This window comes from Protopterus annectens, chromosome 2.part1 (assembly GCF_019279795.1).
Source record: "Protopterus annectens isolate FY-2018-M chromosome 2.part1, PAN1.0, whole genome shotgun sequence".
In the NCBI taxonomy this organism is placed as follows: domain Eukaryota; kingdom Metazoa; phylum Chordata; order Ceratodontiformes; family Protopteridae; genus Protopterus; species Protopterus annectens.
Genome location: NC_056729.1, coordinates 1,058,922,414 through 1,059,066,592, shown reverse-complemented (window position 1 = coordinate 1,059,066,592; position 144,179 = coordinate 1,058,922,414).

Here is a 144,179-nt window from a genome sequence, read left to right as displayed (position 1 = left end):
GGCTTCTGCCAGGTTCTCCTGGGCCAAGCCCACGAGTTCCTTAAGCCTTGTCCTGAGGTTTATGATGTATCCCACAATGGACTCCTTGTGAGACTTACACTCACCTTCCCACTCATCTCCAAATAAATCTAGAGGTCCCTCACCATATGCCTATGCAACAACTTAAAGGGTGAAAAACCCATGGATTTCTGGGCAACCTCTATGTAAGCAAACAACAGATGGGGCAAATATTTGCCCCACTCCCTCTTAAACTGATCTGCAAATGCATGTAGCATGGACTTGATTGTAGAGTTTAACCTCTCAACAAGATCATTAGTCTGGGGATGGTAGGGGGTGGTCTTCATGTGCTTCACCCCCACAGGACTTCCACAGGCAAGCCAGCAGGTCTGATATGAAATTGGCACCTCAGACAGTCAGTATTTCTTTTTGGAAACCCACCCTGCTGAAAATCTCTAACAAAGTATTTGCCACCACCTCTGCCTCAATGGAGGACAAAGCCACTGCCTCAGGGAATTGTGTAGCATAATCCACTACCACTAGAATATACTTTTTCCCTGTGGAACTTGGGGTACTCAGAGGACCCGCAATATTCATAGCTACCCTCTGAAATGGCACCATAATCACAGGCAAAGTTATCAAAGGAGCTCTCACCTTGTTTCCTGCCTTGCCTACCTTTTGGCACTGCTCACAGGTCCTGCAGTACCCTGTTACATGTCTGGAAATTCCAGGCCAATAGAAGTTTTGCATAATACGCCTCTTTGTACGTTTTATGCCCATATGACCAGCAAAGGGTCATGGGTTATGGCTATAAGTGCCAGATGATAAGGCTCTAGGCACTACCAACTGCTGTACTCTCTTACCTTCTAGCCCTCCCTCAGGGTTCCACATTCTGTATAATAACCCTTTGCCCCAGTATACAGATTCCCTCTTCCCTTGAGAATCAGGTGCCTCCCTAGCTACCTGCCTCAGACCTTGCAATGTAGGGTCTGAGAGCTGAGCCTGTCTCAACTCCCTCCTTGTAACCCTTACCAGCTCCCCTACCACTGGAAGTCTGGCATCCTCTGACAGTAGTGCCTCACTACCAGCCTGGGTACTACTACTCACCTCTACCTTTGCAGTTACCCTGTCCAAGGGAACATCAGTGCCCACAAGCAGCTGTGGCTCACCTTCAGTCTCACTGCTACAGCATAGCTCACTCTGTCTGGGTCTCCCCCAGGCTACCAGACCCACATGCTTGTCTCCTAGCCTCACTGCATGTAACTGCATGAGTATATAGTACTGCCTCATCCAAATCTTTACCGCTCAGGACATCTGCAGGATGGTAGCTCCATACCCCTGTTGTCTCAAGACAACCCACTGTTGGCATTTTGTCTTTCCCACTTACTGGCTCCCTCACCTTTGGTTCCCCACCTTGCCTCCATGGACATCTGTATGCCACATGACCCCACTGGTTGCATTCAAAACATTTAACCCTAGCTCCTGAATGTGTACCTGGACTAGTGGCTTCCCCTGCTACGGGCGGATTCTGTTAGGGCAGTCTGTGCTGCTCACCATGGGTTCCTTTAGACCCATGAGCAGTACTGGGGGTCCCCTTCCTGTGCAGGGCTACCCTGCTGGCCAGGTATAGGTCTCCTTTCTTCCCCAACTCATCAGCTAACCAAATCCTCATGTCCTCAGGCAAAGTGCTAAGGGCTTGTTCCCTCACCAAAAGGTCTGCCAGCCCTTCAAAAGTGGTGACCTGACATCCATTCACCCAGCTATGAAAATAAGTGCTCAGTTCAACAACATATTCGCATACATTTTCATCTGCCTTGCACCTATGCTCACAAAACTTTTCCCTATACATTTCAGGTGTTAGCTTAAAACATTGTAACAGACATTTCTTTACAGCAGTATAATCAAAACAGACAGAGTCAGGCATTTGTGATATACAAGTTACAGCTTTCCCATGGAGTTAGTGGGTCAGGAACTGTACCCAGAGCCTTTGGGCAACACTATACTGTTTGCATACCCTTTCAAACATGTGAATGAAACTATCAAAATTATCCCCCTCTTTAAATTGTGGAAGAAATTTACTGACCTGTTGTGCTTCTGGGGTCCAGTTACTCCCTTCCCCATTACCTCCATGACTCTGTTGAAGAGTCAGTATTTTCTTCTCATGCTTCCTCTGACACTCCTTTTCTTTGGCTTCTATCTCCAAATGCCTGGCCTCCAACTCAAGTCTCTTTAGCTCTAGCTGGATTTTTATGTCCACTGCAGAAAGGTTGAGCTGTCCATTCTCCGAAGATATTGTATCTCCACTGTCAGTCTGATTGTCCTCCTGCATGCTGTTTTCTGATGCAGCTGTAATCAAGGCTGCAGTCAGGTCTGCCTTAGTCAGGTTTCCATGCAGCAGTCCCCTAGCCTGGCACATCTCCACCAGCTGGCTCCTTGTTAGCTTTCCATACTCCTGTGCTGACATGCTGCCTGCTCACCCTGACTAACTAAGCTAACAAAAGAAATAAAACAATTCTGATCTGATCTCTGAGTATACACTGCATGGCTAATTTAGAGTACAAAACACCTTCAGAGATCACTGTACATAAGCTACAGGATTCACTCTACCCACGCCACTACAAGCCAATTAGTATGTGAAGTGGATCCCACCACTGCAAACCACAATGTGATGGCCGTGCTCTGGCCCAGCAATCACGGAGCCTCAATCCTGACCACTAACACCAGGGAGGGTGTCTCACAGAAGAGGAAAGGATAACAAATACTCACAGTAAAGTACAATTTCCCTTAAGTGCACACAGAGATCACAGTCAGTCTGGGGCTGGTTGTTCCCTTGCTCTCCAGGTCCCCAATAAGACTCCCCACTGGCACAGCTATAGGGTGTAGATCTCAGCCTAGCTGGTGAGCTAACCTCCAGTACCCTCTCTGTCTGACCAGTGCTTCGTGTCCCTGCCCAGGTAGCTGACAAACCACACACTTTGAGATAAGCATTTATACAACTTCACAGACACTCCTGGGAAAGGCTGACACAGATTCTCTAGCTGTGCCCCTTTAACCAGACTATACGGTAGTAATTTCTGTCACCACCAGCTTAATAATTATCAGCTACCCAAAGGCCCTTAAAAGAGTGTTCAATTATTACTGTGCAATATTATTATCCAATTTATTTGCTTATTAGAGTGGCCTATTACGATAACCTCTATAAATATGCAATGCACTCTAGAGCCTATCTCTACACAAACTAGCCACAGGTAAAGGTTTTTAAAATATTTAATAATAAATAATTAAAACACAAGACAATAATACTACACCACAGAGATATCTAAGAGTTCAGAGATCACACAGAAACTTAAAACAATACAGTAGGACATGTCTGATGTCAAAGAAAAAACACTTAATCTAACTTTCTAATCTTTAGCTGTTTTTAAGAGAAAACACAGTGCTGATTTATCGACATATAGAGCATAAGCAGTGCTGGGTTGATGGTCCAAGACAAATGCTTTCAGTCTCTCACTGAACAATAGTTTTTAAAACACTAACAAACAGCTCTGCTAAGGCCCTCCCATATTACATCATTTTGACAGTCTTGAGTTCCCAGGCAAACAAACTGCATTATTTTGCAAGCTAACACCTGCTCAGGAAAATACAACAATAAAAGACATTTCACATGTATACTCTAACAATTATTCCTTAAGTTAAGACAATAGAAAGAATGTGTTCAGCCAGATGCTTCTGCGCCACTTTTTTAGATAATTGTAACTTCAAAGAACATTTGAAATGCTTGGCTTGGTTTTCCTTACAGCAGATGGCAATGTTGCAACAATCTTGAAGTTCACATTTTGCAGTGTTTTCTTTCATTTAAGACCACAAGCCTGTATTTTACATTTATTTATACAAATGATAGAATTATGTATCGAATTCTGTTTGACTAGGCTGGCAGCCTTCGCCCATCTTTCCCCAATCTTCACACTGCATTTATATTGTTACTGCATCAGTTTATTACAAATTTTACATCTGTGTTACAGCCATTACAGAATTGTTATCAGAACTGCCCTGATATTCAATTTTTAAATATATATATATATATCTATATATCTATATATATATATATATATATATGGGGATTGTGGTGTTGGTGGGAGGTAATGAATGACTGGGGGAAGGGTTTTCAGGAGCATATCTCATGTGTAGTCATGAGTGTGCATTTAACATTTAGAATTTTTGTATGCACATTGGCTGCATAGTCACACAGAAATGAGCTGACAGTCATTATGTATGTTTATCATATGTGTAATTATGTGTGCCTGTATTCTGTTTCTTCTCATACAGAAATATGGCACCCAAGAAGACATTTGTACCCTGTGAGCCACCTTATAGTGATGCAGAAAATTTTCCAGGCCTTACATCCCCATGGAGCATTTCTGCTGAGAAGATGTAGAGGTGACCAATCTGCCTAAGGCAGTATATTGTGACAGGTTAATTAGTGACCTCATACAGTTTGAGGCCATGGTAGATCCTACACCTAGATAAGACACCGGGCAGCTGACATGATAACATCAGCCTGGTGTAGAGCTGCTGTAATTGCTCAGGAACAGGTGCTTATGAGGGGTGTGGGGTGGTCCTGCTACCAAACAACCACTAACTGAAACTGAGAAGCTCCTGTCCACTCTCAGATATCAGAGGGTTCCATCAGATTCCTTGATGTTGGTGCCAATGTGGACAACAGAACCAGAGTGTCACAATATGGCCTTCCAAGTATGCAAGGAGCAAAAAATGCCATAGTTAAATCTTTATATGCATAGATCTTAGATGTTATATATATATATATATATATATATATATATATATATATATATATATATATATAGGTCCACTTCTGAATCTCAAAATACTGAAATGTCGGATTTCAGTATTTTGAGACCAGAATGTTGAAAATGCAGTTATTCTAAACTGAAATTTAATGAATCTATGTTTCCCAAATTCACAGCAGTTGTGGTTCGGTGTGTAGTTTATGGTTTGCTGTCTCTTTAAAGTGAAGTTTGGTCTGGGATTTGTATGTTTTGACTGATGTATACAGGTAGGTGTTTACTTTTTAAGAGTTTTGGGTAAAAATTTAATTTTTATTTTTGGGGGGAGCTTTAGGAGTAGGTTGGAGTAGGTAGGTCAGAGTGTGTGTGTGTTAGTGTTGAAAGTGGTGATTTTTGTATATGTGCAGTGTATGTATTAGTGAATGCAAGTATGAAAGTGTGCAATGGGAGTGTAGAGCACATAAAAGTAGGTTTGTGTTTTTTTAGTGTTAGTGCGACCTTTGCATTGGTGTATATAAGTAATGGGGGTGTGGTGCAAAAACATATGGTTGTCTTATATGTTTTGTGTTTCTTAGTGTTTTTGTTTTTATGTTGGGGGAGGGTTGGATTCTTAATTGTATTATGTATTTTTTGATGTTTGGATGTTCTGGTAGTATGCATTTATGTTTTTGTGAACTTTCGATATTCTGGTCTCGACCTACTGAAATTTGGCATTTCAGTAGTGAGAGTCAATATATATATATATATATATATATATATATATATATATATATATATAAACTTCAATAAGTGTGTGTCAGACTACAGTCATACAGAAACAGTGGAATTTGCTTTGGGATGGGGTGACAGCCAAATGCTCACTAACTTTTTTTATAAGAACCTCTTTAATTTGCACTTGAGAAGGGGACTGTTCTCTTCTTGTTTCATTTGCATTTTGATACTTAGCAGACTTCTTTTCTTTCCATTCCTCTCATCTGTTCTGTTTTATAGACAATGTTTAATTGAAATCCTTGATGCAAACTATTGCCAGCCCACCTGCATGTGATAAGCTCACATTTTTGCTTATTATCAATACTTTATGTAAGGTAGATTCTGGTCTGTATTACAGTAAAGTTTTTCTAGCTTTAGTATCTGTTATGACGTTTAACATACCTTAATTAGAAGGAAAATATGTGATCAATTTTTTTCCCTTTTTCTGTTTATGTTTATTGCACATTATCATAGGTGATCCTGTGTGTGGCACTGTGCAACTCCTACTACCTAATGTTGGAGTATCAGTAGCCTCTAATGATGATGATGGTGGTGATGAACACCCACAGTCTGGGGGAGCAGAGGGTCAGTCTGACACTGAGTTTGTGACTCCCACATCCACTGCCCATGGTTCAGACACATTCAATATGCCTACCCATATCTAGGACACAGAGACCTCTGATATAGGACAGGTTGAGGTTGATACAGTTGATCAGGGTAGTGTGGTTTCTCCAGTTGCCTCACCAGTAGCCATCTTGAGGGTGTGTTGCCACACAGGTGGGATGGTATGGTCGCTTGGAGGAGACCTCTTGAAGCTGGTGTGTCATTAGGTGCCACCACACATATGTTTAAGGCCATAGTGGAGGCAAAGGCATGTCCCACTTGGGCCTTGGAAGAGATAATGTGATCATTGAATGTCATGCATTCTGACAAGAGTGACTCTCTGAACCCTGTGGGCAACTCCTAGGATGAACAACACACTGGATTGGGCAGTTTCTGTGATAGAACATTTAGTTAGGGAGGGTGTGCACCCATGTGACTGGAGCGCTGCTCCATCTTCAGGTTTTAGCAGACATAGCCAAGCAAGATCCCACTCCCACAGTTACACCACATGCACTGCTCTGCCAGTGATTGCAATGTCCACACCCAGAAGTGGCAGGCCGCAGGCTCATGGTTCTGCATGTAGCCCTGATGAGAGCTCACCCAGAAGACATTGCTCATTTTCAGGAAGCACCCTTACTTCTAGCCAGGGCTGTAGAAGTATCAGTGCAAATCATGGTAGAAGTGGTTCTCGTGGTCATGGGTAACAAAGCTCATCTGAGTAGTCTGCCATGCATGGCAGCAAAGTGCTAGTACAGTGCTTGACTGTATCCAAGCAGACACACAAACAGTAAAAAAATCACTTGCCCATACCACTTTACACACAAGAAAACTATCTAAATGGTACTGTTCAATGCTATACATCTGTTGTTACTGAACTCGAACACTGTATACTATGAGAGATGCATGTATTTCTTATTTGCACACACTCACATCTTTGGTCAGCCTTGCTCTCCTACTCCCCCACTCTGTGCAAACAGTGATGACTGTGCCCTGACCTTCGCTCATGTCTTTGTGACTGAGGATTGCATATAAGTCTGATGCACAGAGTGGATAGATGATGCTTGCTTATTCACAAGATTGGATTTATCAATATGGATTGCTTAGCTAAAGTTATTGATTTCTTGCTCCTATTAAATTGCAAATGGTTTAATGCTATATTATTGCACAGCAATGTATTTCATTTACAATTGTCATTACAGCATTGGAAACATTAGATACCTCAGTCTTGATTCTTGGTATAGTCGTGCAAGTGAGGGTATAATTGATATGTTCCATGTTTTGTATACAGTGGTCAATTAAAATCCTTGATGAAAACTATTGTTTCTACCACATACCTTTTCTGCTGCAAACATGTTACGGAGGAGATGATGTTACTGGCATAACTGTATACATCATACAAAAGGCTCTGCTTAGAGGCACACATATATTTCATTAGGAGAGTAATCCGTTTTATAACTTTTTTAACAGGTTCTACACTTACCCTTGTCAATACTGCGGGAACAATTGTGTGCTTGGGGGTTGTCCCTGTCTGATGCTATTAGAGCCATTACATGGTTAAGTAAAAGTTGTGGTGTTGACAGGCATCAGTTTTCCTATGTGTATGCGTGTATAGGATCTTAGGCTTTGAACAAGGCAGTGGTTGTGTGTGCTGTCATTTGCCTCTTAGCCACAGCCAGGGCATAATGTGCATGCCTCCTTCTGCCAGCACCATCTTTAGCTGGCAGTTCTACCTCAGACTCCTCATCTGTACCTGCTGCTGCTGTTGACTTTGCTTGTGGTCCTTTAAACTGTGATCCTACACCTTGATATCTTTCTTAAAGCTGTTTCCTGTAAATTCTATTGTTAAACATGGCACAGACAGTATGTTTTTCAGCACAAGTGCCTGGGTTGGACTTCAGTGCACTTCCTGATGTGTCTAGATGCTAAACCCTTGATTTAGGCAAGCCAAACACACAATCTATGACATTCCTAGTTTGACCATGGCCATCACTGTATCCTTACTCAGTTGGGTTGTATGAGTTTCCTCATAGGTGTCAAGAGCCAGAGCTCCAGTGCATAACCTGCATCCCCCACTAGATGCCCTTGAGGAATGTCACACCTAGCAAACCTGGTGTACCGCTCACAAGTCTGCAATATGTGTGATTCGTGGAACCTAACTGGGTTGCCTGCCCAGACACTGTAGATGATCCCTTGGGCATTACAGACAACTTGACAGTTTATTGAGTGGAAATCTTTTCTATTGATATACCTCCTTCTCCGTTCTCAAGGTGGAGCTTTTCTTTCTATGTGTGTGCAATCTATGACTCCCAATACTTCAGGTATGTGTGCTGTTGCATACAATTACTGTATGGTTTCTCCTATGGTGTTCGTGGGAAACAAATATGCTCCCTTGCATGTAGTAGCATTGCATTTAAATCCGGTGTAATATTCTACAGGCTGATGCCTGTAACACCCCTAATATGTCCCCTGTGAGTCTCTGAAAACTACCAGTAGCTAGTATACACAATGCCAAACATACCTTTGATCCCACTGGGATGGGTTCTCCACAATTTCCTTGGGGCCTCAGTTGGGGAGGCAGAGGTTGCATATTTCTTCCAGTGTTGCCCTGTCCACTTTGTATCTCTCAACAATTCCTGTTTCATGCAGTCCATGATAAATCAAACAGGGTCTAAACACCCTTCTTCTTCTTTCCCAAAGTCTGGCAGCCGCAGCAGCACCCTGGTTTAAAGCCTGTTGCGCATACAGCATAATAACAGCAGAAGCAGCAAACCCTAGCATTTTTTTCTAAGTATAATCATGCCTGTATTCCAAAAGCCTACACTAAGTAAGTATAAACAATTGCTTTATAGCTTACTGAATAGCTCTGACATAGTAGATTGTGTAATTAGCATGTATGTCAGCTCTTTATACTTTAATTAGCATGTTCTGCTGTTTTCCATTGTTTGACATCTCTACATGTCAAACTTCCAGTTCTTGCGTCTTTCAGCTTTATTTTCAAGGAGAACTGAAATGATGATCCAAACATATGAGGTATGTGTTTTTTTTTTCTTAAATAATAATCTGAGTCTCTGGGGATTCATTCAATACTGGAACATCTGGGTTTACATCAGAGTTGTTTGAAGAAAGCACACTGTCCGTTTAAATTCGAACAGTTGATAAGTCACTCTGTAAATTAGCATCACTGGCACAGGCAATCTGCTGTGGCACTGGTTCTGAGACAGGTAACGCATGTCTATGATTCCTTCTGTAATCTACTCCTTCAGATTGTATGATGTAAGATCTTGGTTCCTCATAAATGTCCTTCACAATTCCTACATGATCATAACCTTTGGATGCTTGCATTCTCTTGACTTTCCTTGTAACAATGATCAAAGGGATTTACTGGTTTTATCAAAGTACAACTTTTGTGACTGATGTTTCTTGAAATTTGAGCCTTGACCACTCTATTATTTTCACGTTTGGCACTAACTTTTAGTTATGTACTTACCATAACTTTAGATGTATGGGATCCATCTCGCCTACATTTAATACATATGGGTTCGAGCGGAGATCTCGGCTCCGCTAAAACAATAATATAATATAGTCTCTATCTCTTGAGCTTATTCTATATCCCAGGATGCACCACCACTAGTTCCCCAGATCCCAGATCTTGTTTGTCATACACAGACATACCATTGACATACCATTAAGAATAACTCTTTCAAAGGAAAGGATTGAGAGGACCGTGGATTCCTGCTCTGGGATCTCTCCTGCAGGGGGAGGGGGAGGATGGGTAGAGGTTAGTAGGAATGAGGCCGAGATGGATCCCGAACATCTAAAGTTATGGTAAGTACATAACTAAAAGATGTATGTACATCTATCCTAATTCGATCAACATATGGGACAACGTCCCTAGCAGGCTCCTGGGAAAGGCAACCTGGAAGCCTCCTGAGAAAGAAGGAGAACGAAGGAAGCTCGACCCTGGATGCCACATCCAATTTGTAGTGAGAAATGAAAGTATGTGAGGAGGTCCGTGGCAGCGCATCAATGTCATCAATAGAAGTTTAGAATAGAAATGCTGGGCTGTAGCCATAGCTCTAGTAACTGAGCTTTGAGTGAGGGTGAGCTTTTCTATTAGGATGCATAAATATGATAGGTATGCAGATCCTGATCCAAGCAGCAATAGTTAGTTTTCGCATTACCTAAATCTCTAGAAGCAGAGAAAACAAAAAAATTGGTGGTCTGACTTTTTTTTTTCGTCCCTAAAAAAATAAAAGCGTCCTTGTCTATGGGCGTCCAAGCACGATTCAGACCTATATCTAAGAAAAAATTTAAGGAGACAGGTAGTTCTCTAGTGACTGAAGAGCCAGTTTAGTTAGAGCAAACCTTGGGAACAAGGGATGGATTTAGTCTGACACTCTCTGTCCTTTGTGAAAAACCAGAAATATGGTGGGTTAGCCTGCACAAGGACTGGGCTCTGAAACTCTTCTAGCTGAAGTAATGGCGACTAAAGGGCGTTTTCGAAAAGGACTTTAAATAATTCACAGGCCTGCTCAAACTCAGAGAGACGAGAAGTCTGAGCCCTCCTAGGGCGGTAGGCGGATGAACGTAACAGGGATATACAAGAGGCGTACAGCTAGCTCCTTTAAAGAAAGCCTTACATTACTTGTTGCTCGATTAAAGGAAGTATTTATTCATGAAGTTAGAGATAATTTAGGTAAGTACTAATACTGTAATGGTGGAACCCCCTAGGAATGGTATGTAGTGGCTATCTGGTTAGGAAGCCCCTCAAGGCTCCACCTGATCCCACTCGGGATTGGGCTCCAGATTGGGTTCAGATCCACTCTATCCTATATATATTCTTGGATAAGATGCATGGTAGATATATTCTAAGATATACCTGCATGACTTGTGGAAGAGAGGAAAATAGACTCTGAGGGGTTGGAAGAGGAGTTACCAGGGCTGCAGCCTGATGAGTGGGAGGGTTGAATGAGCCAGTCAGTCCTGATGAATCTGGAAGGTCGGGGAAGCTGATCCAGGAACCAAGGGCAGAGGCCGCGGCGTATTCGCGTGATCAAGGGGAAAGGAACCAGGTTTCCAGAGCGGGAGACGAGAGCAGGGGGAAGTAGGTTTGCGGCGGCTTCGCGGCCTGAATCACCTTGCGGAAGAAGGGAATAGGGGGAAAGGCATACCCGCAGCGGGAGTCAGGGTGTGGACTTCTGGGCGTTTCGCCTTGGGTGTTGCCCAAAAGGGAGAGTCAGGGTGAAGAAGTTTGGACATTTGCAGGGGGAGGCTGTGAAAGTGCCGACAAGGGATTTGAGGAGAGAGAATGAACTCTTGGCTATCTTCGATTTTAGAGAGAGACTTTTCGTGTTGAGGTTATAGTTCTGCTGCTCACGTTAGCGCTCCTCGTTCCCTTACTCGAATGTGCTGCCAGTAGTGGCGTTTGGACCTAATGGCCCACTCCCATACTCTCATGGCCTCCTGCAAGAGGTAGGACTGGGGATGGCCTTGTTTGTTCAAGTACCAGACGACATGTTAGCAGACTGGATGGCAATCGCGGCAGGAAGGTAAGGCGTGGATGGCTTGCAATGCTAGCACCCGAGCTTACTCCAAACTGCAACCGACCTGCCCCCCTTCGTCGGCATACGTCCCTTGGACAGTGCCTGCGCCCGAGATGCCCCCCCGTGCCCCCCCCCCGTCCGTAAGGGTTACCCCCCAAAAGCGGGGGGGCCAGGAGACTACCAACGATTGTGGTAAGTGGGAGTTGGGCGTTAAGGTATTTGGTGCATTTGTCTGTAATCAGTGGCTGGTGGTTGACTGTGGTTGTCCTGGTAAGATCACTGAACTGAAGAAAGCCAAGGGAACTAAAGCCATGCAGCCTTAACAAGGTACAGCCTTGGAAAAATGGCATGCTTTGAGGAGCCATTGACCTTTTGAGTTTGCTCACGCCCTTTCTTGCTAGTAAGTCGGACCTTTCTTTGAAGTCTCTATTCTTTCTCTTGAGGAGAATAAGCTGCCGTTGCTCTTCTATCTTTCTGCCGCAATGAAGAGAATTGTGATTAGACTGCATAAGCTGAGATCCTCAAGGAACTGGGTTTGACCTAGATGGCTGCCCAATTTGATAGTGGCTGTTGAATTTGGTGGTTAAGAGAGCCAAAGCTTGAGCTAGGGGTGAGTCGTCACGAATGCAGAAACAGCTGGAGTCTAAACTACTGCCAGTGAGCAGTCGAACACTCCAAACATACTGTGGACACTCAGGGCTGAAGTGAGAGAAAAAGGGCATTGAGCAGTGAAATGACTGTGACCCCAGGCTGAAGCGTAAGTGTAAGCGTATTTCCATGTTATCTGGATTATGTGGACTGTGCGTCCTTGCATGGCGTAATGGAGATATCCAAACACACTCTTCCAACGGTGGAAGAATGGATTGTAAGGTGACCATCGAAATTTGGACTTTGAATTTCGGTTTGGATCCAAGATCAAGATGGAGTCTCCATCCCCGGTCTTTTTGGCACCAAAAGAACCTTCGATCTTTCCTGATCCGTCTTGGTCTGATGGGACAGGTTGGATGACTTTTTTGCCTTGAGATGACACCGTAGTTCTGCACTGGGAGGGCTGGGTGGGGATCAGTGCGGGATCGCCGGGTTGGTGGGGATGGTGATCTAAGGGATGGGTGTATCCTCCGGCAATTATTGAAGCACCCATTGGTCCTGAGGTAATCTGGATCAGGCTTCTAGGGAATTCGCGACCCCGACTGGCTCCGAGAGCCACCCGGAAGTCCTCCACCTCTCCTGTCCAGAGGAGAGGGGAGCGCCAAAGACTCCCGCGGTCTCAGTCCTTGCGAGGAGCCTCCGCCTCCTCTGGGAGCGGATTCCAGGGTGGGGCGAGTTCCTCTGCCTCTAGAAGCCTCCCACATCTGCTGTGGCTAAAAATGGCTTCTGAGCGAAGTGAAATCTTCCCCTTTGCCGGAGCCTTGCTTTAAGGCCTGGCCAGAGGATGGGAGGACTCGAAGGCAGCCAAAGTCACACCCTCTTGCTTGCAGCCCGCGTCAAGGTGTCCTTTACCTTCTGTCCCAAAAAATGAAACCCTGTCCAAAGGCGTCGGGGCGGAAAGAAGGAGTGCCCACATCCGCTCCAAAACACACAGAAGCCGGAAGCAGGTCTTATTAGGCAAACTCCCGTACGTACCGGGCCTCTGCGGCTCTCCTCAAGCACTAAGATATGAGCCTCATGGAGAGGTTAGATAGGAAGAGGAAGCCAGTAGATAACAGTTCTAACGCAGGGGCTAACTGCTCAGGTAACTTACGAGAGAGATTCTGAGCTCCTTGACCCAGATCCTCTGCAGTCTGGTAAATGTGCCACAATTCACAGGACATTAACGAGAGGCAGTGAAGTCGGGATGCCAGCTCGCGTGCAGTCTATTTAGCTTACTCTTTATTAGAAGGATGAGCGGACGTCTCTTACCTCCATGATCTTGGCAGGTAATTGATGCCACCACCATAGCATCTACTGCCCTGCTGATAAAATGTTGTCTTTGAGCCGAAGAAAAAAACTTTGTTTGTTGGGTGACCAGGCACGGTTTGTCAGGTGTTCCTACACCCTTCGAGAGATCCAAATCGAGGCACATCTTGGGGTGGAGACACCCAGGAGGCGGAGGCTGAGCCCAGGCCTACTTGAGGGATAGATGATCCTCAGCAGCGGAAAGGGGCTCTGCCCGAACCGCCACCGTTGTTTTGAGGAATATGTTATGTCCCATTAATGAGACGCCGAGGGGCGACTTTGGGACCTTCCAGATCACGCTCGTCGGTATCCGGGCGAAGACTCTCACTCCTGAGAACGGACGTGTTTCCTCTTACACAATTTGGGGGGGTTCCCGAAGCTGGCGGGCCCGAGGAGGCTCACTCCAGAAAAGAACCACCAGTGGGGGTCCCCCAGGCCTAGAGGGCTCCGAAAAAGACAGGGGGAGGGGACTCCAGTTTCACCAGTTTCCAAATCCATGGAAGGTGGTGGTGAAAGTAGCCACAAGAGATTTGATTAAGGCCTCATAGCATCAATCAAAGCGGACAAGCCGGATCGAAGGAAGGTCAAGGACAACCCCAATGGGCGAAGGAGCCCGATGCCAGCCCTGCGAAGGCACTTTCTAGGAATCGCCCGGCACTTCGTAGAGGGGCGACAGAGGTCCTTGCACGAAGGGCGACCCAGAGCAGGGAAGAAAGAGGCCGAGCCGACTCCCGGCGCCGACCAGATCCTGCTTTGACTCCCATGGCAGCGAGCGCCCTGGAGGAGGAATGAATCAACGTAGGATGGACAGTCGAATCCTTTCTTAACAATTGGGCAGCGACCGAATCGGAGTGAAGACTGGAGACGGGAAAAAAGCGGGGCAGTCTTCTCATCTGTCCGAAGCTGACACATCCTTCGGGGCGTGAATCGGTCGGGTCGAAGATCGGAGAAAGCGGCCTCCCTAGACCCGAGGGACTCGAATCCCGGATCCTCCATAATTATCCGGAGCCGAGGGCTTCGGTTTAGCTTCCAACTTCTCCGGGCGACTTGCTTGAGTGGGAAGGATCTCGTCTGAGCATGTAATCCTCGTGTCTGAGGGAAATGGAGCCCGATGAAGGTGACACACCTCTCGATGCTCGAGCTCGGCTCGAAACTGGCTCGAGCTCTGGCTTCAAACTGAAGGAGGCCGAGGCAGGACTGCCCTCGGCCACCGGTCAACCGGCTCGAAGGAAGAAGGAGAGCTGAAGGAGATGTTGTCCTAGCCGGAGGACTGGTCGGTTCCGGGTTTCTGGTGAAAGGAGTTTCCCTCTCAAGGAAAACTGAGAGAAAGGAGGGGTTATGCAGCCCTCCTATGAGGGGGCGATTTTTTTCCTTCTTTTTGTTTTCTTCTCTTGGAGGACTCGAGAACAGCTATGGCATACAAACACTTGGGCTTTTAGGCTAATTTCCCTCAACTATGTTCTACAGACATAGTTGACATTTTATACTAAATTGACTTTTTTTTTTGAACTTAGAGATGTTTGAACACAGGCCTAATTTCACAAGACCCAAGAATTTAAAAAAAAAAGGAAAAACACACACAAAAAAAAATGACATACAAATTTCAACACAAACTTTACAATTGTACAACATCTAATATTTACAGAAGACAGTGAAATCAAACCAGCACAATCAAACTGAAAAAACTCCAAAAACACAAAAAAACTAAAAATACACAAGCACAGGCTGTTAACAAAACTTTCACAACAAAAGGAATTTTCAGACAAAAGTTCTATCTGACTAAAAGTACTTGACAGTCCAAGTCTATACCCGTCTATGCTCACTTGAAGCAGTAAGATCTGAGGGAACTAGTGGTGGTGCATCCTGGATCCTAGGATAGCTCATGCAATGCGTCTGGGGGCGGTGTGTGTTCGATTGCCAATCGATTGTTTGCTGATTGGAAGAGTGTTTTGTGTTTGTCTGTATATCAATCTTTGAGCAGGTGAACCAAACAGGTTTTCTCGAGGAATGTTTCTCAGACTGAGTAAGTTAAGGAAAACATTGGTACTATCTCTTTTGGATTTCTCCAACAAATACTTTGCACTATGAACTGCATGTTCAGCTAAACCAGTAGCTTGTTGATACTTAGGACTACTGGTAATATGAAAAGTCCCAAGACTTAGCAAATTTCTTGAACTGCTGACTAGTAAATTGTGCACCATTGTCAGACTTGACTTGTGCGGACTACCATGGACAGAAAAATGTCTCTTCAATTTTCTAATGACAGTGCTGGATGTCAAGTTAGGAAGTAGGTAAATTTCAAACTAATATGAGTAAGAGTCTACTAACACCAAGTAATGTTGACCACTTTGTTCGAAAATATGGACAGCAACCGTCGACCATGGTAATTCAGGAATATGGTGTCGCTGAAGTGGTTCTTTTTGTTGATGCAGTTTGGTGCTGTTGCAAATTGAACATGCTAGAGTTTCCTTCTCTATATCTTTAGACATAGAAGGCCAAAATGCAATGCCTCTTGCCCTTATTTTAGATGAATCATACCTGGGTGACCACAATGCAAAATTTTAATATATTCCTGTTGTAATGCTTTAGGAATTACCACTTTTGAACCTTTCATGATGATTCCATCTTCCATCAGGAGCTCATCTCTGTAAGGAAAATACTGCTGAATGTCAAGTGGTAAACCAGTTTGTTGTGCTGGCTATCTCTGACTGATAATGTTTTTCAGCTTCTGGAGAATTGGATCTGAAGCTGTGTGATTTCTGAGTTCACCTTTTCATGCTGCTCTGTCATTTGGGTGTGCATGACAAAGCATCAGTAAGGTACAAGTATTTGCCCTTTTTTGTAAACAACATTGAAATTGTACTTTTGCAGTTTTAACATCATGCACTGCAATCAAGCTGGGGCTGTATGCATTGGCTTTTTCAAAATTGTCATTAGTGGTTGGTGGTCAGTCTCTATTTAGATAGATCTGCCATAAATATAATTATTGAACTTCAAACATGTGAACACTACTGCCAAAAGTTCTTTCTCTACTTGTGCATAATGCATCTCTGTTTGAGTTAAAGTTCTTGACACATAAGCAATGGGTATGCCATCTTGAAGACATGCTGCACCAAGGCCATACCTTGATGCATCACAAGAAAGAGTTATAGGTGTGTGAACATCATAATATCTCAATGTGGGTGGACTGGCAATTTTCTTCTTCAGCATATCAAAAGTTCTTTGTTGTTGTTACAACCAGGACCAGTTTACATTTTTGCGTGTCAACTCATGTAGTGGTGCAGAAAGCTCACTCAAGGCTGGGATGAATTTTCCTAACTAGTTGACTGTACCTAGAAAACATTGTAATGATGTGACATTCTCTGGAACCAGCATTTCAATGAATGCTTTTTGCTTAGATGGATCTGGTTATAAGCAGAACTGGTAAACAAATGTCCCACATAACTCAGTTCTTTCAGTTTCAATTTACATTTCTGAGGATTCATTTTAAGATTTACTTCATGTGTACAGTCTAGAACTTTCCTGAGATTTCTATCATGTTTGTCTTCACTATTGCCTCCAGCAATTATATCATCTACTATAATAGCACATGGAAAACCAGAAAAAAATGGTTTCATGGCACGTTGAAATTCCTCACTGGCAGAATTATTTCCAAATGGCATTCTTAAAAATCTGTATCTAGCAAATGCTGTACTAAATGTGGTTAACAATGAAGATATGCAATCCATAGAAATTTGCCAAAAGGAGCTTTTTGGATCCAAGACTGAAAAGGCAGTGGAATTTGTCATGAGAGTAGCTACCTCTTCTATTGTATCCATTGGATGATGAGGATGTTTAAGTGCTTTGTTTACGTCTCATGGATTAATACATCTGAGCTTTTTTTATGAGCTACAACCGTGGAGGATACCCATTCAGTTAGTTCTTCTACTGGAGTAAGGACACCCAAAGTCACCATTTTGTCTAGTTCTGCTTTTACTTTACTCTGCATTGCTACTGGAATCTTCCATGCTGGTCTGACAACTGGGCTTACTTCATGGTTTAACTTCATGGAATATGTGACTGGAAGTTTACCAAACTCATCTTCCAAAATATCAGCATATTCACTAGAAATATTCTGTGTAAAACTGTTGTTGTTATTCAGACTTATATAGTGGACCTCTTTATTAAATGAAATCAGTCCCATTCTCCGACTGTCTTTGAGGCCTAAAAGTGACTGCACGTGTCTCTTGACTAAGTAAAACTGCAAGTCATAACTGTTTCCAGCAGAATGGCATGAAAAAACTACTGCACCATCAAATTGAATCTCTTCACCACCATAAGCAACTAGTTTTGCACCCTTTGCTGAATCAAGTTTCTCACCAGCTTTTATTTTAGCAAACATTTGTGCTGATATAACATTGCATTTAGATACAGTGCCTATTGAATGCTCTGTAGGTTTCCCATTAATTTGTACAGTACAAAATATTTCACTATTTGCTGACAACTGTTAACCTACTGTATTAACTGTTTCATCAATCACAGAGAGACCATCAGCATAGAAACTATGCTCACAGCTCTCGGAGTTTGCTACAGTCTGTAGCTGATCTACTTGCTTCTTGGGATACTTTCTTTTAATATAAGTTTGCTACACTTTAGACTTGCAAAGCCTTTTGAAATGATTCCACTTTTTACATTTGTGACATTGTTGAGCAAAAGCTAAATATTTTTCCTGTTTAGGTGCATGACTTTCTCCACAATTGCAACAGTTAACAATGAGATTGGGTGTGGCACTGCCCCTCAGTTTATATTTCTTTTTCACCTTAACTTTCTGCTGTACATTATCAACATTCGCACTAGCAGATACTGCAAACATGCTTTTCTCAAGTATATTTGTATGCTTTTCTGTAATCTTGTGTGCTTGACAATTCTCAGTGGCTTTGCTCAATGTTAATTCACTATCTCAAAGCAAAATATTTCTCACTGGATTATTATTAACACCACATATAAGATGGTATTTAATCAACTCATCTCGAAGATCACCAAATCTGCATGTTTTTGTTTTATTTCTTAAGTCGGTAATATATGCTACAATAGTTATATAAGGCTTTTTGATTTTGTGTATAAAATTTGTGCCTTTCCATTTTAATATTCTTTTGAGGGTTACATGTTTCTCTAAATATGCATTTTAAGCACTCACGTTCTTCCCATGTTTCAGCCTGTAACACAATATGGTGGTTCTCCCCCACCACTGCATACACAGCAGGTGCATATACAAATGAATGCTCCCACTCAATGGCTTCTGAGCCAGCTAAACTGAGAGGTATAAATGCTCTTATAAATGCATCTTTATCAGAAAATGCAGCTGGTATGAAAATATATTCTTGCTCAAATACTCACCAATTCTCAGCAATATTATTATCAAACACCAGTGGTTCAGGTCTGCAAAATCCCTCTGCCATAACAACAAATTTCTTTTAAACATAAGTATAGACCTGGTACTTGTAGTAATGCTCAGTTGCACAACAGTCTCTTCAAAAATGCTTTACACTAACAGTGCAAATACCTCAAACACTCCGGACACTTCGGACACTTCGAAAAGTCTTAGTTGTGCATTGCAAAAAAATTAAGACATTTTAGCCTTTTTGAACATTTTAAATACTTCAGAGATTATTTCAAACACTAAATATAATGCTACTATCTTGGACATTTTGAACATCTTGGAAATTATTTTGAATGCTTTGAATGCTACGCCACATATTTGACAGCTGAAAATCATTTGAAACAAGTTTATGGAACTTCAAATAACCTCTGACCTGTTTGCGAGATCACTCCTAGATATTACTCCACTTCTAACTGCGTGCCTCATGGTTTGCTAGCTACTTCAGCTTGAGATCCCATTGTGACACCATGTCACATATCTCATTTATTCAAATGAGACACTGAGGTTAGGTAGGTATTCAAGTCATTTATTATATATATATATATATATATATATATATATATACACACACACACACACACATCAGGAGGTGTAACTTGTACATATACTTCTTACTCCATATGCTTACTGACTGAATTGTTCCTTCTAACACACATACATGTGCATCTCTATTCAAGCTTTCATTCACACTGGCTGACTACACAAAATGGCGCTCATTTTGCACATGCTGAGTAACTTATATGCACATGCTGTCTAGCTACAGTGGCTGACTAGGTTCACTATACACACTGATCTATAGTTTTTACCTCAGTCTGCAGCAGATAATTATTCATTCTGTCATCTATAGCTAATGAATTCCTCTTCATCAGCTTTCAAGAATCGCCCCAAAACATACTGGAAGTGATAATATACAATACTCAGAGTTTGAACAGCAAACATAACACTGCTATGAGAATCCTGAAGCAATTCAACATTTTCCTCACTATGTACTCATTTTGATACCTGCATGCTAGAATACATCACCCTATATTAAAACATAGTAACTCAAAGACAGTTATAGACAAATAGTGGGAAAACTAATAGTTGCATAGGCTGAAGTTCACCTAGAGCCATATTCAGCATTCCCCACATTAACACAGTTTCTCAGGTAACCAAGGCACCATGTTCATTACAGTCTCTATGATTGCTGTGGAAAATTGCACCTCATATGTTGATGAAGTGGCAGTTTATCCATATACTACTTCTTGATAACCTCAGTGCTCATTTGGCATGGTCGGTCACAACATGTCATTAGCCGGTTTGGGACTGGAAGACCTATAATGGACAGTATTGGACCTCTGCCATTCTATAAACAGTAATCAGGAATCACAAAGGAAATGCATAAACTACTCACAGACTCTATGGAGGTAAGCTATCTCTCCTTTTCAGTAGGTGGAATAAGTATACTGCAGCTATTAGTCCTTCTTTTAATCTGCATACCGTCCAAAGGTGGTTTCAGCAAACAACACAGTTTCTATACAGTTATAAAATTAGATAATGATGTGCAATGTAAGTATGGATAACATCTTAGGAATCTAGGCACAGCTATACTCATATTAAGTGTAGGGATAAAACTAGACTTTCTGTCATCAGCTACCTGAACTAATGCCTAACTATACTGTCTGCAATTATATCTAAAATATGTAATAAAGGAATTTAGCTGTATAGACTGCATTTTTATTACTTAAACGTGCAAATATTTTCATTAATCACCTTATGTTCAACTATGTACTAACATAATGTAAACAAAAGTATATGATGTCTCTCCATATCTACAAAAAAATACTGTCTCAGAACTGCTATATTATGAACTCACTTTTGCTATTATAATAATTATTTGTACATTTTTGAAACAAGTAAGATCAATATGCACAAGGACATTTTTTACAGGTGTAGCCTAAAGCACCAACGAGTTAATCTAGCTATTCAAATGGACAATGACAGAATCAAACCTGGGACTTCAGAATAAAGCTCATTAGCAGCTTATGCCAATAACCTGACCTTTTCATGTAATTACTTCATGCTGGATCTCTTATAAAAGGTCTTTGACTTATTGAAAGTACTCCCCCCAGAAAACCAAACACTGATACATAAATAAATAAATAAAATAAGACAAGGAAACAAATAACATTTAAATACCACACAGTGATATGCTATGTAGTACACTGAACTGTCACAATTATATTTTGGACAGTACAGGAAGCACTAGATAACAGACAAAAGTCACAAAATAACTGTTCCTTTTGCATTGCTTTAATTTTTTTTTCATCTCCAGCAGTATGTCAACTATCAGTCCTTCTGCCATCAGTTTAGCACATTCAATCCCCTTAGGATAAGACCTGATCATAGGAGGCCATTATACAGGCAGTCATCAGGAATTTTCTGCTTACAGGTCCAAGTCCTTCCACTGATGACTAACATCCATGCTATGATGTGACTATCATATTGCTATGCCTTCCCATTCCACCACATGTATGCAGACTTCCACACCTGTCATCATGGAAAGCTATTGCATTACTTCAGTTTAGCAGAGCCAAGCTGATGTCCCTAGCCTTTATGCTGTTTGCTGTAATCTCACTTCACCACATAAGTCAGCATTATAGCACACCAGAGTGTCTGTTTCCCCTCGGTAGTGGAGCTAGTGTTAACCTGTCACTCTCCACTCTGGCCCTTGCTCTATTAGCTGAACCAGGAACATGCGGATTATAATAAGGTCTTTATCCCTCCACTCCCAGAAACCAACATAGCCATTCATGTTTTATAATGCAAGTCACTGAGCCTTGTTAATAAAATATTTTTGTGACTTATAAACAATGAATAATGGAAGAAGAGATGACTGAAGTTCTTTGAACCTTCCAAATTAATGGACATACTGGAATAGTCTAAAGCTGAGCAAAGGTCATAAAAATGCTTGTGAAGTTATTTGCTAGTGTTATTAAGAAGAAAATAGCGAAGAAGAGAAAGACGTTGTACTTCACAATCATTATCACTGAAAAACAATCAGCTTATGATGTGGTTGGGCAGCAAGTGTACAGCAGTGTATAATTGTTGTAAATCTGCTTCAACCCTGCTTCATCAAACTACAAACTGCTTGCAATATTAGAGCTTTTGTCAGTCTGCACTCAGCTTTTAACAGTATTATAGCCATAATGAATTGATATTATGCATTTAGTACAATACAGTTATTGGTGTTCAGTTTTTCTGGAGACCAGCAGCTCAAACTGATAAGACATTCCCATTAGACTCTTAAAGCTCAAGTTAGTCTCTGTTTCATATCATCCAATTGTAACCAGTGGACACTGCAATATTCAGAGTGTTATTCTCAATTGTGTGTTGTTCTTTTCTGCGTATTTCCTTATTTTAACCAAAAGTCAACTGTTTGCATTTTTAACTTGGTCTGGTACCTTAATCTTGTAGTACCCCTCACAGAAATGAGAGAATTGTGAGTTGCTGCAGGACTTTAGCCTAATTTATTTAATTTCTACTGCATTTTTGCTGTTGTATTTTACTTGGTCTGGAGACCTTAGTCTTTTGGTATCACTCACAATAGTGAAATAATTATGAATTGCTGCAGGATCTGAGCCATATATATATATATATATATATATAGATATATATATATATATATATATATATATGGGTCTATCTTAGTACATCGACATTTCAAAATACGGAAAAAGAATTACACCAAAACCAAAACATCGAAGTCATTTAACAGAAGATCGAAGATCGACAAAACACACACACCATACACCCGACACATCATACCATAAACAAAACAAAAAAACTCAACACCCCCCACACACAACACAAGCAACAACTATCTACAACCCTGACCCAAAACCTACCCCTAAGGTCCGTCACTTTATCCACACACCACACCCCCCCCACTAACTAACTTACTCCACCCCCCCCCCCTACCCCCAAAACAAACACATCGCACACTTTACTTACCTCTCTCACTCTAACCCCCGCCACCTAACTCTCCCCTAACTTCCACCCCCCCCCTACAAAACACCAACATCGCGACACTACCTTTTACTCTCACTCACCCAACCCCTTAACTCTAACTATAACTCATTTATCCCCCCCCCCCTACTAAACACCAGCATCGCACACTTTACCTTACTTTTTCCCCCTCGTCCCCGTCACTACGCGATACTTACATATCCTTTCCCCAGCGCAGTCTCTCTCAGCGTCCTTCTCTCTCCTCCCTTTCTGCTCTGCCTCGATCTTCTGGCGAAGGTAACGGTACTTCGACTTTATGGTGTGGTGTCGAATGTGTTTTGTGATTGTCGATTGAAGATAAGATATATATATATATATATGGGTTCACTTCAGCTGATCGAGTTTCCGAAATCTCGAAACTCATATGGTGGAGACCATATGATTGAGTTTCAGAAACTCGAACATCTGAAAGGGGGGGAGCATTTGTCTAATGTTTTCCAGTAACCACCTTATTCTTAAGTATACTGACACAGCATGTGGCAGATGTAATAAAATGTCTTTGGAGGCAAATTTCTCGCATATATACACTGATATCTCCAAACAGGTTGCCAAGAACACACATACTACACCTACTATGGATCAGACATATAAACTCAGATATGCTGAGGCTCTTAAATACAATGCACCATTCAAAAGCCTCCCATATGCTGCCCTCAACAACCTCCCAAATACTCTACAAGAACAACACTCCCTGGGACAAATACAAACAAATCTCACAATGTCTCAGCCTCTAAGACCTTAAGGCAAACTGATACACAACCCAATATATTGGTCTTTGGAGACTCTGTTGTGAGACACACTGATGTTCCCACAATGGTCTAAGCAGTCCTGGTCAAGTGCCTATCAGGAGCAAGGATCTGACAGATAATCCAAGCACTCAGGACATTGAACCACAACTACCAGTATGACTCTGCCATAGTCCATGTGGGTGTTAATGACCTGAGACATATATCCCTGAACTATATGAAGAAAGAAACATGATAGAGCTATCAGAGTATGTGTACCAGGAGGTATGAGCTATGCACTGAGCAACATTCTACATTCTTCTAGGATGACACCACAATATAAATAGAAGATGATTGACTTTAACAGTTGGCTTAGTTACTGGTGTCATTCTAACTGGGTCCAGTATTTGTCAGATCAACAGAGCAAGCTGCTTTCCAAGGGATAGTCTGCACCTGTCCTCAATACTCTTTTGGATATAGTCAAAACATTATCCACCCCTATATTGCCTTTTTTAGGCAATGCCAATCTGATGAACTTTTCAATTATGTAAATTATATGCAAGATAAACTAAAGGTGTTACTGTTCAATGCTAGAAGTCTCACAAGAATCTCCACTCCCTGAAATCGCTCCTCACCCTGGAGAGTTTTGACATCTGTGCAGCTACTTATTCATGGTTTAAAGCCATAGAAGGCACCCTGGTAGGAGAAGGCATAAGGAGGGACAAGAAGTTGAGGTTTATCAATCTACATAAAAAGTAAGCACACCTCAAGATTGGTCAAACAATATGACATACGTACGTTACTCCATGTCCAAATTTAGGTAGTCACACACCTTATCCTTGCTAGCTATAAGTCCCCATCTATGATTCAGGATAACAATACCATGTACTCAAATGTAATGCACTCACTTAAAATTCAGCCCAACACCATATTCATGTATAATTTTAACTATCCCACCATAAACGGGGATACATTCAAAACCACTAACATGCAGGCTCAAAGATTCCTGGATTTTGTCATAGCAAAAACTCTGGACCATCTAGTTTGCACACCTATGAGGGGAGAAAATATCCTGGATCTGGTACTCACAAATATGAAGGAATGTTGCACCCCCCCCCCTTGTGTAATGTCCTCACTGGTCAGATCAGATCACAAAGCGGTCGCCCTTGAAAGGAATATAAAGGCTGAACTTCCAGCAAACCCCAGGACCAATAAGAACTTTTCCAAGGCTAACTACCTGCTATTAAGTGATGGCATAGCTAAATTCCAAGCCCCTCCAAACTCAGAGATGCAGTGGCCTATGCAGAACTGTTTATGGAAACACTTTACAAGCATGTAAATAACCGGATAGAAGCAGCAGTACCAAACCAAAGTAAACTTATCACAAACCCCAAAAGCAAGCATCCTTGGTGGATCCCTAATATAAATAAGTTGTACAACAAAAGAAAGAAAATCCTGTCCAAAAATAGGAAAGACTATGCTGAAAAGACAAAAATCTCCCTCCTCAGTCTCAACAAGCAACTCAGGAGACTAATCAAGTCCACCAAAGCCAACTTCAAGGCAAAAATAACCTCCCAAGCCAAGGATAACCATAAGGCATTTTCAGTTATGTACACAACATTAAAGAGAACACTAACAGTGTGCAGAACTAATAGTAAATGGAACTTCCTATACTGAACTGAAGGATATAGCCAATAAACTGAGCTCCAATTTTATCCCCCTATCACCCCCTTTTCCCTGGGAAATATCCTCTAACACTTCTCCCCAACTATCATTAAAGAATAGGTCCTGACTACACTCTTCAAACCTAAAAACACTGCATCAAGGTGTTTTGATAATATTCCAGAATGCCTCCTAAATAACTTGAAACATAACCTGTCAGGTCCACTAGATTCTCTATTCAGCCACATTCTCCAGACAGACTTCATTAGGGAATGGAAGACTGCAACAATCATCCCTCTACACAAAGGAAGACCATCAACAGACCCAGGAAACTACAAACCCAAAAAGTTGACTAGTCTTATATGCAAGGCCCTGGAAATAATTATCATAGGCCTGATAAATAAATACATAAGAAATCTTCAGACACTGAACTCATCCCATTCTGCTTTCGTGAAGGGCAGGTCATGCCTATTAAACTTGGTGGATTTCTTCAAAAAGCTAATTTGGCATAAATCCCTATGTCACCCAATGTATAGCCAAAGGGCTCACAAATAAGACAGATGAAGTTAGGGTGTGGGAATCCACCTCCACCAAGAGGCCTATTACTAGTGCTGTCCCACAAACCTCGGTAGGGGGACCTCTCCAGTTTGGAATATACTGCCCTGATGGCAAGGCAAATGTAGAGGGCTTTTGGCTGACAAAGTCTGCTGATGACTGCAGGCTGGGTACAGTCACTGAATCCTCCCAAAAAGTATATGTCATCTAGTACGGTCTAACACAGACCAATAACTGATGCCAGAACCATGACCTAAAACTCAATGCAAAAAAAATGCATAATTATACATTTTGGGAAGATGGCCACCCCTTCAAATTACAACAGTAATAACATTCCCCTTAGACTAGACCCAGTGGTAAGGGACTTGAGAACTCAGGTTGATAGTAATCTGAACCTTGATCAACATATGTCCATGAAAGTGAGAAAATCCTTCTATGTGGCACAACTGATGAGTAAAGGCATGGCATCCAGATCTAAGGAGATCACAGTCCCACTATACACAGTCCTCATTTGACCAATAACCAAGTACAACGCACCCTTCAGCATGTACCTGGCCAGCCATTTGCAACAGCTGGAGTAGTCACAGAAGTTCCTCACTAAAAGAATAAAGGGTCTATATAAGGGTCTATACGTGGACTGCCTGAAAGCCCTGTCCCTTTACTCGGTCTGCTACAGACTACTGAGGCGTGATCTATGCCTAACCTACAAGGCATTCCCTGATCCAGCCCTAATGGATCTGCTACAGATTCACAAAACAAACATCACTAGAATTACCTGATCTAAGGATCTTAACCTCATCTGTGACATAAACAAAACATGTTATAGGCACAGGTATTATGAGTCTCAGAAATTACCCCTTCACTGGAACAGACTTCCTATTCAAGTGAAACAGAGCTCTTACTTAAGCCTATTCAAACACAGTTTGGACTAGTGGATCTGAAACTGCAAATTCACCCTGGCTTGTTGCTTATGGCCCTCATGAGCATGAGCAGTTTGTAGATGCCCGAAAGCACAGACATATGCCAAAGCCATTCTATTCCATGAGTATTGATAATTGGGAACATTGTAGCATAAATGGCTAGGCTTTAAAAGGTTCTATGGCCATTGGCCTAGTAACCTCCTATGATCCTATGATGCTAAGAAATGGGAAGATTTTGTTTAAGTCAAGTATCACCACATGTAGCATTAAAAAGATAATCACTTACTGCTGATCCCAGCTGTCGAAATTGGGGACCTCATGGCAAGTACAGCCTAGTTGCAGAAAAGCTTGCCTACATCAAGACCTTGCTGCTTGATTGGCTACAGCATTTGCAGCATATAGGGGCATACATTCTCTTTTAGAAATGGTTCTGGACTTGTGATTTTGAGAAGGGATATTGCATGACTTGTGTCAGTTAGTTATGATGTAATTTTTGGTGCCTTTTTGCATTTAAAATCAACATATTGTTATTTAAAACAGATTTTGCCAATTACATATTACAGACTTCAAAACCGATTCATTTCCTTGGATGTCTATTGATTGGAATAAATTAAAGAATTCCACCAGCTTTTCCAGCATTTTCTAATGTTTTTCATCAACCTTTGAGCTGAGCATTTTGATGTGGTTACATCACTTCTACGTCACAATTCAACATTTTATTCTTGCTTGTTTTCAGATAAACAGTGCCTAGTATGTCAGTAAAATGCATTTTGCTTCCCAGTGTATATATGATTGTCAAGTTGTATTTCTCTAAAGTCAGCAGTAATTTTTCAGTATATAATGATGATTGTATACAGGCTTCACAAAAATACTGATAATGATTTACTGACCTGCCTTAAAACAGAAACATCTCATAGCCATATATGATCACTAGAAGCCCATTTTCATGCTGGCTGTATCTTGTTTTTGCCTCAGTCAATGCCCTGGAGCCAGGGTCCTCCTGCAACATCATTGTTTTTATACCAGACTGACTGGTATACCAAGTCATCAAATCAGAAGTAGACATAAATCTGACAGCAGCTGAATGTGCTAAAAAGCAAAAAAAAAAGAATATAAAGAGAGGGTCAGATGCAAAGGAAAGTAGGTTCATTGGTATGTACTACGCTATCTGCCCGAGGGCATCTATAAGCCTAGCCAGAATGTGTTGGCTTTCGCCGCGCCCTTAGATTAGTTCCCTGTGCCTCTGTCCAGCAGAGCCATCAGTTCCCTGTGCCTCTGTCCAGCAGAGCCACTGCAGTGATCCCCGGGGTAAATTTTCTGTTTCCCATCCACTCGTCAAGGTTACTCTTGAAGAGTGTTAGTGTGGGGCTCTGCCTAATGTAGATTGGAATCCTGTTCCAAAGCATGGGGAGTCTCTGGGACAGGAATCTATCCCTCCAGCACATCCTATTTATCATCGTGGTGAGGTTTGGATCCCTAGAGCGTGTGGCTCTCGGGGATTTTTTTTTTTTTTTAGGTGGAGCATGTCCATCAATTCTGGGCTGGAAATGGCCAGGCAGAGATCACCTCTGAGTAAGCGGTATGCAACTGAGTACAGCTGGAGTTTCTTCAGTCGGGCTGCATACGGCATCTGTATGAGGCCAGTAATCCTCTTGGTGAGGTAGTTCTGTGGTCTTTCCAGCTGTTGCAGGTGTCTTGTAACGTACATCCCAAATGGGGTGTTGTACTCTATGATGGGTCTGATGAGTGATGAGTAGAGAGGCATAATAACCTCTTTTGTTCTAGATGGGAACCCTTTTGTGATTTGGTGGGCCACATAGAAGGATTTTCTAACCACCTTGGCAATATGATTATCAAAGGAGAGATTACTATCTACTTGGGTCCCCAGATCCCTTATTACATTTTCTGTATTTAGGGGACTACCACATACGTGGTAGTTCATGGGTTCTTTGTTTTTTCCAAAGGGGATGACTATGCACTTTTTGGCATTTAGCTTGAGGCCACGTGGTAGTCCCCTAGTTCTTTGCTTTTTCCAAAGGGGATGACTATGCATTTTTTGGCATTTAGCTTGAGGCCATGATTTTGACACCAGGTATCCATCTCAGTGAGACCCTTCTGGATGATGTCTGTATCAGCTGGAGAGTCAATTATGGCCCCCAGTTTGCAGTTGTCTGTGAACTTGGTCAGCCATAGTCCATCTGTGCTTGCTTGTACCTCTGAGAAGTATATACCAAACAGGAGGGGTCCCAGAACTGAGCCCTGGGGGAACGCCACTTTTAACCGGTTTAGAGTCAGACCTAGAGCCTGCAACTCTCACCATGTGGGTTCTATCTGTGAGCCAACTGGCAACCCATCTCATGACGTAAGGGTTTATGTTCAGGCTGGTGAGCTTGTCTATAATACCAGAATGGGGAATGGTGTCGAAAGCCTTTGCATGGTGTAGATAGGCTGTGTGTACCTCCTTTCCCTCATCTAAAGCCTTGGTAACTGTCTCAAAGAAGTCCACCACGTTTAGGAGGCATGATCTGCCCTTAACAAAGCCAAACTGGGTAGGGTCCAATGTCTGGAGGTTCACAATGTCTCTGTTAATGAGTTCCATGATGATGCACTCCATAGCCTTGTAGACCAGGCTAGTCAGGCTTATAGGGCGATAGTTCCCGGGGTTCGTTGTGGCTCCACCTTTGTGGAGCAGGATAACTGTTGCTGTGTGCCACTCTATGGGTATGTAGCCTATAGAGAGGCTGAATTTGAACAGTGTGTTTAGGTGAGGGGTTAGTTAATTTTGGAGCTTGTGTAAGACACAGCCTGGGACACCGACCGGTCCCATTGAAGCTGTGTTTTTGGCTTTGAATAGGGCTGTTTTAACCTGTGTGTCAGTGATTGCTGGTGCTCTACATTCTTCTGATATGGTTATGGACCCTTTAGGGGGTGAGAGGGTGATGGAGTTTGCACTAAACCTGTCTGCCAGAATGTTGGCAATATCAGTTGGGTCAGTGTATTTTGTGACATTCTGCACTTATTCAGAGCAGATCTGAGAGTTTCCACTTAGGTTCTTGACATAGCTAAAGAATGCTTTGTGGTTATTTTTGGAGTCCTTGGCAATGTTTCTTTTGAAGCTAGCCTTGGATAATTTTATGGGGGATCATAGTTTCTTGCTGATACTGATCAAGGATGTCTTTCCTTATTGGGATTTTACTCTTTTCTGTACTAGTTTCCTCCTTCTATTGTATAGCTTGTTTAAGGCAGGGGTCCACCAGACTGGTTTCCTTTTCTTGGAGGAGTGAGCCTTGGTTTTCCTTGGGATAGCATGATCCATGCATTCTTGCAGGTGCTCATAGAGTGCCTTTGTAAGGGATTCAGCAGCTTGGACAGCATTGTCCTTTATTTTAGCACGGGGGCTGTGAACCTTTCCACCTCATTCTTAACTAACATGAAGTTTGCTTTTGAAAAGTTTTTCATGGTGGTTTCCTTGATTGGGGGTGGGGGTGGAATGTGGATATCCAGAGTGATTAGTCTATGGTCTGATCTAACCAGCGACGGGTTGACCTCCAGTGTGGAACACCGGTCGCCCATGTTGGTGATGACCAGGTCCAATATGTTGTCACCTCTGGTGGGGGTGTTGACCAGGTGATCTAGGGTGTTCGAGTTTATAAATTCTAGGAAGCGTTGGGCAAGGGAGTTAGTACTTGAGTTGTTCTCCCAGTTAATGTTTGGGTAATTGAAATCACCCAATATTAGGGCATTTGGTAGGACCTTCATATTTTCCAGTGTCTCCAGAAATGTGGAGTGGAGGTCCTGGGTCATGGTGGGTGATCTGTAGCAAGCTACAATTTGAATTGCAGTTTTGCCCATTGTTAGTTGCACGTGGATGATCTCTGAAGCAGTGTGCTGTACCACTAACCTGGAGGTGTGGGTATCCTTGATGAATATGGATACACCCCCACCTTTTGTGTTTCGGTCTGGGTTCTGTGGCTGAAAAGTATGGTATGAGTTAAAGCCTGGTATTGCTGATGTCCTCTCTTGAGCCTTAAACCAGGTTACTGTTACTGCACAGATATCGATGTTCTCTGTACTGAGGGATGCCTTGAGTGCATGCATTTTGAGGTTTAGACTTCTAGTGTTGAGTAGCATTACCCTCAGTTTTTGGTTACTTGTGCTATTTACGGTGGTGGGTTTGTCTTTTGAGCCTTGCCTAAATCCATAAATATAGCGACAAAAAATCCATAAATATAGTGGCAAGTACAGAAATCTATTAGAGCAACCTCTTTTTAACCAAACTTTGACACAGGAGAAGTGGATTGAAGCCAAAAAATGAAACATTAATAAAGGTTGCCCAGGATAGTGGACTACGTACAATAAAATCCATTGAAAAGCTTAGAGAAACTGAGAAGCACTGGAAACATGAACCACAAAACATTATAGAGAATAATGAAGAGTATATCACATGGAACACCCATTACCAACAGTTCAAAAAATAGATATGAGAAAACCAGATATAATAGTCCATGAAAAAAAGACGAAAGTAACAGTGATAATTGAAACTGCTACACACAGTGACTACCTGTGTCTAAAGTACAGAGAGACACTAAGTCATAAAATATCACAATGTGCTGGCAAAAATGAGAGCATATGTAGAAGGAAGATGCTCAGGCAGTTCCACTAGCAGCAGGAGAAATGGGTCTAATAAAAAAAGAATTGACATTCGTACTTAGATATGCTGCTGCTACTTGTAAACTCATATGAATTAAAGAAGTCTCATTGCAGGTGCTGAGAAGAGCACTTCTGACTAACAACAAAGACTGAAACAATACCAGTTTCATAAACTCTAATTGTAACCTGACTTAGGAATGGGATCCATTCCTGTCATTGTATTAGAAACCCAAAAGACTTACAGACATTAAACTAACTGATTGGCATCCAGTTACAACCCAACTGGCTTTTCCACGTCATAACAATGAAAAGTAGAGTACCTCATGAATTTCTTTAGAAATTTGAAACCATCCTCTTTTTCCTGCTTCCAATTCTACAATATGTATATCTGGAAACATTGCTTATTTTCATTACACAGTGAAAGTTTACTATGTTTTTTATTTTTTATTTTTTTTGCACTTCTTAAAAGTTTAAAGTTGCATTATTAAACTGTTGTAAGGGCTGCTTTTCTGCACATACAATACATTGTATCTAGTGTTTCTTAGTATTGGGCAGCTGGCTGTGGTTCCTTAACACTTGGGCCAGCTCCAAACCAGTCATTTTACATTAAGAGGGTAAAAACATGCACTCTTGTGTCAGGAGAGGGCTGATTTCATCTATCTGAGCTGGGAATTGTTGGTGAAAAGCTCATTGTTTGCTTACCTGATTGCCCTTGGGGCATAATTAGTGAAAAACATGCTTCTTTTTGATCATATATATGCCTCACATTTGAGCAAAGTTGATCTTCACAGAGCAGTGTTTACTTGTACCTTGTACACACACACAATCACCAGAAGTTAAAATTTCCCTGTAAAAAACACCTCTGAACTTCCCCTCTGTCCTGTAATACTCAAAAAACAACTAGTTTGTGCAATGAGCAGCATTTACACAATTAATTGAGACTATTTAGATCAACCTTATTACAGTACCCAGGACTATTGCTGCTCGGAGAGCATCTGGTTTGATCACTGGGCAGCATCACTGGTTAGTTCAGCTGCAGAATACATTAAGTAAGCACCCCTCCCTTGTCCAGTTACAAACTCCCTCCATTTCCATCCCTTGCAAGTACACATTAGGACCTGCAACCATGGATGGGCACTTTCATGTATCTTTGTATCAAGCTTGGTGGACATGGCCATTCTAAGGCAAAGTAACAATTGCCTTATGTAAACTGACAGCCATTTAATTCTTGAACAGACAAATACACTATGTGAAACATGTAGTTACCCATTGACACTGAAGGCTAGACTCACATATAGATACAAAAAGCAACAAACAGGTTGTCAGTGACTCATACACATAGACCCACATATGTGGAGGTGCTCACATGTAACTTACACAAATCTCATAGGCCACGTCTGGGCCTCAGAAATGCCACATGCACACAAACAAGACAAGTCCCATCACAACACATAAAGCCACATCTCACTGTATCACAACTACCAGGTCCATAAGGCAAAACACTCCACAACCCAATATTGTGGTCATAGGAGACTCCATTCTAAAACACACTGATGGACCGCTTACCAGGCTGGATAAGGAGAAGGTAACATTTAATTGTCTGTCAGTGCCAGGATCTCCCAGACCACACAAGCTCTCAGGTTGCTAACCCCTACGCACAAGTATGACTCAGTCATAGTCCATGTGGGTGTGAATGACCTGAGATGTACCTCCTTGGACTATATGAAGAGAGACATGTTTGAGCTCTCAGAACATGCGTCACAGGCAGATATGAGCTTAGCACTGAGCAGTATTCTACCATTTCCAATGATGATGCCAAACTACCAACAGAAAATGACTAACTTTAACATTTAGCTTCACTATTGGTATCATTCTAAAGGGGTCCTATACTTGTTCAGCCTGGGAGTACATGGTTGACAGGCCACGCTGCTTTGCCAGGGATGGTCTTCACCTGTCACCTCTAGGCTTTCGGATATTGGCCAAAACATTATTCACCCCATAGTGCATTTTTTAGACATTTCTAAGTAGACATAACAAAAGCTATTCAGGATAAGCAAAAAGGTAATACTGCTCAATGCTAGTAGCCTCAACAAAAAAAAACTGCACTCTCTAGAGGCTTTCCTCACCCTGGAGAGTGATGACATCTGTGCAGTTAGTGAAACATGGTTCAAAACCATGGAAAGCACTCCAGCGATGCATGGCTAAAATACCTTTCATAAGTTCCAACCATCCACTGAACATGAAAGAGCAAAATCCAGAGGTGTATCTAGCTACATAAAAAATAAATACACCTCAAGGCTGGTCAAACAATATGACATGCTTGAGCTACTCCATGTCCAACTAACCATGAGAAAAATCCATTACCATATTCTTGCCAGCTACAGGTCCCCCACCATGAACTAGGAAACCCATTAATTATACCTGAAGTTACTAGAATCACTCACCATCCAGCCCAATACCATAATCATGGATGATTTCAACTACCCCTACATTAATTAGGAGACAAGACCAAACATTTCTTGATTTTGTAAATTCTAATGTCATGCAGCAGCTAACCTGCACTCCCAGTACAGGAACAAATATCTAAGATATGGTACTCACAAATATAGCAGAACGCTGCCCCCCTCAAGTATGATGTCCTCACTGAGAAGATCAGATCACAAAGTGGTCTTTCTTGAAATAAAACTAAAACTAGTCCACCACCTAACTCCAAAAACTTTAAGAAATTTGCTAAGGTAAATTACCCCCTATCAAGGGATGGCAATGCTAGTGTACAAGCTCCCCCAAATCCAGAAAACACGGAAACCTATGCATAGGCATACACAACTGCATGAAAACATCAGTACCAGGATGAAATAAACCCAGGTCAAACCTCAAACCCTGGTGTACCCTTGGTATTAATAGGTTGTACAACAAAAGAAAGAAAATCCTGCCAAGAAGTAAGAGGGAATGTGCATAACAGAGCAAAAGTCACTCATTAGTCTAAACAGGTGACTCAGGGAACTTGTCATGTCTCTGAAAGCAAACATTGAGGTTAAAATAGCCTCCAAAGCTAAGGATAACCATAAGGCATTTTTCAGTTATGTCCGCAGTCTTAAGGGCAACACCCAACAATGTGCAGAATTAATTGTAGATGACATCATCTAAACTCTGATAGAAGATATAACAAATTCAGCTCAAATTTAACCTCCCAGTTCTCCCCTAAGATATACACTCCACCACTCCAATGCCAATTGTCACAAAAAATGCATGGTCACTGTGCTTTCTAAAGCTAGAAACATGGCTTCAAATGGGCCTGAGGATATACCTGGTTGCCTCTTAAACAGCTTAAATCAAGACTTATCAGACTCATTAGGAATTTTATTAAATCACAGCCTATGGACCAGCTTTTTCCTGATAGAGTGGAGAACAGCTACAGTCATCCCTCTGCATAAAGTGGGACAATCTACTGACCTGGGAAATCATAGACCCATAAGTTTCACTAGTCTTATATAAGGCTATGGAAAGAATAATCATGGACCTGATAAATAATGGCATAGGAAAGCTTTAAACACTGGTCCCTCCATAATTCAGCTTTCTCAAGAGCAGGTCATGCCTGCTGAATCAGGTGCAAAACAGTACATACTGCCTACCTTAACCTGTCCAAGGCATTTGACACATTTCCTCACTCAGGTATTATGAATGTTGTTCTTCTTTCGGCTTTTCCCAGTTAGGGGTCGATACAGCGGAACTCCGGTCCGCTAATGATTAGCAGTAGATTTTTTTTACGGTGCTGAGGTACCAGCTTGATGCCCAACCTTCAATGAAGGCATGCCCATTTATGCATGTCTTTCGAATGCAACTCGACCACAGGGAGGACATGCAGACTCCACACAGAAGGCGCTCCAGCTGAGAATCAAATAGGAGAACTTCTTGCTGTGAGGCGACAACGCTACCGCTGCACCATCGCGGCTCTCACTCAGGTATTATGAATAAACTCAGAAAACTGGACGTAAATCCCTGCATCACCAGAGGGATAGCCAGTTGGCTCATGGACAGGACACGTGGTTAAAGCAGGTAAATCTGGATCCAGCAAGAGACCAGTTACTAGGGGTGTGCCACAAGACTCAGTGTTGTAACCACTCCTGTTTGGAATATACTTCATTGAAGTCAAGGCTAATGTGGAAGGCCTCTGGATGACAAAGTTTGCCAATGACTGCAAGCTGGGGGCATTGTCATACCCTTTGGGAAGCCAAATACCCTTGCAAGTTACAACATTAATAGCATGACCCTAACAGTAGACTCAGAGGTAAGAGATCTAGGTACACAGATAGATAGTATCCTGAACTTTGACCACCATATGTCCACAGTGGTGAGGAAGTCCTTCTATGTGGCATAACTTATAAGTAAATGTATGACATCCAGATCCAAGGAAATTATAGTCCAGCTGTACTCAGCCCTCATTAGACCAATAATCCAATACAATGCGCCATTTGGCATGTACCTGACTAGGTACTTACAGCAGCTGGTGTGACCTCAGAGGTTCCTTATAAGGAAAATACAGGGTGTAAATAACATGTCCTATGTGGATTGACTAAAAGTACTATTCCTTTACTCTGTCTCCAACCAACTTTTAAGGGGTGGCCTGTGCTTGACCTACAAGGCTCTCACAAATCCAGCCCTGATGGAGCTGCTACCTACTTGCAGGTCAAACAGCATGAGGATGACCAGATCTAAGGATCTAAAATTCATCAGCGACCCAAACAAAACATGCTGGACATACAAATATGTGTCTCTGAGACTGCCCCTTCTTTGGAACAGGCTTCCTATTCACATTAAGTAGAGCTCTTCCCTGACCCGCTTCAAATATAGTTTGGATTAATGGATGGAGAATCTCAAATTCACACCTGGGGTAGTGGCTATGTTCCATATGGACAGGGGTAATCTGTAAGATATTCAAGGTACAGGCTCAAATCCATGCCATCCTTTTGCTCCTGGGGGCCATAAATTGGGTAAAATTGGATTATATTGGCTAGGTTTGTAAGGGCTCTTAAGCCATTAGCCTAGTAATCTCCTATAAACCTATGAAGCTCTCAAGCAATCTTCCTAGAGACATACATACTTCAGATAAGTTTGTTATAAACTTGAGGAAGTATTGAACTGTGCATGGAACCTTTAAAACAGCATGTTTAGCAGTTTTTTTTTTAATTTTGGTGACTACTAACAGTTTCTCTCAATCAAGCTGCACAGTTTGATGTGCAAAGACATGCTGTGTAAAAGTAACTCTGGTCACACATAATTTGAGCTTATTTATGCTGGAACAGTCTTCCTATCCATATGAAGCTGGTTTATCTATTACCCAATTTAAGGACAACCTAGACCAGTGGATGGGGAATAGGAAATTTACACCAGACCTGGCACCCATTGGACAGAAATAGCTTATAAATGCCTTGTCCTTAATTGCCTATTTGGCTGCAGGATGTCATTATTCTTTCAAGAAAACTTGACTAGGCTTAGAAAGGCCCTCACGGGGTTACTAGCCTAGTAACAATCTATTACTCTAGGAATCTATGCTCAGTTTGGTATTATTTTGTCTCAGACTTTCCACCTCATTTTTTTGTCATGTTCCAGTTTGATTTTTCCCAAAACCATTATGCTGTCTATGACATTTACTTCAGCTTCAAGGTCATCAATGATTAGTGCAGCAATGCAGTAGAAGACCACAGATGCTACAAAGTACCACATTGTAAAAATCTGTAGCTTCCTAATAGTGTTAAATGACATAGCTCTGTACTATCTGAATCAAGTTGTGTGTGACAAAGGTATTGGTTTGCATCAAGCACTGAGAAATATTCAGCAATCTTAAATGCATAATACTGCCTTATAATTATTCTTTTCAGATCATGCATATATATGCAGAGTCTAATCTTGCCTGGTTTAATCACAGTCACCATACAGGTCACCCATGTAGGAAGCTGTGCTTCTTTTGTTATCACACCCAACATTTCCATACACCTTTATTCTTTCTCACTTCTCTACATTAATGAAACAGGAACTCTCTCTGGTATGCACACAAGTTGTGAAACCTCTAGGTTTAACTTAATGCTAAATTTATACATTATATAAACAAAGCCCGTGAACAAATCAACATAACATTCCAAAATATTAATACTGTGCTCTGTCAACTAATTTTTGTTTGCATTAGCCTTTACTGTGACTCTGCATTACACTGATGATGTGACAGCACTGTTAGTCTTCAGTGGACTACTTTGCACTTGCTCTGCTTTAATGTGCAAGATCTGTACTTTACAAGTGTGATCATCTCCTCCATGTATCAACAAATTATATCCTGAATACATGTGGGAATATCTGTCTTCACAAATGTACACATTATACAATGCAAATGATATCCTCAATGAATGGGCAGATATCTGTCTTCACAAACATACACATTATATACTGCAAATGATATCCTGATTGAATGTGTAAATATCTTACTTCACAAACATATACATTATGACTGCAAATGATATCCTGATTCAATGTGTAAATAAATTACTTCACAAATATACACACTATACACTGCATGAACATGCCACTGTTTGGCTTCATGAGCATGTGAATGTTTGCCTTCAATGACTGCATACTGCCCCTAGATAACCAGTGTATTTGCACACTGTCTATATGCTTAACCATGCCCAGCTGTTCACAGCCACCTTGTCGTTTTCCCAAACCTAGTGACTCTTGAGTTGCACACCCTGTACTGGAAAACTAATTTGTGTACATCTTTTATTTTATATGTGTAACTGCTTCAAACTGCAAAATATAAAGAACTGAGAATGTTATTATATAAATGGCTTTGTTCAAAAGTGAATGAGATGTGGGTTCTACGGGCATGAAACGTACAAATATTTGTGTATTTACATATTTTCAGTACTTTTCCACTAACATAGCTGTACTGATATCACACCCTTTGATACAAAGATCTTGGCACAGGAGGAGGTTATTGAGTTTAGATTTTCAAGTTAAAAGTGATGTAAGTGCTTAGCATTTGTTAGTACACAGAGAAGTGGATATAATCTATGCATGGAATAAATGAGATTGTAGTATGTATGTTGGGATATAACGAAATGTAACTAGGCACATCAAGAAAGCATAAATTTCTTTAATTTTCACTTAACAACAAAATATAATAACCAAACTGCAGAACTGCCTGGTACCAAAAAACTCAATAACCAAATAATTAGACCCAACACGGATGCTCAAACAGAGCCACTCGGTCACATGTTCATAGGTTCATAGGTTCATAGGTTTATACTAGGCTATCTGCCCTAAGGCATTTATAAGCCTAGCCCAAATTTTTGTGGCTTACGCCACCCCTTATATGAAAAAATACTGTGCCCATTAGTTTGTTGTGCCTCTGTCCAGCAGTGACACACAGATGATTCCCGGGGTAAACCTACGATCTCCCATCCACAGGTCTAGATTTCTCTTGAACAGAGTCAGCGAGGTGCTCTGCCTCACATGGACCGGGATTTTATTCCACAGCATAGGGAGTCTCTGAGTGATAAATCTATCCCTCCAGCACGTCCTATTTATATCCGTGCTAAGGTTTAAGTCGCTTGCTCTAGTGGTTTTGGTGGATTTGGATTTTTGAGGTGGAGCATGTCCATTAATTCCGGGTTGGACATGGCCTTGTATGTCAGGCACATGTCACCTCTGAGCAGACGGTATGCGACTGAATAGAGCTGGAGTTTCTTCAATCTGGCAGCATATGACAGATTTTGGAGTCCCTTTATCCTTTTGGTGAGGAACTTTTGGGGTCTCTCCAATTGCTGCAGATGTCGGGTGAGATACATCCCGAATGGGGCATTGTACTCGATCATTGGTCTGATAAGTGAAGAGTACAGGGGAACAATAACCTCACTAGATCTGGATGTGAATCCCTTCATGATCAGGTGGGCAATGTAGAAGGTCTTTCTAACCACTTTAGCAATGTGAGTGTCAAAAGAAAGGCCACTGTCAACCTGGGTCCCCAGGTCCCTGATAACCTCTTCTGTGCTTAGTGGATTGCCACCTATATGGTAGCTTGGGGTTACCTTGTTTTTCCCGAAGGGTATGACTATACATTTTTTGGCGTTTAACTTCAGGCCATGGCTCTGGCACCAGCTATCTGTTTCCGTGAGTCCCTTCTGAAGGATATCCGTGTCTGATGCACTTTCCACTATGGCGCCCAGTTTGCAGTCGTCTGCAAACTTTGTCAGCCAAAGTCCTCCTATGTTGGCCTGTACTTCTGAGAAGTAGATGCCAAACAATAGGGGGCCAAGGACCGAGCCCTGTGGGACACCACTTGTGACCGGCTTGGAGTCTGACACAGCGCCAGCAACTCTAACCCTGTGGGTTTTGTCCGTAAGCCAGTTTGCAACCCATCTTGTGACATATGGGTTTACATTTAAGCTGGTAAGTTTTTCTACAATACCCGAGTGGGGTATTGTGTCGAAAGCCTTTGCAAGGTCAAGGTAGGCTGTATGGACTGCCTTTCCTCATCAATGGCCTTGGTGACTGTTTCAAGAAGTCGACCAAGTTCAAAAGGCATGATCTTCCCTTGACAAAGCCAAACTGGGTCGGGTCCAATGTCTGCAAGTCCCCTATATCTTTGTTTATGAGCTCCATTATGATCCTCTCCATAGCTTTGCAGACTAGACTTGTTAAGCTTATGGGGCGGTAATTACCAGGGTCCGTGAGGCGCCGCCTTTGTGGAGTGGGACAACAGTTGCCGTGACGCCACTCCTTGGGCATGTATCCTGTGGTAAGGCTGAGATTAAACAGCTGCCTTATGTGCGGGTTTAATTCCTCATTTAGCTCGTGTAGCACACAGCCGGGGACACCATCCGGTCCCATTGATGCTGTGTTTTTAGCTTTAGAGAGAGCAGCTTTCACCTGCGCATTTGAGATGTCCGGGAGGCTACACTCGGCTGGGATAGTTATCTCTCCTTTAGGGGGGTGAAGTTTGCACTGAACCTGTCTGCCAGTATGTTGGCAATGTCTGTGGGTTCAGTGATTTTTGTATAATTTTGGACTAATTCTGAGCATATCTGGGAGTTTCCACCCAGGTTCCTAACATAGCTGAAAAAGGCCTTATGATTGTCCTTTGAATCCATGGCAATTTTTCTCTCAAAATTGGCCTTAGTTGATTTTATGAGTGCTCGTATTTTTTTACTAATAATGATCAGGGTGACTTCCCTTTTATGGATTTTGTTCTATCATGTAATAGCTTTCTCCTCTTATTGTAAAGTTTGTTAAAGGCTGGGGTCCACCAGACTGGACGTTTGCCCTTTGTGGAAAGAGTCTTGGTTTTATTTGGGATTGCCTGATCCATGCAGTCCTGGAGGTGTTCATAGAAGGCATTTGTAAGGGCTTCCGCAGCTTGGGTTGTGGTTTCCACTGGCTCAGGGGCCTTGAAGGATACCACACCAGTCTTGAGTAGTGTGAAGTTTGCTTTAGAGAAGTTCTTCACTATGGTCTTTTTTGTTTAGGGTGGGGGCGGGATGTGGATTTCCAGTGAGATTAGTTCATAGGTTCATAGGTTCATACTAGGCTATCTGCAGATCTCACCAATGAGGGATATACTTCCGGTGTGGAGCATTTTGTCCCCATGTTTGTGACAATGAGATCTAGTATATTTTCTCCTCTCGTGGGAACAGTGACTAGCTGTTCCATGGCATTTGAATTTATGAACTCCAGGAACCGTTGGGCTAGAAAGTTAGGGCTTGAGTAATGTTCCCAGTCTATATTTGGGTAGTTGAAGTCACCCAATATGATGGTGTTTGGAGATACATTTATACCCTCCAGTGTCTTCAGGAAGGCTGTGTGGGGTTCCTGAGTTTGAGAGGGTGGCCTGTAGCATGCTACAATTTGTAGAGCAGTTTTGCCTATGGTTAGTTGCACCTGGATGGTTTCCGAAGCTTCGTGCGTTGCCACCAACCTGGAGGTGTGGGTATCCTTTATGAATATGGATACATCCCTCCTTTTGTGGTGTGGTCCGGGTTTTGGGGCCGGAACGCATGATATGAGGTAAAACCTAATAGTGCCGGGGTGCTCTCAGGAGCCTTGAACCAGGTTTCAGTTACAGCACAGACATCGATGTTCTCCATACTGAGAAGGGCATCGAGTGCGTGCATTTTGAGATTTAGACTTCTGGCATTGAGCAGCATTACCCTCAGTTTCTTCCCATTTTTGTTTTCTAGGGTGGTAGGTTTAGAATTTGAGCCTTGCCTAAAAAAGGCACTATGGGGGTGGCAAGAGCCTCAGCCAATATCCGGAATCCCAGGGGTGACAGGTGCAAGCCGTCCCTTGCGAAGCAGCGTGGCTTGTCAAGCATGTCATCCCAGGCAGACAGACACTGGATCCCCTTTGAATGACACCAGACATTAAGCCAATTGTTAAAGCTGATCATCTTGTCTCTATATTGTGGCATCATTCTTGGTGAAGGAAGGATACTGCTCAGGGTTAGGGTCATACCTGCCTGGGCTACATAATCAGAGAGCTCCTCTATGTCTCTTTTCAAGCTGACATAATCGTTAATCGCATTCACCCCCACTAATTCTTAGGACTTCATCAGAACCATAAAATTAACGTATTCCATTATCTTCATTTAAAACACCACACAATTTACATGATATTTGTCTAGCTATCTCACTGGTAAAAAGTCTCAATATTAATTAACAAATAAAGTAAAACCCTCCATACATAAAGCTTACAAAATTTGGTTCCCATAAAAAAGAAACATATAAAATATATCCTTATTGTACTGTACCTGAAAAATGTGATTCAAATAAAAGTGCAAATTTATTTGTTTTAAAGCTTAGATACTTGTATTTGTAATATAATAGAAATTGAACTGCTTTCATTTAAACCTGGAAAGTTAGTAACATTGTTCTAATTTACCAGATAATTTTTTTATTTTTTAGCAATATGTTCCAGTCCCCCATGCTCTGGGATTGCTATCTGTTTAAGTATTAAAAATACATTTTCACCTACCCAGAACATGCCCTGGGGTATCCTACAAGTGCATTTCTATCCTCTTTTTTTAATCTTTGCTGTAAAAATGCTGGTAGAGTATTTTCTTCAATGTTTTTTTTCCCTACATAAAATGCATTACATGTATCACAACTTGCTAGGTATACAACTTGGGCTAGGTTGCAACTGAAATGCCTCCTGTTCTCCAGACCTTAACTTTAGATATCAAAGCCTCTTTCTTGCAAATGTTTAAAAAATGACATTGGGCACAACACCCACATCGTTTAGTGCCCAATATCTCAATAAGTTCTTGACACAGGGGAAGCACAAGGCAATTTTTAATGTTTGCCTTTATTTTATATACAAAATTTGGGTATGCTCTAAATAAATTTGTAGAGTCCCCTAAATAATGAAATATTTTCTGATGTTTGCTAATAATATCTCCAATAACTCTAGTACGCATTGTATAATGCAATAATAGGGCATGAACATTTTTTCTTCCTCATGGATGGCAACATCCAAGCAGTTGTTTTTATTTTGTTTAAAGTTAATAAGGCCCACTTGAATAATAAGACCATACACAGTATCTCTTAATTAAACTACATCTTACTGTATCTCTAATACTAGTTCCAAAAGGTATTCCTTTCTAACATAATTTCTTTTAACTTAGTAAATGCATCCCTAAAATTATGATTATTAGAATCTAATCTTGCAAGTCTTATAAACTGACTTAACCAATTCCTACTGCTGATAAAAAGGATGCCCGCTCTGAAAATGTACGATGGAATTAGTGTAGGTGGATTTCCTATAGATACTCCTAATAATCTCATTATTTTCTCCTGTAATTAAATCAGCAACTAAGAAATTGACTGTCAAGTATTGTATATTTTAATATGAGAAAGCTGGTGGTTCCCTCCAAATATTCAACAAATTCAAGGAATTGTCCCACTGTTTCTTCCCACACTAAAACTAAAAATCTATAATAGCGGGTGCAAAACTGAAAACTACTATGTTTATATACACATTTACATTCACACCAGCATAGTACTCTATTTTTAAACATGAGGGCACATGCTGCCCCGGTGATAACTCCTTTTAAATTTTTATAATATCCTCCTTCAAAATAAATAAATTATTTTTCAAAATGAGCTCCATAAATGTAACCAGCAACAGTATATTTTTTGTTACTAATCTTTTTGTTTTGCATTAAAAGCAATTTAAACCATTATGTACATCATATTGTGTAATGTGTTTTTACAATAAAGGATTGTCGGCTTGATCACCACACTCAACCAAGTGGCTCTCTGTTTGCACACCTGTGCTGACCCAGATTATTTGGCTACTTACTTATTAACAATAAATTACACAGAATGGCATGAACTACTATCAAGATGAGCATTTATTATAAAAATGTTAACTCCTGTGTCATTAAATGGGACTGATATAATTATCAACCCCCAGTGCATATTAATAAAGTTCCTTTTGTACAGTTTGACAAGACTCTTCCACTATGAGAATGCATGAGAATAACTGTTTTCATTATTTCTTTATCAGCTCCTTATATAAATTTGAAACCAAAAGGGCATCTCACTATTATCTCATTTTCTACTACTAGTGATCATGCAAGATAAAATTTGGGAGGAGCATCTAAAGGCTTTCTTATTAAACTAATTATACTTAAATTAACCCTCTTTACATCTTTCCTCTTAGCAGTTGTACAATACATACCATGGCATTTGCCAAAGTTTTTGGATTAGTTTTAAAATATTTGATTACTCCCAATACCTCATATAATCTTACAAAGTAGCTGTAAATGGGCTGACACAGATTACAACTAATTTGCTTAAAAGAAGCCTTTATACAAAACTTAGCAAATTAGTGGCTCTTTGATAAGTATAAAGTTATATCTCGTCAAGCAGCACACATTTACCTAAATTGTATTTTATATAGTAAGGTTCTTAATTTAGATTAGGTATAGAGGCATTTTATAAACAGTGTTTCAAAAACTTTCTCCTTTCTCCTTTTTTGTTGACCAGGTTAGTCCCATTAGACTAGTAGCTTCTTTTCAAGGGAGACCTGAGGTGGCATTTATGCTACTTGGAGAAATTTGGCCAGGTCATTGAGGAACTTCCCCTACTCATTGTTGTTGTGAGTGGCATACATTTTGCCGGAGCACACTGTGTTTCCATTCTAGCACAGAAGCAGCCCAGAGGAACATGGAGGCAGATGGAATGAATAGGAGATAAAGGAAGGGTGAGAAAAATGGAGAATAAAGCAAATATTGAGACCGAGGAATGTGTGCAGGATTCTGAGGAGATGTTTTAAAGAAATTTGTCTGATGGAGATGAGTCAACAAATGCTGGGTGTATAATTATAAGCCTCCACCTGGAAGGGTTGTGGGAAGATTTACTTAAAGAAATGGTGATACAGAGTGAGCCAGATAATGGAACAGATGTTTCCTGGTGTGGTATTATGGAGAAAATACAAAAAAAGGATGCAGAGACAATCCTGAAGATTATATTACTATGACATTTTATAAAAAAAAAATGATCTGAATGGTGGATGATGTTTAAGGAAAAATATAAAAAAATGTTTTTTTTGTTTGTTTTGTTTTGTTTTTGCAGTGGTAATATGATGTGAGAAAAGTAGAGAAAGAAAAATATAAAAGAACATGTCATGATGTATTGGAAGACTTGGAACATAATAATAGAAAGTGCTTTGACAAAGAGAAAGAATTATATGAAAGAAATCAAGGCAAAATACAAGAATTGTTGCATAAGCAAATATGTTTTTATAAGGAAAAAGAGAGGTATCGAGTTACTTAAGCAGATTAGTAAAGGAAGATGGTAGTGTAATGAAAGAAATAAAAAATGTAAAGCAGAAATAGAAAGAACGCGGGAAAAGACTTTGAATAGTGTAGTGAGATATGTACAAGAAATGTTTAAAGATAAAAGAAGGTAGTGAAAAAACATGGGAAGTAAAATTTGACAGAAAAAGAGAATAAAGAGCTGTGAAAGGAGATTTCTTTAAATGAGCTAGATAAATTGTTATGACAAGGAAATATAGATTTGGCTACAAAACCAGAGGGAATAGGGCATGAAATGTATACAAATTTAAGAGACTAGCATTTTTTTAAAGATTTTGTATGAATGGTTAAATGAAGGTTTTATGTATAAAGAATTATGTAGTGGAATATTTAAATCCATATGGAAAACTGGAGACTGATAGTATTGAATAGTAATGATTATAAGATCTTTATGAAAATAATACAAAAGAGATTTGAAACTAAAATGGAAAATATTATGGAAGACAATAAATATAGTATAAAGGGGAATGGTTGTCAAGAATTATTAATGATAGAGAAATTGTGTATGATTGAATAGAAAATAAGTGAATATTATCATAGGAAACCTTAATGAGGCATCTGTTGTTACAATTGGACTTACAATCTTATGGATAATAATGAAATAATATAATATAAGTGAGAAAGCTAGGAAATTATGTATGTCAGTGTACCATAATAATAAAGTAAAAATACATGTAAATGGCTGGTTTAACCAAGAGGTGTATATGAAGAGTGGTGTAAGACAGGGATGACCAATGAGTTTTATACTCTTTGCATTAGTTATGAATGTGATCGTATGTGAAATAAATTACAATTAGAAAATGTAGGCGGCAGGGTATAGAACACCTGAAGGGTTAAGAATTCCAGTTCTGTCAACATATGCAGATGACATTATAATCAGTACAAAACACAAAATTTGGATAAAAGACGTAATATATTGTGCAATGACTGTCTAGAAAGGGTGGCTTTGATGAAAAAGAGAAAAATAAATGTTTAAGTGATATAGTAAAAATAGGCTGTATATATTTTGCAATGAATTAAATTTCTGTGTTATGTATAAAATCTGGGAGTAAAGATTTTAGTAAGATTTAATGAAACAACAAAATAAATAAAACAAACATCTTTTCTAGAGAACATATAAATTACCATTTAGAAAAAAGGCTTATCCGATAATTTCAATACTGACAGGAAAACTAGCACACTTAGGAAGTGTATTTATTTTGCCAACAGTATTTGATAAAGAATAATTGCAGGCATTTTTTTTTTCATTTATATGGGATTCTAGAATAAACCCAGTAAAATAGACAGGAATGAGGTTTAGGGTTAATTAACTCAGTGGTACATGTTGTTTCAGTAAATTTGTGCAAATTGTTAAAATGAATAAATGAAAAATATGAAAGATTGTAGTACAAATGTATAAATATAAGTATGATAAATTTGGGAGTATGGTAAAAAAAAAAAAAGAGTAAAAAAGAAACAATGTGTATAAATGAAGAAAAAAATGTTACCAAAAATATTTTTGTGGAAAATAAAAACTGATGATGAAGAAAAAGAATAGTATGGTATAAGAATAAAACCATGGGAAAATCTAATTAAAAAGTGGTCAAAATGTTATACGCTCACCGATAACCTAATTATAGTCTTTAATTATAGTCTTTAGTACATTTTATCAGTTATAACTTAGATAATGAGGAGAGTTGATGACTTTTTATCACTGGTATGAGGTTTCTTAAAACGTTATAAGTAACATTGCAGATTGCTTTATCACAGTGTTCTAGATTGTGTTAAATAGGTTCATAGGTTCATAGGTTGGTACTAGGCTATCAGCCCTAGGGCCTATACAAGCCTAGCCATAACAATTCCCTGGCTATTTCTTCCCACATTATTTACTTTCCTGGACCCCTGTCTAGCAGGGCGACTGGAGGTGCACTCCCAGTAATTTTCTTCTTTCTTCCCCTATAATGCAACCATGGAGTTGATATATACAGGTTAGGGGGACAACATCCCACATAGGGGTGCAGGTGGACTTTTCCTTACAAAAACATGTTTTTTTTCTGTTTTGAGTTAGGATACATTAGATATAGAGTGTTTACACCACCTGTGTTTGAGCAGTTATATTTAGATATTCTGTTTTTAGATCAAATGCTATATCCCTTTTTCATATGCAATAGCACAGAGGATTGGAAGCTAGCATAGCTAGAGAGATATTCACTGATATTTATTAATCAGAGCAAGACATTTCACTGTATCTCAGTGAATTAAGAATCCATAGTCTAGGCAGTCTCACTGCCTTATAAGTCTTTCACTACCTAGTAAAAAGACCTAAGGTAAATGTTCATGACTCTGTCTCTCTGTCTCTCTCTCTCTCTTTCTCTCTCCAACTCTTTTACGTTTTAGGAGGTGTACCTCAAGAGTCCATGTTAGAACCATTTTTTTCTGTTTTCATCAGTACTATCTAATCTCCCAAATAACTACAAATGCTTATTTCATGTGAATTATTGTCCTTCTGATCTGTTCAAAATATTTCACTTTTGAATTCTATACTTCATAATAACCTTACATCACTAACTAGTTCTCCTGATAAGAAAGCCACCATCATTACCAAAAAACAATTGGGATGCTTGTAGAAATAAAGTTACCACTAACTGGTCTGTACCCTAATTTCTGGTGGAGGTGGACAGGGAGGGAGCTGACTCACTGGAAACTGCTCATCCTTACAAATGCCTTTATATTATTCCTGCTCCCACATTTTCACCATATTTAGTATAAACTTACCCTTTGTCAGTTATTATCTTCTTTATATCAGGCAAACACTTTTCTCTGGTTAGGGGAGTTTGATTCACAACAATAAATAGCCCCATTGCATGTTCACAGGCTCATAGTTATACACTAGGCCAATGACAACTAGGGCCTTTATAACCCTAAGTTATGTGCTGAAGGGGGTATGAAAAATGGAGGGGCTGTCAGCCAGCCAGACATAATTTTGTAAATAATTCTATGTCATTGTAAACATTAATATGATCTGCAGGTTGGCTTCACAAATGTAAGAAAACCATGTTATGTGCTAAGGTTCAAAAATGTAACCACTGTGCACCCTGATGGAAGAAATCTGATAAGTAAAGAATTTACAACTGTGTGTGATCTCAGGCTAGAAGACAGGATGTCTGGGGTAGGAAATTCATTCTAGTGTTCAAAGACAGAGATAATTACTAGATTTCACATGTAAAGCGTCTTTTATTGCTGTGGCTTTCTGGCAGGTGCAGATTACAAAGAAATGTTACATTTTACATTCTGTGAGCCTGGGAAACTTAAGCAGAAGTGTCAAGAATGATGTAATCTGAAATGACTCAGCAGTAATGTATATTCTCAATTTAAGGGCTATCTCAGGAAGTAAGAATAGCATTTTGTATTTTGTTCTGAATCTGACAACTCACCAACACTGTGCCTTGCTCTGTAAGTAGGAGCTTAGATCTTAGCATTTCTCTTAGAGAAAGCTAGAAATAGCAAGATTAGTTTAGCTGTTTTCTATATTTATGTGAGACTATCCTGCAATGTTGTTTTAAAGTATCTCCTGTGATTTCTGAACTCTCTAGTGTCATTGTGTTGAGTTAATATATTATCTTGTGTTTTTTATTATTTGTTATTAAATATTTTTAAACCTTTTAACTGCAGCTGTTTTCTGTAGAGATAATTTAAGCTCTCAGAGTACTCGCATGTATTTGATGATACTGTATAGGCCACTCCTAAATAGCCTTCAAGTCTCAGTCACACTTAACAACTGGATAATAATAACATTGAACAGTAAAATTGGACTCCCTTTGGTAAGGGCCTTTATAGTAGCTGATAGTAGTGGTTGTTGGCAGTCGGTACTACCGTATAGTCTAGGCAAAAGGGGCATAGCTAGTGAACTTGTGCCAGCCTTCCCCAGGAGTGTCTGTGTGTTTGTATATAAATCAAATTTCAAAGTGCATGTGTGTCAGCTACTTGGGCAGGGACACGAAGCACTGGTTGGACAGAGAGGGTGCTGGAGGCTTTGGCTTGATCACTCAGCTGAGATCTGAACCCTATAGCTGTGCCAGTGTGGAGTCTTATTGGGGATCTGGAGAGAAAGGGAGAAACCAGCCCCAGACTGACTGTGATCTCTGTGTGCTCTTAAGGGAAATTGTACTTTACGTTGTGTGTACTTGTTACCCTCCCAATGTGGATGTCCCTCACTGGTGCTAGTGGTGAGGATTGAGGCTCCTTGATTACTGGGCCCGTGCACGGGTGTCACAGGGGGCATTGTACTTGATGAAACTGACAAGGGCTAAATAAAGTGACAATATGACTTCTTTGGGCCTGGATTCCATGCCCTTATTTTTAAGTTGGGTGACATAGAATGATTTCCTTACTACCTTGGCCACATGTATGTCAAAGGCCAGATTACATTCTACATGTGTTCCCAGATCCCTGATTACTGAATGAATTTTTAGTGGTGTCTTACCAATGGACTAATCAGCCTGGGTGGCAGTTTTCCCACAGGCACTATAACGCATTTCTTGGCATTGAGTTTTAGTCCATGACTTTGATACCAGTCACTTGTCTATGTTAGACCTTCTTATAAGATGCTTGTGTCAAGGGGAGAATTTATTACAGCTCCTAATTTTCAGTCATTTGCAAACTTGATCAGCCAAAGGCCCTTGAAATTAGCCTTTACCTCCAAGACGTAGATGCCAAACAGAAGCAATCCCACTACAAAGCCCTGAGGTACACTGCTGGTAACCAGACTCTTAGTGGCGGTGGTATCACCAATCCTGACTTTCTGGGTCCTGTTTGTGAGCCAGCTGGCAATTTAGCACTTTATGTAGGAGTTTATGCTCAGTTTAGTAAGTTTGCCAAATATACCCCAGTGAGATATTGTACTGAATGCCTTAGCCAGGTCCAGGTAGGTGTTATGTACCATTTTCCCCTCATCCATTGCCTTGCTGACTTTCTCAAAAAAGTCCACCAGCTTTAGTAGGAATGAGCTTCCCATGACAAAGCCAAACTACGATGGGTTTGGCATCTGAAGGTTGCCAGTGTCTTTCTTGATAATTTCCATGTTAATTTGTTTCATGACTTTCCATATTAGACTAGTCAGACCAAAAGGTATATAGTTTCCAAGGTCAGTTGATGGTCCACCCTTGTGATGCGGGATAATCATTGCAGTCCTCCAGTCTCATGGGACAAAGCCTGTTTTGAGGCTATAGTTGAAAAGTGACTCAAGTGGTCCTGATAGGTTATGCAAGGACCTTCTCCCTGTTAATAGTTGGAGGGTTATGCTAGCAGGTATTTCATGGAGGAAAGCAGTGGGAGTGGGGGTACATTTTGAGATAAATTTGTCAGCCAGCAAATTCACTATGTCGCTCTGCTCAGTGATAGGGGCACCACTGACCACCAGTTAGCACACTGATGTGTGCTGTCTTTCAGGTTAGCCTGTGGGGCTATAGTGACCTCATAATAGGCCTTGTTGATATTAACTAGTCTTCTTAGTTTCCTGTTTAGTTTAACTAGAGAATTCATATCATTATGGCAACCTCTCTTCCTGATTTTAGCCATGACATTTTTTCTTTTGTTATATACCCTATTAAAATTAGGGTTCCACCAGTGTGGTTTGCTTTTAGAGTTGGTTTGGGCTTACTTCTAGTAAGTACAGCAGCCTTTATACAGCCATTACATGGTTGTACAGTGTACCTTTGAACAATTCTGCGTAGGTTGTTTTAAACTCGGGGTTCGGACAGGCATTTAGTTTTAATGAACTATCCATTAGTAGGGAGTAGTTTGCTCTGGAATAGTTCCTAACTGTTACACAGTTTGATTGGGTTACCAAGAAGATTTTTATTTTGAAGGAGAAATTATTTGTTAGCTCTAAAGTAAATTGCTGAGCACTTCCAGCTTTTGTTATTGATGTATGTATCTTCATAGTCAACTCAAAAATGAGAAAGTTACATGCTCGTAGCCTTCATAAAGTCCACTGTTTCCCTAATTATTTCCAATTGTCTCTTCTGACATGTACCTTAGTATCATAAATGCTTCACCTCTTTCACTATCCCTTTTACAATGTTTTCTTCATTCTTTTAGAAAGTAGATAAACAAGTCCTTTTCTGACCTTCTTAAACTATGACCCAGGCCACAAAGACAAGGATAATTGTGGTAACTGTGATAAACTTTACCTTTCTCACCTCTTCATCTGTCTCACAAGATATATCAGAAAATGGCCCACAGCAGCCGATACACAAGAACAAGTCCTAAGTGCTATTAAAAGGTAAAAATGCTGCATGCATGGGTTCTGACAATATCCTTCAGTGTATCTTCAATAGCATGAAGTATGATTTAGCCACCCTCATCCCCAACAATACTGCTCAACTTCATCCTCCATACAGGTTTTGTAGCAAGCAAATGAAGAACAGCTACAGTCATTCCTCTGTATAAAGAGGAACTTTCTACAGACCCAGGCAATTACAGACCTATAAAGCTGAACATCCTCATATGCAAACCCATGGAAAGCCTCATCATGGAACTGATCCATAAGGACATAGGAAACCTCCAAACACTGGACCCATCTCAATTTGGATTTGTCAAGGAAAGGTCATGTTTACTGAACCTGGAAGACTGTTCTGAAAAGGTCACCAATGTAATTATTGAAGGTAATACAGTATACACCACATACCTTGACCTGGCCAATGTTTTTGGCACAATCCCCTTCTAAGGCATAGTAGAAAAGCTAAATAAACTGGCAATGAACCTCTGTGTCACCCAGTGGATTTCCAACTGGCTCATGGATAGGGCACAGGTGATCAAAAATGAGGAAGCTACCTTAACATCTTGTGTCACCAGTGGAGTCCCCAAGGAATCAGTGCTGGGACATCCCCTGTTTGTTATCTACTTTTCTGAAGTAAAAATCAATACCAACGGGCTCTGACTGACTAAGTTTGTAGATAACTACAAGCTAGGAGTAGTCGTTCATTCCTCAAATGACTTGGCCATTCTGCAGGAAAGTTTATCCCAAACAAATAACTGGTGTCAAAATCATGAATTGAAACTAAATGCCAAAACATGCGTTACTGTATTCTTTGTGAAGTTATCTACTGCAGGGAATTCCCATGTTGACAATATGCCTCTAAGAGTTGACACAGTTGTTTGGGTTTTGGTAACTTACGTGAACAATGACCTAACTTTTGACCAAATATATTGTAAGAAAGTCCTTTTATACTGCACAGTTTTTAAACAAATGGATTGCATCTAGATCTAGATATGTCATTGCTCCCCCTTACTCAGCCCTAATTAGGCCAGTCATTGAGCATAATGCCTCCTTTGGCATGTATCTGAGCAAACTCTTAAAACACCTGGAAGACCCACAAAGACACCTCACTAAAAGAATACAAGTCCTAAAAAATATGTCCTATGTGGACCAACTCAAAGCCCTCTCACTATTTATTTATTTATTTTTATTTTACATTTGTTAACTGGGAAAGTCCGACTGGATACAGGTCCATTTTCAGCAGAGGCCCGGGGAGAAAAGCTCCAGGTGTACAATACTATATTACTAATTATTAGTAAATTATAGTGAAAAATATTACAGTGAAATTACAAAAATGGAAAATTTAAAATATGTATAGATAGGGACAATTTCCAGTCACATATTCATTTTAACAATATATATAGGCAGGTACAATTTTAAGTCACATACACAGGATAGGTTGCTAATAAGTTATCTAAGAAAGAAAAAGTTAAATCCTTCTCATTCTTTTCATAGGAAAGAGTTACACAAAATTGTAAGTGATTAGTGGCTCACTGACATACTCTTGTGAGGCTTACATGTACAGATTCTGTCAGTTTGGGGTTAGTCAGGGTTAGTACAGGGACAAAGCCAATGTGTTTGCAGGTATTTTTAAGAGATGTTTTGAACTGGGGTAATGAGAGGTCATTGGTGAGTTCCGCAGGAAGAAGGTTCCATTTTTTTTTCCGACAGAGTTAGAGAATAGTGATGTACCTGCTGAATTGTTGGATCTAACAGCCTGCACTAGTACTTTGTTGGAAGAGCGTAGAGTCTTTAGATTACTGTAGGGGGTGATAATGTTTTCCAGTACTGGTGTACTGTGTGGGTTGTAGCGAATTTTATGTATAGTTATTAGTTGGGTAAATTGCAGTTGGTTGAGTAATTCTAGCCAGCGTAATGATTGGAGGTTAACACAGTGATGTGTTCTAAAGGCTGACCCTGTGGCAAATCTTGCAATGTTATTATAGCAGCTATTCATTTTATTGAGATTTGATTTGGATAGATTAGCAAAGATGTTTGAAGCATAAAGAAGGGTTGATAGCAGATGTGTACGGGCAATAACAGTTCTGGTGGATGGGGTTAGGAATTGCTTGATCCTCTATAAAGAGCCTAGTTTTTTGTTGACTGTTTTAATAGTTTTGTCTATGTGAGCATTGAATTTAAGGTTATTGTCTATGATTACTCCCAGTAGTTTAGTGCTAGGTTCTGGTGAAATTATGGTACCATTTTTAGATATTATACTGAGGGGTGGTAAGGAGATCTTGCGAGTGGGGGAAAAGAGCAATAGTTTGGTTTTGTTTGGGTTTAGTAGTAGTCTGCGACCTGTCAGCCAGTTCTCTACTTGGTTGAAAGTGATTTGTGATGTAGCTTGTAGATGAGGGGGAGGTGGCAGAGCAGATTAAGGTGGAGTCATCTGCGTACTGAATACAAGTTGCACTTGAGATGCCTTTATGCAGGTCATTAATGAATAAGAATAAGAGGGGACCCTAAATAGATCCTTGAGGGACTCTGAGAGTGACTGGTAAAATAGATGACAGATTCTCTTTCCATAGTACAGCTTGTTGTCTGTCACTTAGGTAAGAATGAAACCAGTTTATTGCTAGGTTGTCTATGGGGAGTGATTGTAGTGTGTCTAAGAGTAACTGGTGGTTTACCATATCAAATGCATTGGATAGGTCTAGGAAGAGGGCAGAGCAGAGCTTGTTATTATTGCGGTTTTGATTTATTGTATTAGAGAAGGAGAGAAGGGCTGAGGTAGTGCTATGGTAGGGTCTAAATCCGTGTTGGGAGGGGGCCAGGAGAGAGTTTTGACTCAGATAGGCAAGAAGTTGCTTATGAATACATTTTTCCATTATTTTAGCCAAGGGGGATAGGATTGCTATAGGCCTGTAATTAGAAAGTTCAGTGGAATCTCCCCCTTTGTGTAGAAGAATAATGTGGGAGGTTTTCCAGATGGAGGGGATGTAGGTTTCCATAATTGTTCTAGTGATTAAAACTGAAATGGGGTATGCTATTTCACTGGCTGCATTTTGGAGATATTCAGCAGGTAGTAGGTCTGCTGAGAGGGTGGTGGGTTTCAGCTTCTTCAGTAAGGACTTAATGAAAGATGTTGGCACTGGTTCAAGCTTGAAGGGGATCTGATTATCAGTTGTGGGTTTGGTGGTAATTAGGGTATTGTGTGAATGTTTGTTGGCTAGGGATTGCACTGTTTCAGTAAAGAAAGTATTAAAGGTATTGGCAACAGTCTTAGGAGGTTGTTGGAGTGTAGTTAGGGGGTAGGGGTAGTTGACTGACCTGGGCAGAGTAGTTTATTAATGCCTGACCAGAATGTTTGTGGTTGGTTTTGGTGTTTTTGTTGTAGATTACAGTAGTATTTCTTTTTATCTAATATAATAGCCTTCTTAGTATCATTCCTCAACTGTTTATACAAGAGGTGGTCTTTTGGTGATCTAGTGGTTCTCCAGGTGAACCACACTTTGTTTCTGCTAATAATCTTTTGTCTTGTATCCTTGGATAGCCGTGGTGTGAGTTTGTTATTGGTTCTAATAGTACATTTGGGAGCATGGTTGTCAAGGATAGCAAGGAATGTAGAGCTGAAGCATGCAACTGCTTCATCTAGAGGAAGTAGTGATAGGTTGGACCAGTTACAAGAGTTAAGCTCATTCAGGAAATTAGATTGAATGAAGTTCTTAGTATTTCTTATGGTTTTAAAGGTCGAATGATGAAGGATGTCATTTCTTTTTCTAATTATATAGGTGAGGGAGTGATCACTAAAATCTTCAGGTAGGGTGCTTGCTTGGTATAGCTGGGGTGGATTGTTTATTAATATCCAGTCAAGGATACTTTCCTTATTAATTCTGGTAGGTGATGAGATTAACTGAGAGAAGCCATGCAGGTTTATATGGGTTGAGGGGAAGTCTGCAGTGCAAGTATACCAATTGATATTAATGTCTCCGAGAATAATAGTTTCTTGGGGGTAGTTAGTGGACAGCCATTGGAGGATACTCTCCAAGGTATTTATGTTGTCACCTGGGGGAATTCAGATACAAACAATGTGTATAGATTTGTGTTTGTTGATTTGTACTTTTGCGACTAGTATTTCTGCATTATTAGTGATCTGGGTATTTGGAGTACTAATTTTGGATACTTCAAGAGTGGATTTGTATAAGATGGCTACCCCCCTTCCTTTTTTGAGATACAATCAAGCCGCACTATATTGTATCCTGGGGGTAGAACTTCATTATCAGTGGTAGTTAGTTTGAGCCAGGTTTCAGAAAGGCATAAAATGTCAGGAGAGTGAATAACAAGGAAGGCATGTAAGTAGTGAGTTTTCCTTGTTTAAACGTCTAATGTTTAGATGACAGACTAAGAATGAGTTGTTGGCCTTATCTGAGTTCCGTATGCTAGTAAGGTTGTTGTTTGTGGGATTTGTAGTAGCAAGTGGAGTTGGGCCTGGGTTAGGGTGGATGTCACCATCTACTATGAGGTTAGGTAGCAGTCTAGTAATAAGTTTCTGGTGTTTTAACAAGAGTTTGTAATAGGTTTTAGTCCTAGGGCTAATATATGAGACACGAATGGAATGTTGAGGTTTTGCATTACTGGAGTTAGGTGAGGGGTGGGATAGTAATGGGTTAACATTATGTGCTGGGTGTGTGGCAGGGAGGTGTGGGTGTTCATAGGCTGTGAGAAGGTAGAGAATAATAAGTGGGGTTAAGAGTTAGTAAATGGGATTAGATTTTGGAGGTGTGTTACAAGTAAGTGGAGGCATTCTAGGGTGATTTAATACTGTATGTTAAGAATAGAGTGAGTGGCTTACTAAATAAGGTGTAGTGAGAGGTTTGGAGAGAAGTTGTAGTGAGGGACTGGTGTGGGTTAAAGTGTTAAAATGGGTGTTGTTAATAAGGGAATATAGAGGAAGTGATTGAGATGAGTGGGAGTGGTCACAAATGAGTGGGAGTGGCTAGTGAGGAATAAGAGTAGGCATATTGAGGGCAGATGGGAATTGGGGGCAGGGTAGGGGAGCGGAGTACGCCCACAGGGCGAACAGAGCGAGAAGAGCCAAAGGAAGGTAGAAGGCAGGTCTGCCTGGAAACAATCAGAAGAGTACAGGGCAAGTTAGAAGGTGAATATATAGTATTGCTGAGAGAATAGTTAGCATACAAGTAAGAGCAGAGAGGTTTGGAGGACCTGTTCTCAGCATTCTACAGACTGCTAAGACGTGACCTGTGTTTGGCACACATGGCATCTTCTGACGCAATACTGATGGACCTACTGCACATCAGCAAGTCAAATGGCATCAGAAATACTCGGTCTAGGGATCTAAACCTCTTCTGCAGCAACAGCAGAATGGTTTGGAGGGGCAGGTATATCTCCCAGAGGATACCATTGCTATGGAACAGACAGCCCATCCAGGTAAAACAAAGCTCATCCCTGTCCATATCCAAGCACAGCTTAGATCAATGGATGGGTATTAGAAAAGTTATCCAGGTTCTCCCTGTACTACTACCGGGCAGTTGCAACCCCTAAATGCTTTATTCCATGCATGGTTGTGTGTCCCCTCAAATTATCTATGGTATGTATGACGCCCCTGCACTGGTCCAGTAATCAAGGAGCCTCAATCCTCATCACTGGCAACAGTGGGGAATGTGCACACTGGGAGGATGACATGTACACACACAATAAAATGCAATATCACTTAAGAGCACATAGAGATCACAGTCAGTCTGGGACTTGTTTCTCCCTCTTTCTCCAGATCCCCAATAAGACTCCCAACTGGCACATCTATAGGGTTGAGATCTCAGCTGAGTGGTGAAGCCAAAGCCTCCAGCACCCTCTGTGTCCAACCAGTGCTTTGTGTCCCTACCCAAGCAGCTGACACGCACACACTTTGAGATTTGATTGATATACAAACACACACACACACACATGGGGAAGGCTGGCACAGGTTTACTAGCTATGCCCCCTTCTTCCCAGAATATAAGGTAGTTCCAGCTGCCACCAGCCACTCTTATCGGCTACTTAAGGCCCTTACCAAAGGATGTCCAATCTTACTGTGTTATGTTACTATTATCCAAATGATAGTCTGAGCAAAAGCAAGGCTATTTAGGAGTGGCCTGTACAGTGTCACCAAATACATATGCAAGTACTTTAAGAGCTTAAATTTGTCTCACAAATATCAGCCACAAAGATAGGTTTAAATATATTTAATAATAAATAATAAAAGAACAAGACAATACTCAGTGAATCAACACAGTAACTTCAGAGTTCAAAATCACAGGAAATATTTAAAACAACATTGCAGGACAGTCTAAATAGAGAAAAGCATCTAAGCTATACTTTACTATATTCCTATCTGAATCTAAACGAGTTACTATGGCCTAAAACTTACTTACAGAACAACACACAGGCAGAAGTGCAGAAGGTGGTGATGAGTGGATGTTCTTGTTAGGTCAAAGACAAAATACAAAATGCCCAGTCTCTCTCTCAGAGAGTTCTTAAATTAATATCAAATATTACTGCTGGGTTAGCTTGGATGACATCACTTTTTGTCATCTGACTTCAGTTTCCAAGCTAATCCCCTTTTGTCAAAAACTAACAGAATTTAGCAGCACCCTGTGAAAATACATAGCCTTCAGATGTTTGCACCTGCTAGAGGGCATAAAACAATAAAACACTTACAAAACAACACAGAAAGTCTCCTAGTGTAGACATTCTGTCTCTTGTTGACTGAAACTGAAAGATAACTTTTATAGCACAATCGTAAAGCAATTTAATTTAAACATATTTTCTTGGAGTTTTGCAAGTTAACCTTTTATGTCCCAGTTGCCACTGTTAAAAGTATATACATTTACACAAGTACAATAGTTTATATACATTTCTGTTCTAAGCCAGCAGGACATGCTGTGGTTACATTTTAGCTCAGTACATAACATACACTTCTGTATAAATCATATCAATATTCACAAATGACAAAGAATTATTTACAAAATTCCAGATAGCTGTGCTGGCAGTATCACCTTCTGTCACACTTCTATATAAATCATATTAATGTACATAAATGACATATAATTATTTACAAAATTCAAGATAGCTGGTCTGGCAGTGTGACAGTATGATCCCAGTTATTCTCGCTATACATAATATATAATTATCAACCATGGGATGGGTAAGACCAAGCTAAAATAAATGGGATAGCTTAGTTCAAGCACCAACAGGGAAACTGGCTAGGCTTAAAATGGCCGTCAAAGGCAGCTAGCCTAGTACTTATCTATGAACCTATCTATACACCTATATGGACAATTTACTGTAGCAAATTAACAGACATTTTTTGGATATGAGGAGAAATGAAACACTCAAAAAATCTATTTTAGTAATACATTCACAGCAGATCTTGAAATGAATGCAACAGAACAAAATTTCCAACTATATGTCATTACCAAGGGCAGTTCTCAACAACTGTAATATGCTTCACCCCTCTAAGCTGAATATCATTACTTAAAAAAATCTCTTTCCAGCTTTAACAGAAATGCTGTGCATGGTAGGTAGAGTAAGATAATGCCCCTTTCCTCAGAATGATCTGAAGGTTGTGGTAGCAGCTGTCAAAGTATGTTACCACTGTAATATTCCAATCACTATGCAAACACACTGCTGGAGTCCAGTATTCTTCATCATCACTCAGGTCTCATAGTCCTCCATCCTGATTGCTATCCAAGAGAACCTCAGTTATTCATAGATTCATAATAGTCTAGCAATTTACACACTAATACAAGTCTAGCTAATAACTAAAGGTCAAAATCAAACACCGGACCTTATATCTGTGAAGTAAAGACCTTAATCATTATGACAACTACTCAATGCATTTAAAATGGTGGACCAGTACAAAGGTAAATATTAGGCAGTCAGTCTACAGACTGTTACAGGCCTACCTACTAACCAGAATGTGACCAAGGGGGAATCAAACACTGTATCTTGTGTCTATGAGGTAAACACTGCAACCATCATGCCAACCCCAAATATTCTAGACAGACCAGGAAGTCAGTCTTCACTAGGTAGATCCTTCCTCTGAAAGAAAGGGCCTCTAGGCCTATGGCTAACACATTTTAGGGACTGAAGAGTTAATTCCCTTTGTTGATAGGAGGGTATTATTTCATCATCCTTATAGGTAGCCAGTCAAGCTCCTTAACTGAAGCTGTGAAATGTACAGCGATGTGTACATCATTATATGCTCTCCTGCATGTGACATTCTAGCATCTATCACTATGTACTGTGAAGAAACAAGTCACCTGGTTTCAACCAGGATATGTTTTACCATCAATATTCCAAAAACTCCTTCAAAAATAAGGAATGATTGGTATCAACCATTTAGTCCTACTCCTCCCAGATGACCCTTCCAGTGGCCCAATTTGTTCCTGCAAAACACCGTGAGTTTTTTTGACATGATTGATACACTGCCTCTGCCCTATCAATAGCAGAAGTAACAAACTGTCAGAAACTTCACATCTAGCTCCTCATAACAGTCTTAAAAAAAATTGTCTTTTGCATGTCTGTGAAATCCCCCTTTGTTTGTTTTCAGCATGTCTGTGAAATCCCCACATATGTGGTACAACTTCATGACCAAACACATTCATTTGTTTCTTGTTCCAAAGTTTATAATATATAACACTGTAAGACTAGTGAAGAAACAATATATTATGTTTTCACTGTACTGGTTTCAAATGCAAACATCTGAATTTTAAACTGGACAAAGCAAAAGTTATTCAGTATGCAGTCAGTGTGCTTACTGAAAGAAAACAAAGTGGTGCTGCTACATCAGTATTCAGCTGACAAATTACTGTTTGCGCTTACTTAGATTTGAAAATCTGAGATAATCTAGTGCCCTTTGTACCCTTGCAAATACTATGAGTAATAGATTTAACAGGAATTCCCAGACAAGATCACCATGAGAACTCAGTTCCCCTTTGCCCTACATAGTCATAGACTTTTTCATCTTCCATAGTGTCTCTTGTTTTTAATTCTGTGCAAATATTGTTTCTTTTAACATGACATCACAGTTTTGGATGGCTATAAAAGCATATGTTGAAGACAAACAAGGCTTATTAAAAAAACACCATGCATCTTATCAAAACGGCAAATTGTTTACATTTATTATGTTAAAGAGTTTATCTGTGAGTTGCAAGGAATATGAAAAAACATTAGATAATAATTTACAACCAATACTAAATAACAAAAATATGCAGAAGAATAAAGATGTATAAAGACTTGCTTTAAATATTAGATACATAACAGAGATGAGAAGGTCTCTTACTGACAACAATCCTAGCTTATGGGTAACATAAGAAAGTGCAAACAGAAAAAGATTTTGGGGGTGTTCAGAAAAAAGCAAAATGCCATGGCGCAGTGGTAAATAGCAGAGTGAATTTAGTGCAGTGTAGCACAATGCGAATTAGGCATCCATGAGTGACGTGGTCATGTCAGGGATTGTGATGCATAATGAAAGTTTGTGGCTGCAACAATGGCAGTTACTACATTGCTGGAATAACTACACTATGCACAAACATATAACCAAAGGGAGAAGATCAGGCAAATCGTGTGCCCAGCACTGTGATCACATGTGCATTGAAGTGTGCCATGGCTATTTTATAGGTTAGTACTAGGCTAACAACTGCAGGGGCCTTTTTAAGCCAAGCCAAGGATCCCAGCTGGGAATCAAACCCTGTAACTTTCCTCTGTGAAGTTAACATTTCCACCATTATGCCAACTCTGCAGCAGAGGAGTTTAAAACACATTGTCGCCTACCCATACAAGTGCAGCATATAAAAGTGCCAAGTAATTTTATCACATAAAATAAGTCAGACTACAGACATAAATGGGAAATAGCTAGCACAGAAACACATACACATACATACATACATACATACACACACACACACACTCACAAAAGGGCAACAGAAAAGGAAGGTAGATGTGGGGGAGTAAAGGATATATTTTCTTGTGTTAACAGGTGCCCATTCTTTAAGAATTAAGTGTTCAGAGGGAGTTAGCAAAGAAAAGGTGCAGGTAGCATGGAGGGTTAGGGCCTACATGTTGCAGAGCAGACAAACATATCATGCATACAAAGACTAATGGGGGAGGTAGTGACACATCAGGTAATAATGGAAAAAAGTGAAGTGACAAAGGGCAGAAAGTGCTGGTGATGGGGAGGACAAACAGTGAGCACATAAGAAATGAAACAAAAAATAGGGAACATGGTGATGGGAAATAAGAATGTATGGGGAATATCTGCCAGACTGGTCAAGAGGGAAAGCCAGTCAGATCTCAGCCCCCTATGGCTGATATCATGAGTAGGTGCAATCTCTGGTGGTCCAGTAGATACAGTCAAACAGCCATGTGACTCTATCAGCTGCACAAGGAGTTGCTTTAGGTAAGAAATGTAGGCATTCATCTTCCAGTACACACTGTTCCTCACCCAGCCTTTGCATGTCTTGTTGAATGATCCAGTAGAGTCCCACTGCACCCCTTTCAGATAAGGAGCCTTCATCCACCTCAACCCCCAGACACAGCCATGGAGGTTACCAGTAGGCCCTCAGGGTTGCCTTCCACGGGTGACTTTCTTCACCTTGCAGAGAAGCAGGCCTGGGAGCTGCTGAGGACCCAGTGATAGGTACAGTGGCAGATGCAGAGAGTGATGGCCACTGCCTCAACACAGCCTGCATCACAGCTCATCCTGTAGAAAAAGAAAATAAATGCAGATAAACAAATACCAAGCAAAATAAAACAGACAAAAACACATACAGCAGATTAGTTATGTGTGTTACACTTTATCAAAGCAGCATAGCAATGTGCTAATCTTACAGCACCACCTTTCAAGTCTCCTTTGACAGCCATCTGAGTTTGCTGTATCTCCTGGTCTGCTTTAACTCATAAAACAAACAGTAATCAGCACAGAATATCCATAAAAACAGAAGACAATATCAGCTACAGGTGCTAAGCATAGTGTAAAATGCCAAATCAAGAAGATATTGCTTACAATAATAAAGCATCTCCCCGTCCCTAACCTCTTCTTTCCCCAAGTGGAGAAAATCAGGATTACATCTCCACAGGTCACTATATTTGTGCCTACACTGCTTGACAGAGTACCATGACAAGTTCATACTAAGCATTAGCCTCGTAAAGGAGGCCCTCATGCTCCTCCCAGAAGACACTGTATATGGTAACTCTGCAGTACATTTAGGAAGCTCATATGCTTCCTGACATACTATGTAGGAGTCCTGCCCTGTGCACATACCCATACATACTGAACACCATAGAATATGCATCGATGGACAGCATGGTAGCCTGATGTGCAGTGACAATAGTTCAATGCAAATTATTAGTGACATGATGTCAATTGGTAATAATCCAGGCAAGCTTTGCAGTGGCCATGCATGCACACAGAGCATACTTGACCTCCCCACCTGGGAATAGGTGTACACAAACATCCTAATGCAGACTATGGATAATAAATGATCACATTGTAGGCAACATTCAGGGACCATCATGCTAAATCACGTCATTTCATATAATCACTATGCTACAAGGCCCTTTTAGCAAAATGAGCATTGTGGCCATATGTCAGGATACTGCAATACAGCAAACAACTTAAGAGAATCAGATTATACTGTATTACAGCATGTACTGCCACATAGACAAACTGACAGTAGACCGGGCTACTGGTAATGGGCCACAGGACTACAGTGACAAATGAGGATACACAGAAGCAACAGAGCACAGGACTGTGATTTAAGGCAACAACAAATCTTCATCTCCACAGGGTAGGCATTCTGTGAATCCCATCTGATTCCATGTGAGGATGGTCATGTCTACTACTCCTGTATGGTATCTCTATGCACACAGTAGTGGTGAACAAAATCCTAGTGATGGAAGTGAGGGTATGTCAGCAGTTTGCAGACTTTTCTGAGATGTTGAGAGTGCAATGTGCAACACTGTGGATACTGGTTCTTAAGGAGGATACCAGCATGTTATCCAGCAACTACAAATGGTTCTTCTGGCATATTAGTTCAACTGATATACCTTGTGAATTAAAAAAATACTGCTATTTGGAATAGCAGATCCCTACAGATTTTCAGTCCAATTTTATATGTTTCTTAATTGCACTACCACAGTTGATTTTGTCATTAGAATACATGATGGTTCTTATCAGTATGCAGAAACTCATTTACATGTTGTTATATAGTCATAAGCACAGCATACATGTGTTCTTTCTCCAATAGCACTGTGGCTATCTTGGATAGCACACTGATGTGTTTGTTTCTAGATACCCCTCTTTGATTGAATTTAATGACTGCTTGGTTCACCTTGCTGCACAATCTTATTTAAACAACAGCTTTTTTTTTTTTACACCCAGGATTAGAAAAACCTTACATGTTTCTCATTCATTCTCTTAAATTATGTTATTGTTTCATATTGGTAGGTTTATAGGTTCCTACAGGGCTTCTGACTGTAGAGGAACTTTAGAAGGATGTATTCCCATGAAGTTTTTTGCCCTTGTAATTTAAATAAGAAATAACCCAAAGCAATGGAAGATTTACATGTTACACCCTTCCAAAAGGGACAAAGATGCTTCACAGGGCATGACCATGCAGTTTTCCATCTACTCTTCCAGAATACATTTGAACAGAGCAAGAAAAGTACTTTGTTTTGTGTAGAGAGGAAGATGATTCCAAAGAAGTGGAATGTTCTGTGATGCATATCTCTCCCTTCAACATGTTCTATTTATATTGCAGAAGAGACTAAGATCTCATGAGTGGGTGTTTATCATTGGATTTGCAGATGTGCAGTAAGTCTGACAGGATAGAATCTGTTGAGGCTCTGTATGTGAGGCAGAGGCCACCCCACAGCAACCTGTATAACACCAAGAATAGGGACAAGGCTTTGAAATGATCAGTGTAGTTCTTATGATATAGGCCCTTGATTTTCTTGGTGAGAAAATGCTGTGGGCATTCAAGTTGTGTTAAGTGTTTGTACAGGCACATGCCAAAAGAGTCATTATAATCAAAGATCAGCCTAGTAAGTGCTGAATACAGTGGAATGCTAACGCTGGTGGACCTGGATGCCATACCTTTACTAATAAGTTGCACAATGTAAAAGAGCTCTCTTACAATAGTGGATACATGGTTTATAGGTTTATAGTTGATTACTAGGCTAATGCCACAAGAGCCTTTACAACCATAGCCAATAATACCCAGGATATGACAATATTGTAGCTTAATTCTCAGATGTGGGATGGGGTATTATGAAGGTAGTTGGTCTTTGGGTTTTGGAGCCCTAAGTCATTTTATACACTGCATCTGTCCATAAGGGACATGACAGTATCCCATGAGTGAATTTATGATTCTCTATCCATTTATCAAAATTCTTCTTGAAGAGAGTGAGGGACTGGTTTTGTTTTACGAAGATGGGAAGTTTATTCCATAGATGAGGTAGCCTTTGGGATACAAATCAGTCTCTCCAGCAAGTTCTTTTAGAGTCACAAATAAGGTTCGGGTCCATAGAATGCATAACCTTCTTATAATTTTTCTTGCAAATATGTAACGTTTTCATCAGGGCTGGATTACAGAATGCATGTAGGTCAGACATAAGTCCCCTCTCAATAAAAGATGCGAGATGGAGTAAAGAGATAGGGCCTTTAGTCGGTCTGCATAAGGCATGTGTCTTATGCTTTGTAGTTTTTAGTGAGAAACTTCTGGGGCCACTCCATTTGGTGTAAGTGCCTTGTTAGATATATCCAGAAGGGAGCATTGTCCTCAATTATGGGCCTGATGAGAACCGAGTACAATGGCACTATGACTTCCTTTGATCTTGATGCCATGCCTTTACTTATAAGTTGAGCCACACAGAAGGACTTCCTCACTACCGTAGCTACCTGGTGGTCACATTTTAGGTTACTATCTGTATGTGTTCCTAGGTCCCTCACCATTGGGTCTACTTTTAGGGGTGTGCTATCAATAGTATAATTTTCAGGGATATCTGATTTACTGAAGGATATGATTATGCATTTTGTAGCCTTTAGTCTCAGACCATAGTTTTGGCACCAGTCATTTGTCATTTTAGGCCTGTCTGTAGGATGTCAGCATTCTTTGGGTATTCAATGATTGCTCCCAGCTTATAGTTGTCAGCAAGCTTGGTGAGCCAGAGGCCCCCACATTAGCCATCCCTTCAAAGAAGTATATACCAAACAGGAGGATCCCAACCTTAAGCCCTGTGGGACACCACTAATAACAAGTTTATTATCAGAAGTTGATTCACTTTTCTGTACAAATGGGCCCTGGCAGTGACTCAATTGGTTATCCATCTGACAATGTAAGGATTTATGCATAACTCAGTAAGTTTATCTATGATCCCTAAAAAGGGGTTGTGTTGAAAATTTTGTCCAGGTCTAGATAAGTGGTGTGCACCATTTTACACTCATCCATGGCCCTGGTGACTTTCTCAAAGAAGTCCACTAGACTGAGCAGGCAAGGTCTCCCTTTGACAAAGAGAAACTGGGTCTGATCTAGTGTCTGAAGAGTTCAAGTGTCATTATTGATCAGGTTCATGATAATTCTCTCCATGGCCTTGCAGATTCCACTGGTCAAGCTTATGGATCTGTGGTTCCTTGGGTCAGTTGATGGGCCCTCCTTGTGCAGAGGGATGACTGTTGCCATCCCCCATTCCTGTTGGACAAAGCTTGTCCAGAGGCTGTGGTTAAACACAATTTCTTGTGGTGCTGACAGAGTCTGTTCTAAGCTATTTAAGAAGCATCCTAGAATATTGCTGGGACCCATGGAGGCTTTGTTTTTGGCTAGAGCAGCAAGAACTTGTTCCGTCATAAAGTATGGTGGGGGATAGTTGCAGGTATTTCTTTACGTTTGGTAGGCTGTGATGGGAGGGAGAAGGTAAAACTGAAGTTAGTAAGTTTGCTATAGTTTCAGGTTGGGTATAAGTGTTTATAGGTTCATAGGACATTACTAGGCTAATGGCCCTAGAACCCTTACAACCCTAGCCATATTTATCCCACATTGCCCTAATTGTCAGTGGTTAGGTGAGTGAACTTCACAGAGGTAAGGGCCTATGCTAGTTAACACTGACTTCCTCTGTTCAGCAGGGACATGGGCACCGCTCCAGGAGTGAATTTACAGTCACCCATCCATTGATCTAGGTTGCTTTTGAAGATGGTCAGGTAGGGGCTCTGTTTCACAGGAATTGGAAGCTTGTTCTAGAGAAGTGGCGGTCTCTGGGAGATGTTATTAACTCAGCACATTGCTGAGCATTTCCCGAGATTAAGAATATAACTTTAAAAAAAAAACTCATGGTTATCTTTCACCTCGGAGGCTATCTTTGTGTCATAGTTTGCTTTGGCAGATTCAACCAGCTCTCTAATTTGTTTGTTTAGACTGGTCAGTGTCTTTTTGTGCTGTTTTTTTCTGTATCCTCTTGGCTTTAGAGAGGATTTTTTTCCTTTCATTGAACAGCCTGTTTATGTTAAGGATCCACCAAGGTGGTTTGTTTTTGCCACTAATCATAGGTTTGAGTCAGACAGGTTCTGCCTCCTCTATGCAGCTATGTAAAGTAGTTGTACAGTGATTTTGTGTATAGCTCAGAGTAGGTCTCAATGTCATCCAGGTTCAGAGGGGCTTGGAGGTTTAATAAACTGTCACTTATTTTGACATAATTAGCCTTAGCAAAGTTCTTAACCTGTTTGGAATTTGATGGCGGTTCTAAGTTAGTTTTAATACTAAAGATCATTTTGTAGCCAGATCTTACCAGGGAAGAGTTAATGCATGGGAGGGAGCAGCATCCCCTCATGTTCCTGAGTAGTAGGTCTATGATATTTTTACCTCTAGTTGGGGAGTAAACTAGTTACTACATGGTGTTTGCATTGACGAAATTGAAAACACCTCTGAGCAAGTAAATTATGGGTCATATAAGTCTCCTAGTTTATGGATGGGTAGCTGAAGTCACCCATAGGTATGGTGTTAGGCTGAATGTTAACAGATTGCTGTAGGTTTATGTCAGAAGTGTGGTTTTCCAGACTCTTGTTAGGGGAGCACTAGCTAACAAGGATATGATAGGGGGTCACACCTATGGTTAGCTGGCATGGAGCAGCTCAAGCAAGTCATGTTGTTGGACCAGTCTAGCAGTGTACTTGCTGTTTAGGAACACTGAGACACCTCCTCCCCTTGTTTTATCCTGAGCTGATGGGGATCGAAATGTATATGAAGGGCTTTGTAGCCTTTGATAGCCAGAGTGCTTTCATGGTTCTGAACTATGTTTCCATGACTGCACATATGTCTGCATTCTCCAGAGTGAGGAGTGCTTCCAGAGAGTGCAATGTTTTTGTTTAAACTCCTAGCATTCAGCAGCAGTACCTTTAGGTAGTCATGACTGATTTTTGTTATGTTGGAGGGTCTAACAAATTGGCATGGCCTAAAAAAGGCACTATTCCGATAGATAAAGTGTTTGCCAGTATCCAGAATGCATGTGAACACCATCTCTGGCAAAGCATCATGGTTTGCTGATCATGTCTCCCCAAGCTGACAAATATTGGATCCCCTTGTTGTGACACCAGAACTAAGACAATTGTTGAATTCAGTCTTTTTTTGCTGGTAATGTAGCATCATCACTGGTGAAAGTAGGATGCTAGTCAAGGCTGCAGTCATACCCACCTGGGACACATATTCAGAGAGTTCCATAATGTCTCTCGTCATACAGTCCAGTGAAGTATGTCTTAGGTTGTTTATGCCTACATGGACTATGACCATGCCATACTGGTATTTCTGGTTTAAAAACCTAAGTGCGTGTATGATCTGGCAGATCCTGGCTCCAGATAGACAGCTCACTGTGATCTTTTTCTTGTTTAGCCTGGTAGAAGGGGCATCAGTATGTCTTACAATGGAATCCCTAATAACTAGAATGTTTGGCTGTGTGGTATTTGCCTTATGGGTTTGGAAGCGGGGTTACTATGATTTTCAGATTGAGTATTGTATAAGGTGCTGTCTTTTTTGAGGCTGCACAAGGACAATGACAGATGCTTTTAGGAGGTCTTGAAAGTTTTGGTAAATTACAAGTGAGTAATTCTGCATATGTGGGTCTATGTGTTTATTCCTTATTGTTGGTAGTGAGTGTTTTGGGTGTAACACTGACCACCTGGATAGCATTTTTCATGTATGCATGTGAGAGCTTTGCTTTCAATTATATTGTGTATCTACATCTTTCACACACTGTGTTTGTCTGTTCTAAAATACATGGTGGTCAGTGAACACGAAGCAACCACTACACTGCCTTTGGATGCCATATCCACCAAGCCACAAATGGAGATGACAGAGAAGCACTTATCCATTACACCAGATCCTTAGTAGATGGGAAGGAGTAGAAGAGAGTCACTTAAAGGTCTAAGTGAGAGTGTTTAGTAGTATACTATTAGATGACCGGCAGCAGTGCTGCAATCTGTGCAAACTGGCAGCTGTTCAAGCAGCTATGAACATTGCTAAGCCTTCAGGCCAATCAGATAAACATACAATAAGCCTTCCACAAGTAGTTCCCAACTCAGATGGGTTGAATCAGACCTCTGCTCTCACCAGAGTGCAGAAAAACCCTCTTGATATAAAATTAACTGATTTTGAGCTCAAGTGCAGTAACAGATGCTTTACAACAACAACAAAAAAAAACAGAACTCTTGCAGTATCAGGAATCCCTGGAAATAAGTTCACAAACCCTGAGAAATGTTAACAAATACAGAAAAAAACTGCACAAACATAGAAGAACATCTGCAAACAGAAAAACTTTGCAAAACTTAGAAATATTTTGGTAAACTCAGGAAGACTTAATATTAGAATACTGTTTAGACATCCTAAGAATAGTACAGTAACAGGCAGATGGCATTTCTTTAACAAGCTCAGGCTGAAAAACAGTGATAAATTCAACAAAATCATTAAATGCAGCACAGTGTGAACTGAGATAATTAGAGCAAGTGCAAACAATACCTACATCAGCTTTGTAAATCCACAGATGGCTTTAGAAGCAATCCAAGTCTTGTAGTCACAGGTGTCTAAGCCAGGCAGATGGAAGCTCTAAATAAATGAGCACAGTCTCACAAAACTGTAAGGCTTTTATAACAACCACATGAAAGGCTTTTACACAGTTAAGCCTACAGAACAGTAACTATTCCCTTGTTTTGTACCTTGACAACCACTGTAGTTAAGGCAGTATGGGAGTGGTAATACTAAGCAAGTCTTGGATGTGCATGTAGATGGATTTATGTTGGGTGTACAATAAATCACCGATAACTTCCATTCACTGGCTCCACTCATCATTCAACAGGTGTCAGAAGTCATTGGTAACTAAGTCTCATCAAAGAGTAATGAGTGACTAACTTGCAAAAGATAATTGCAGATTATTTGCATATACATTAACGGCATGGCAGAAGTATTTCTTGGGACCCAAACCACTGGTGTTTGATGACAATGTCACGGAGAACTGGCATGTGTTTGCACAAGGATACAATATTTTCAAAGCAGCTGCACATTCAGACAAAGACGCATGCACACAAGCATTTATACTTCTCAATTTGGCAGGTTCGGAGGCTATTGAGCAAGAATGTTCTTTTTTATACACAGCCCCTGTTTATGCAGGAGATGGAGAAAACTGCCATGTCATTGTTCAAGCTGAAATGCTCAAAGATCCAGAATGCTTAAAGTGTAAATTCTGAAAACTGTGTAACCTCCAGATGAAGATAACAATGGAGAGATATAAACTCAATACAAGAAATCAAAAATCTGGTGAAACTACTGAAGCAAATGTTACTGACTTGACATGCAGATTTGGGGATCTACAGAATGATTTAATAAAGGACCACCTTGTATGTGGCATTAATAATGATACAGTGAGTAAAATTATACTACATAATAGTAAATTAACATTGAGCAAAGCTATTGAAATTTGCCAGATACATGAAATCACAGAACATACTAGTATGCTTGCTGTAGTATGCGGTAGTGGTGCTGCGGTAGCGTTGTCACCTCACAGCAAGACGTTGTCCCGTTCAATTCTCAGCTGGAGCGTCTTCTGTGTGGAGGCATGCATGAATGGTCGTGTCTTCATTGAAGGTTGTGCATCAGGGCTGGTAACTCGGCACGTAAAAATCCACTACCAAACATTAGCGGACCGGAGTTCCGCTGTGGCGACCCCTAACCGGGATAAGCCGAAAGACACAACAACAACTAGTATGCTTGCTGTATCTGCTGCTGCAAATGTTGAGAGTGTACAACAAAAACTAAGATGATATGGCCTGATAAGTGTAAATTGAGGAGCAATGCCACACCACCTCCCACTATTAATTGTCACAATTGTGGAGGCAGTCACAAACCTATACGAGAAAAATGATTAGTGTATGGTCAGCAGTGTCACAAATGCAAATGTGGAATAATTTCAAAAAGTTCTGCAAATCAACACAGGCTTGTAATAAAATTTATCCAAAAATGACAGTGGATCAAATTGAGACTGTAGCAGACCCTGACAACGGTGATGAAACCTTTTATTTTGATGGAGTTTCTGTGGTCGGCAAAACAGTAGTCATAGTGAATTCGCAAAGACTGAAATATTCTGCACTGTACAAATTAATGAGAAACCACTACAGCTTAAAGTAGACACTGGATCCAAATATAATGTCCCATTAACAAAAGCTTATACAAAAGTAAAATATGGAGAGAACCTTGACTCAACAAGGAGCACAAAACTAGTTGCTTACTGTGGCAAAGAAATTCAGACAGATGGCACTGTAGTTCTTCTTTGTCATTTCTATGTAGTCAGAAGAGATGTACAGTGTCAGAAGAAAAATTCAAATGAGTCACATCCGCCTCAGGTGATGAAAAACTTCTGTATTAGCAGCTAACCAGATTGCACAGTATGTTGGCCAAGATGATCTCCTCTGGTCAACTTGTTTACTGACATCAACTTTTATACTGCAAGCAAAACAACTTTTTGTTACATTTCTGACCATTGACAGTTGACTATGGAAAACACCTGTGGTAAACATGTTTATCACAAATCACCTCAAAACAGTTAGTACAGAATGTTCAAAAGTACAGAATGTTCAGTTCAACAATGGTAGCTCAAATTTTCCAGGACACACAGCCTGCTTCAGTAAATTAACTCTTACTCGGCCATGCATCCTTATCCCAGGCTTCACTAAGCTATAACCAAATCTCTTTATTCTGAAAAGCAGAAAACAGATATTATTCAGATTTATAAGCAATGCTGCATTTTGTTCACAGATGAGGCCCATCTTTGATAGGTATATCCCAACAAATAACATGTTCACTTTGCAAGAAGAGGAAAAAGACAAATAACAGTATGTTTTTAAAAATTTTTCTCTTAACATTTCCCCCCTGAAAACACTTTTTATTTGTCTTTTTATTTCAGCAATATATGGTAAAAACTAAGTTTTTCTTTGCATACATTACTTCATTGGCAAGACAAACTTTTAAACTTCAAAAACATTTGCAAAAAGTCACATTTCAATGTATTCACTTTCACCAGTCTGTTGCAATTGCTGGTACATCGTCTTCATAACAGCAGTATCAACCAGTCTTTGTAGAAGACCTCTGATACAGGGTATACAACAGCAACCACATACCACCACGATAGCCACAGCGACTCCAACGGACACCAGGAAACTGCTAATGAGATGACTCTATTTTCCAAACCACGCTTGTAGAAAGTCTGTAAAGGGATTACTTACCCCAGAGTTCTCTCCCAATTCTTCGGATAACATCTCCAAACCTTTCAAAGCTCAAGTGATACTTCCATCAGGCGCAGTGTTGTTTGGAATATATGTACAAAAGAAAGTCCCAAACATCCTGCAAACTCCTCCTTCTTTGGCCAGGAGCATATCCAATGCAATTCGATTCTGCCATGCCACTTGTGAAGTGGCCTCCAGTTGTTCAGCAATTCCTTTCAATGCATCTTTGGTATAGTCCACAAAACGCTGCTGGTTATAGTAAATGTAGTTGATCCAGTCCACATTCTTATTAGGTTGAATCCAGACAAAGATAGATGTAAAACCAGCTGCTATTTGGTTTATTGCTTTGTATTCATCAGGTACGCCTCTTGGTACGCCAATGCTATCGATGTAGACACCATTATCGAAGGATTGCTTCAGTGCCTCTCTTTTTCTCCTACTCAACCACTTTGGCTTTATTTCAGGTTCTCTTACGAAATTGCTTGCTGGAACTGGGAAAATGTAGAATGGCAGAATTAACTTTACAAGTGCACAAGTTCCCTTCCAGGGAATCGTAAGCCTTGATCTGAGTTTGTTGTCTCCATACAACCACCATATGTCTGCTAAACTATGAGTTTGGTTCTCCAGAAATGGATTCTCATTTCCATTCACAGTAACATTGCAATAGTTCTGTCCCATATTGCCATAATTCTTCCCTGTGCCATCTCTGGAAATGTACATATACGAACCAGGATAGGAAATCGCTGCAGGTGGTTTCTCAACTTTGCTTATGACTGGAAAATGCTGAGTTTCATTTTTGCATTTATCTTCCGTTTTGTTGAAGAATAATTTTAACAGACACGTTAGGTTACCTTCATCTCGCATCAATGGGACTGTCGCTAGTTGCTGTTTACCTTCAGCACAAGAAATACAGTTCTCACAATGTGCTTCTCGGGTACTATATCTAACCCAAGATAACCATTCATTATGGTGTACGAATCCTGTCTCGAGTAAAAATTGTTCTTCTTTTGTGAAGGCAAGCTCTGCTTTATTTGTAGCATTTTTAAGGCTTTGTACTTTAAGTTGGAGGGTCCCCAAAGGATCAGTTCCAATTGGAAGAGACACTCCAATTCCATAAACTCCTGAATCACTTTCTTGTGGTGACACAATGGTTATAGTAATTACTTCGGTACCTTGGAAATAAGCAATTTTTATTCTTTGTTGCCTGCTTTTATCTTTCTCTGGTATCACTGCACCACTTGTTTCCCATCCATTCACATCTGTTGACAACCAAACATTTGACCAGGACGTACAGTCTCTATTGCACAAGTATTTTGCACGAGTCAAGAAATTATCATTGTTCCATTTAGAACAGTCCAAAATTCCTTCACAAAGTTTCACCTTAAACACAGTAGTAACATCTGTTTGCACTTGCAGCACCATCATTCCTTTTTCTCTTGCAACTGTTCCTTCTCGTATGGACATATTTACTTTCACCACCAAAATCATCATCATGTAACAGTTCAAGTACCAGTTGAACATGGCCATCCTCCCTAAGGACTACCTCGCGCCGTTGGTTTCTTCACTGGGTTTGAGACCCTTTGTAGCCAGACTTTGCGCTCAGAGGTCAGGTGGAGTTTGACCAATATCAATGGCAGAAGGAAGAGTCTTGAGTTTTTTACAGTGGGTGATATGAATCCACAAAGTCCTCTCAGCGATCTTTACAGCTGTAGGTGTTGAGATAAGTACTTGGTATGGGCCTCCCCACCTGGGGGATGACCAATTCTTTCTCTTCACAATTCGGATCCACACCTAGTCCCCGGGTGCCACGCTTAACAATGTTTCATTTCTGGAATCTGCAAAGGAGTCATTGGTTACAAGAGATTTGACATTTAGCAGCTTCTTCATATAATCCGTTAGATCCTCACCCCCGTTCCGCTGGCAACAATCCTTGCCACTGCGGGACGTAATATGGTCTCCCAAACAAAAGTTTAAATGGTGTAAGTCCTTTGTAGGAAGGTGAGATTCGCATATACAGGAGTGCCAAAGGAAGGCACGCAGTCCATGATCTATGTGTTTCTGCCATCAGTTTGCGGAGCTTACTCTTCAAGACACCGTTGTGTCTTTCCACCAGCCCAGCTGATTGGGGATGGTAAGCACAATTATACTTAAGATCAATTTGAAACACTTGACCCAACTTCTGAACAATCTGGTTAACAAAATGAGACCCATTATCACTGTAAATGTGTCTTGGTAAACCAAATTGGGGAATTATTTCTGTAGTCAAAGGTTTTGCTACTGTTTGTGCATTCGGATGCTTCACTGGAAAAGCTTCTACCCATTTAGAAAAAGCATCAATAATGACTAAACAGAACCTTTTTCCCTCTGAGGGTGTCAATTCAATAATCCATACAGAGTGTGTGGAATGGATATGGAGGGGTAGGGAATGCCTGCTGTGACTTTTTAACTCCCCCCTGAGCATGATACTTTGCACATAATAAACAAGATAAACAGAATTGCTTTGCATAAGTTGAAAACCCCTTACACCAAAACACCTTAGACACTATTTGAATCATCGTCTGTACTCCTACATGGGCAGGTCCATGGCTAACCAATGCCGCATACCTAAAAAGGTTTGAGGGTAATACCATTTTGCCATCTGATGCCCTATACAACCCATCCTGTTGAGTGATACCATATTTTACCCAATGACATTTTTCCTTCTGTGTTGTCAATGTTTGCATTACTTTTAGTGTCTCTAAGTCTAAGAGGTGTCTGGGCTCTAAATCATTGTCATGTAAAAGCAAATCATTTTCTTGAGCTGCCTTTTTTGCAGCCATATCAGAAAGTGCATTTCCCCTGGAGACAGGATCTTTTCTGTTGGTATGTGCGGAACATTTGCATATCACTATCTGAAGTGGTAGTTGCACTGCATCTAACAACTGTAAAATTAAATCTCTGTGATTTATTGGTTTGCCTGTCGCAGTAACCATTCCCCTATTTTTCCATTGTTGAGCGAAAACATGTACAGTGGAGAAAGCATATTGACTATCTGTATAAATTGTCACTTTTTACCCTCCCCCAAGGTACAAGCTCGAGTCAAAGCCACCAACTCAGCTGCTTGCACAGAATAAATGTTTGACAATCTTTTTGTCTCCAAAACTTCAGTTTCTGTGGTGACAGCATACCCTACTAGTGTTTTTCCTACAGTGTCTTTCTTTGCTGATCCGTCTACAAACAAAATGAGATCAGAATCTACCAACGGAATATCCGTTAAATCTGGTAGGGGAAGCACTTTGTCATGAATGCTCTCTGGACAAACGTGTGGAGTACCTTCTTCTGGAGTCAGCAAAAGTGTTGCCAGATTAAGAGTAGTACATCTTTCTATGGTCATATGAGGCTGTGTTAGCAGCACTGTCATACATGACAAATGTCGACTAGGAGATAAAAAGGTTATCTTATCTTGCAAAAGTATAGTAGCTACTGAATGTGGAACCCACAATTGTAATGGGTGAAACAAAACTAATGATGCTGAGGCTTGTACTGCCATGGTGGCTGCCACTACAGCTTGAACACAATACGGCAATGCCCTTGCAACAGGATCTAATCTGGAGGAGTAGAAAGCTATCGGTCTCTGTTTATCCCCATGTACTTGTACCAGAACCGAAGTCATATATCCTCCCTTACAATCAACCATTTGTATAAACAGCTTAGAATAGTTCGGAAAACCCAAAACAGAGGATCCTGCTATCAATTGCTTAATTCTATTAAATGCCTGTATTGCCGTATTTGTCCACTGTATATCATTTTTAGCTGCCATGGGAGTGTCATAGATTAGTGCGGTCAATGGCCCTACTTCCTCAGCATAGTTAGGGATCCAACTTCTACAAAAATTAGTCACACCTAAAAAGGACATCATCTCCCGTTTAGTTGTGGGCATAGGTGCCTCAAGAATTGCTTGTTTTCTTTTGTTCTCCAATTGTCTACCTGCCTGCGAAATTAAATAACCCAAGTACTTTACTTGTGCTTTCCACAATTGTAATTTTTCTTTATTTACCTTATGTCCTTGTTCAGCTAAAAAACTAAGAAGGGCAAGGGTATCCTTTCTACAACTTTCCTGCATGGGTGAGGCCAACAAAATATCATCTACATACAACAGAACCTGGCTTCCCTCTGGGGGAACAAACTGAGCTAAATTCACAGCCATTTCTTGTGCGAATATTGTCGGACTCTCACAATAACCCTGCAGCAATCTGGTGTAGGTGTATCTTTTACCTTGATAAGTAAATGTAAGCCAGAATCTACTCTTCTTATGTAGTGGTATGGAGAAAAAAGCATTGCTTATATCTATGACAGAAAAATATCTGTGCTGAGGTAGTAAATCATTAAGTAATGTATAGAGGTCAGGGACCACCGGTGCTCTTGGGGTCACAGCCAAATTAACTGCTTGTAAATCCTGAACCAACCTCCATGACCCATCCGGTTTCTTTACAGGAAACAATGGATTATTGCAAGGCGAATCGGGACATTCAACAAGAATTCCTACCTGTTTTAGCTGCTCAATAACTGGCTTAATTCCTTCCTCTGCTTGTTTACTTAGTGGGTATTGGTGCTTACGAGGTCTAAAACCTGACTTTGGAGTTATACAAACTTCACCTGCTGTTTTCATAAGTCCTACATCCCCTTTACCATTTGACCATAAATCTACAGGTAAGGCACTTAACGCATTATCTTCCTCTTGAGTTAGGAGGATTTGTCATACCATTTCTGTTTTGTCATCCCTGAGGTGCACGCTTGGTTGTGCCCAAGTCACCCAATTTAATCTTTGTACCTGGATCTGTTGATCCTTCAACTGACTTTCGGACATTGTGTCCCAATTTGTTACCTTTTTCGCCAAATCTACCCAATGTGTCCCCACCGCTTTAGTAATTGAAATATGTGGGCTATAACCTGAGCGATATAAAGAACTCATTTCCTTGGTCAAAGTACAGGTCACTACTGTATTACCTTGCGTATCCCAAAACATATCATTCAAAATTATCCTTGCACGTTTGTGCTTAAAGAATTCTTTTTCAAATTCTTTATCCAGACCAGGGGCCTTTCTGTAGAACACTGTACAATGTAAGTGTGCCGCAACCTGCTGTGACCCGCTCCTAGATTTACTTAACGCTAGGTTGATCAAATCTGTATGAACCCTCCCCGGCCCGTTTGAAATCAAGTCCTGGCTATACCAGTAAAACAAGTCTTGTACTCCTTGTACCACCAAGCCATCCACTAACCTTTTTGCCTCAATGCCTTTAGGTGTGGGAATTGCCACTATTCCAAACGAATGCATCAAATCTCTTCCCAGCAAATTAACTGGACAAACTTTCAATATAATTACCCTACACCTAACAGTTTGGTTTGTTTGCGGATCTGTAAACACTAGAAGATGAGACAGTGGTTCCTTATAGATTTTCCCATTTGCTGCTTTCACAAAGACAAACTCATCTGTTTCGCAGTTCGGAGGCAGAACTGCTGGACCCAAAAGTGTATGCGATGCACCTGAATCACATAAAAACTCCACTTTCTGTCCCTCAACCAAAAACTCTATCATGGGTTTTTGATCTAGATGCATAGCAATACCCAAATTTGCCAAGTTTATGACTTCACAGTCACAATCCCGCCCTTCCTTCTGAGTGTTCTGACATTCATCGCAGAGAGTGTTTGCCTCATCATCCTCACAATCATTCTCACTTTCTTCTTCTCTACAATAATCACAATAATGAATTTGGTGCCTTCCTTTACTATCATATAGTCATGCGGAGCCCTTGTTCATAAGCTGTGGGGGATGTTGCCACTCTTCATAGTCGGCAGTGAAATGCCCACGTCTACCGCACTTAAAACATTCTCCACGTTTTAACCTTCCCTCATATTCCTCTGAATGTCCACCCGGTTTATTTAACGTGTCCCATTTCGGGCCCCCATGTTTTTTTTACGCCACCACGGCACCCTTGCCCCCTTTGGTCCTGTACCAAGTATATACCACCATCATCCCCTACTGCTAACACTTGTACTTTCTTTTTCTTTTTTAAATTGAAATGTCACTCAGCATGCCGTGCATATTCAAACAAAGGTTGCAGTCTACATGTTCTATGATCTACCATATGCTTAGTTATAAAACTACTTATCAGAGCCCTACAACCCTTAAGAAAAGCATTTTTCAATTGCTGTTCATACGGACTATCATTGGTCTGATCCTGCAGAATCATCATTCCACAATGGTTATTGAACACTTCTGTCAATCTTACAATATAGTGATCTACAGATTCATCATCATTTTGGATGCACTGATTTATTACTGTCCAATCTGCTCTTGGACGCGACTTATCCGAAATTCTCTTTAACAGATCAGTGACTCGCGTGTCTAACACCCCAGAATTATGCTTTAATGTAGTGCCGTCATCTGCCTTACATGTCCAAGCACCACAAACTAAGTGCCAATCTGGACCCAGGATTTGTCGCACTACTTGTTCTACTTCTAAACCATTTAGATGATAACTTAAACGCATATCAACTATGTCCTCAGAAAACTTTTGAAAATTAACCTTGGGATGAGGAATACCATCTGTAGCTCGTTTTATATCCTCTCTAGCCCAGGGATGATAAACTAAAATAGTTGGCTCTTGTCCAACATCCCCTGCTTGTGGGTTTGCAACTTGCATTAAGGGAAGGGCTTCTGAGTGGTCAGAAAGTTTAATGGCCCAACGTCCTTGCCCTGCTGGTCCTGACCTTAACTCCATAGGTTGGTCTACCTGTTGCAAAGCAACCTTGGGTACTACAGGAATTTGCGTGTAAATTGGAGGGGTCACAACGCTTCCTTGAGCAGCCAATAACCCACCCTGCTGTACAGATCCCACATCTTCAGAATGATATTGAGGAGGTTCTGCCAATAGGGCAGCAGCAATTTCCCCATACGGTGGGGCAGTTGCCTGCCTTTGTACCACACAAACTGTATGCTCATCCTCCTTATCTAAAAATAAAGCTACTTTTCCACTTGGTACCAGTGATCCCTTTTGATTTATTTTTTTCTTTTTCCTGGCACTGTTTTTCTTTTATAGCTCATTTATTTGCTTCTTCTAACCATTTTTGTGCTTGGGGAAATCCCAATTGTCTTTGCTTTTTAATTCTAGTTCCTGCATCTCTTTTCAAATCTCTAACCAATTTTGCACAGGCATTCTTATTCAGGGTACCATTAAAATCATATCTCGACTTCCACTTTTTCAAAAATTTAACATTATTTTTGTTTAAACCTTTCATATACTTAGCATCAACATTTAAACAGGCATCACTCTCACACTTGCAGCAACTCGAACCCATGTTTCCCCTAAATTTCTTATTTTAGGACTGTATCAAAGTTACTTTACAGGGCTTATTATAAAATGGGGCTATCTTAACAGGTGATCCTAACAAAAGAATCTTAACAAGTAATCCTACCCACCCTTAACTAAAAATAAAACCCTTGTCGACAAGGTTAAATTAAATTAAAAGAAAATTTATTTTTCATCCTACCTGAATCAATTGAGACTCCGTTTCCCCTTTTCGTTCAGAAACCGTCCCTCAGATAGGGATCAGAGAGCGGCCGGCCTCCTCTCAACAACAAATCAGTCGGAGGGCTTTCAGTCGAGGGAATCTTAAGATGAGAAACCCTCACCTGCACAGGTTTTTCGGTCTCTCTGTTGGTCTGATCCGTATCTTCATAGAGGTTTCCGGTCCAAAGGACCAAAATGTCAGAAGAAAAATTCAAACGAGTCACATCTGCCTCAGGTGATGAAAAACTTCTTTATTAGCAGCTAACCAGATTACACAGCATGTTGGCCAAGATGATCTCCTCTGGTCATCTTGTTTACTGACATCAACTTTTATACTGCAAGCAAAACAACTTTTTGTTACATTTCTGACCGTTGACAGTTGGCTATGGAAAACACCTGTGGTAAACATGTTTATCACAAATCACCTCAAACCAACAGTTAGTACAGAATGTTCAAGAAGTACAGAATGTTCAGTTCAACAATGGTAGCTCAAATTTTCCAGGACACACAGCCTGCTTCAGTAAATTAACTCTTAATCGGCCGTGCGATCTTATCCCAGGCTTCACTAAGCTATAACGAAATCTCTTTATTCTGAAAAGCAGAAAACAGATATTATTCAGGTTTATAAGCAATGCTGTATTTTGTTCACAGATGAGGCCCATCTTTGATAGACATATCCCAACAAATAACATGTTCACTTTGCAAGAAGAGGAAAAAGACAAATAACAGTATGTTTTTAAAACTTTTTCTCTTAACATACAGTCATTACTAAAAGACACCCTATGAATGGGATTGATTTTGCTCAATAAAGAAGTTCACCATCTAAATACAAACAAAAATGACAGTTTTTCACAACATATCGTTAAAGAATATGCCAACATCTTCAAAGATGAAATTGGTAAGCTTCCAGTTACATAATCCATGAAGCTGAACCACAAAATAAACCCAGTTATTAGACCTGCACTTAAGATCCCAGTAGCAATGCAAGGTAAATTAAAAGCAGAATTATACAGGATGGTGAATTTAGGTGTTCCTACTCCTGTGGCAAAGCCTACTCAATGAGTATCATCTATGGTTACTGCCCATCAGAAAAGCTCAGATGATGTTCGGATATGCATTGATCCTAGAGACTTAAAGTTCTTAAACGTCCTCATCACCAAATGTGCACAGTAGAGGAGGTAGCAGCACTAATGCTAAATTTGACTTTTTTCTCAGTTTCAGATGCCAAGAACTCCCTTTGGCAAATCTCGCTGGAGTACAGATCTTCTTTATTAACAACATTCAGCACACCATTTGGGAAATTCCGATTTTTTAGGATGCCATTTGGGATCAGTTCTGCCAGTGAGGTATTCCAACATGCCATGAAACAGACATTTGCTGGATATCCTTGTGCCATTATAGTGAATGACATTATTGTTGGAGGCAATGGAGAAAAGAAGTATAACAAAAGTCCACTCACACTGAGATACCATGCTGTCCATAAGCTTGTGACACTTACCTGTGACACCTCAGTATGGAATTGGTGCAACATGCCTTCAGGAGGGCATATGCATCCCATACCCTGACTCAAACAGAGATGCACATGCACAAATAGAAAAATAACTTCTTGCTGTTGTGTTTGCATGCTCCAAATTCAATGTTACCGTAGGCCAATTCAGATTGAAACGGATACCAGTCACTAGTAACGATTTTGAAAAAGCCAATACATACAGCCCCAGCAAGATTGCCATGGATGATGTTAAAGTTGAAAAATACAGCTTTAGCATTGCCTACACAAAATGTAAACACATGTATCTTGCTGATATCTTGTCACATGCACCCAGAAAGATGACAAAACAACTGATTTTGAAGTCATGGAAGTCTAGCACATTTCATCATCACAGCTTGAAAAGTTAAGAAACCACACTGCTACAGACCCAGATCTTCAAAAAAACTGAGTAATATTATCAACCAAGGCTGTCCAATACTTCTAACAAGTCTGCCACTTGAAATTCAGCAGTATTTCCCATTCAGGGATGAGCTTATGGTGGAAGACGGCATCATTATGAAAGGCCCAAAAGTAGTAGTTCCTAAATCATTGCAAAAGGACTATATAAAAATTCTGCAAAGTGGCCACCCCAGCACTGAATCAACTAAAAGTAGGACAAGAGGCATTTTGTTCTGGCCCTCAATATCTAAAGATACTGAAAGACAGACATTTTCACGTTCAGTTTGCAACAGTAACAAACCACATCAGCAAAAAAACCTCTTCACCTACACCCAATCCCTGATTTACCATGGTCAATAGTAACAGTTGATATTTTTGAATGGAACGGTCACCATTACCTGGTACTCATTTATTCATACCAAGGATGGTTTGAAGTTGGCTTACTCCATAATTTGACATCTTACACAGTAATTACAAAACTAAAGAGGCACTTCTCAGCCCATGGAAGCCCACATAAAGTCATCTCAGATAATGGTGCACAATTCACTAGTCAACATTTTAAAAACAATTTGCTGCATCTTGGGATTTTATTCATGTAACCAGCTGCTCAGAATACCCACGAGCTAATGATCTGGCTGAACGTGCAGTCCACAGTGCAAAGCATTCAATGAAAAAGTCCAAAAGAGATGGAACTGACGTATTCCTCAGTTTACTAAGCCTTCAAAATGTTCCCTGTGACCAGATGGTTCACCAGCTGAAAGACTGATGTCAACACAAACACAAACAACTTTTCCAATCAGCAAACAGTTGTTAGTGTCAACATCAAAGAGTAATAAAGTAGTCAAAGCTCAGCTATCAAAAAAGTGCCATGCACAAAAGTCATTCTGTGACAAAACCTAGCAGACCTCTTTGACCATTGTTGCAAGGTAAAGTTGTTAGAATACAGACTTCAAAACGTAATGATTATGCAGGGACTGTGATGGATATTTGTGTTGAACAAAAGTCCTACATAAATCATTCAGAAGAAATAGACTACAGAATAAATTGCACACATCTTGCCTGTCCCAGAGCTGAAGCCACAACAGACTGTGTACACTGGTGATTCCAATTCCTTGATTGACTCATCAGCCAATCAACTCCAAGAAGACCGACAGCCTTACTCAAACAGTTCTGAAGTACAAAGTAATGTTTCAGTACTGAATAGACCTCTAAAGACAGTTCCTGTTTCTAAGTCAAATCAAAATCTGTATGTGGCATGGGCACAAAGAGTTTGCAAACCCAGTTGTAAATATATACAGTGAACTGGCCTGAAATAAGATAGGCTATGTTGAACTGCTAATATGATGTTTAATTCTTGAAAGTGTTTAAAGAAAATATTAAAGCAAACGTTATTCATATATTTGAAATAAGGAACAAAGTTAAAGCGGGAGGATGTAGAACAGTAATCAAGTTCTGTTGTTTTGTACCTTGACAGCCACTGTAGTTAAGGCAGTATGATGGGGGGAGGCCTGGTGGTACTAAACAAGTCTTGGATGTGCATGTAGATGGATTTATATTAGGTGTACAATAAACCGCTGATATCTTCCATTCACTGGCTCTACTCGTCATTCAACAAAGCCCTCAGAACAATCAGTTAAACACACAATAAGCCTCCCACCAGCAGTTCCCAACTTGGATGAGATGAATCAGCCCTCTGCTCCCACCAGAGTGTAGGAAAGCTGTGTTAATGTAAAACAAACTGGTTTTGAGTTCAAGTGCAGTAACAAATAATTTGCAACAAAAGACAGAACTCCTGCAGTATCAGGAATCCTTGGAAATAAGTTCACAAAACCTGAGAAATGCTCCCAAATACAGAAATACCAGCAGGATAAAAGACTTTGACATAATTAAGCCCTCAGGCCAATCAGATAAACACACAATAAGCCTTCCAACAGCAGTTCCCAATTCGGATGGGTTGAATCAGCCCTCTGCTCACACCAGAGTGCAGGAAAACCCTCTTAATGTAAAGCAAACTGGTTTTGAGCTCAAGGAGTTGATCAAAAGAGATCCAGTAAGCCTCCAGACAGTGGACCCAACCCAGTTTGGTTTCAGCAAGGGCAGATTGTGCCTACTCAACCTGGTGGACTTCTTTGAGAAGATCATCAAAGCAATGGATGAGGGCAAAATTGTTCACACTGCCTATCTTGACCTGGACAAGGCTTTTGACAAAATACCCCACTCGGGCATTGCTGACAAACTCAAGAGGTTAGTTACAAACCTGTATGTTACCTGGTGGATAGCCAATTGTCTCACAGACAGGACCCAGAAAGTTAGAATTGGGGAGTCTACCTCTTCAAAGAGACCAGTCACAAGTGGAGTCCCTCAGGATCAGACTTGGACTGCTTCTTTTTGGAATTTATTTCTCAGAAGTTAAGGCCAATGTTAGTGGTCTCTGGCTGACTAAATTTGCAGATGATTGCAAATTAGGTGCTGTCATTGAATCCTCACACCTCCAGGAGGGGCTGCCACAGACAAACAACTGGTGTCAGAGCTATGAACTAACATTAAATGCCAAGAAATGCATAATAGTATCCTTTGGGAAGTCATCCATCCCTGGTAAATATCATATGACAACACACCTCTTAGAGTTGACCCAGTAGTCAGGGACTTAGGGACACACACAGATAGTAATCTAGACTTTGACCATGATATGTCTACAGTGGTGAGGAAATCATTCTGTATTGCACAACTTATAAACAAAGGTATGACATCTAAGTCTAAGGAAGTCATTGTTCAACTGTATTCGGCATTCATCAGACCTATCACTGAGTACAATGCCCCCTTTGGTATGTACCTAACCAGGCATATTCAACAATTGGTATGTCCACAGAGGTTCCTCACTAAAGGAATATAGGGCGTAAGTAAAATGTCCTATACAGACTGCCTTAAGGCCCTATCCCTGTATTCTGTATCCTACAGGCTTTTGAGGGGAGATCTATGTCTGGCATACAAGGCATTGTCAGACTCTACTCCAATGGACCTCCTGCATATCCACAAAACAAACACCACCAGAATTACCTGTTTGAAAGACTTAAAACTTACCTGTGATATAGATATGTATCTTAGAGATTACCACATCTATGGAACAGGCTCCACATCCATTTGAAGTAGAGTTCCTCCCTAACCCAATTCAATTGCAGCTTGGACAATTGGATGGGAAACTGGAAATTCATCCCTGGTTTGGCACATATGTCTCTAATGGACACAGGTAACCGGTAAATGGTTCATGTCCCAAATCCCTACTTACACTTATCAAGGGTATCAGAACTTGTCAGAGATTTGGGATGCATAGCTAGGCTTAAATCCATGAATCCATGAACCAAAGTGCAATGACAAATGCTTTACAACAAAGGGCAGAACTCATCCAGTATTAGGAAACATTGGAAAAAAGTTCATAGACCCTGAGAAATTTTCACATATACAGAAAAAAGTGCACAAATGTAGAACTTCTATAAACACAGAAAAAAATTTGCAAAACTTAGAAATATTTTGGCAAACTCAGAACAGCTTTTACAGAGTCAGATGAGATTAGGAAATAAGAGAATACTGTTAAAACAACCTAAGAGCTGTACAGTAAAAAAGATGGTATTTCTTTAACAAGTGCAAGCTGAAAAACAATGATCAATTCAACAAAATCAATAAATGTAGCACTGAAGTGTTAAATAGCACTGAGATAGAGCACTGAATAGGAAAACATATATTTATATCAGCTTTCTAGGTCCACAGGTGGATTTAGAAGCAATCCAAGTCTTGTATCACATGTGTCCAAGCCAGGCACATGGAAGCTCTGAATAGATGGTGATCAAAGGACAATTTGCTGTCTACACAGGTTCCTAGGCCCCCTAACTACTGAATTAATTTTCTTGCATGTGTTATCAATGTGATAGTTGCAGAGGATCTTGTGCTTGCTGAAGGGTACTATTATACATTTCTGATATTTAGTTTTAGTCCATGGTTTTGGCACCAGGTGTTTGTTTGGGAAAGGCCCTCTTGGACAATCTTGGTGTCCTCTGGAGAGTTAATAATGGCACTTAGTATACACTCATCAGCAACTCTGGTCAGCCACAATCTCTTAACATTGGTTTTGACTTCTGAGACATAAAGACTGAAGAGGAGTGGACCAAGGACAGAGCCATGGGGTACACTGATGATGACAGGTCTTTTGAAGGAGATGAAGCCACTCACCCTAATTTCCTGGGTTCTATTTTGATCAGTTTTGCTGTCCATGGGGTTACATAGGGATTGACATTTAGCACGGACAGTATATTAAATGAGATTTAAATATGCACTGATTTTCTTCTCATCCATTGCTTCAGTAATCACATCAAAGAAGTTAACCAATTTGAGTAGACAGAATCTGTTAACAAAACTAAACTGACGAGGGTCAAGGGTTTTGCACATTACATACATTTTTATCAATTAATTCTATAATGATATCTTCCATAGCCTTACAGATGAGGCATATCAAATTTATAGGTCTATAATTTCCTAGGTCAGTAGACACCCCACCCTTGTGCAGGGGCATGGCTGTTGCTGGCTTTCATTTGTCTGGCACATAGCCTATTTGGAGCCTGAAATTAAATCATTTCTCTTTGGGGATTGGCAGGCCTTGTTTCAGGCTAGTCAGAAGGCATCCTAACACGGAATCAGTGTTTTTGATGTTGGATAGTGCCTTGAGGACTTGGGGTGGGCCATTGATGCAGGTATGCGAAATGGAAATGTTGGAGAGGACAGAGAGGTGAAGTATTACCTAAATGAATATGCTAGTAGATTGGCTATGTTGACACATCTAAAAGTAAATCTATTTAACCATGCATAAACCATTCTATGAAAAAAATCCCTCATATGTTTTATCTATTAACAGTAGCATATTGTGTCTTCAAAATGTGGGTGGTATTCTCATACATGTGTCTCTCTCTCTCTCCTTTTTTTGAGTGTTCCTACTTGAACTGCTTGGATCCCCTTAGGGAATTTGAATGTTTCTTTCATATCCCTACCTTGTGCTTCCTTTCTTCAGTCTTCTGTATCTCAGTTGGTTTGTCAGTCCTGTGCATCAGCTGACACAAGTTAACCCGAATATTAACTCAGTGTAGCATGACAGCCTAGGGATAATGCATGGTTCCCCAGGATCAGTGTAGTTTTTCGATAAGGGCAAAGCCCACTTGGAGAAGTGTTTCCAAACTGGGTACACCATGCTTCACTCACCAACCAGTGTGGAAACTTGTTCTTATACAAAAGTACTATTTTTAAAGATGTAATTCCATTCTATATTATGAATGTCTTTAATTGCCTTTGGGTTGCTGCTCTCTGCTTCTGGTATTGTGAATCTGACATGTTCTTCTGGTATATTTTATATTCTGCTGTATATGCTGAAATATACACACCAGCATGTTGTTTGGTGCTTTGTGCTCCTGACAATGAGTCTGACAGAACTTCATGCAGAGTATTTTCTTTGCAGGAGATATCATCTGAAGATACAGTTGTTGGCAGAATTTTACGAATAGGAATATGACACATGTCTCTGTGATATGATAAAGTGCATTTTTATAAGTATGTGACCTTTCCATTGGTCAGTTAGCAGTACCAAGCTCAAATGTTTAAAGTGTACAGCTAGTTAGACTTTTTTTACATCACTAATTAGTTTCACCAGTAGTTGTAGTTGTGCTACTACAGTATTTGGTGACAGAGGCACTGGGAATTAAGATTGGGTGGCACAATGCCAGGATAATCCTATGGGCTAGGCTTGTAAAGGCTCTAGGGCCATTAGCCTAGTACACACCTATGAACCTATGAACCTAAGACTTCCATGGCCACTGCATAATATTTCCTAATTTGTAAAACCTTTAGCATAAATACATGGTGCAGCCTGATACAATGTGTACCATCTAAAGTACCTGCACCAAAAGTGTGGACTTGATCATAGTATCCGAAATCCAGTGCATATATTTTCTTACTTAATGCAGTACCCAAGTGGATGTTCTGGCCACAAGTGACTGTTTTAAGGCATGACCCAGACTAAAGAACAAACAGCAAGTTAGAAATATTACAAAAAACACAGTCAGACAGAAAAATACAGATATATATACACAAACAGAATAATATAAAGAATAGCTGTGTAAAATCTTACCATAACCATAGGTGTATTTCTCTTCCATGATGCAGTATTCTTAACTTTTGGGTTAGCCTCACTTAGCAACCCGAACGTCTGGCCAGTATACAAAAGCTTTAGTCACTGCAAGGTACATGGGATGTCTGATGTTGGCCGTAGGGAAAATGGGCCATAAAAGTGATGTCTGCATGTACCTTCCTCAGAACTGAGTGCCCCAGTCAGACCCCAGTGCCAGGACAGCTGTACAGGTCCCTAATCATCCAGCAAAGCCCACATTTTCTTTTGAATAGGGGGTAGAAGGGTGGGATAGAATACTACAACATGGAAGAGAAAGACATCTATGGTTATGGTAAGATTTTACACAACTATTCTATGTCCTCCTCTTCTCATCTTTGGAGATGTGATCCAGTTTGTATTGTTTTGTGAAGGTATGAACAGATGTCCAGGTAGCTGCTTCCAGAATAGAGACAGTTTCTAACCCCTTGAAAAAGGCTCCAGAGGAGGCCATGGCCCTAGTAGAATGGGCTTTAGTATTAGAGTCTATGTGTTTTCCATGGTAGGCATACCAAAAGGAGATGGCTTTGGAGTACCATGTAGAAACAGTCTGTTTTGTCAAAGCTTTTCCCAGAGCCCTGGGGTGAAAGGAGACAAACAGTTGCTCTGATCTCCTAATAGCTTTAGTCTTGTCAATGTAGAATCTGAGTTGTCTGTGAACATCAAGAAAATGCAGGACTCTCTCACTGTCATATTCGGGGGTTGTGGGGAGGTGGATACATTGGTTCAGGGATAATTCTTTGATCACCTTAGGCATTAAGGATGGGTTAGTTCATAAGGTAATCCTATTTTTGTGGAAGATCAAAAAGGGTGGGGTGACCATGAGGGCCTGGAGCTCGGAGACTCTCCTGGCTGAAGTTAAGGCCACCAAAAGCACAGTTTTCCAAGTGCAATACTTTAGAAAGGCTGTAGCTGCTGGCTTAAATGGGGCAACAGTGAGCTTCTCCAATATATAGCTCAGGTCTCAGGGTGGTGGAACTGGCCTCTTGGGTGGTCTGAGGTGCATAACTCCTTTTAGGAATAACTTCACTTGAAGTCTAGAAGCAAGTGGTGGTTCTAAAGGCAGACATGCAGAAATAGCAGCAATGTGGGCCTTTATGGAGGAAAATGCCAACCCTGCCTGCAATAACTCACACAGATAACACAGTACCAGGGGGACCCCTACTTGAAATAGTTCTAGCTGTTTTTTTTTCATAATATAGAATGGAGTTAAATCTTTAAAAATAGTACTTTTGTATAAGAACAAGTTTCCACACTGATTGGTGAGTGAAGCATGCTGTACCCAGTTTTGAAACACTTCACCAGGCGGGCTTTGCCTTTATCGGAAAAACTTCACTGATCCTGGGGAAAACATGCATTGTTATCCTTAGGTCGTCATGCTACATCGAGTTAATATTCTGGTTAACTTGTGTCAGAATTTTTTACACTTGGACAGATAGGATCTCTTAGCATTGGCTTTCCTGGCCTCCTGCAAGACATTTAGCACATCTTCAGAATAAAGTGGCTGAAAGGTTCAAAACTCTATCACCCACAGGGTTACGTTCAGAGATTCCAGGTGGGGATGGATCAGGGATCCCTTGTCCTGTGTGAGTAGGTCCACTCTGTGAGGTAACTTGTGATGATTGCTCCTGGCTAAATGCAGAAGGAGAGGGAATCAGTGCTGTCTTCGCCAAAAGGGGGTCACCAGCAAGAATTTTGGTTTGTCCTGCTGAATTTTCATCAGGACTTTCTGTATGAGTGGGAAGGGGGGAGAATACAGAAATATCCACTCCCAAGAGATAGAAAAGGCATCTGTTGCCCTTGCTAGGGGGCTGGGACCCCTGGTACAGAATTTGGAAGTTGCCTGGTCAGAGGGAAGGCAAAACGGTCTATTTGTGGTATACCCCACCTGTGGACTATGTCCAAAAACACATCCCTGTGTAGCACCCATTCATGGGATCGTGATATGGATCTGTTTAGGCTGTCTGCCTGTGTGTTCTGAGCTGAGGGTATATAGATGGCTTGCAGAGTTGCTCCATGCTGGACCACATATTCCCAGGCGTGGAGTGCAAGTCTGCATAGCAAGTATGATCTTGTCCCACCATTTGTTCACATAGCAAAGAACATTGGTGTTGTCCGTGAACAATTTCAGGGGTCCTTGCTTCAGGACATGTTGGAAGGCCCTCAGAGCAAAGATGAGAGCTCTCATCTCTCTGATGTTGATGTGCTCCTTCTTGGAGGGGCCTGTCCATGTGCCTTACACCTTCAAGCTGCCCATAGCAGCTCCCACCCCAGATCTGAAGCATCTGTGTGCAGTTTCTGTACTGGGGCTAGGGGCTGCAAGGGAAGCCCTGGATTCCGAGAGACTTGATCCAACCACCAAAGGATCTCCTTCCTTAAGCATGGCAGGAAGAGAATGGTGTGGTCCAGTGGGTGGGACTGTTGGGTCCATGTGGACCTCAGATACCACTGAAGGTTTCTCATGTGGAGTCTTGAGTGGCAACACTGGGATTGTGGAAGCCATATACCCTAACAGTCTGAGGTATTCTCTTGCTGTCATTGCAGGGGCGTGATTGACAGATCGCAGGAATTCCTTTAGACTTTCCACCTTGTGTAGGTGGGGAAAATGCCATCATAACATCTGTTCTGATTCAGCACCCCAGGAAGACCTGATCCTGGAAGGGGTTTAGGTTGGATTTGGGGAAGTTGATTGTGAAGCCCAGAGACTGCAGAACAGAAATGACTGTCTGAGATGGGTCTAGAGGGTACTGTAGCAGTCTGCCTGGATCAGGAGTTCTTCCAGGTATAGGAAAATGTGTATCCTTAGAACCCTGTGGTAGGCTACCACTGGAGTCAGGCATTTGGTGAATACCCGTGGAGCAGTAGATAGCCCAAATAGTAAAGCAGAGAATTGAAAATGTAAGGAACCCACAGAGAAGTGTAAGTACTTCCTGTATTTGTGCCTGATGGGGATATACAGGTAAGCATCTTTGATGTCCAAAGTGGTCAGAAATGCCTGAGGCATTATCAGTGGGAAAAGAGTTTGAAGGGTAAGCATGCAGAAGGTGGGTACTAGAAGAAAGAGGTTGAGGTGTGAGACCTCTAGTATGCATCTCCATGGGCCATCCTTTCTTGGGACTAGAAAAAGTCTGGAGTAAAAGCCCCTTCCTTTTTCTGAGCCTGGAAATAGTTGAATAGTTCCATGAGAGCGAAGGCTGTCCAAGACAGGTTGAAATAGGGGCAGCTGGTCCTTTGGTCACTGAGGGATGCCCTTAAAAACAAGAGGAATGACCCAGGTCATGAAATAACCTTTTTCTAGGATAGAGAGAACCCACTTGTCTGAGGTGATGCTTTCCCGGAAAGGGAGACAGTGAGAGAGTCTCTGGAAAAGGGGAATATGGCCTGGGGGGGGGGGCAGGTATTCACAGACTACCTGTCTTGCCCTGAAAAGGAGGTTTCTGGGTTGGTGTCTGGGTTGGCCTAGAAGGAGTTTGCTGCTTTCTGGAACTCTTTTTGCCCCTATCATGAGGATGAGGAGCAGAGTGTTTTCTAATAAATTGTGTCTTCGTAGGGTAATTCCTGTGAAATTTAGGAATGGGTGACTCAAACAAATATTTTAGGTCCTAAAGCTCTTTGCTCTTTTGTTGCAGAGCTTTGAAAAGTTTTACCACTTGGGTGGCAAACAAGGCTGAATTGTCCAGCAGGGCAGCTACAGATTTAGTCAGGACATAATCAGGAAGGGGTCGCAACCTCAAGCAAGAGTACTTCCTGAGCACTGAGGTGGAGGCTGCAGATCTGGCTGAAGCCTCTGCAGCATCATAACTGCATTTGATTGAATGTCTTGTCACTTGTGAGGACAAGGAGATCAGACTACAGATTTGAAATGTTGTGGCCGAACCAGGGAGGCCATCCAAATGCTTAGAAGCCTGAGATAAAAGGGCCAGGGATTACTTGGACATGTGTGTCTGGTAGCTGATGGCCCTAAAGGCCAGAGTTGCTGAAATGTACACCTTCTTGCCAATTCTATCCATTGTTTTGCTGTCCTTAGAAGGGAGGACAGAGGTGGAAGGTAGCAATCTGGAGGGTTTGTCTGCAGAGATAGAAATAGCACCAGGATCTGCGGCAGGACACTTAATAACAAATTTTGCCCCTTCAGTGACCTTATAGGTTCATAGGTTCATACTAGGCTATCTGCCCGAGGGCATTTACAAGCCTAGCCCATAGTATTGTGGCTTACCCCTTTAGTATGGGGAACTATACCCATTATTTTGCTGTGCCTCTGTTGAGCAGTGACACTGAGGTAATCCCTGGGGTATATCTGCGATCTCCCATCCATTGGTCAAGATTTCTCTTGAACAAGGCCAGCGAGGTGCTCTGCCTCACATATACCGGGATTTTATTCCACAGCATAGGGAGTCTTTGGGTGATGAATCTATCCCTCCAGCACGTCCTATTAATAGCCGTGTCGAGGTTTAAGTCTCCCGCCCTTGTGGCTCTGACGGATCTAGATTTTTTGAGGTGAAGCATATTCATCAAATCTGGGTTTGACATGGCCTTGTATGTTATAATACCTGTCAGGTCTTCTAGGAGCAGGGGGTTAGGATTCAGTATTTTTAAGAGTTGCAGAAAAGGCATCTAAAAAGACTGTCAGGACTGGGAGAATAGCAGAAGGTGTCGGAGTGTCCATTTGTAGGCATTTGTAATATTGCTTTTGGACTTCAGTCATTTCTGTGGAGTCCCATTTAAAGAATTCTCTCATCCGAGAGACTGTTTTTCCAAAGGTCAGGTCTTCCCCAGGGGAGTCTCCCTCAGCAGAGTCCTCCTCGAGGGATGCATAACGTAGGGGAGAAGGCATTTGAGAGGCATAAGACAAAGAATGCTCAGAAGAGGAATCTGAAGACTCTTCAGCCTCCAGTGTGGGAGGTTCAGTAGTCTGGGGCCTAGGGCTAATAACAGGAGGAGAAGCGATGGGAGAAGCAGTCAAGGAAGGCCTAAGGGCCATAAGGGCATTAAATAAGCCTTGAGAGAAGGCTTGCAGATCAGTCAAGCTCTCAGTAGGTGAAGAGACATGTTTAATTGTTTTTTTTTTTTCAAGGAAGAGACAGGCTTAGAGGGCGTAGGGCCTAAGGAGGGCCTAGTCTCAGGAGCTACAGAAGTGGAGGAAGGACCGGTCTGGATGTCTGCAGCAATCTGAGGTTCCCTCTTATTGTTGGCACCTGATGTCTACATAACCTCCATGGACATGCTTTTCAATCTTGGCTGAGCTGCTTTCAAAACAGTACCCACTATACCTGAGTTGGCTGGTTTCCTACGTTATTCCAAGCGTACCTCGACCACAGGGGGAACATTGGGTGGAAGTGGTAGTTTCAGGCCTAGAAATCTTGACCTTCTTTTTCAGTGGCTCAGCCATATGACCGGATGGCCCTTCCATCCCAAGAACCAAACGTTTAAGTCTTTTGTTTTCCAGTAAATGTTAAGAGTATGCAAACAGCTGTGCAGGGTTTTCGGGACAAAGGCTTGACAAATGGTGCAGGCGGGTCTATATTATATAACCAAAGTTTTATGACTTTGAATACCATATGATCGACACCATATGGTTGAAGTTATAAAACTTTGAATATGTATAAAAAAAAAAAAAAAACAACAACAAGCGCTACCTAACACTTTAAAGCAGGGGGCCAAGCCCCCCCTGTGCCCCCTATACCCCCCTGCTCTTTAAATATACCAACTCCAAGATCACACTACAATGCAGTAAAGGGAAATCTTCCCTTTACTGCATTATAAGTGCGGTCTCGGAGTTGGTATATTTAAAGAGCGGGGGTGCGGGGGGCACAGCCCCCCCACGTTGGGGGTACAGGGTGGTTTGCCCCTTCTTACAAACCTTAGTTTTGTGTTTCCTTGTTTTATTGTTTTTTTTTTTTTTTTTTATATATTCAATGTTTTATAATTTCGACCATATGGTGTCGATCATATGGTATGCGAAGTTATAAAACTTTGGTTATATAATATAGACCCGACGCAGGCCTTATGGTCATGGTTGTGTCCTAGGCAAAATAGACACAGATCATGGGCGTCCTTATGAGAGATCTGACGTCCACACCTACACTTTCCCTTTCTGGATGATATGAACCTGGCAGGCATGCAGAGATCAAGAAAATAATAAGAAAAAAGGCCCCAACGGGGTATTTAACTTTAATCATAGGATCCAGCAGCAGAGTTGGCAGGATGAGCTGTCATTCAACTGGTGATAGAGAAGTTCTGAGGAAGGTATGTGTAGATGACACTTTTATGGCCCATGTTCCCTACGACCAATGCCAGATGTCCCACATACCTTGCAGTGACTAAAGCTTTTGTATACTGGCTGGACATTTGGGTCACTAGGCAGAGGCTAATCCAAAGGTTAAGAATATTGCAACATAAGAACAGAATGACATCAAATAATACAAACTAACAGACCAGATTCCATGTCATATGATTCTACACAACATTTCAAGGTGTATATTATGACTTGGTTGGTGCACACTGATGTGTCCAAAAGAAAACTTCACAGCAATTAGACACAGAAAATGCAGACATACACACAATTCTGAGTAATATAAGACTAATACAAATTAACAGACCAGATTCTCACCCCAGAGTTAATGCATTCTGTACATTTTCAGTTCAAAGTTATATGTTAAGAGTTGGTTGTGGCAAGCTACCACGACTAAATGTCATGAAACAAAGGTACCTCCTTATAGACTAGGAAGACTGCTTCCAAACAGAATTAAAGATCTGTCCATTTCCTTAATTCATACAAATTCATTAGCTTCATTCATAAACTCATAGACTGTTACTAGGCTAACCACCTGGGGGTAATTCATTAGCTTCATTCATAAATTCATAGACTGCTACTAGACTAACGACCTGAGGGTTCTTTCTAAGCCTAGGCACGGTTTCCCAAAAGAATAATGATGTCCTGTATCCAAATAGGACACTGAGGGCCAGGCATTTATAAGCTGCTTCTGTCCATAAGGGACATAGGTGCCAGGCCTGGGGAAAATTTCCTATTCTCCATCCACTTGTCTAGGTTGTACTTAAATTGGGTAACAGACAATCTCAGCATCACATGGATGAAAAACCTGTTCTTTAGGATGGGCAGTCTGTGGGACACATATCTGTCTCTCCAGCATGTTCTGTCTAAGTCACAGACAAAATTCAAGTCTCTAGACCTTGTATTTCTGGTACTATTTGATGTATAAATATGTAGGCGATTCATAAGTGTGGGTTTGCAGATGCCTTGTAAGCCAGGCATAGATTTCCACTCAGCAATTTATAGAAGATTGAGTAGAGGGAAAGGGCTTTAAGGCACTCTGCATAAGGCAGGTTTATTATGCCTTGCATTATTTTTGTAAGGAACCTTTGACATCACTCTACTTGCTGCAAATGCTTGGTCAGGTACATGCCAAAGGGAGCATTGTACTTGTTGACTGGTCTGATAAGGGCAGCATGATAATCACCTCTTTGGACCTAGATGCCATGGCCTTACTTATAAGTTGCAGAACATAAAAGGATTTCCTCGCCACTGTGGCCACATTGTGGTCGAAGATAAGACTACTGTCTGTGAGTCTACTCTTAGGGGTTTATTATCAACATGGTAATTAGCTGGGATGGTTGACTTCCAAAGGGTACAATTATGCATTTCTTAGCATTCAGTTTAAGGTCATGGCTTTGGCACCCTTTGTTAGTCAGAGTCAGTCCATGCTAGTGTCTGCAGGGTAGTCGATGATAGCCCCAACTTGCAATCAATTGCAAACGTAGTTACCCATAAACCTTCAGCATTTGTTTACATTTCAGAGAAATAGATGCCAAAAACAGCAGGCCCAGTACTGAGCCCTGGGATTCTCCACTAATGACTGGCTTCTTTGTTGAGGTGGCCTTACCTATTTTGACCTCCTGGGAACTATCAGTGAACCAGTTGGCTATCCAGTGGATGATAAAAGGGTTTATACTTGAGTTAGTGAGCTTGTCCGTAATGCCTGAGTGGGGTTTTGTATCAATGGCCTTTGCCAGGTCGAGGTAAGCTGTGTGCACAGTCTTACCTTAACCCAATGTTTTGGTGACCTTCTCAAAAAAGTCCACCAGATTTAGTAGGCATGACCTTCCTTTAACAAAGCCGAAATGTGATGAGTCTAGCATTTACAGGTAAGCTATGTCCTCATTTCATTATTATATTTATTATTTATTTACATTTGTTAACCGGGAGAGTCCGACTGGACACAGGTCCGTTTTCAGCGGAGGCCCGGGGAGAAAAGCTCCACATTAAATATTATTTGCATTATACAGTTAAAAAGACATAGCATTTAAATATAGACATTAGTCCAGTTAAGGATGCAAGACAAGAAGAAAACAGATGTAAAACAGCTGTAGAGCATAGTACAATTTTAAAATATGGTGACATACTAAACATGGTTAAAATGTAGTTGAGATTCATCAGTGAACAATTGATACAAACTGTTTTTGAGGTACATAACAGCCATTAGCAGTTGTTGCTACAAGAAGTATTATGTGGTAGGTAGCTGGGAACATTAGTAGCCAAGCTTGCTAAGAGTAGGTTGTTGATAGGGGCTGAGAGAGGTAGTGGGTGGGGGGAGTGGATGGTATTAGAGGGGGGGGTTGCAAGGGCATATCTGACAAGTTTTGAAGTGTGATTTTAGTAAGGATTTAAAGTGGGTGCAAGAAGTTACAGAGGTAATTGAGGATGGGAGGGAGTTCCAGAGTTTGGCTATAGTGCAGGAGAATAAAGCTTCTCCAGCAGAGTTAATGGCTATTGTGACCTGTAGGAGGTTTTTGTGGCTGGATCTTAGTGGTCTCGTGGTTATGTAGGGTTGCAGTAGATTCTGAAGGGATGGGACTTTTAGTGGTTGGTTTATTAGTTTGTGGGCGAGTGTGAGTTGGTACCATTGAAGGAGGTGGGGGAGCTCTAGCCAGCCCAGTTCTGCTAGTGAGAGACAGTGATGAGTACGGTAGGAAGCCCCTGTGGCGAATTTGGCGATTTTGTTGTAGCAGGTTTCGAGCTTATTTAGATCACATTGTCTAAGGTTAGTAAATACTGGAGAGGCATAGAGTAGGGTAGAGATAATGTGAGAATTTGCTACTGAAATTTTAGCTGCTTTGGTAAGTAGTTGCTGATTTTCTATACAATGCTCCTAGTTTTTTTGTGCACTTTTTTAATTGTCATGGAAATGTGAATGTCAAAGTTCAGTTTATTGTCTATTTCTACTCCTAGTAATTTGGTGTGTTCTGTAGGATGGATGGTGGTGTTGTCTTTTGCTGTGATGTTAAAGTAAGAGCTGTCTAGGGTAAGTTTGGTGGGTTGGAAGATTAGTAATTTTGTTTTGTTTGGGTTGAGTATTAGTTGGGCATCGGACAACCAAGTTTCAATAGAAGAAAATGCTTCCTGTGTGACTTTTTGCAGTTCTGGGAGGGAGTGGGCTGTGCAGATGATGGTCGAGTCATCTGCATATTGTACGAGTGTGCCATGTGTTGTGGCTGAGGCTAGATTACTGGTGAAAATAGAGAAGAGTAGGGGTCCCAGGATGGACCCTTGGGGAACTCCTATGGAGACTGGTAGTTGGGGGGATAGGTTGTCCTGCCAAACAACTGCTTGTTGGCGGTCAGATAGGTAACTCTGAAACCAGTTGATGACTGGTTAACAGAAGAATAGGTTATTGAGAAGAGAGAGGAGTTGTTTGTGTGGGACCATGTCGAAAGCTTTAGAGAGGTCTAGGAAGGTAGCTGAGTATAGATAACCTGCATTTTTATTTTGTAGGATAGTGTTAGAGAAAGAGAGTAAGGCAGTGGTGGTGCTATGGTTGGGTCGGAAACCGTGTTGTGTGTTGGAGAGGAGGTTGTTAGCAAGGAGGGGATCTGAGACTTGAGAATGAATGCATCTCTCTAGTATTTTGGAGAGTGGTGAGAGAATAGCTATGGGGCGGTAACTGGTTAGATCTGTGGAGGGGCCTCCTTTGTGTAGGGGAATTATGTGTGAGACTTTCCATAGTGTACGAACATTACTTTCTGACAGAGATCTGTTAATCAAGAGTGATAAGGGGTAGGCTAGAGCATCAGCTGCAAGTTGAATGTATTCACCTGGGAGGTTGTCTGCTGCTAATCTGGTGGTTTTAAGTTTAGTTAGTAGTTGTTTTATTTTGGAGGTAGGAACCGGAGAGAAAGAGAAGCTAGTTGGGAGATTGTTAGTTCCAGCTGATGGTGTGGGTTTATGGGGGGGTTGTGTTGTCTAGCTAGTGATAGTACGGTTTGTGTGAAGTGATTGTTGAAAGAGGTAGCAATATTTTCAGAGTGAGTTAAGTTAGGAGTGGGTGTACTTACTTTACCTTGGTGGAGGATGGAGTTTATTGAGGACCAGAATTGTTTTGGGTTATGTTGGGAGGAGGTAAGGGCAGACTGGTAGTATTGGATTTTGCGTAGTTCTAGGAATTTTTGCCTAGTAGAGGGAGTTTTGGTTTTGCACCAGTTGTCCCATGGTTTATCCCTGTTCTTCATTTCAGACTTCATGTTTTTTTGCAGCCATTAGGATTGTTGGGCTCTAGTTTGGGAACGTCTTATGGGGGCATGGTAATTAAGGATGCTTAGGAATGTTTTATTAAAGTAGTCAACTGCGTCATCTAGTTTGAGGTATTTTCGAGGTTGCCAGTTACAGTCATTTAAGGATGAGCTGAATGAGAGAGGGCTGAAGTTAGTCTTTTTGCGTATTTGATGGTAGATGATGGGTTTTGCTTTATAAAAGGTGTTTTCTTAGTAAGAAGGTTGGGGAGTGATCACTGAGGCTGTCAGATAAGCAGCCTGCTATATATGACTGGGGGCTCTTATTGACTAGTATCCAATCAAGGGTAGTGTGTTTGTTGGAGTTATTTATCCTAGTAGGTGACTGGACTAGTTGGGTGAAGCCATGAAGATTTACATGATGGGTTGGGTGGTTGCTAGAGCAGGATTGCCAGTCAGTGTTGAAGTCTCCTAGAATTAAAGTTTATTGGAGTAGGTGGTGGGTAGTCCAGCTGAGGAGGTTTTCAAGTGGAGGGATGTTGCGGCCAGGTGGGAAGTAACAACCTATTATGTTTAGGGTTTTATTTTGGTTTATTATAAGGTTGGCATATATTATTTCTTCCTTACCTATTTGGGGAGCTGCTAACTTTAAGATCTGGATTTCTAGATGCTGCTTAAATATTATAGCTATACCACCGCCTTTTTTGTTTAGTCGGTCTACTCTTAGTATATTGTAACCAGCAGGGAGGATTTGCTCATTAGTAATGTGTGGTTTTAACCATGTTTCTGTAAGGATCACTACATCAGGGGAGTAGAAGTCTATGGTGGCATGGAATTCATGCACCTTGTTGCATATACTTCTAATATTAAGGCTTATCAGAAGGTGGTTGGTTGGCTTTCTATTGGCTGTGATTTGGGAGATATGGTTTGTAGTCTGATTATGAGGGGAGGGGTTGGAGATAGAGGGACCAGGATTAGGATGGATGTCTCCACTGAGTGCTAGGTTGGATATGGATGAGATTATTAATTTTATCAATTTTTGTATATGCTTGCTTATAAGGGAAGTTTTTTTATTGTGTTCTGTGGGCAATAGGTATGGTGGTAGGGTTATGCTAGGTTGAGGGGTTGTTTGTAGTTTAGGTATTGTAGTCTGTAGTCTATATAGAGGGTGTATTGGGAAGGTTGTTGACCTGATGAGAGAGTAGTAGAGTAGAGGTGGGATATGAGTGGTGGTGTGTGTGGTGGTACAGTGGTAGTGGTTGAGTGCAGGAATGGTGGAGGTTTGGTAAGATGTGATGCATGCAAGGAGTGTACATGCAGTGACTATAGGTATGGTGTGCTTCTACATATTAGCTGAGTAGGAGGGATAGTAGTGAGAAGTTGTAGGAGGAAGTATAGGTGTGGTGATTTTATAGGTTGAAGGGTGGGATGGGTTACTGTTTGTAATAAAGGTAGGACCACTGGAGGTGGGTGGGAATTGGGGGAAGAGAGGGGAGCGTAGCAGGCAACAGATGAAGGAAGACTATCAGTAGGTTTATAGGTTATAATGAAAAGGGCTGGTCCTGATTAGGCTGCAACTGTTCTTGTGGGGAGGGGGAGGATCAGAATAGACCAGAAAAGTGGTGGATATCAATAGTATGATGAAAAGGGCTGGCCCTGATTTCACAGATATGCTAGTCTACAGAAACAATAAGAAAAGGCAGTAGTTACTCTGACTTGCTTGTTTTGCATACATGTCTTATTGAAATAAACTAAGCCCATTTTACCAAGGAGTTATGTGGAAATTAGGAAGACAAGAATTTATAAGAGAAAAGGTTTAGTAGAAGTAGAGAAACAGCAGAGCATACAAATAGTACAGCATCTAAAGACAGATTGCAGTTAGAAGTACAGAATGGGTGGGGCAGCAAATATTCTGAAATAAGAAAATCAATAGGTACTTTGGACTTACTTGTTTTGCATACCTTTCTTTATCATGTCCATAGTGATTCTTTTCACAGCCTTATGTATGAGGCTTGTAAGGCTTATGGGCCTGTAGTTGCCCGGATCAGTGGTTGAACCTCCTTTGTGTAGGGGAATGACTGTAACCATCTTCCATTCCACAGGCACAAAACCTGACAGAAGGCTCCATTTGAAAAGTTATTCAAGTGGACCAGACTGGTCATGTTTCATGCTATTTATTAAACATGCCAGGATGTTATCAGGACACATTGATGCAGTGTTTTTGGCCTTGGAATGTGCATTGATGACCTGTTCCCTAGTAATGGTCAGGGGATTGTGTTATGCAGTATATCCTTTGGACTATCGAGAGGGAGTGGGGAAGACATTTGAGCTGAACCTGTCAACCAAAAGGTTGACAATGGCCTCTGGTTCAGTGCAGGTGATGCCATTTACAATAAGTTCTGCGCATTGTATTATATTTTTCTGAGGTTATGGCCACAGCTTTAGAAACTTTGTGATTGTCCTTTGCCTAAGACGCTATTTTTTCTTCAAATGTGGCCTTTGAAAAATTAATTAACCCTCTTAGCTGCCTGTTTAGACTGATCAGGGGCTTTTAGTATGTATGACTTTGTTCTTCCTACGCTTGGCCATGATTTTTTTTCTTTTGTTGTATAACTGTTTGATACTGTGATTGCACCAGTGGCTTGTTTTTTGAGTTTGTCTAATTCTTAATCTGAGTGGGCACAGCTTGCTCTATATAGCTATCAATATGGCTGGACAGAGATTTTGTAAATAGCTCACTGTATTCTATGGTGTTTACTGGGGTTGAGGGTACTTGGAATTTAACCAAGGTATTGCTTAGTAGACAGAGGTTAGTCTTGGAATAGGTCCTAGAGGTTTTTGGTTCTGTTGGATCCCAGGGTTTAATTTTTATTTAAAATAATACTGCCTTATGGTCAGATCTGACTAGCAAAGATATTGAGTGAGGAACATTGCCCCCTCCATGTTCATGAGTACAAGCTCAAGGATGTTTGTACCCCTAATAGGAGACTGGACCAACTATTCTAGGTTACTGGTATTAACAAAGTTTAAGAATCACTGGGCTTGTGCATTAGACATGGTGTAGGATTCCCAGTCTGTAGAGAGGTAGTTGACATCCCTCATGAATATCGTATTGGGTTGATTAGTGAGGGACTCCAGTACATTGAGTTAGGTAGTATGAGTTTCCTGGGACATGGACAGGGACTTATATTTTGCAAGGATATTGTATGACACCCTGTTTATGGTGAGTTGCACTTGTATTAGTTCCAGTGGTCCATACACTTTAACTAGTCTGGATGTGAAATTAATCTTAATATAGCCTAACACTCCTCCACCTTTAGGTCCCTCCTGTGCAGGAGTTGGTCTAAAGGTGTGAAAGGCATTATAACCTTGAATTTCTGGGGTACTATCAGCAAGTTTAAATCAAGTCTCTGTTACTACACAGATGTCTACCCTCTCCACAGTCTCTGTTACTACACAGATGTCTACACTCTCCAGGGAGTGGAGTTTCTTGTTAAGACTTTTAGCATTGAGCAGTACCATCTGCAGATATTTCTTCATAGGTTCAGTTAAGCCAGTAGGTTTATCAGTTTGGCATTGCCTAAAAAAGGCACTATGGGAATGGAAAAGGTCTTTGCCAATATCTGAAAGCTAGAGGGCATAAGTGCAGACTATTCCTAGCAAAGCAGCATGGTCTGTCAACCATGTATTCTCAGGTCATCAAATGTTGTACTCCCCTGGAATGACAACAGAATCTAACCAATTGTTAAAATCAATCTTTTCTGTTGGTAGCATGGCATCATCCTTGGAGAAGGTAGTATGCTGCTCAGTGCTAGGCACATATCTGCCTGAGATGCATAATCAGAAAGCTTGATCTTGTCTCACTTCTTATAGTCAAGGGAGGTACATCTCAGGTCATTAACACCCACATGGACAATGACAGAGTCATAATGGTACCTGTGGTTCAATGACCTAAGTTCCTGTGTGACTTGATGGATCCTAGCCCCAGAAAAATGACAGGCAACCGTGACTCACTCCTTATTTATGTCATAACAGAATTACCAGTGACCGGGAAATTTGGCTATGTGCTGGTTTGCCTTAACGGCTTAGCAGTGGAGACACTGAATATAGTGTTACTATGTGTAGCTATGGGTGGTGTTTTAACAGAGTGTCTACATGATGGCCGAGAATCCTTTCTTTGACTGTCCTGTGCAGGAAATCTTAGTGTTTTAGGAAGGTTATCTGTAAGTGCCTCAGCACAAATAGTTTTATGTGTAGGGTTTTTACCCTGTGCAGTAGGCATAGTACAAGTGTCACTGACAGCCTCTATAGGATTGGTTTTGGTTGTATGAGAGTCTTGCCACCAGCATTAAAGTGTAGTTATACCTCCCGCATACACTATCTGTTTTATTAAGAATAAGTGGGTTGTCAGTGTACATGAGGCAATTGCTACAACATCTCAGAATACCCATCTCAACCATAATGACCACAGAGAGAGAGTTGAGAAGCACATATTCTGGCCATTGATCTACTAGGGAGGAGTGAGTAAAACTTAAATATTGAACAAGTCAATAAGACAGGCAACTTGATGAGCAATGCTTAGCTATGAGCAACCTAGATGCTCTAGTAGTTAAAAAAAATTGTCTAGACAGTAATGCTGCAGGAGTGCAGACCACAGACCAGAACAAAGATACTTAGAATAACAGGCATAATAAGCCTTCACCATCAATTCTCATCTCAGAAGGGAGAAGGCTACCTTCTCCTCCCATAAGAGTGCAGACCGCAAACTTTCCTAATGGAAAATAACTGGTTCGGAGCCCAAATGTTTAGACCAGAACAAAGACACTTAGAATAACAGGCACAATACACCTTCACGAGTAATTCCCAGCTCAGGTGAAGGCTACCCTTTCCTACCACAAGAGTGTAGATCACAAACCTTCCTAATGTAGAATAACTGGTTTGCAGCTCAAGTGCTTAAATCAGAACAAGACAGTAAGAATACCATGCACAATAAGCCTTCACCAGCAATTCCCAGCTCAGAAGGGTGGAGGCTATCCTTACCTCCCACAGCAATGTAGACCACAAACCTTCTTAATGTAAAATAACTGTCCTGAAGCCCAAGCACTTAAACAAGAATTAAGACACTTTTAGAATAACAGACACAGTAAGCCTTCTACCAGCAACTCCCAATTTAGAAAGGTATAAGCTACCTCTAATTCCACAAGAGTGTAGACCACAAATCATCATTGTGGAAGATAACTAGCTTGAAGCCCCTTTTAACACAAAACTAAAGGCTAGGAATAACAGTTACAATTTAATCAGGCTACTAACAAACTAATAAACACAGTGGATTAAATGAAACAGAACACTTTAAGATTGTGCATAAAAAGCTAAATAAAGTAGGAAGAAGCACACATATGGTAAAAGCAGCTGAATAAAGTGCAATTTTTTAACTAAGTGGAAAGGGAGGAAACAGAAGATAATACAAGTTTAAGAGACTAAGGGGGTTGACTTTTCCAACTGATCTCTCAGCACTCACTAGAATGAGATGATAAAATGGGACTGGGGAGTGTCCAAAATCAGATTTATAGTAGGGAAGGGCAACTTAAAAGGCACCTACAAGAATTCAATATCGACACCACTGAATCCCAATATGTGGATATCCCACCACTGCCACCAATAAATGTGACACCCCACCATGGGACCAGTGATCAAGAAGGTTCAGTCCTCACCACTGGCACCAGTGGGAGGCATATGTTGGGAGGATGACAACAAAGGTCAGTAAATTTCTTCCACAATTTACAGAGGGTGATAATTTTGATAGTTTTATTCATAAGTTTGAAAGGGTATGTAAACAGTATAATGTTGACCAAGGGTTCTTGGTATGGTTCTTGAACCCCTTACTCTATGGTAAAGCTGTAACTGCTATTTCTAAATTGTCTGACACTGATTGCTTAAATTATAAAACTATGCCACCCGTGCACTGGCCCAGCAATCAAGTAGCCTCAATCCTCGCCACTAACACCAGTGAGGGGTATCCATATAGGGAAAGGGTAATAAATACACATAAAGTACAATTTCCCTTAAGGGCATACAGAGATCACAGTCAGTCGGGGGCTGTTTTTTCCTTTCTCTCCAGGTCCCCAATAAGACTCCCCACTGGCATAGCTAGAGGATCCAGATCTCAGCCTAGTGGGCAAGCTAAAACCTCCAGCACCCTCTCTGTCCAACCAATGCTTCATGTCCCTGCCCAAGTAGCTGACACACACACACTTTGAGATAAGAGTTATATACAACCATACAGACACTTTTGGGGAAGGCAGACACAGGTTCTCCAGCTGTTCCACTTTTACCCAGCCTATACGGTAGAAATCACTGCCACCACCCACTAATATTTATCAGCAACCAAAAGGCCCTTATGAAAGGGTGTCCAATTATACTGTGCAATATTATTATCCACGTGGTAAGTGAAACTGAACAGTCAAGGCTTATTTGGAGTGGCTTTGTATAATATCACTAAATACATGCAATGTACTCTTAGAGCTTAAAGTATCTCTACAAAAAACAGCCACAGTTGAAAGGTTTAAAATATTTAATAATAAAAACACAAAACACAATACTTTTTACTACGCAGTGCTAGTCGAGTTCAGAGATCACAGAGAAATACTTAAAATAATACAGTAGAAAAGTTCTGACATCAATACAGAAAAAAAATCAATTTTCCTAGTTTCTAGCTATATCTAAGAGAAAACACACTTCTAAAATAAACTTACATATAGAGCACAGGCAGAGTGCTGCTGAATTGGAAGTTCTCAAGACAAATGCTCAAATGCTCTCATTCTTTCTGTCCTTAAACTGGTAACACAGTACCACTGATTCATTTCATAGGTTCATAGGTTCATACTAGGCTAACTGCCCTTGCGAGCCATTGGAAGCCTAGCCAATTATCCCTTGTGAGACTCAAACCCTTTACCTTGCCAGATCACATCATTCCTTTCTGGTTCCCAGGCTAACAGAAACTCAGAGGTTAATTGCCCTTATGATCTTGCAGCTGATCAGGAAGCCAGAGCAATAAAATAAATCATACTAGTAAATTCTAGCCATTAACTCTGGCCTCAAAACAATAGGCAGAATGCCTCCCTCTTGACATCTGGGCTTCGAGTTTTAGATCAAAGAATTTCACAATGCTTGACTTGTCAGCTTTCCTCCAGGAGAGTGCAATGTGGTTACATTTTTGAAGTTCAACATTTAGCAAAGAGAACAAGCATGTGGCTTACATTAATATTTACAAATGACAGAATTATCTACAAAATTCTTTCTAGCTAGGTTAACAACCTTCATCTATCTACACACATCCCCCCCCAAAAAAGAATTCAAGCTTGTTTTTCAAGTGACCCTTGAGAAACGTTGCTTGAGAGGGTTAGGTCTATCTGAGTATATCTTACCCCATTCCCTGTCTTGAAAGCCCATCTGCATTGGCACTGCTAATCCCACTGTGGTGCTGCACTGACATATCATATGCTTGCAACCCTAGGCTCCATCTTAGAAACTTGGCATTTTGCTGGCTGGCTCTGTTTAACCATGTTAGGGGATTGTGATCTGTAACTACAGTGAATTTTCTTCCATACAGATAAGGCTGAAGTTTCCTCAGTTCCCACACTATGGCTAGACATTCCTTTTCTACAGCTGCATAGCATTCCTGCCTGGGTTGGAGCCTATGACTGAGATAAACCACTGGGTGCTCTTCTCCCTCTGAAGAAGTCTGGCTAAGTGCAGCCTCCACCCCATAGTTCGAAGCATCCACCTGCACAACAAATTAGTTGCTGTAATCTGGACTGGTTAACACAGTGGGTCCTCCCAAAGCTTCTTTAAGCTTCTGGAATGTCTGCTCACATGATGTGGTCCACACTACCTTATCTGGTCTGTTCTTCCTTGTCAGGTCTGTGAGGGGAGCAGCTATGGTACTATAACCGGGGGCGGACATTCTGTAGTACCCTGCTGTCTCTAAGAATGCCCTCACCTGCTTTTTGGTAACAGGTGCAGGCCATACCTGAATGGCTTCTACTTTGGCAGGTTCTGGCCTGATCTTACCACTCACAACTCTATGTCCCAGGTAGGAGACCTCTGCCATACCCACCTGACATTTGCAGGCTTAATGGACAACACTGCCCTCTGTAGTCTGCCCAGCACCTCCAGCATGTTGAAGGTACTCTTGCCAGGAATGGCTGTAGACAGCAATATCATCTAGGTAAGCAAGGGAAAATCCTCCTGCTAGGATATGATCTACCAGCTACTGGAAAGTTGCTGGGACATTTCTAATCCCAAAAGGCATCTTTGTGAACTCATACAAGCCAAAAGGAGTCACAAATGCTGACCTCACTCTAGCACTGGGGATCAAGGGCACCTGTGAGTAACCCTTGGTAACATCAATGGTGGTAAAATACTTAGCCCACCCAGCTGCTCTAGGGCCTCATCTGTCCTAGGCATGGGGTAAGCATCTGACTCTGTGTTACTATTTAATTCCCTGTAGTCCACACAGAACCTGGTGCTGCCATCCTCCTTTGGCACCAGCACCACTGGGGAGGCCCAGGGACTGTTGGACTCTTGAATTACCCCTAGTTCCAACATTTCATGAGTCTCATCCCTCAGAGTCTGTTTGACTCTCTCAGGCACCCTATAAGGGGCCTGCCTAATAGGCCTTTGTGGTCCTGTATCCACCTGGTGATGCCCCAGGTGGGTGCACCCTGGTTTCCCAGTGAACATGTCCCCATACTCCTGTAACACTGCTTGGATTTCTCAAACCTGTGTAGGAGATAGCTGCTGGGACATTGTTACCCTTTCCACTGAGGTGACAGTTCGAGCCTCACTGAGTAGATCAGTCACCAGATCTCCTTCAGTTTATTCCTGCAATCCACAGCAAATGCTCAGCACAAGGGCCACCCTATCATGGTAAGGTTTCATCATGTGAAAATGGTACAATTTGTGGCCCTGCCTCCTGCCTAGCAGTTCCACCATGTAGTTAACATCATTTACCTTTCTTACCACCTTGCAGGGTCCCTTCCAAGCTGCTTGCAGCTTGTTGTGTCTGACAGGAATGAGAACCATTACCTGCTGCCCTGCAGCATACTCCCTAGCTCGTGCATTCCTGTCATACCATACCTTTTTCTGTTTTGGGGCATCTACCAGGTTCTCAGGTCTATATTAGATCAACGAACACATAAATGTTCGAATCTGTAAAGGTCGACCACTATAGATCGAACATTTATGTGTCTGAAAATTTAAAAAAAAAAACTAAGACCCTACATTACAAGGCTTGAGGGAGGTAGCCAGTGAGGCACCTGATTCTCAAGGAAAGGAGGAAACTGTATACTGGGACAAAAGGTTATTGTATAGAGAGTGGATCCCTGAGGGAGGGCTAGAGGGTGAGAGAATACAGCAGTTGGTAGTGCCCAAAGCCTACCATCTGGCACTTCTAGCCATAGCCCATGATATTCCCTTTGCAGGTGATATGGCCATAAAGTGTACAAAGAGACATATTATACAGAACTTTTATTGGCCTGGGATTTCTAGGGATGTAACAGGTTACTGCATGACCTGTGAGCACTGCCAAAAGGCAGACAAGGTCAAAGCTCCTTTGATGCCTTTGCCTGTGATTGAGGAGACATTTCAGAGGGTAGCTATGGATATTATGGGGCCTCTGAGTATCCCAAGTTCCACAGGGAAGAAGTATATCATAGTGGTAGTAGATTATGCTACCAGATACCCTGAGGTGGTGACTCTGTCCTCCATTGAGGCAGAAAAGGTGGCAAATGCTTTGTTAGAGATTTTCAGTAAGGTAGGTTTCCCAAAAAAAATACTGACTAACAGCGGTGCCAATTTCACGTCCGACCTGCTTGCTTGTCTGTGGGAGCGCTGTGGGCTGAAGTATCTAAAGACTACCCCCTATCACCCCCAGACTAATGGTCTGATGGAGAGGTTAAATTCTACACTAAAGACCATGCTACAGGCATTTGCAGACCAGCTCATGATGGCGTGGGACAATTATTTGCCCCATCTGTTGTTTGCTTACAGAGAGGTGCCCCGGGAATCCACAGGTTTTTCACCCTTTTAAGTTGCTGTATGGCCACAGGGTGAACGGACCTCTAGATTTGATTTGTGATGAGTGGGAGGGTGAGTGTGAATCCCACAAGGAGTCTGTTCTGGCATATGTCCTAAACCTCAGTGCAAGGCTCAGGGGACTCATGGGCTTGGCCCAAGAGAACCTGGCAGAAGCCCAACAACAGAAAAAGGACTGGTATAACAGGAGTAGTTGAGCTAGAGAGTATGCTGTGGGGCAGCAGAGCTTGGGAGAGATCCTTCAAAGTGGTAAGGAAGGTCAGTGATGTTAACTACATGGCAGAACTGCTAGGCAGGAGGCAGGGACAGAAATTGTACCATGTGAACATGATGAAACCGTATCATGATAGGGAGGCCCTGGTGCTAAGTATTCACAGTGGGGGGCAAGAGGAGTCTGAGGGAGATCCATGGCTACAGGGAGTCAGCGAGCAAAATCCCAAATTACTATGGTGGAGGCTAGGATTGCAGACATATGAGAGGACAGTGCAACACTGTAATGGGGTCAGCAATGCCAACACAGATGGGCTCTCAAGACAGGGTATCGGGTAATATATTCCCAGATAGGGTCACCTCTCTCAACAAACATTTTTAAAGGGTCACTTGAAAAACAAGCTAGAGTCTTCAAGGGGAGAAGAAGTGTGACAAAGGGAGATACTGCCAGCCCACCTATCTTGAATTTTGTAAATAATTCAATGTCATTTGTGAATATCAACATGATGTATACAAGATGCTTGTCTTACAAATGTATTAAAACTGTATGTCATGTGTATAGCAAACTGTTTCATGGTATTTGCAAAGTGCTTTAAATGTAACCACAGCATGCCTTACTGGAAGAGATCAGAAATGTACCTGCACTATTGTAACTGTTTAGATGTATATATTTTAACAGTGGAAACGGGAATACAGAAGGTTAACTTCAGAACAATAGCTGAAATTAAATTACTTTATGGCCAGGCCATAAAAAGATGTTATCTTTCAGTTTCAGTGCAGCAGGAGACACAATGTCAAAACTAGGGAGTTTTCTATATTGTCTTGAAAGTGTTTTATTGTTTTATGACTTCCACCATTTGCCAAAGATCTAAGGTCTATGTATTTTCACAGGTAGATACTAAATACTTCCAGCTTCCACCAGTTGAGAGTTTCACCTGGGATAGAGTCAGATGACAAGAACTGAGGTCATTCTGCAAGCTATCCCAGGTATTAATTTAAGAACTCTCTGAGAAAGGAACCACATTCTGTATTCTGTCTTGGACCTAGCAGGAACAAAGACCCATTCACCACATTAGCCTTGCTCTGAGTAAGTAGGTCTAGGGATTAGTGTAATTATCTTAGAGACAGGATATAGACCGCGGTGGTGCAGCGGTTAGCATTGTCGCTCACAGCAAGAGGTTCTCCCGTTTAATTCTCAGCTGGAGCGCCTTCTGGGTGGATTCTGCATGTGCTCACCATGGTCAAATGATGCTAAAGACATGCAGGTAGGTGCGAGTGTGAATGGGCATGCCTTCTTTGAAGGTTGGGCATCGGGCTGGCAACTCGGCACTGTAGAAATCCACTGCCAGTCATGAGCGGACCGGAGTTCCACTGTGGTGACCCCTAACCGAGAAAAGCTGAAAGACTTTTTTATCTTAGATACAGTCAGGAATATAGCAAAGCTTAATTTCAATGTTTTCTTTACTTATTTGAGACTGTCCTGTGATGTTGTTTTAAATATTTCCTGTGATTTTGAACTCTGATGTTACTGTGATTATATACTTAGTATTTTACAAAGTTACAAAGACATGCATCTGGAGCATTTCTCCATGGGCCTCTGCTGAAAATTGGCTTTGTTCCAAGTCGGACTTTCCCGGTTAACAAATGATAAATAAAAATAAATAAAAATAAAATGTTCTTGTTCTTTTATTATTTATTATTAAATATATTTAAACCTTTCATTGTGGCTGATCTGTCTAGGCTGTTTAAGTCCTGAGAGTACTTGCATATGTATTTGTTGACACTGTGGGCCACTCCTAATAGCCTTACTCTAACTACCATTTGTATTGGTAATATTACACAGTAAGATTAGACACCCTTTGTTAAGGGCCTTAAAGTAGCTGATAAGGAGGTGTCTGGTGGCAGTGATAACTACTTGATAGTCTTGGCAAAAGAGGCATAGCTAGTAAACCTGTGCCAACCTTTTCCGTGTGTGTGTGTGTCTAAATCAAACCTCAAAGAGTGTGTGTGTGTGTGTGTGTGTGTGTGTGTGTGTGTGTGTGTGTGTGTGTGTGTGTGTGTGTGTGTGAGCTAAGTGGGGCAGGGGCACAAAGCATTGGTTTGAGAGAGAGGGTGCTGGAGGTCTTGGCTTGGCCACTCAGCTGAGATCTCAACTCTATAGCTGTGTCAGTGGGGAGTCTCATTGGGAATATGGAGAAAGAGGGAGAAACCAGCCCGGGACTGACTGTGGTCTCTGTGTGCTTTTAAGGGAAACTGCACTTGGTGCCTCTAGAGAGCTGCATCTGGTAATACTGTGTGTGTACCTTGCCATCCTCTCAGAGTACTTCCCCCACTGGTGCTAGTGGTGAGGACTGAGGCTCCTTGATTACTGGTCAGAGGCATCATAATAAGTTTTACAGTTACTTAAATAGGAGCCGTTCTTCAGAAATTAATAAATTACAGATATCAGATGTAATACCCATTTGCAACTAGAAAGGAAGAAGAAAGTGCACAATTTCTTTCCCACTGACTAAAAACAAATATTTAATAAATTCAAGTCTGGGAAAAAGAGACCATGTGTGACGTAACACAACCATGTCTACGTTTAGTTTCTTTTCTTGCTTTTATGCTCCTGTAACTAAAACACAGCCTATATAGCATATCAACTGTACACAATGTATCTTTTAGTGCTAAAATGGTCAGGCTATTCTGTCCATCCATATACACATTATCAATGAAATGTACCCACAGACTCAAAGGTAATATCTTAATGTCTCTTCATTTTCTATAATACATCATATGACTTGGATATTCCTGCCATTGTCATTAATTATTTTTTAACAAAAGCATCTATGTTACATAGATTTCTTGTTGAGACAGACCGACAAATTATAACTTATGATTTATTTTTTCTTTCTTTGCATTTAACTAACCTTCTTGCACATCTCCTTTAACTGTGATTTATTTTCCAATTGTGTGTCAGACTATATAAGCTGAACAAATATTGAGTGTTTTTATTCTCTGTTAAATGAACAGACTTTAATGCATTAAGCTTTTATTTTTATGGCAGGTCATAAACAAGTCTTCTAAGGTTTCAGTCAAGAACACACACACACACACACACACACACACACACACACACACACACACACACACACACAGTCATATACATTTCTCTGTCTATGATTTATTCTTATATATTTGAAAGCAACCAAGCTGTAAACTGATTTTTCCACAGACTGGTAATTTTAAGTGGCTCCTTTTAGACATGGGAAAAGCAATGGTATAGTTATTCTCATTTTCTAAGCACGGGTTGGCATTAACGCCCTGAATTTAAGTTCTGCTGAATGCTCTTCTTTGAATAACTGTAAAAGCTACAGTGGTCTAATAAAAGGTGTCATAACATGTCTGTGTTCCATTCAATGACTTGTAGAAAACTTTGAAACCTTAGTTTCCAAATTGACTGAATACAGCCATTTTATGTATGTTGCTTTCACTTAATGCATAATAAGTGGAGTTTATACTAACTGATTAATTATTGGTCACAACACAGCCAAATTACAGTATCCATTTAATTTCTATCCAGGGGGTAATTTTTGTGCATAGAGTGGTTAGTCTGGGGCCTAGAGTTTTCCCTCATATGGTGTAACTGAGAAAGTGTGTGCCTGGTTCAGTATCCGGCAGGGTGATATTGTTGAAAGGTGACTCACTAATTAACCTACTAATTTACTTATTGCACATTTTTAATGATGGAATATCTTAATTAAATTGTAGCTTTCTGCACTTAAATAATATTAGTTTGCCTAGAACATATAGCCACTCAGCATTACATCAACTTACTGCAGAAAATGTTGCAGCTACTTGTAAATGTTTTATGCTCCTGGGTTCTCACGTATGCCATTATATGTTGAGGCTCTGTTTCTTTGTGTGATATTATTCATAATTTTCTCCCAGGGAACTCTACTCCTGATGCCCAGTGCCTACTGGAATCTACAGAATCTAAACATTTCTGTAAATATTGACAGAAAAGCAGGAATGCTTGTACGCAGAGTGAGGGGCAAGTGAATGTAATTTATTCAAATGGTGTATGTATCACAGAATAAAGCTCATAGGAAAATGTTGCCCAGCCTCACTTGTACCCATACAAGGGAACTTGACAGCTGTTAGCAGTGGAGCTGTTACTGGGACATTAAGCTCATTGATTTCTCCGGCCTGCATCAAGTAATGACAGATCAGGTTAGAATAACAGTGCATTATTGTTCATTGACTTATTTCAGGAGTTTTTATTTACATTTATTTGCTCTCTAGACTGTTTCCTTTGAATCTGTACACTCACCAACTCTTGTCTCTGACATAGTCCTACGTTCCATAAGTCAATCAACATCATTTTCTTAGGAAGTGTCCCCTTTTGCCATCTGGTAGCAGGAATTCTGCAGCTCATTGCAGTGACACTAATATATTTAGCTGATTTTCCCCAACCTCTATGAGAGCTTTTTTTAATATATATGGGGAGCAAGTTCCACCAAGTTTTTTTTTTTAATGTTTGTGATCACCTTTTTTCTATGAATTTAATAGCAAATAATGTTAATCACCAATGAGTTTGTTCAATGTTTTGTGTTTTGATCAAACTCACCAGTGATTATTCATTATATACTCCTATATTTACAGATAGATATTTTTTTTAAATACATAGCTATATAATGATTGATCATCATGTTATTTGGTTGACCCACAAAACAGGAACCCAAAAACATTGACCAATCATTCTATCACTAATTTAACCCAAAACTCCATCACATTCACCTCAAATTTGTCTAAATGCAGGTAGTGTTATGGGAAGGATTTTTTTTTTTAATTGAAGATGCACATTAGTTTAGGATGCCCTAACCCTGCACTTGCCCCTAACTCTAACCTGCATCTTTTAAATTAATAAAAAAATCCTATCACACTACCACTACACAAGACAGCTCAGGCACTCACCATGCACATGTATATACACAAACACATACACACACACACACACACACACATATACTAACTCTGTCCCCTAATCCTAAACACTCACAATCACACACACAATCTAGCCACTTTTCTAAGTCTTAATGTAACCCTAACCCACACACATTTGAAAACACATACATGCACGAGCGCACACACACACAAACACACACACACACACACACACATACACCTACTACACATCCCACTTTCCTGTTTTGATGAAAAACAGACCCCCACAAAACATTCATTTGATAAATCAGATATTTGACCAAAAAACACGGCGCTGTCACCCGTCGACCAAACAAATGTAACCCACACACACACACATTATATATATATATATATGTATATACACTATCACCCCAGCTGTAAATCCTTCCACCTTCAACCATACTTACAGTACCAGAGCCTATCCAACATCTTGCTCAGTCTATCAACATCTCAATCCCAGGCACATTAGCTCTAGATCCAAACACTACCACAAACTAATAAACAAATTCCTGAAGTTCATCACTAAGTATAGATCTCAACCTAATACTTGGTGGTGATATTCACCCCAACCCTGGCCCACTCACTTCAGATACACATACCCCCTCTACTTGCAATCTAATCTCCTAGTCTGTCATCTCAATATAAGAAGCATTAATAACAAGGTACATGAACTGCATGCACTTCTGGATGTCCACTCCCCTGAGATTATCTGTTTATCTGAAACCTGCTTAAAACCTAACACTAAAGACAATGAAGTGTTACCACCTGGGTGCAACATACACAGGCTGGATCATGCTTCGAGGAAGGGGGGTGGGGTAGCTGTACTCTATAAATCTGAGCTGAATGTCACCATAGATGTAATACAACCACCTCAGATTAATAACTCAGAGATTCTTGCCACCAAATTTCAACTTAATAAAAATAAATGCATTAATATCATCTGTATGTATATTCCCCCAGGTAACAATATATCTACATTTGAAGATATCCTGCACTGGCTATCATGTCACTAACCCCAAGAAACCCTACTACTTGGAGACTTTAACATAGACTGGGGCACCTGTTCCTCAGAATCCCCAACCACCCATATTAACCTGCATGCATTTACACAAATCATATCCACCCCTACCAAGATAGGTAAACCCAACCAAAAAGAAAGTATACTTGACTGGGTACTCATAAATAGTCACCCCCAACTGTACACCTCTGGTACCCTCCTTAATGGCCTAAGCGATCACCTTCTCACATATGTAATTAAGCACAAAACCATTAATTCCCAACAACCCTTACTCAGAAAGGTTAGAAACAATAAAAACTTTGACCCTGCCAAATTCCAACAAGAACTAAACTCATGTAATTGGTCTATTCTAAAACACCTCCCCTTAGAGGAAGCAATAGCATACTTTAACAACAAATTCCTTGAGATCCTAGATTTGCATGCACCTGTTCGTTCAAACAGAACCAAGGCAAAAACTGTGCCATAGCTTTCTATAGAGTTTAAACTCAAAATTACCCTTAGAAAAAAAGCATGGGCTTTATGGCGTTCTTCTAAAGACCCTCAAGATCACATTAAATACAGGCAATCCAGGAATGACACCAAAAAATCAATTTTACAAGACAAAAAACAATACTACTGTAATTTACAGACAGTAAATCAAAATAACCCTCAGAAGTTTCGGGCAGGTTTAAATAATCTACTACATCCTGGACAAACTTCAACCCTAATCCCTGCTGCTACTATTGATAAAACCCCTGAAGATGTTTCTGATAGTTTTAACCAATTCTTTACTGAGACAATTCAAGCCCTAGCTAGCCAACTACCTCATAGCTCCCCTGGTCTTGAAAGAAGCACCCCTAGAAACCTACTCACATTCAGCTTCCAACCAGTCGCCACTTCACTTATCCGTACCTTGATCAAAAAATTAAAACCCACTACACTTTCTGCTGATCAACTCCCTGCCGAGTACCTACAAAAATCAGCTGATGCTATTGCTTACCCCATCTCAATACTAATCAATCGAACCATAGTACAAGCTAAAATTCCCACCATCTGGAAAATGTCCTATGTAATCCCACTTCACAAAGGAGGCAGCTCTACTGAATTCTTCAATTATAGGCCAATAGCTATGCTCTCTCCACTTGCAAAGATTATGGAAAAATATATTCATAGACAACTCATGCACAACCTAATCCAGAATCGCCTTATGGCAGACACTCAGCATGACTTCCGTCCTCATCACAGCACTACTTCAGCCCTCCTAGCCTTTACCAACACCATAAACCATAATCGCAACAATAATTATATATCCTCAGCCCTCTTTTTGGATCTTTCCAAGGCATTCGATATGGTTGATCACCAACTTTTAATCCACACCCTGCAAACATTCTGTCTAGATACTGGAGCCCTCCAATGGTTTCAATCCTACCTGAATGGTCAACAGCAGGCTGTCCTCTGGCAGAACAAACTCTCTAACCTTCTACCTAACACCCTTGGAGTACCACAAGGCTCTATACTAGGGCCCTTGCTGTTCTCCATCTTTATTAACGACCTTTATACTGTCATCCCAAAAGTCAGCTGTATCCAATATGCTGATGACTCTACTCTGATTTGCTCAGCCACATCTCCAGTAGAGTTATGGTCAGCTACCCAGACCACTTTTAATACAATAGAAAACTGGCTTTCTGAACATTGTCTGATCCTAAATCCCCAAAAAAAACTAAAATGCTGTTATTTTCACCAACACTTAGGTCGACCGCTTTCACCTTTATCATAAAATCAAATGATGGCACAATAATCTCCCCTGACCCATCTACAAAACTATTAGGTGTCATCATAGACAATAATCTAAAATTTGACCTACATGTTAACCAAACTATCAAAACCATCAATAAAACAACTAGGGTCACTTTACAGAATAAAAGCCTTCCTAACCCCTCCAGCTAAAATTGCCATAGCTCGCTCTCACCTTCTTTCAACCCTTCTGTATGCATCCCCTCTACTCTCAAATTTAAACAAGACTGTCCTTAACAAACTCTCAATTTGCTACAACCACATTGCCAGGTTTGCCACTGGGCTGCCTTTTAGGACACATCATTGCATCAATCTAAATCAGCTTGGGTGGTTTGAACTACCCAGCCTAATCCAGTATAACCAACTGATTATGGCCTATAAAATCCACTATAATTCGGACAATACTCCTGCACTTAAAAATATTATCACCCCCTATAACAATCCTAGACCGCTTCGATCCTCTAACAAACTACTAATTCAGACTAGCAAAATTAATAACACAGCCGGTGATTCTCTCTTTGCAAACTCTGTAAGTAGATCCTGGAACTCTCTTCCAGCTGATATTACCTTACTTTCCACCTTAGGTCAATTTAAAACTAGACTCAAACAACATTTGTCACTTAACTGGCTATGTCAATGTATCAAGCCTGGCTAACTCTCTCTAGAATGTGTAAAAATCTGTTAACCAGTTTACTGTGTAATTTAATTTAATCTTGACTTGTGCTCAGGATTAACTGTAACCTGTGGAACTTGTTTAACTTGCTTACTTATGTAATCTCTGTAAATAGTCTGTTTGTAATATGTAATGCTGGTATTATGTAATGCTGTATCTGCTTACCCTTGGAGCTTTTCTCCCCGGGCCGCCGCTGAAAATGGACATGCATCCAGTCGGACTATCTCGGTCCCCTTCAAAACAGCTAAAACCCATAACATCGAATTTCATAACATCTAACACTACAAATCACATAAAAATAACATTCTCTCCACATATAACAACACCAAACTACCCAACACACTTTTTACTGTGTTTTTGCAGGGGGGCTTGATACAGTGGGGTTAGGAAATTAACTTTTTCCCACTGTAGTGTGATCTTGAAGTTGGTATATTTAATGTATGGGGGGGTGGCTTTTCCCCCTGCAGAAACATAGTAAAAAGTGTGTTTGGTAGGTTTGCCCCCCTGCATAACACAGTTTTACTGTGTTTACAGGTAGGTAAATGGTGCTATTTCAGGATGTCACTCTTTTGGAATGTCGATCATATGGTGTCGGCCATATGAAAGTCAGCATTCTGAATGGTCGACATTCTGAAGCAGACCCATATACATACATATAAGGTGCAAAATACAACTAAATGCAAGAAATACTGAAATAAACTCTGACAGAAACAAGTATTAACAATATGTATAGTGAAGGTCAATGGGATATATGCAATGACCCCTTAAAGATATACCAGTGTTTCAGTTACATGGCATCTGAATGCCTATGACATTTCACTTTTTACCCTTTAAGTCTTTACTGGTGATGCATACAGACCAGTAAAGCCAAACCCCACCAAGACCTGATGGGATAAATTACAGTTTTGTAAGTAAACTTTCCATAACAGTAGATGGTTGAATGATCACTGCTGCAGTAGCCTTAACCATGTTGGTTATATCCTGCAAGGCTATAAAAGCCAGCTAGCTTCCACAGCTTCATGGCACTTTTCATATACCTAAACTGTTAGCTCAAGCTGAGCTGACTAAAAAGTCAGACTTGTGTGTAAAGCCCTTTAAAGGTTTCGTACCAACAGACAGAGATTAGGCTGAGCGCTGAAAGGACAGTGCTATGAACAACAATAAATAAAAGCCCACATCCTGGCAAAAACAGCACACCAAAAGTAAGGGAGATGGAGGGAGTGAGCAGTGACTGCAGCAGTGATCATTTAAATGTCTACTGTTAATGTACGTTTACTACACAACTGTACTGTGTTCTTCATATCGATGACTGCTGCAGTAGCCTAAGCTATATGGGTAGATTACCGCAGTCTACACATTTTGGAATGTGGAAGGAGAAGTCCAGAAGTCCTTGGAAAATGGTCCTAGCAAAGCCTGATTTATACCTAGAGAAGCAATCAAGCTTATATTGCTTTGCAACAGTATGTACAGAGGACCAAGTTGCTGCTTCTAGAAAACTTCCACAATCTAACCCTTTTCAACAAGTCATAGATGAAGCCAAGACCATGGCAGAGTAGGCTTTGGCCCTGCCTGGATCAGTTTTGTTGTGGTGAGTGTAATAAAAGGCAATGGCCTTTGAAAACCATTTGGAAATAGTTTGCTTTGACGCAGGTTGTCCCTTCTTCTTACCTTCACAAGAAATGACCAATTGATCCAAAGACCTAAAATATTTAATTCTGTCAAGACAGTACCAGAGTTGTCTCTGGACATCCAAGGTATGAAGTATCTTTTCTCCCTCATTTTTAGGTTAAGGAAGGAAAACAGGTTGATGGATAGTTTGGCTTAAAGAAATCTCAGATACCACTTTAGGCTTAGACAAGGATTCATTCTTAGACACTGTCCCCATGGAAAATGAAGTAGAGTTGACTCACCATAAGAGCTTGCAACTCAGATACCTTTCTTGCAGAGGTGAGAGCAATCAGTAAAACTGTTTTCCATGTTAGGAGCCTCAGGCTATCCAGGTTAGCTCACTCAAATGGAACAAATGTTAGCTTATCTAACACAAAATTAAGATCCCAAAGAGAGGCCACCATTTTTCCAAAATATATTTCAAAAAACGTTTAACATAAGAATGCATTGAAAAAGGAGAATCCATGGGCAGACATGCTGTAATGGCTAATAAATTAACCTTGATGCAGGCATAAGAAAGGTCATAGCATGCTAACTCACACAAATATTTTAAACCCAGAGAACAGCTATCCCTGAATGGGAGCTGGTTATGTTGTTGTTGGCACCAACTAGAAAATCTTTTTCATTTGCTAATATATGATTTTCCAGAGGCAGGCTTTCTTGCATCCATTATTACCTTCTGTACATCCTCAGTAAATTGGTGCCTAAAGGGAATTAAGACACTATCATCTACACAGTCAGTTCAAGTTGACTCTGGTCAGGGTGAATAAAACATTCCTGTTCTTGTGCGAGTAGACCCAGTATATGAGGAAGCTTGTGGTAATTGCCCAATGCTACTTACAAAAAAAGGGAGAAATATTGTTGCCTGGGCCAGAAAAAAGTCGCCACAATGATCTTAGAGGATTTCTTCTGAATTTTTGGAAATAATCTGGCGGTCAGTGTAAAGGGTGGAAAACATACAGGAACATCCTTGTCCAAGAAAAAGAAAAAGCATCTGTCTTCCAGGCCTTCTTGCATGGAGCTATGGAGCCATATTTTGAAAGCTGATTGTTGAGAGATGAGGCTAATAGGTCTACTTGAGGAACTCCCCACAAATAGAGTAAATCCTGGAATAGCCCCTGATCTTATTTCCATTTGTGAGTGCCTGCCCTTGTCCTGCTCAGCTTGTCTGACACACATATTTTGCTCTGAAGAAAAGTAGAATGACAGCAGAGACTGTGCTGAGAAGCTATATCACAAGCTAACATAGCTTCCCTTTGTTTATTAATGTATTACATAGCTGTGGGATTGTCTGTAACAACTTGAAGAGATCCCAGGGACTAAAGATGATTCAGAGAGTTGAGTGCCTTGATCATGTAAGCATCACTTTTATATTTAGGTGCTTGCATCTGTCCTTGGTGTCCCACACACGTTGCACGTTTATCCATCCTGAAATTGCTCCCTAATTAAAGTCTGAAGCATCTGTGGTGACTGACTGCTTTGGAACAGAAAAGGAAATGGGGAGACCTGGATTTAAGGATATTTGCTGTATCTAACAAATGATTTTCCTTCTAACAAACCCCAGCACTGGGACTGAAAAGATGAGGGATTTTGGTGCTGGGACCAAAGAGACATCAAATACCATTATATCTTTCTCAGTCTTAGGTTCATAGGTAGGTACTATGCTATTGGCCCAAGGGCCTAAGTAAGCCTAACCAACAAGGTTTCCTGGCTTACACCACCCAAGAAAGTTAATTTCCTGTACCCCTGTTGAGCAGAGCCACAGAAATGATCCCCGGGGTGTATTTTCTATTTCCCATCCGCTCATCAAGATTTTTCTTGAAGAGTGCTAATGAGGACCTTTGCTTGACATAGATGGGTAGCTTGTTCCAGAGTATAGGAAGTCTCTGGGACAGGAATCTATCCCTCCAGCATGTCTTGTTTATTATGGTGACAAGGTTTAGGTCCTTAGAGCTTGTAGCTCGGAGGGACTGGTATTTTTTTAGTTGTAGCATGTCCAACAGGTCTGGGTTTAACATAGCTTTATATGTTAGGCAGAGATCGCCTCAGAGTAGGCAATATGCTACAGAGTAAAGCTGGAGTTTTTTGAGATGGTTAGTGTAGGGCATCTGTTTGAGGCCAGTAATCCTCTTTGTGAGGTACTGCTGTGGTCTTTCCAGCTGCTGCAGATGTCTTGTGAGGTACATTCCAAAAGGGGCATTGTACTCTATAATGGGTCTAATGAGTGCCGAGTAGAGGGGAACAATGATCTCCTTTTTTCCTGGATGAGAACCCTTCTGTGATGAGGTGTGCCACATAGAAGGATTTCCTGACTACTGTGGCGATGTGATTATTAAAGGAGAGACTACTGTTCACCTGGGTCCCAAGGTCTCATCACACATTCGGCATTAAGTAGACTGTCATTTATGTGGTAGTTCATGGTTACAGAGTTTTTAACAAAGGGGATGACAATGCACTTTTTGACATTGAGCTTAAGGCCATGTCTCTGACACCAGGCATCTGTCTCAGTGAGGCCCTTCTGTAGGATGTCCACATCATTTGGGGACTCAAGTATGGCTCCTAGTTTGCAATCATCTGTGAACTTCATTAGCCAGAGGCCTTCTGTGTTAGCCTGTACTTCAGAGAAGTAGATACCAAACAGGAGAGGTCCCAAGACTGAACCCTGTGGTACTCCACTTCTCACTGGTTTGAAGTCAGATTTGGAGTCTGCAACTTTTACAGTGTGGGTTCTGTAAGTGAGCCAGTTGGCAACCCATCTTGTGATGTAGGGATTTATACCTAGTTTAGTGAGTTTAGCTATAATTCCAGAATGGGGGATGGTGTCAAAAGCCTTGGCGAGGTCAAGATAGGCTGTGTGAACCACCTTACCCTCATCTACGGCTTTGGTGACTGCCTCAAAGAAGTTGATCAGGTTCAGAAGGCATGATATGCCTTTCACAAACCCGAACTGGGTGGGGTCCAGAGTTTGGAGTTTATCAATGTCTTTGTTTATGAGTTCCATGATGATATGTTCCATGGCCTTGCAGACCAGGCTCATCAGGTTAATAGGGCGATAGTTCCCAGGATCAGTGGTGGCTCCCCCTTTGTGAAGTGGGACAACTGTTGCTGTGCACCATTCATTGGGCACAAAGCCTGATGTGAGACTATGATTGAACATGGTGCTTAGATGGGGAGCCAGTTCATTCTGAAGTTCATGTAAAACACAGCCTGGGATGTTGTCCAGTCCCATGGATGCTGTGTTTTTGGTTTTAGAGAGTGCAGCTTTTACCTGCATATATGTGATTACAGGGACTCTGCATTCTTACTGTATAGATATGGGCCCTTTAGGGGGTGAGAGGGGGTAAAGTTAGCACTGAATTTATCTGCCAGGATGCTGGCAATGTCAGTTGGTTCTGTAATTGTCATGCCATTGTGCTGTAACTCAGAGCAGATCTGGGTGTTGCCATTGAGATTCTTGACATAGCTATAGAATGCTTTGTGGTTGCCCTTAGAATTAGTGACCATTTTGTTTTCATAGCTAGCTTTGGAGGATCTTATACGGGATCTCAGCTTCTTACTGAGGCTGACCAGGGAGCTCCTCCACTCATGGGATTTTCCTCTCTTTTGCAACAGTTTCTTCCTTCTGTTGTAGAGTTTGTTTATGACAGGGGACCATCAGATTGGCTTCCTTTTTTTGGAGGATAGCGTCTTGGTCCTGTTTGGGATAGCATGATCCATGTACTCGTGTAAGTGCTTATAGAGTGCATTTGTGTAGGATTCAGCAGTCGTAACTGTACTGTCCATCTGCATGAGTGTCATGAGGTTCACCACTTCTGTCTTAAGAAGCATGAAGTTGGCTTTGGAGAAATTTTTTACCGTGGTTTCCTTAATGGTGGGTGGGGGGCGGGATGCGGATATCTAGGGTGATTAGCTTATGGTCGGATCTGACCAAAGAGGAGTTGATTTCAGGTGTGGAACACCAGTCACTCATGTTGGTAATGACTAGGTCTAGGATATTGTTGCCCCTGGTGGGGGTGTGGATAAGTGGATCCAGGGCATTGGAATTTATGAATTCCAGAAAGCGTTGAGTGAAGGAGTTGGTACATGAGTAGTTTTCTCAGTTAATGGTGGGGTAGTTGAAATTGCCCATTATTATGGTGTTTGGTTGAACCATAATATTTTCCAGTATATCAAGAAAAGAGGAGTGGGAATCCTGGAGCATAGTGGGGGAATCTGTAGCAAGTTACAATTTGAATTACAGTTTTGCTCAGAGTTAGTTGCACTTGGATAACCTCGGATGCATTATGCTGCGCAACTAGCCTGGAGGTGTGGATATCCTTATTGAATATGGACACACCTCCACCTTTGGTGTTCTGGTCCAGGTTAGATGGCCGAAAAGTGTGGTATGAGTTATAGCCTGATAATGCAGGGGTGCTCTCTAGATCCTTGAACCAGGTCTCAGTCACTGCACAGATATTGATGTTCTCCATTTTAAGGAGTGCCTTGAGTGAGTGCATTTTGAGATTTAGACTTCTAGCATTGAGTAGCATTACCCTCAGTTTTTGCTTGCCTGTTCCTGTTACGGTGGTGAATTTGTCATTTGAACCTTGCCTAAAAAAGGCACTATAGGGGCGGTAAGAGCCTTAGCCAGTATCCGGAATCCCAGGGGTGACAGGTGGAGGCCATCTCTGGCAAAGCATCGTGGTCTGTCGACCATGTCATCCCAGGCAGACAGATACTGGATCCCCTTAGAATAACAGTGTTATCATAAGAATCACAGGGTTCCATGAGCCCCTAAATCCTGAGGTATTCCCTTGCAGTGACTGAAGTCTGAGTGGAAAACCTTAGAAATAAATCTAGATATAGATCAATTGTTTTTTTTTTTCCTGTGGAAGAAAAACTCTTAAGGTGTGTAGTTGACATCCTAGGAACACAATCTTATGTAAAGAAGTCAAAAATTACTTTTGAATGTTCTCTTGGAATCACAGCTTGTGTAAGAGACCTCTCACTCCAGTGAGACATTCCAGAGATTTTGAAAAAGACTCGGCAAAGATAAGCGAGTTGTCTAAATACAAAAAAATGTGGATACCCTAAAGCCTACAGTGAACTATAACTGAAGCAAGATACTTTTTTAACACCCTTGATGCAATGGATAATTCCAAGGGTAAGGCAGAGAACTGATAATGTGGTCCAAACATACAGAACCAAAAGAAACACCTAAAGTCTGAATGAATATGGACGTGATAGTAAGGACCTTTTTAATCTTGAGTTACTAGAAAACTTGAATGAGGAAGAAGAGGTAATAGATTGCGAAGGGGCAGCATTTTGAACTTGAGCTCTATCCAAAACAGGTTTAGGAAGGAAAGATCCAGAACTAATCTCCAAGCATTTTCCTTCTTTGGCACTAAAATGCACTTGAATAAAAACCTTTTCCCAGCCATGAAGGAGCAACTGGTTCTATCACTCCCTGGAACACCATATGATGAAGGACAAGTGGAAATAAAGAAGTCTGATTTGGTGGATGAGGTATCACCCCTTGGAAAACAGGAATTTCCTCCCACTACCATCCATAACCTTGATGAATGATCTTCAAAACTCATTTGTCTGAAGTTATCTGTTGAAAAAGAGAAAAGTGGAGATTTGGACTTTCTGGAAGGTAAAAGGAATTGCCAGGTTAGAAGCAGGGGGGGGGGGGGGGCAAGGTCCCTTAAGTATTCATTTTGGCTTGTTGTACTGTGCTGTTTTTTTTTTCGGGAGGGGGCTGAATTCTTTTTGGAACCCCCTTGCCATTTCTTCTTAAATGTTTATTTACCTGCATTTTGTTGGGATTTGTTTGCCAAAACTGGATGAGGGGTTAGAGAATCCCTTAGAAAAAAATTAAGAGATTCCCTTTATCAACTTTCCCCTCTCATCACACATTGTGATCACCTCCGCAGCAGAAGGATGAAAAACTAAATCTCTATCCAAAGAAGAATTTAAAATCTCATTTTTAACATCATCTGAGAGGTTCAGAGAATGCAGTCAGGCAAACCTCCTCAACACAGTACCAGTGGCCAAAACCCTAGAAGAAGAATAAACTGCATCATACATATTCTGTAAACAATTAATCTTGTACAACAGTAGAAACTAAATTATTTAAAGCAAAATTTTCCTCACAAAAAATGCAAATAAAAATTCCTCATGCATTCACAATTAGAGCAAACTTTAACATATGAGTCTGACAATGAAAATTTCTGAAAATCAAAGTTGCAGAAGTATACATTTCCCCCATACATATCAATAATCTTCCCATCCATGTCAGAAAGTGTAAGATTGGAATCAACTATGCTTAGCAGCAGAAGGATTAACTAAAGCTATAGCTGCTTTGTCGGATCTGGGAAGAGAATATTAAACCAATAACTTTATACAGCCTATCTGCCTTTTCAGTGGCAGCTGTTTGACTATCAGGAAAACTGCAGGCAGTAAAATACACATTCTCCAAAACTGACATAACTGGAAGAACAGGTGGAGGTTCTGGAAATTTCTTCTGTAACAGCTAACAGTATTTTCTGAGGGACTGAGACACTTTAGTGTTCTCCCACTGAACACATCAGATTGGGTCATTCTGTAAATAATCTAAGAGAAAAAACCCACAGGAAGAATCAGAGTCTGAATCAGAAATCTGAGGAGAAGCTCTGTATCTGTCCCTTCATTTGTTCCACTTTCTTTTACCAGAAACTATTAAGAAAGATCAATATCCTGAATTAAAAAAAACACTTATAGGAGTTTTTTTTTCCTACAAAAGGAACAGCACAAGCCAGCTGTCAATCCTCAAAAGCCTCAAACATGCATACTCTACGTTGGCAAGAAATCTCTGAAGAGCATAGCACCCAAACTTGTCATTTAATCAGCTCAGCTTGAGCTGATTAATGGTTTGGGTGCTTGGAACATGCCCTAAAGCTTTGGAATCCAGATGGCTGTTATGTCTATTCAAAAATATAACCCATATATAGCTCTTTGACTGCTGCAGCAGTAATCAATATGGATAACATCAGCTGGTGCCCCTATCATTTTAAAAAGTTTATGCATATAGCACTAAAGAAATGACTATGTAGGTACCAGTGCAGCCAATTATTTTTAAGTTATCACTATCTCTTGGTAGCTTGCAAGTGGGAGCAACCAAATCATTTGAGTATAACCTGAAAGTAGGAATTATGCACAAAATGTGTTTACTGTCATCCTTCTAATAAGGACTGGTTTCTGAAGAAATCCATATATTTCCCCCATGAACTCAGTTTTACAGGTGTCTAAAGTCTATAATCATGGGGAATTTCAACATCTGATTAGCTGATATCTTGTTCCCATTTAATGAAAAATTTATCCATCATATGAATGCAATAAGATTCATTCAAATTGTCACTGCTACCCACAAAATGGACTATTCTCTAAACCTGATTTGGTATTTGGGCATAAACACCACTAATGTGGAAGAAGAAGCAGCCAGCTGGTCTGTCATTTCCAGTACTGCATTTAACTGCAACCATCCCCACAAGTCTATGACACAGAGGATGGAGCCCAAACTACACTACAGGGAATCTCATATCAGTTAGTAATTTGTGTCATGGAAAAGCTTTTAGGTGAGGAATGAGAATGCATTGCCAATACTAGTCTGACCATCCTAAAGGACATTATTCTAAGTCTTGCTGTAGCACAAGACCTATGGGTCAGGACAGAGATGTGTGCTCTGTGTACAGTAAGTGGAATGGGGGTGTACCTCCCTAACCCAATTCAAGTACAACTTGGACAACTGGATGGGAGACCGGAAATTCATTCCTGGTTTGGCACCTATGTCTTTAATGGACACAGGTAACCAGTAAACGGTTCATCTCCCAGGACCACATTTACACTTATCAAGGGTATCAGAACTTGTCAGAGATTTGGGATGCATGGCTAGGCTTAAAAAAAGCCCTTACAGTCATTAGCCTAGTAAACACATATGAACCTATGAACAAGCCTATCAAAGTATGCATACCATCTAGTTAGGTATAGTGCGAGTTTAGAAGGGTGCACCAATTTTGAACCCATTGTGGCAAACTTTGTACTGTGCTTGACGGCCAAAAGGGAAAGGGATGGGGGTTGAGACCCAAAGAACCCTCCTAGCCCCTGCTGAATGGCAAGAACAGTCTTTGGTTTTCACAGTCTGTTGCATAACATCCACAGGCACCAAGAATCATTAGTTCATAAATTAATCTCACCAGTGTCCAGGCCCAAAAGCCATTAGTGAACACTTACTTTCTTCAGCTGGAGTTATATGTCCAATTGCCAACCCAATCATCCAACCTCATTTTAAAAAGATTCATTATCTCAGAATTGTAGATAGCATGAGGCAGCTTATGTTAAGAAGCAGCTTCTTACATTAATTCAATTCATATTAGATCTAAAATTTAAATTTCTGAGCTTCTGTATACAATGACTAGTATAGTTCCATGAACCCCGAGTACCGTCTCACAGCACCTCTGTGCTTACATCCAAGCGGACTGTAAGACGCTAGTAACTGTATGCAGTTACAGCTGAGTCCCTTCCACAAGCGCATCTAACTTTACAGGCATAGTGTAGCTCCAGTCTGAAAAAATAAGTTGAAAAACTAGCTGAACTTTTTCTGGTACTTTCTCAACTTAGTTTTCAGTGTGGAGTTACCTGATGTTTATATTAAACATTTCAGAGAAAATCATCTGTAAACAGAAGTAGCTAAAGTAGTTTAGATACCGCTCAGTTAATGTGATTTTTGATAGGCATTTGTGCTTCCGACTTCGTACCCTTTAGAGAGAGAACATATACTTATAATTCTGTGAAGCAACAACGTTTGTAAGTGTAATATTTAAAAAATTAAATAAATCACAATTTCTGTCTATGGCTTAGGCTCTGTTTCTTGCTCTAAGTTAAAAGCAATGGCTCTAGCGTCCATGTCAGGTGGTAAATCCAACCTGTCACGAGTGTTCCTTCTCCGCTAGTATGCAAGATTTTTTTTTTTAGCTTAGTAAATAAAATTGATCCCTCTTCTCATCCTTTTCCTCTGCAACCCCAGCCATCCACCAGGAGGAGTTATTGCTAAGCGGGAGAACACCTGCCCTCTGAAATGTGCATTCCAGGCAGATCTAAGGAATGATGAAATTTGAGAGAAGCCAGAAGTATACAAGCTAGAGACTGGAGCGAGAAGCAGTTACAAGTTTTTAGACGTAACAACAAATGCTCAGAAACACTTCGATTGAACTGAGCAGATTGTTCTTCACATTATTTCTCTGAGTGTGATAATTACCTTCAACAGGCTGAGTGAACCATTGAAGTGGGGAAGGAGTGAGGGACAGAGTCACAGATGTGAGCTACAGTGATGGAGTGCGAAGCGGTAAGTGTAATGATGAACAGGAATCGGAAGGGGATAGGTCTCCAAATATTCTTTTTCTTTTATTGGCCATACGTGTTTAATGTTGGGGAAAAAAAAATACAAAGACCAAGCTTGATGTTGTGGAGTTCGGCTTCACTAATTAAAGGCTCTTCTGGCATTTGTGTTGTGCGGTAAGTGCAATGATAAATAGGCATCAGGAGGGGAGAGGTCTCCAAATATTCTTTTCTTGGCTATACGTGTTTAATGTCAGAAAAAAAACATACAAAGACCAAGCTTGCTGTTGTGGAGTTTGACTTCACTCATTAAAGGCTCTTCTGGCATACATATCTGAGAATGCATTCATTACTTTTGGAGAGAACCTGCTTCTCCAGCTGTTCTTCTGTCTTGTTGGCAGCCCTCCTCATTTAATTTAAGCAGCACACAGGACAGTATACTTCCATGTTAGCAGTGAACAAAGATGATGCAAACCACATACTAGTGATATATTATCGACAGATACTCCAAGTAAATGGCCTTAATCCTACATTTATTTTATGAAATATTGCACTGGAACCACAGCATGAATGATTCATTATCTCATGTATGCTATGGATAATAGGGGACATCATCCAATGAGATTCCTTAGTTTTCACCCACCATGGTATAATATAAAGCTATCCATAGAAACAAGCCATACATTCAAAAATTATTCAGTTGCAGCTGTCATACTGTAGCACTATGGAATACTATAATTATAGGTTCATAGGATCATAGGTTAGCACTAGGCTAACTACCCTTGTGGGCTATTTTAAGCCTAGCCAATTACCCCTGTGCGAATCAAACCGTATACCTTGTGTTTGTAAGGTAAACAGCCTAACCATTATGCTAACCTTCCACCAGACAGGGAACTAAGCCATTTATTACAGAGATAGTTTAGTAAGAGCTGTTGTTGTTTATAGCCTTTCAGTATGGTGCATTGTAAGAATCACATAGACCTACCACGACAGCAAACCAAACACATAAACACACAAAAACATACTCGGAGACTCTAAATAAAAATCTGCCTAAGCAGCAGAGACCTCCAAAGCAGACACCCAAGCAACCGCTACCCCAAAACAAAACACGTGCAACACATAGCTCACAAAGCCAGTGTGCCGAACAGTCACAGCCCTTAAGGCTAAACAACACACCTGATACACTTGTAATAGGTGACTATCGTCAGGCACACTGACATCCTGCTCACCAGGCTGAACAAGGAGAAGGTCATGGTGAGCTGCCTGTCGGGCGCTAGGATCCGCCACATAACACAAGCACTCAGGTCACTCCAAGGCAAGTACAAATATGACTCAGTCATTGTCCATGCTGGTGTGAATGACCTGAGACGTACCTCCCTGGACTACATGAAAAGAGACATAAAGGAGCTCTCTGAGCATGTAGCCCAGGCCGATATGACCCTGACCTTGAGTAGCATCTTACCCTCACCAAGAATGATGCCACAATATGAAGACAAGATGATCAATTTCAACAATTGGCTTAAGTATTGGTGTCATTCAAAGGGGATCCAATGCCTGTCAGCCTGGGATGACATGCTCGACAAGCCACCATGCTTCGCTAGGGACGGCTTGCACCTGTCACCCCTGGGCTTTCGGATATTGGCAAAGGCTCTTGCTACCCCCATACTGCCTTTTTTAGGCAAGGCTCAAAAGACAAACCCACCTCCATAGGTATCATAAGGGATAAGAAACTAAGAGTAATGCTACTCAACCCCAGTAGTCTCAACCTCAAGATGCACGCACTCAAAACTCTCCTTAGCATGGAGAACATCGATATCTGTGCAGTAACAGAAACCTGGTTCAAGGCTCCTGAGAGCACCCCAGCACTACCAGGTTATACCTCATACCATGCTTTTCGGCCCCAAAACTTGGACCGAACCACAAAAGGAGGGGGAGTATCAATATTTGTCAAAGATACCCACACCTCCAGGTTGGTGGCACAGCACGAAGCATCAGAGACTATCCATGTGCAACTAATAGTGGGTAAAACTGCCTTCCAGTTTATAGCCTGCTACAGACCACCCTCCCAAACCCAGGACCCCACTTGGCCTTCCTGAGAACACTGGAAAATATGAAGGTCTCTCCAAATACCATTATATTGGGTGACTTCAACTACCCAAACATAGACTGGGAGCATTACTCTAGCTCCAACACCCTAACCCAAAGGTTCCTAGAATTTATAAACTCATATGCTATGGAACAACTTGTTACCACTCCCACAAGAGGGGAAAACCTACTGGACCTGATAATCACCAACATGGGGACTCTATGCTCCAGACCAGAAGTGTATCCCTCACTGGTAAGATCAGACCATAAACTAATCTCACTGGATATTCACATCCTGACCCCACCCCCTGCCCAGAAAACCACAGTGAAAAACTTCTCTAAAGCAAATTTCACACTCCTCAAAACCGAGGTGGAATCCCTCAAAGCCCCCAGGCCTGTGGAAAATATGGCCCAGACCGCAGAATCCTTTATAAACACATTCTATGAACACCTTCAGGAATGCATGGATCATGCAATCCCAAATAAAACCAAGACCCAATCCTCCAAAGGCAGACGTCCTGTCTGGTGGACCCCAGCCATAAACAAACTATACAATAGACGGAGGAAGCTACTACATGATAGAGCAAAATCCCAAAAAGGGAATGCATCTCTGATCAGTATTAGCAAAAAACTACGGGCACTCATAAAATCGTCTAAGGCCAGCTTCGAGAGAGAAATTGCACAGGACACTAAGGATAATCACAAGGCTTTCTTTAGTTATGTTAGGAACCTGGGTGGGAATTCCCAGATATGCTCAGAATTAGTCCAAAATGACAAAAAATACACTGAACCCACAGACATTGCCAACATCCTAGCTGACAGGTTCAGCGCAACCCCCCCCCTACCAAAAGGGCGAATATCTATCCCAGCAGAGTGCTGCCCCCCTGACATCTCAGATGCTCAGGTAAGAGCCGCCCTCTCCAAAGCAAAAAACACAGCATCAATGGGACCAGATGGTGTCCCGGGCTGCGTCCTACATGAACTCCAAGAAGAGTTAAACCCAAACATAAAACTACTGTTCAATCTCAACCTTACTACAGGATATGTACCCAAAGAGTGGCGTACAGCAACAGTGGTCCCTCTCCACAAAGGTGGTGCCTCAATGGATCCTGGAAACTATCGCCCCATAAGCCTGACTAGCTTGGTCTGCAAAGCTATGGAAACGATCATCATGGACCTCATAAATAAAGATATTGGGGACCTACAGACACTGGATCCTACCCAGTTCGGCTTTGTTAAGGGCAGATCCTGACTCTTAATCCTGGTCAATTTCTTTGAAACAGTCACCACGGCCATTGACGAGGGGAAGGTGGTCCACACAGCCTACCTGGACCTCGCAAAAGCCTTCGATACAATACCCCACTCGGGCATTATAGATAAGCTCACCAGCTTAAATATAAACCCCTATGTCACTAGATGGGTTGCAAACTGGCTCAAGGCCAGAACTCACATGGTTAGAATTGCTGGAGCCATGTCAGACTTCAAACCAGTTACAAGTGGCGTCCCACAAGGCTCAGTCCTGGGACCTCTCTTGTTCGGTATATATTTCTCGGAGGTACAGGCAAACACGGAAGGACTGTGGCTGACCAAATTCGCAGATGACTGCAAACTGGGCGCCATAATCGACTCTCCAGCTGACACAAGCATCCTCCAAAAGGGCCTCATAGAAACAGACAACTGGTGCCAGAGCCATGGCCTCAAGCTAAATGCCAAAAAGTGTATAGTCATCCCCTTTGGCAAAAACAAAGTGCCCACAAATTACCACATAGGTGGTAATCCATTAAGTACAGAAGAAATAATTAGGGACCTGGGGACCCAAGTTGATAGCAATCTCTCATCTGACAACCACGTGGCCAAAGTGGTTAGAAAAACATTTTATATAGCCCACCTAATCATGAAGGGATTCACATCTAGATCAGGGGAGGTCATCGTGCCTCTTTACTCATCCCTCATCAGGCCCATAATTGAGTACAATGCCCCTTTTGGGATGTACCTTACCAGACACCTGCAGCAACTGGAAAGATCCCAAAAGTACCACACCAAGAGGATCAAAGGGCTCAAACAGATGCTATATGCCGCCCTTATAAACATTAAGCAACCATGTAAATGTTGGAAGTTCTTTCTATATTGTTCCATAGATAGTTGTTAGTAGTGGTTTATATATTTGCTATTAATATTTTATCATGTGTATCTACACATGCATTCACACACGTGTATATATATATATATATATATATATATATATATATATATTTTATATTTTTTGTATATGTTTTTTATGTGGGTTCAGTGTATGTGTGTGTGCATATGGATATATACATATATATATATATATATATATATATATATATATATATATATATATATATATATATATATATTTATATATATTTTTTACAGTTTTTATATTTATGTATAGATATTTTATTATATGCATGCATCAGTCCTGCTTTAATCAAGTCTATGCCTTTAAATCTATAATTAGTTAATTGATAGGTGTGTTCATGAAATGGTATAAAGCATTTAGTTTTTGTTAAAGCAGTCATTGAAGTCTGAAGAAGCGTTCTAGCAACGTGAAAGCGCTTACTTTTTAACTGCAGTGGAATAAAACAGAGTTTCAGTTCAAAGCTATTGTGGTGTAGCCTCTTCTGTTGTTAAACATTGGATTTTTGTGTTCTTAAGAGGCTCCTTATCCAGTGCTGCTTTGGTTTTATTTTTCAGAGGCACAGTATACTAACCTCGAAAAAGGTTATAGCAAAATTAATTTAAAATGGGTGGCGAAAGCCAAACACACTCTGGCTAGGCTTATAAATGCCCTAGGGCAGATAGCCTAGTATGAACCTATGAACCTATGAATAACCAGAAAAGTGAACTGTTTAATAGAGAGGTGCTTTTCCTGTAGTTAATCAATATGGTTTAATATAATGACAACCATACAACTAAGTAATTTATTACAAAGGTGATTCAACTATAACTGTTGTTGCAGAGTACAAGTATTGTTTAATATAATGACAGCCACATAACTCAGCCATTTAAATAAAAAAAAAACATAGTCTGACAAAGGCTGCAGTTATACAACACCGTTATGGTATAATATAATGGCAGGTACAATGCAGTATCACTGTGCAGGCCTAACAAACAAGTTTTATTGAAGCAAATAAATGTACATCCCATTCAAAATACAGAAATTCCAGTTAGAACAACAGGACATAATCTGTGGATACAAGATGAGTGGCTTAGGGCAGGTACAAAGAAGTATTACTTTACAGAAGGGGTAGCAAATTACTTTAATGACCTTCCTAAGGCAGTAGTGGGATAAAAAAAAATGAATGAATTCAAGGATACATGAGATAAAGATATATCCTTCTTTATAAGAACTAGACATAGGTGAGTGGACAGATGATGAGCTGTTAGATAAGCAAAATATGTAGCCTGTGTATCAAAGTGGTGGCCAAATGGTTATATCTGTGATTAAAATATGCCTCTAGTTTATAGAGAAAGGGTCTGCAGTATTCACCATCCTAAACTTGTTGCCAACTGAAACATTCGTAAAAGCCATACAATACGAAAAAAAGATTTTTCCTTGCATTTCATTTATATGTGTGCTACAGATATACCCTATGATGTGATTATGTGCTGTCAATGAATACATGATTTTCCATTCCTACAAGTTATCTGTAAGAGCTGGCCCTAAGTATGTAGCTGCTTATTCTTTGCATAGAGGCAGCTGATTTCAAGATGCTGCCAGTATCCACCATTACACTCTCTGCCATCACATGCCACTTAATAAAAGGGATTCCGTTCATGTTATGCCCTCCTCAAGCATGTTACAGGCACTTTGTCTGTAGCATTTCTCCTCATGTCCATGGCATAATGTTTGCTGGATCAACGTCTGACTTTTCCTAGTAAACACATGTTACACCCCATAAGAGGTGCAACCTATATTGCAATTTTTTGCTTTACTTACATAATATTTCAAGTTCTATGTTTGCGAAATGTTCAGTGAGACCTGCAGGAAGTAGGAGGTATGCTACGTTACACTAGTCTCTTCTTGGCGAAAACCATGAAATCGGTGAGAGGCTTTGTGGAGTGAAAGTGTGAGTTTTGCAGAAGTAAATGTTAGTAAATTTTTTAAACACACCCAGGAGTTTCTGTTCCATAGGCTAATGTTTGGTATTTCGTAAGTACTGACAAGACTATTGCACAAGTCTGATACCCGATATCAATTAACTGTACTTTATGTGTAAGTAAAAACTGCTGTGTAATGTTGGAGCTTTTCTTCCCAGGCCTCCGCTGAAAATGAGAAGTTATGTACCTACCATAACGTTCCATGTTAGTTGTCTTCTCTTGCCTTCTTTCTTGCTGGATGGGTTCGGAGCCGAACCTCGGCTCCGACTCGGCCTATACTAAAGCTCGAGAGCTAATTTTACCGGCTCGAGGCAACCCTATATCCCATGATGCTAGGCGGTAACTACCCAGATCTCGTTTGGTAGCTGAGAAAACAATAGCCAATTCAGTCTCCCCACTGAGGTAGAGGAGGAGAAAGGAGAACTCCCCAAATATCACTATCTGAAGCCGTAGTTACCCCAGGACCACCTGTTTGGGCTTGGAATAGTGCAATATAAGGTCCCTTAGAAGAAGGGGAAAAACCTCTCGGTCTGTCCAGGCTAGGGGGATGGTGGGCGGGACACAAGAAAGAAGGTGAGAGAAGACAACTAACATGGAACGTTATGGTAGGTACATAACTTCTCCATGTTAAGTTGTCAATCTCACCTTCATTCTTGCTGGATGGGACTACGTCCCTAGCACCTTCATCCTGGGTGGCTCATTGGAACAGACTCTTGAGAACGGTGGAACCAAAATTTGCCCTGTTTCTGGAGGCCATGTCCTATTTGTAATGTGTAACAAAGGTATGAGGAGAGGCCCATGCGGCTGCCGCACAGATAGTGTCTATTGGCAATATAGCTTGAAAGGCTGCTGATGTAGCTAATGCTCTGGTTGAATGGGCTCTTGGCCTAGAAGGCAATTCTTTACCTTTGAGTTGATAAATACAGGTAATCACAGAAGACAGCCACCTAGACAGGGTTACTTTGGATACCGGAAGGCCCTTTCTACTTTCTGCATAAGATAAAAAGAGTTGATCAGATTTCCTGACTTGTTTAGTTCTGTCCAGATAGTAGCGGAGCTGATGATGAACGTCCAGGCAATGCAGTTTTTGCTCCGCCCTGTTTGAATGATTACGGAAGAAAACTGGAAGATCAATAGATTGATTTAAATTTGCCTGAGAAGCCACCTTGGGTAAAAAAGATGGGTTAGTTCTTAGAGAAACTCTGTCTTTGTGGAAAACTAAATAAGGAGGACGAATGCAAAGGGCATGAAGTTCAGATACTCTCCTAGCAGATGTAATGGCGACTAGGAAGAGTGTCTTCCATGAAAGTAACTTCAATGAACAGGAAGCCGCAGGTTCAAAGGGAGGGAGAATCAAGGATGTTAAAACTAAGTTTAAATCCCACTGTGGTGGGGGGTCTTTGATCGGGGGCTTGAGTAAAAAGATACCTCTGAGGAATGCCTTGCAAAGCTTATGGGGCATGATGCTGGAGTCCGACAGGCCTATGTGAAAATTTGAAATGGCTGCTAACTGAACTTTTACTGTGGAGGAAGAAGATCCTGAATGAAAAATTTCAGCTAGGAAATCTAAGACAGAGTGTATTGGAGCAGTGAAGGGATCTATATTCCTAGCCTTTGCCCAGAAGGAAAAAGTTGCCATTTACTAGCATAGATCCTTCTGGTGGAAGACTTAAGGGAAGCTACGATAATATCCCGGACAGAATTTGAAATCATTGCAAGCCTGGCTAGGGACGGAAGTGGAGCATCCAAGCTGTGAGGTTGAGAGATTGGAGGGATTGGTGCAGCTGCCCTGACTGATGGGCCAAAAGATCTGGCACTGGATCCAGATGCCAAGGCTGCTCCAAAAGATAACGATGCAGGAACGGGTACCATATCTGTTGAGGCCAATAATGGGCAATGAGAATCATCTTGGCTCTCAAGGCGGTAGCTTTCTAAATTATCTGTGTGATCAATGGAAAGGGGGGAAAAGCATATAGAAGTCCCCGAAGCCAATCGTGGACTACAGCGTCTCTGGGGGGATGGCCTGGAAGGGGGAAGAGAGTGACGAAGTCGAGGCACTTGCTGTTTTGTGGTGTTGCAAAAAGATTGCAGCAAGGAAACCCCCACTTCCAAAAAATTTCCTCCGTCACCGATTGCTTGAGAGACCACTCATGGGGCATGAGAATAGCTCTGCTCAGCCTGTCCGCTATGACGTTGGACTTCCCGGGGATATGCGTTGCTATCAGAAACCGCTGAGAAGAGATCGCCCATTGCCAGAGTCTGAGTGCTTCTCGACACAGGGGATAGGACTTGGTTCTGCCCTGCTTGTTGATATACCATACTACGGACATATTGTCCGTTTGAATTGCAATAGTCCCCAGGGGAAGAGAGTCTTGGAGGGCTTGCAACGTCAAAAGCACTGCTCTCATCTCCAGGACATTTATGTGCAAGTGGCATTCGAAAGGTTGCCATGTGCCATGGGCTGTCCTGCCCTGAAAATGCCCCCCCCCCCAATCAGGGAGGCGTCCGATGTGACCATGGCGACCGGGGGGGAGGAGTAAATGGTCTGCCTTGATGGACTTGAGGGGAGACCATCCACCAAGACAGATGTTTTTTGCAAGATAGAGTTATTAAGATCTTGTGTGTCATAGGGAGCTGTTGGAAGGACCACTGGGAGAAAAGCATCCACTGAAGAAGCCGCATGTAAAAGCAGGCAAGGGGAAGAAGCGTGATGGCTGCTGCCATGAGACCTAATACTTTCAGAACATACCTGGCCTGAATTTTGTTGCTCTGAAGGAGGACGTGAACATGATTTTGAATATCTAAGACCCTCTGCTCTGTTAACTTTGCTGAGAGCTGAACGGTGTCCGAGGTGGCGCCTATGACAAGGCAACAAGGCAGACTTTTCGAAATTTAGAGAGATACCTAGCCCTTTGCAAATGTGAATGGTGTAATCTCTGGCTAGAAGAAGTTGACGCCTGGTGGTGGCAGTGAGGAGCCAATCGTCTAGATATAGAAACACCTGGAATCCTTGACGTCTCAGGTGAGCCGTAACCGCTGCCATACATTTGGTGAACACTCGGGGGGCTGTAGTGAGACCAAAGGACAGGGCTCTGAACTGGTAGTGCCTGGCCCCCAGCCGGAAGCAGAGAAACCTTCTGGAGCGCCTGTGTATTTTGATGTGATAGTACGCATCCTGAAGGTCCACTGAGCACATCCAATTGTCCTTGCCCAGAAGGGGTAGAATGGACTGTAGCGTGACCATCCAGAACCTCGTTCTTTTTACAAACTTGTTTAGTTTGCTGAGATCCAATATTGGCCTCCAGTCCCGTTTTTTTTTGGTACCAAAAAGAACTTTGAGTAGACTCCGGATCCTAGTTGGTCTGCTGGGACTGGCTGGATGACTCTCTTTTTTAGCAGCTTTGATATTTCTAGTGCTGCTTGTTCCCTTAGACTGGGTGGAACGTCTGGAGGAGACACCATTTGAATAGTTGGGGTTTGGATAAAGGGGATTTTGTAACCCTCGGATATAATTGACTGCACCCATTTGTCTTGAGTGAGGGAGAGCCAGGCTTGTGGGTACAGTGACAATCTTCCCCTGACTGCCTCCGAAGGTGGACAGTCGGGCAGCACCTCAGGGATGTTGGAAGGGTTTGTCAGAGAGGGTTTCTCTGCTACCCTGATTCTGCGGACCCCCCTCTGCCTCTTGGACGGTGTCTGTTGTTGTTGTTCCCCCCTCTGCCTCTAGGGGGGAAATTACCTCTTGTGTCAGGCGTGACTCCTTGTGATTTGCGGAACCACATTTTTCCACCCTTTTGACCCTTAGGATATGGTCTAGATGGGGTTGAAAAACGGACTCCTATGGCAGAAAGAGTCTTGCCATCTTGTTCGCATCTGGTCAAAGTATCTTTCACTTGAGGTCCAAACAACGCTGAACCATCAAAAGGGGAGTTAGTGAAGGACGCCTTGAAGGGGTCTGCGAAGTTGCAAAGCCGCATCCAGGTGTGATGCCTTAAAGCCACACCTGTGCCTGCGGCCCTACTCACTCTATCGGCTGCATAGGAAATAAGCCGCATGGAGGAGTTGACAATGGAATTTAGGGTTCCTAGCTGTGAGTTAATTTTGTCCTGAGACCCAGCAGCTGAGGGATCCTGTAGAACCTCACCCAGTTCTTTGAGAATATCTCTTTGAAGACGGGCGAAGTGGCATAAGTAATTCAGCGACCGCATGGCAAAGGTCGCTGATGAGAACATCTGCTTGCCATACCTATCCATTGTCCTAGATTCCTTGTTAGGTGGATGAATAGGCACTGAAGGATCATCCAGTTCCTTCTTGGTGGCTGCCGCCACCACCATGGCATCAACTGGGACACCTTTAGATAAAAATTGCTTATCTGAAGGGGCTGTTATAAATTTGGAAAGCCTCCATGGGGTGGGTTCCATCGAATCAGGGGCTGTCCACGCCTTCTGCGCCACCACTTCCATAAGGGGGTCGAAGGGCGGAGACACCCAGGAGGTGGAGGGTCGAGAACCAAAAGCCTCCAGGTAAACCGACTCGTCCTCGGAAGGATTAAGGGAAGACCAGTTCCCCCTCTGTTTAAGGATTTCAAGGATGTCAGAAAAGGAGACATCCTCAGAGGGGGACCTTGGGGATCCTTCTGACTCATCCAAGTCGGTATCAGATGTGACGGACTCAGGGGAGTCCACATGCTTCCTCTTACATGTCCTCTTATGCGTAGGTTCACCTGACAGTTCAGGAGAAACCTCGGAAGAGGAGGATATTCCCAGTGGGGAAACCTGAGGCGTTGGATCTTTACAGCCGGGGGCGAGAGAGTGGGAAGAGACCTCAGCAGGCACTACAGTGGGAGGAGCTGATGGAGCTGACCGTAGAGCAAGCACTGGGGCCAGTACGCTCCTCATGACCTCGAAGGCTCCCCTATCAGGCAGGCCAGAGGGCTCCCACTCCGAAGAACTAGGAACCCCAGCCGGCACCAACAGGGACAGCTCCGAAGCCGATGTCGGGGCCGAACTCACCAGCGCCGATGCTCCGAGAGGGAGAATGGGGTCGGACAAAGGTCCGATGCCACTCGCCCCCTCGGAGCCAGCGAGAAAGTCCAAGCACCAGATCCCTCCAAGGAAGGCACCATGGATGAGATCGGAGCAGACGAAGGAGCCGAAGGGGGAGGTATCAGCTCTGACGTCACAACGGTCACGGCTCTGAGGTGCTCCGGCTCCGAACACTGGGGTAGAGTCGACGGAGGAATAGTAGGTTGTATGGATGTAGCCGCTGTCTGACGAGATGGGCTGTGAAGCATTTGGGCCAGTGCCTGAGACTTTAACAGTCTGCTAACCACCCTCGCAAGGTCATGGTCGGAAAGCCTGGAAGACCGAGAGGAATGGCTCCGCTCTGCGAGTAAAGGTGATCTCGGAGCTGAATGGATAGATTCCAGAGATGGAGATCTGGACCTCTTTCGTGTGGAGGGCATCGAGATTGGTGGAGCCGATGGAGCCGTAGACATGTCGGCTCCAGCCGGAGCCGACTGTGAAGATTGAGTCTTAGAGGCATCGGCTCTGGCCGGAGCCGATGCAGGAAGCTGCAATACAGACGTATCGGCTCCAGCCGGAGCCAATTGCGTCACAGAAGGTGAGCCACCATCTGAAGGCTTAGAGCACGGAGCCGACGGTTTGGATGGCTTCGAAGGCTTCCCTGGCACAGACTTAGCTGGGGAACCTTCAGGCTTTAACAAGCCCCTCAAGATTAACTTATTCCTGCGCTCCTGCAGGACTCTTGGGCTGAATGCATGGCACACAGAACAAGAGTCCTGCAGGTGCATGGGTCCCAGGCAATAAACACAAGAAGTGTGACCGTCTGTCAGCGACATCTTCTGACATCACGAGTCACACTTCTTGAAGCCTGAGACCTTTGTCTCTTTCGACATATTGCTGTCGAAAAGAAAAACAAGATTCTAAAGTTAGAAACACACACACTCAATCAGACAGGGATACAGGGATACTAAAGGCACACACACACAGCTAAGAATCCCTGTGAGGGAACTTAAGAAAAAACGGAAGGGCCTAAGGCCTAACCTAGGGTGGGAAGTATAACTGGGATAAGGGATAAAAATAGGAAGTAAAATTTGAAATAACAGTAAAACTAGCCTATTTAGACAATATAATGGGAAAACTAAGTAGAAAAACTAGAATTTTTCTTAAATTTCGTCAATAACCTGTGAGCCGTTAAAAAGAGCACCTCGCTAGCGAAAGCGGCAAACGAGATCTGGGTAGTTACCACCTAGCATCATGGGATATAGGGTTGCCTCAAGCCGGTAAAATTAGCTCTCGAGCTTTAGTATAGGCCAAGTCGAACCCATCCAGCAAGAATGAAGGCGAGATTGACAACTTAACATCATGTTTTATCACAGTTAGACTTTCCCATTAAACAAAGATAGATAAAGAAATAAGTAAGCAAGTAAGTAACTGAAAGATTGGAAAGCACTGTAGAAGTAATGTGATCATGCAGTTTACGTTTCATATATCATTGGAGTCAATCAGTCATAGTGGAAGTCACACATGCATATATAATTCATACTGGTTAACACAATGTGTTTTCTGAGCTGTGCACCAACATTTAGGGCAGTACTGTCAAAATCATTGTGAGAGATGTTTTAGAATGCACACAAAACACTTGCGGAGGAGTCTGTATGAAGCTGAGTAGAGGGATAGGGCTTTTAGCTTATCTGTATATGGTAGATTTTTGAGACCCTGGATTCTCCTGGTGAGGAACCTCTGTGGTATCTCCAGCTGTTGCATGTGCTTTGCAAGGTATATGCCGAATGAGGCATTGTACTCAATAATGGGCCTTATAAGGGAAGAATACAGGGATGTTATGACCACCCTTGGGTTCTGGGGTTGTGTTCATCTTTTTCCACCACTCAGAATATGCCATCATTTTTGGAAGCTCCTGTGCTCAAGACTACACGCTAGTTCTGGTACATGCCATAATGTCAAATATAATTTGCCTAAGTGTGCCTAACCCAGACCACTCAATTTTTTTGCCATCTTCCACAGTTCTGATCATGATCCTATACCATTTGCTTGGTAAAATTCCTGTGTTCATTGACTACATACAGATAATCAAGCCAAGCAGGGTAGACAGTCTATTTCTGGTCTAAAATCCTTTGGGGGCCATTGGGGGTAATGTTTCGTTTAGGTTATTGTGCATAATTGGAAGGGTTGCTGAAGGGGTTGTCGATGGAAATGTTGCATTCTGGTGCTTGTGCATAGTAGGACAGACTGCGGAAGGGGTGACTGGGGAGATGTTACATTTGGTGCTTGTGCATACTCACATAACATAAGATAAATAAGATATGTACTAACCATAATGTTCCATCTGTGTTGTCCATTTTTTTCATTCTTCCTCAACTACCTACCCTCCGAACCCCCAGATTTTTTTATTCCTATGTATATATGTATATACAGTGCATATAAAAAGAGTACACACCCCTGCTAAAATGCCAGTTTTTTTGTGATATAAAAAAATGAGACCACAGTAAATCATTTCAAAACGTTTCCTATGCCTCACTGTGGGGATGGTGTTCTTTTGGTGATGCAAAGTGTTGTTTTTGCATCAAACGTATCTTTCGGAATTGTGGCCAAAAGGTTCAACTTTGGTCTCATCAGACCATAACACATTTTTCCACATGCTTTTGAGAGTCTTGATGAATTGTTTTGCAAATTTTAGCTGGGCCTGGATGTTTTTACTGAATTACCCAGGTCTTCTCCCAGTAGTTGTCTGACTGAGATAAAGGTAATTACTTGCTGACTACTACCAACATGGAGCTATGTTATATTCTGGGAATTTTTCTTGGCTTTGCCAGTAATGTGTGGAATTTAAGTGGGAGGAAGGGCTCAGTGTTATACATTTTTAATGAATTACTCAGGTCTTCTCCGTACTGATGATAATGAGTCTGTGTTGCATAACAGCTGCAGAAGGTAATATAATGAATGCCTACTCAACAGGTTATGTGTAGCAATTATCACCTGTGTCTGAGAATGCATAACTTTGCAGGAATGAAAGGCAGGTCATTATCACATTAGCAATAAGTCAGTTACAATATAGCACTGACTCATTAGCACTTATCAGGTAAAACTCTCAGCAGCTGTCACTGTTATTCACATAAGTAGAAGTCGTTATCACATTGATGAATGCACAAGCCAGATTGTGTTTTTTCTCTGCTTGAAGTCATTGCAAGCCACCCCCCCATTCTTCATCAGCTACCTACCCTCTGAAACCCCTGATTTTTTTATTCCTGTATACACACACATACACATTATATATATATATATATATATATATATATATATATATATGTGTGTGTGTGTGTGTGTGTGTGTAACGATATATATGTATGTACATAATGTACTTGCACACACACACACACACACATATATATATATATATATATATATATATATATACATACATACATATACACACATATATATATATATATATATATATATATATATATATGTATATATATATGCATACATATACACACGCATATATATATATATATATATATATATATATATATATATATATATATGTATATGCGCATGTATATATCTTGCCAGACTGACTACTTCATTTTATGATCAGTCTAACAGTGGTCTCTCTTGGGAGATAGGGTGATGAATCTGCAGAATTTGTCTGTAGTTCATTTAGAGAGTCTTTCTGACTGGCCAGCTTTTGTGCTATTCAAAACAGTGGCTGTATTCTGGTCCCACTTGGTATATATATTGATTTAATAATTCACTATGGTATAACTCTTTCTGGTATTTTAATTGTTTTATTTAATTGGACATTTCTTAAACATTATTGTTTGGTGCATGTACAAACATTAGCTCATTAATGAAAGCACAGTTCCTTTCCTTGTCTTTATCTGTATTTTTACGAGTAACATACAGATGCAAGTATCCATTTTAGTGGAGTGGCGGTCCTTACCCTGCTTTTTCCGTTTACATGCGCCCTTTCTGTGTCAGTCATTGTGTGTAATTTGGTGTTTTCACGGGTAGTAGGTATGTACCTATGCAGCGTCATCACCACTTATGTAGGTAATGCAAAGAATACTGCCCATGTGTCACTTCCATAGGATGGAAGATTTGTGTATGTGCTAACCAGGTAATGCATATGATATACATGTAGTCTTTCAATACATCGGTCAAACATCAGTAGTAATCTGTTTGCATTTTCTTTCCTGTGCAGGTTTGTCCACCTTCTGACACTGACATGGCTTCATGAGCAGGATAACGACAAATGACAGTGTGGGTATGTAGCCATTCCTACATTCACTGGGCTGCCAGCCATGCCTCTGAAACTGAAAACCAGTACAACTTGAGCTTCCCCACTTCCAGTGTGAAGGTATACTGGATTGCAAGAAAAGGTATGCATTGGAGCAGATTACTGCAGTTGTTGGAAGAGAAGTGTTCCAT